Here is a 122,038-nt window from a genome sequence, read left to right as displayed (position 1 = left end):
CGGGCGCCCGACCACGGCCTGCTGGCGAGCGCGGGCAGGCGCCGCGCCGCCTCCGCCGCGACCGCCTGCCGCGGGGTCTCCAGGCGGCTGGGCCCGGCGCGGGCAACGAGAGGCGGGGCCGGCGTGCGGGCGGCGGAAGGAGGCGGAGGAGGAGGAAGAGGAGGAGGAGGCGGCGGCCGGGAGCCGGGGGAGAGGGGCGGGGGGTGGGCCGGGGGAGGGGAGGAGCGGGATTTGCGGAGCGCGGCGCCGCAGCCGGGAGCCGGCGGGCCCGAGAGTGACCGAGTCACGGCGGGCGCCGGCGGAGCCGCGGCGTCGGACCCGCCTCCTGGAGGAGCTCAGCCCCGGCCAGGCCCGGCCCCATTCCCGCCCCGCGCCGCCTCCCCGCCGCCGCCGCCGCCGCGGGAGCGCTCCCCTGCCCACCCCGCCCCCGCGGCCGAGCCCGGGAGTCGAGTGGGAGTCGGCCGGCCGGCGCGGGCAGCGCCGGGACCCCGCCGGGGACACTGCAGCCGGAGCCCGGGAGGGGCCGCGCCGCCACCGTCTGAACTAGGATGTCCCGACATGAAGGTGAGAGGAGCCCCCGCCCCCACCGCCCGGGCCTCGGCCTACCCCGCCCGGGCCAGGCGCCGCGGAGGGCGGCCGGGAAGCGGCGGAGACTTCGGTCGAGCCCGAGCCGGGCCCGAGGCGCCTGGCCTGGGTGCGAGCGAGCGAGGGCGGAGAGCCGTGGCGGCTCTGCTGCCGCCGCCGCCGCCACGGCCGCGGCCCTGAGCTGGGCCTGGTGCCGGAGGCGGGGCGGCCGGGCCGGCCGGAGGGTTTGCACTGTCATGGGGCGGGGGAGGGGGAGGGGAGTCGGCGGGGCCCGTTACCGGCGGGAGCCCGGCCCTCGGGACTGATACCGGACGCCGCGGCCCGCCTGGCCGGCCCCGGAGCCGCGGGCTGCGGCGCGGCCTAGCGCTCCCGCCGCCCCGGAAGGGCTCGGTGCGGCCGCCGAACGGGGCCGCAGGCGGCGGCGGGAGACAGAGGAGCCGTCCGTGGACCCTGCAGGCGCGTCCGGTCGCCGGGAGACGACGAGCAGTGCCCCTGCCTGCGGGCAACCGCGGGGCGGGCGGGAAGGCTTTGCGGCCGGGGAACGGGAAGCCCCCGCCACCCGGAGCCCGCCCCGGCCTCGCGGCTAGGCCTCGGCGCGTCCCTGGGCTCGGGTAACCAAGTTCCCGGGGCGGATCCGGCCCGGCCGGGGCGAGTAAACTCCCTGCTCGATCGCCCGGTCAGAGCGGGACTCGCTCCGGGCGGGCCGCGGGCCCCTCGCCCTGCGTGCACTACCTACCTAACCAGGTTTCGGTAAATGACCGCGGCGAGGTCTGTTAATGGTCAGGGGGCGTTTTGGACTTGTTTTTCGACCCCAAAACATGATTGGGGTACAGTTGCAAATAAGCAGACAGTTCTAGCCCAGTCCCAGGGCACAAAGAGAAACATGTTTAGGACCGATGTATAGGCGTTGAGCCGGTAAAAAAGAAGTTAACTTCAATTTACTGCCATATGGTTTAGAAAAGGGGGAGGGGGTTGTGTTTTCTTTGTTTCACTACCCCAGGTCTTTAAATAAATAAAAAAGTGTTAAGAGACTTGGCGAAAAGTTTATCCTGGTAAGGTTAATGCAAGATTGTAGAAGTGGCTTGCAAGTTGTGTACTCTTGATTTTAAAATCCTGTATAGGTGATGTAGGAGTGGAGAAAGTTTAGTGAGTCAGATTACTGTGTGCTTCACACCATTGCAAGGGTTTTCTTAGGGAAATGCAGGCCTTAGAATTTCGAGGTTGAAAAACTCAGGTTGATTAAAATTATATTTAGAGCAAGTTTCAGAATTTGTATTATTAATTGCAGTGTTGAGATTGACTCAAAGAACATTTTGTGTTCAAGGATTCTGTATTTTAAAAGGCTCAAAACTAAATACCGTCTTCACTTACTGTGTGCAAGTGTTGGACATTTTGAGATAATAAGGTACTTCGGCTCATGGAAATATTTGGAAACTATGCCCATTTTCCCAATTTTTCCTACTTAATAGGAATGTATACTCTTATCTCTGTAATTTAAAAGAAGTTATTAAAGCTACAACCAAATTTTAATTTGGGATCTTGAAGTTTATGTCAGATGTAGTCGTGTGTACATGGACCACCTTCAAGACAAAATGAAACTGAGCATGGCTGCAGGCTCTCTTACTCATAAGAACTGGGAGAGTTAAAACTACAGAATCAGCGGTGGAAGAATTGATTTGAGACCCATTCTTCAGCTTTAGAATAACATCCAGATAGTTCCATTCTAATTGAATGGTGTCCTGGGAAGATTCCTTTACCAGTAATCTTTTAGAGTAATTAAAATCCCACAGTGTGAACATTTTTGAATGTAACACAAATTCTGTAATTTAAGCCCATTTCCCCCTATTTGGTCCTGTGGAAAGGCATATGGTTTTGAAACTTATGTTACTTTTTAGTTACTTGAATATTACTGAACCTCAGCACATTAATAGCACACTTTTTCTGGTAACTTACATAATGCCAGATGTTTCTGAAAAAGGAACATTCCTCTAATCCGTCAGTTGAAGGCTTACAGTACAATATTTGACAAGTGATTATCTTTTAAGGGGCTAGTTTATGGCCTAAGGCAGGAGTGGCAGTCTCATTAAGAATCACATTTAATTCATTAGATGCGTGTTTTGTGGAGTATTAGTTGAGGCTGCCATTATTTTCATCAGTAAAAATTTAATCTATCAACAAATGCAGAGTTTGACACCCTCACTATTATAGTTCTTTCCCCGCTTTTCTCTTTTTTGAGCAAGCACATCCCATTTCTTTTAGCATTTCTTTAGTGGTATGATTTTTGAGCTCTTTTAATCATCTATCCAATCTCCAAATTCTCTGTGGTTCTTGTTTCCTTTCACCACGTGACCCGGAACTGGATGTGGTAGTCTGGTAAAAGATCTGAAATGTGCTGCCTGTAATGTTGTATTTGGATTGTGCTACCTTTTCAGGGCCTTCCGAATGCATGTGATTTGTTACTTTGTCTTTGTGCCCACCCTAAAGAGTTGAAGGATATTATATGTAATGATGTAACTTTGGACCACACAGTCCCAAGATGGACATCTGTCAAGCTTAGAGTCTCAACTCTGTGAAGCAGTGGACCACCTCTGAGAAAGGAGATGCAACCAGGAGCATAAAGAAATGCTCTAGCCAGGGTTCAGCGTACTTTTTCTGTAAAAGGCCAGGTGGTAGATATTGTGGGCTGGGTGTGCCGTTATGGTCTCTGTCAGCTCTGCTGTTGTAGTACAGAAGCAGCTATGGACAACATGGAAATGAATAAGCACAGCGTTGTTCCAATGAAAACCTTATTTTTGGATGCTGACATTTGAATTTCATATAATTTTCATATGTCATAAAATGTGTCTTTGTTTTACTATTTAAAAAAGGTAGAAACCATTCTTAGCTTGCAGGCCATACAAACGCAGGAGGTGGCTGAACTTGGCCCAGTTTGGCCTGTGGGCTATACTTTGCCTACTTCTTTTCTCAACTAGAGCTTTAGAGAGTTGGTGGAACTGGAATTGTTGGGAGCCCATAAAGGGCCCATTCTTTTTAAAGATATATTCTTTTTTTTTTTTTTAAGATTTATTTATTTGAGAGAGAGAATGAGAGAGAGAGAGCACATGAGAGGGGGGAGGGTCAGAGGGAGAAGCAGACTCCCTGCTGAGCAGGGAGCCCGATATGGGACTCGATCCTGGGACTCCAGGATCATGACCTGAGCTGAAGGCAGTCGCTTAACCAACTGAGCCACCCAGGAACCCAAGGGCCCATTCTGCTTGGTATTCATTCCATCGTTTCCTTTGGGTGATGGTAAGTTCGGTCCATGGTCTGTACCTCGGTTTCCAGCATGCACCCTGTAGATCGGTAGAGAAGTAATTGTTCTTGAGGGTGGGAAACAGGCTTTCCAACTTCCCAAGACCCTGTCTGAGTGGAGACAGTAGTACTCTGTATTAAGTAAGTCTCCTGCTTGCCCACTATGACTTTTCTAGCCAGAATTCCATTTTTCCAGCTTCTAATTCTCTTTGTAATGTTCTTGTCTTGTTAACAAACCTTTTACATCAGTGCTGGGTCACTTTGTGTTCACCATACCAACACCATCTAGTTCCATGTTATACACAGTGAAACCAATCATTGCCTTTTTTATTTGTAAGAATATTTTTTTAATGTTTCACTACGCACTTTATTTTGAATATGTTTAAAAAATAAGAATGTTATTCAGAGCTTAAAATCCATTTAATAGCTTGGCAAATTAAAAATACGTCAAATTACTCAGTGCTTATTAGCTAAAATGAAATTATGAATGTTCTTGCATGAGTTCGAGCCTAATTGATTACCTGCAGTTAGGAACACATTTATTGCCTTAATTCAGTCAACCTTTTTTCAAGTTGTTAGTATGTATGGGGCACTTTGCTAGGAACCACGGAATGTGGGGGTGAATGAATGAGACCCAGCTCCTCACCTTAAATTTGGTGGCACAGCATCCACAGACAAATGTGAGACATGCCATAAGGAATGGATAAATTAATTGATAACAAAATAATTACCAGCTTTTTTTTTTAACCGAATTTCCCGACTTCAGAGAGGGAATCTGTTTTTCTTCAGTGCCTTCTTAACTTTTTGGTGGGCTACTCTTGATTTTGAAAAAATTGGAGATTTCACATAGAGTCCTTCACTGGATTTATATTTCCCCTAGTTTTTAGAAGATTTTCATACGTAAAAATGATAGCAAGTAAGTGAACAGGTAGGGGATCATATTGTTATTCTCAGAAACAACTGATACTGTTTATTTTCCAACTGTAAAGTACAGAAGTAGGTAGGCCATTAATCTAGCTTTTGAAAGTTGTACCATTTTTTGACATTTTGCCACTGTTGTTAGTAGATTTAAATTTTCTCTTCTCTAAAAAATGTTATCTGACCCTAAAAGCATACATGCAGATGATCCCAGAGTGATGTGCAATAATTTTGTTTTTAGGATTTGGGAACTGCAAAGCCAGGATTGGTAATTGGCTTGTGATTTTAATGTGGTGACTTTTGCCTTCCTGTAAGTGAAGTAAATTGACTCCCACTGAAAAGATTTTTACCAACATGTCAGACCATTTATTTTAACTATGATCTGTTAAAAGATTATGACATTCTTAAGACTTTTTCAATTCAAGAAATTGTGAATTACATTTACCTTGACTTTCAATAAAAGATAGATAAGAATGTAAATATTTTAATTTCTGGGGTCTTCGATTTCATGATTTCATAAAACTGACTTGGGAACTAATTTTCCCCATATTTTGACATTCGTGTTTAAGTTAAAATGTCATAAAATACAATTTTCTTATTTTAAATTGGAAATTTAATCTGGAAGAAATTCCTTTCAGTCTTAGGATTTTAAGATGTATTAGCAGCAATCTTGTTTAAAGATTGAAAACTTTTTTACAATAAAAACTTAATACACTTCTGATGTGAAACAAATCCCTGGGTTAAGCTTGCAATATCTTAAAAATGAAGAAATCCATGCACTTATGAGTCATAATTTTCAAAACATCAGCTTTATAACATTTACCATATACATTTGCTGAGGTTTACGGGTTTTTTGGTGTTTTTGTTTTAAACTGGAGGTTCCAAAAGCTGTTTTTAGTGAAGGTTAAGGTATCGTTGGATTATCCTAGAAATAGTGTTTTTTAATATTACAGTATAAATATTCCTGGGGGGCTATTTTCATGAGCATGAACTCAAAGGAAACATTTCCTACATTTTATATTCATAAAAGTTAAGGGGCGCCTGGTTAAGCATCAGACTCAGGTCATGATCTCAGGGTCGTGAGATCTATTATTAAAATATCTGTTTGTAAAAAATTAATTCCATATTAATTTTAGTGTTGTGCTAGGAGCCATGATGTTTTTCAGTTTTTTTTAAATGATAAGGTATAGATATTTCAGTTGCTGAAGTTATTCATTAAAATTGAGGAAAGAGGGGTGCCTGGGTGGCTCAGTCCATTAAGCATCCAACTCTTGATTTTGGCTCAGGTCCTGATGTCAGGATTGTGGGATTGAGCCCATCATGGGCTCCGTGGCTCAGCGCAGAGTCTGCTTGTCCCTGCTTGCACTCACACGTTCCCTCTCTCGCTCTCTCTCTCAAATAAATAAAATTGTTAAAAAAAAATAATAAAATTGAAGAAAGAGCCCTTAAGAGGTGTACAATCAGAACTTTTTAAAAAATGTGTTTATTTTTATATATTAGCCATGTCCTGATCCATGATGGAGATATGTGAAAAGGCAGACAGTTTCCTAAGGGAACATATTACGTAGATTCCATGGGAAGGAAGTGAGTGATTAAGAGAAGAGAGGATGTTCTTGGGATGGTTAGACAAGAGGACAGGACATTGTTGGCAGAGGAAAGTTAGGCAAGGTGGGCGTGAAGCTTGGGCCTGAGTACCAGGAGGTGAAAACTCAGTGTCCTATGAAACTAGCAAGAGATGAATTTCCTTGTTAGGCACTTTCCGGGGTGCCATCCCTACTCTACCTCTCTTACCACCCTCCCGCAGTGTTTGCTAATGGCGGTTTTAGTTGTCTTTCTGGATAGTAAAAAAGCAGTGTGGGTCCATCTGGTTCATGTACGTGGTCAGTTTATTTCTTCCATGGCCACAGTGCCAACCAGCAGTCCAGCAGATTTTGCCAATGGACACAAGGAGTATTGGAAGTACGGATGGACCCCTGCAAGTCTATCACTGCTGCTAGAAAAAAACCAACTGGAATCACAAGAGTGGGTCAGTCAAGTCACCTTTAGCTAGGAGGGACAGACAATAAATGGGTGAAGCCTCTTGACATCATGACTAATTAGGTTTAGCATTATGTCCTGCTGAATCGTGTGGGGTTTTTTTTTTCCTCTCTTGCTAGTACTCAGTGCCAGTGTCCTGAACTTCAGCTTTTTTTTTTTTTTTTATAGTAAGAGGATTTTCATTAGAGTCACTTTAGAGTGCTAACTTGGGGAGCTAGGAGAACAGTCACAGGCATATTCAATTATAATTTATTTTTTGGTTTTGACTTTTATTTCTTTCATTGTTCCTTGAAGACTCTTGTTACCCTCCCTTCCCACCCAGTAAAGTTAAGGGTCCCTCTAGTGGCACTCCTGCCTTATTCTCCAAGTATTTTTTTATGCTGTAATTGTTTGCTTGTCTGTCTCCCCAGGAAGCCACCTGAAAGGTAGGTATAGTGTTACGCTTACCTTTGTGCCCTGCCACCGAGCACAATGTCTGGCCTTTGGGAGGCCAGACATCTGAACACTTCTGGGTGATTGTTAGAGATGTTGTTATTTGTCTAAAAAATGGTGAGACTAGAAATTGCTATCTTCTGTTTTTATCTGGGAAGCTGGTTAAGAAGGAGGGAGAATGTGGGAAAGAGGATTTGGAACTTTTCATAAAAGTTAGAGGGGATGGACAAACTACACAGAACAAAAAAATTTAAGGGGAGCTGACTCCTGGGGGAATGGTTTGGGATTAGATCCGGGTACTGTTTTTGGTTCTACTTCTAGCTCTGGTTTCGGATTAACTGGCTGTGGGTTCTGAATATTAATTGCACCTTGCGTGAGTTTTCTGATTCATTCAGTTATTCATTTAGTGGATATTTATGGACTTCGCACTGAGTACCACTCAAAGTCATCTCCAGAGCTTGCCCCAAGTTGGTGACCCTTTCTGCAGGATGATAATATTCAGTGGGTTTGAAACACCTTTGGGAATTAAATGCTTTCCTATTGCCCAGGCTGTGGTTCTTTTCCAGTATGCTGGAATTAGTCCTTGAAGTTTATATTTTATGACAGGGTAATTAAATCATGTACGTATTTTAATGTTTTGGCAATATTCATCTCCCCCTCCTTTTTCTTTTCTTTTTCTTTTTTAAGCTTATTTTCATTTAAGTTTCTCAATACTTCCAATTCTGCCCAGCAGGACATTTCTTTCCTTAACAGTATTGCCCTTGGACTATAGAAGTCTCAACACACATCTGCATATGTTAGAGTATGTTCAAGAAGGTTATTCCTTGTAGGTTTATAAGTATCTTTTTGATGCTTAGAGAGAAAAGAGCTCAAGGGATAAAATGTTTAAATTTTGTATTCAGTTTAGTTTTTTTGGTGCAGAGGCTTAATGGTTATATAGCAACTGTTGAGTGAGAAACTAGATGGTACTTCTTTTTGGTATTCTTCTCAGTCAGTATTCTCCTTTCTATGGTTGTAGAGGTTTGGCAGTGCAAGGAAATGAGAAACTTTCTAAATTAGGAGTTAAGGCCATTGCAGTAAAACAGGCAGGAATTATTTAAAGGGGTTGCTACAGGGGCGCCTGGGTGGCTCAGTTGGTTAAGCGGCTGACTTCCATTCAGGTCCTGATCCCAGGGCTCCCTGCTCAGCAGGGAGTCTGTTTTTCCCCCTCTCCCTCTGCCCCTCCCCCCACTCGTGCGCATGTGCCCTCTCTCTCTCTCTTTCTCTCTCAAATAAGTAAAATCTTAAAAAAAATAAAAATAGGGGGCACCTGGGTGGCTCAGTTGGTTGAACGTCTGCCTTCGGCTCAAGTCATGATCCCAGGGTCCTGGGATTGAGCCCCGCATCCGGGCTCCTTGCTCAGCAGGGAGCCTGCTTCTTCCTCTTCCTCTGTCATCCCTTTCCTCTGTCATCCCTCCCCCACCTCCCACTTGTGCTCTCTGGCTCTATCTCTCTGTCAAATAAATAAATAAAATCTTAAAGGAGTTGTTATAGATGTGTCTCTTCTATAAGAATGAAATACATACTAGGTAGCTGGGGGTGTTTGGGTATTGGGAACCAGGTAATTTTCATAATCAGAGATCTTACATTCTGCCTGATAAGCTAGGGATTCTGATACAGTTAATTGCAATTTGAAATTAATGTAAAGTGTGCAGTTTGTGTGTGTGGCTATATATACGGATATACATAGTGGTCACAGAGGAGGGACTGATCTTCCCTTCCCTAGGAAAAATGGTGATCAGACCTGAAGTGACAGTGGATGAGCACCTGACCCATGGTTTTTCTGACATCCCATGTCAGACATACCACATAGCTTCATGTTCTTTCTTGCTCCATGTAATTTTCTACAAGCTTTTTAGAAATCACCCAAAGGAAGAGGAGAGAGCAAGTCTACTTGCAGAATTGGATTAGACCATCACTATACAATAGAAATCTAGTGCAAGCCACATGTAATTTTAAATTCTCTGGTGGGGGGTCCTAGGTGGCACAGTCGGTTAAGGGACCCACTCTTGGTTTCAGCTCAGGCTGTGATCACAGGGTTGTGAGATGGAGTCCTGTGTCAGGCTCCATGCTTGGTGTGGAATCTGCTTGAGATTCTCTTTCCTTCTCCCTCTGCCCCTCCCGCTTGTGTGTGCACGCGAGCTCTCTCTCTCAAATAAATAAATAAATCTTTAAATTCTCTGGTAGCCACAGTAACAAAGCCAAAGAGGTGAAATTAATTTATTTTTAAAAATATTTTATTTATTTATTTGAGAGAGACAGCGATAGTGAGAGAGAGCTCGAGCAGGAAGGAGGGAGAGAAGCAGACACCCCGCGGAGCAGGGAGCCCGATGCGGGGCTCGATTCCAGGACCCTGGGATCATGACCTGAGCCGAAGGCAGAGGCTTAACCATCTGAGCCACCCAGGTGCCCCGAAATTAATTTAAATAGTTTAATACTTTAACCCAATATATCCAAATTAGCATTTAAACATGTAATCAGCATAAAAATTATGGGTTTTTTTCTTAAAAAATTTAAAAATCTAGTGTATATTTTACAGTTAGTACACTTGAGTTCAGATACTAAATTTGGATCAAAAATACTTGATCTTAGCTGAGAATCATCTTTAGACTCATGCATTGGGGGTCTGCTAATACATTTTTTGATCACATACAGTCTCTTTTTGTAGGTACATTTTGATGTAGTATTGCCATCTTCTTAATGGTCCATTCATTGACATTCTGGATTTTTGCTTCTTGAATTTCTTTCCTAAGAACCAAGATTTTACCTTACTTTTTCACCTTAAATTTTTTTTTTAAGTTTTATTCATTCATTTGAGACACACAGAGAGAGTACATGAGCAGAGGGAGAGGCAGAGGGAGAGGGAGAAGCAGGCTCCCCGCCAAGCCAGGAGCCTGATATGGGGCTCGATCCCAGGACCCTGGGATCATGACCTGAGCCGAAGGCAGACGCTTAACCATCTGAGCCACCCAGGCACCCCTTTAAAATTATTTCTTAACCTATGTTAGCAACATAGAACCATTACAATAGAAAACTACTTTATAAACAGCTACAAATGTATATAAATTATAATCCCTCTGTGGGCTATTCAGATTGGAAGAGTAAATATTGGACTCAGGGTGATTTTAATGTGAGTTTGGGGGGTTATTTTAAGTCTTCTGTGATGACGAACGTAGAACTTGTAAAAATTGTTACTAGTCCATTGCAAGTTCTGTTATGGTGGATTCAGGAGGTAGTTGTGGGTTCTGTCTGGTGGTGATAGACTTTTTATCATTTGAAGAAAGTGACCTCCAGGCTTGGTAATTTATTGTAGGTGTATTTCATTGTAATAAGATTGGCTTTCCAGTATCCTTTCGGAAAAGGCCTTTGGCATCTAACAATAGAAAAGCAGGTGGTTATGATTCGTCCTCAAAGTAATTTTAAGAAAATTGGGGCATGTGACTGGCTCAGTCCATAGAGCATGAGACTCTTAATCTCAGGGTCCTGAGTTCAAGCACTATGTTCGAAGTGGAGCCTACTTTAAAAAATTTAAAAAAAAAAAAATTTTTTTTTTTAAAGTAATTTTAAGAAAACTGATTATGAGCTAATAGCCCACTATCAAGGTTAGCCGGCCACTGGTGATTTCTCTTTTTTACCTGTTTGGCGTATTGTTTTAGCCAGTTAGAGCTAGATTTGCAAGTAAAAACAGAGTGTTTGGGAGATGGTCTGTAAAAAATTAAAGACCTTATGGTGTTTGCCTTCATTTCACTGAGGCAACATTCCCACGGAACAGTTTTATGGTTGTCTTCTTTTTCAGTCCCCGCCCCCCCCCCCCCGAACCAGATCACTGGAACATCAGGAATTTATGGCTTTTTTTTTTTTTTAAAGATTTTATTTATTTATTTGAGACAGAGAGAATGAGAGACAGAGAGCATGAGAGGGAGGAGGGTCAGAGGGAGAAGCAGACTCCCTGCCGAGCAGGGAGCCCGATGCGGGACTCGATCCCGGGACTCCAGGATCATGACCTGAGCCGAAGGCAGTCGCTTAACCAATTGAGCCACCCAGGCGCCCTTTTTTTTTAATAGTATAAAAATACTAGTACTATATGGTTTGTGGGTGCTCTTACCCACTGGTTCTCAAAGAGTAGTTTAGGACCAGCACTATCAGCATCACCTAGGAACTTGGCTAGAAATGCAGACTCTTGGAGCCTACCGTGGACCTACTGAATCAGAGTTTCTGGGGGTGGAGCCAAGGCATTTGTGTTTTAACAGGCTTCTCCCTGGACCCAGTTATGACCAAAGCATTTATGTGTGAGATGGTTATTGCTGGTGATAGGGGCACACAATGGTTGTGGTACCATTTTTCATGGTATGGTACTAACTAAAGGGAAGTACAGTTGCTGACCTTGGCCTCATTCTTCTTGAACGCCATGTTATTGTCACCCAACGAAGTGGAAGAGAGTTGTGGCTCTCCACTCCAGACCAGTACTATTAATTTACTCAACACATATTTATTGAATTTATTGAATGTGTACCTGGGGCTAGGCACTATTCTGGCCTAAAGGATACCATGATGAGAACAAAACAGAGAAGATTCCTGTCCCTATGACACTCATATTCTTTTTTTTTTTTTTAGTGACCCATTCTATTAGAAGGAATATATCAGGGGTACATGGCCTCTGAGCCAAACCCAGCCGGCTGCTTGTTTTTGTAAATAAAGTTTTATTTGAACACAGCTGCATCTGCTCATTTACATATTGTCTAAACTGCTTTTATACTATAATGGCAGAGTTGAGTAGTTGTGACAGAAAAAGCTGAAAATATTTACTATTTGGCTTTTTATAGAAAAAGCTTGTGGATCCCTGGGGTAGACCATAAAAGAATAAATGTGTACTAGAGTTTTAGGTGGTGACAAGTATTATGCAAAACCATACAGTGGGTTAAGGGAATAGAGAGTGGGGCCCTCCCTCATACTGTGGTCAGGGAGGACCTTTTTGAAGATGGGACATTCAAAGAAAAAAACTTTGAATTAAGTGAAGGATATTTAAAGAAGGAAGGGGGCCCCTGGGTGGCTCAGTCAGTTGAGCGCCTGCCTTCAGCTCAGGTCATGATCAAGCCCCCTGCTCAGCGGGGAGACTGCTTCTCCCTACCCCTCTGCCACTCCCACCTGCTTGTGCGCACTTTCTCTCTCTCTCTCTCTCTCTCTCTGTGTCAAATAAAATCTAAAGAAGGAAAGATAACGGGGGAGGATATAGCAGGTGCAAAGATGCTGAAACTTAGAATGTTCTGGGAACAGCATGGAGGCCACTGTGGCTGGAAGACCATGATTGAGAGGGAAAGGGAAATGAAGTGACCATAGCCAGGGCCAGATCCTATATACCCTTGTATTGTGGGCTGTGGTGAGGGCCCTTTAACTGTGAGTATTGAGAAATACATTTTCGGAGCCCTTCTATAGAGGGGTCTTTTTGGCTAAACAAATGGCAGAGGCTGGAAACTAAATACCTAGTGTTGTAGCACATTCTAACATCTCTAAGAAACATTTCTTTACAAACTTTCCCCTACGCTCATTACTCTTTTAAGATTTGTCTTCCTCAGCCCCTGTGTATCTATGTGTTCTATTTATTTATTTATTTATTTTTTTTTTTTTTTAAAGATTTTATTTATTTATTTGACAGAGAGAGACACAGCGAGAGAGGGAACACAAGCAGGGGGAGTGGGAGAGGGAGAAGCAGGCTCCCGCTGAGCAGGGAGCCCGATGCGGGACTCGATCCCAGGACTGTGGGATCATGACCTGAGCTGAAGGCAGTCGCTTAACCAACTGAGCCACCCAGGCGCCCTATGTGTTCTATTTAGCTGATGGTCCTTGTAGGGTGTGGGGTTTGGTAGAAAGCAGATATCTCTGGTTTAAATGTAAAACGCTTGAGCCTAGAAATTGGGTCATCTACATTAGCTTTCAAACTTGAAAAAAATACATCACAGAGTAAGAAATGTATTTCATATTATGATCCAGCAGTTACATACAGATGTAATGAAGAGTTTCACAAAGCAGCACTCATCTTTACTATGAGAGATGTATTTTATTTTCTATTGTTTCATTAAAAACAGAATCCTGACCTTTTTGTAGTTCCTAAGCATGGCGATTGGCTGCTCACCGCGTGTGTTGATGTGCGCCTCCCTCAGACCTTGCTACCGCCTCGGCACATTACCCACGTGAGGCAGGGAAAAACGCTAGTTGTGACCCAGATTGGTTGCACATTCTACTCAGGGTTTGTGACTTGCTATTTGAAAAACACTGGCCAACGCTGTCTAATCCAAAACTTTAAGTCCTTACGTGCAAAGTATTGTGATAGGTACAGAGACAAATAGAAAATTCTAACAATTTTTCCTTTTGGAGGGGGGTATTGGAAGGTCCAAGTATATGAGATAAACTAGCTGTAGTATGACTGGGGCGGTAAGTGTCACCTCAGTTATTATAGCTTCCATGGTGTTGGCAAGTGGAATAGAATGGTTTTGGGTGTCAGAGAAGGCATTCTCAAAAGGGTGGCATTTAAACTGAAGACTTGAAGAAATAACTGGGTTTTTTTAAATTGAAGTATAATTGACATAGAATATTACATTAGTTTCAGGTGTACAACATCGTGATTGGATATTTATATACATTATAAAATGATCACCACAAGTCTAGTTCCCATCTGTCACTGTACAGTGTTTTTACAATATTAATGACTGTATTCCCTATGCTGTATTACTGTATTTTTATAACAAGAGTTGGGGATTAGGGCCGTCTACCAAGTGAGAGAATGGTAGGGGGTAAACTAGAGAGCTAAGAAAACATCAGGTGTGTTGGAGAGAGGTGGATGGGACAACACTGAGACCGGAGTTTCTGGAACAGAAGACTCCTGTATGTAAGTGGTGGGAATGAGGTATTAGACAGACTGATTGATTTACTAGGAATCCAAGGGGGGAGTGGGACAGGGACCCATTTGTTCTGACTTCCAGCTCAGTGCTAGAAGTCTGTTTTCTCTTCTGTAAGAGAAAGATACTGAGATCTGTTTAGCCTCTCTCCAAGGGTTATTTTGGAGATGAAATGCAAGCCAGGTAAGAATGTTTTCTGAGTAAAATAAAGCACTGCATAAATGTTAGGTGATGGTATTTTTATCATGGGACTAAGATTAAAAAGGAAGACTGGAGCAAGGTAGATAGGTAAGGATTTAGATTGCCACACTGAAGTCATCTTTGCCTTTTTCCATATAGATTATGGGTTGGAAGAGGGGGTAGTACACCAAAATTTTTAAGCAGAAAAAAGGCATGGTGAAAAGTGGTATGTTTTAGGAAGATTACTGTGGGCATGCGGTATAGAGTGGTGCCTGTGGTGGGGAGACCAATCAGAGCTTTTTTGGTGGAATATGCTTGAAGTTAAAGGGGACTGAAGTAGTCAGTGGCAATAGGAATGAAAGGAAAAAGATGACTTGAGGTAGTCTTATTGCAGGAGAACAAGGACTAAAGTATAATTTCAGGACAGCCAGCCTGTGCACTGGAAGAATAGCAAGTTCTTCTAGTAAATGAGGAAGATAGGAGGGGAGAGATGGGGAACAGTTGGGGGGAAGAATAATTTTCAGCTTTTGGCATTTTCAGTTTAAGGTGATGCTGGGCCATTAGGTAGAAATCAGGAATTGAGAAATACTACCCTGGGGCTCAAGAGAGAGAAATCTTGGCTAGGGATAAGAATTTTATAGCTCCCTACTTTGAAGCCTGGGGATTTGCTAGATTTCTAAGGAAGAAAAGATTTAGAAAAGGGAGGATTGGAGACATAAGAGAACCATGACTGTGATGTGACTTGCAAGCCACAGAGACCCTTTCCTGACCACCCATTTTTCTATAATAGCACTTGTCACGCAAGTATTAACTTACTTCTACAGATGCAGGCTGCTTTGACTAGAAGTGAGAGGTAGAGTAGATGTAGGAAGGGAGAAACTAACTGATACTGCTATATTAATAGTAGTATTTACTGAGTGCTTACTATCTGCAGGCACTGCTTAGCATTCACATGACCAACCCATTTAAGTCTCATAACAGTCCTGAGAAATATGTATTATTATCCACGTCTTACAGATGAGATTGATGCACTGAGAAGTTAAGCATCTTGTCCAAGGTCATACGGTCTGTGATAGAGCTGGGATTCCAACCAGGGCCTGACTTCTTTTTTATTTTTTTTTAAAGATTTTTTTTTTTTTTTTTTTTATTAGAAACAGAGCGAGAGAGAAAGGCAGAGGGAGAAGCAGGCTCCCAAGGAGCAGGGAGCCCGATGCGGGACTCGATCCCAGGACCCTGAGATCATGACCTGAGCCGAAGGCAGACGCTTAACCATCTGAGCCACCCAGGCGCCCCAGGGCCTGACTTCTTAACATTAAGTATAACTAACTCTGTACTGAGCACTTTATAGACTGGTTCCTACAGCAGGGACCCTGATTAAAAGGCTTAGTAAAATTTCAGAACAACCCAGCAAGATATGTTAACCCATTTTACAAATTAAGAAATTGAATCTCAGAAAGGTTGGGTTATTTGTGCTAGGTCACACAGTAAGTGGTAAAGCCAGGATTTGAACCAAGTTCTGTCAGAAACCAAAGCCCATGTTCATTTATATTTCACTTGGAGGTCAGCAGGCTTTTTTCTGTACAAGCTATAGCAAATACAGCTTTGTGGGCCATATGGCCTACATTGCTGCTACTCTACACCACTGAGGTATGAAAGCAGCCATAAGACTAAACGTAAACAAGTGAGCATGGCTATGATCCAAAAAATCTTTATGGACTCTGGAATCTAAATTTCATATAATTTTTAGGCATCACCAAATATTCTTAAAAATTATTTCTTTTCTAAACATTAAAAAATGTAAAAACTATTCTTAGCTAGCAGGCTGTACAAAAACAGGTAGTGGGCCACATTTGGCCCATGGGCCATGGTTTGCTGATGCCTACTTGATTTTACTTATTTTTTTAAAGATTTTATTTTTAAGGGGTGCCTGGGTGGCTCAGTCAGTTAAGCATCTGCCTTTGGCTCAGGTCATGATCCCAGGGTCATGGGATTAAGTCCCCATGTCGGGCTCCCTGCTCAGCGGGGAGTTTGCTTCTCCCTCTCCCTCTGCCCCTCCCCTCTGTTCGTGCTCACATACACGCTCTCTCTCTCTTTCAAATAAAATCTTTTTAAAAAGGGTGCTTGGGTGTCTCAGTCAGTTAAGCATCTGTTTTCGGCTCAGGTCATGATCCCGGAATCCCAGGATCGAGTCCCACATCAGGCTCCCTGCTCAGCGGGGAGTCTGCTTCACCCTCTGCCCTTCACCCTGGCTTGTGTTCTCTCTCGCTCTCTCTCTCTCTCTCAAATAAATGAAATCTTAAAAAAAAAAAAAATCTTAAAAAAAAATTTCTTTAAGTAATCTCTACACTGAACATGGGGCTTGAACTTAACGCTGAGAGCAAGAGTTTCATGCCCTACCAACCAAGGCAGCCAGGTGCCCCTGCTGACCCCTACTTTATTCCATTCATTTAATAAGTATATTTTGAATACCATCTCTAAGTGGAGATATTATGTTGGGCACTTGGGACAAAAAAAAAGCCAGCCCTCTTAAGATGAGAGAGGTGATTATAATATAATATCGTAAGAAGTATAATAAATTTATACTTACAGCATATAGTCAATAGATGATGGAGGCTCTCTGTTTCTTGGATGAATTCATGAAGGCATCCCAAGAGAAGTTATGCATTTGAACTGGTAGTTGATGGATTATGGGGTGTTGTGGTGTTGGGGAGAGTATCCCATGGAGGGAGACTTGAACAGAAAGGGTTTTCCTTTGAGGAGAGACCATAGAAATTTAGCATTACTGAAGCAGAAGGAGGGGGGCGGGGGGTGGGGGGGGAGGCTAATGCCACGTGATGAACTTTGTCCGGAGGGTGGCGTAATAGGGAGTGAATTTTTAGGAAATTTTAAGCCAGGAATTTGATTTTTGTGTTCCCGAAGGATAGCCCTGAAGGACGGATTTGCAGGGAGGAGGGGGACAGTTAAATTACAGTAAGATCAGAAAGTTGCTGTACTGCATGCAAATAGGAGACATACTTGGTGATTAATTAGACATATTGTGGAAGAATGAAAAGTCTAGAAAACTGGGGAGTTTTGGCTTGATTAGTTGGGCAGTGCCATTCACCAAGATGCCTGTCTAAGACAGAAATATGCCTTGAGGGAGAAGGTAGGAAGCAGGGGAAAGAGAAGTGATTTCCATTTTTAGCATGTTGGATTTGAGGTACGTATGGGAAATCCAGGTAGAAATGTCCAGGGGCAGTTGAACACGTGGGTCTGGAATTCAGAAGAGTTTGGACTTAATCCATAGTAGAAGAGTTGGTTGCGCAGTGATGGTGAGAACACATGGATTGAGAAGATGAGGGGAGACTGATCACTAAGCCATTGAAAACATTTAACATTTGAGGAGCAGGAGACTGTGTCAATGGGAATAGTCTGGAGAGTAGGAAGAGAACCAGGAGAGAACGCTGGCGTTGAAACTTAGGAAGGCGATTTTCTGGGAAGGAGGATTCAGTCAGTATTGCTGCAAATAGGTCAAGAAGACAAGGAATGAAGTGTTTGTTGGCTGGAGCTATTAGAGTGAGAAAGTTGTGGAATTCAGTGAGCGCTTTTTTTTTTTTTTTTAAGATTTTATTTATTTATTTGACAGAGATAGAGAGCACAAGTAGGCAGAGGGAGAGGGAGAAGCAGCCTTCCTGCTGAGCAAGGAGCCCCATGTGAGACTCTGTCCCAGGGTCCTGGGACAGAGGAGCTCAGACTGCAGGGTGCAATGAACATGAGAAGTTAGGAACGCTACCTAAAGATTTGGCTGTGAAGGGGAGGAGAGATGTCAACAGCTAAAGGTATCTCTAGCACCTAGAGCAGGTTTTGGCAGATATTAGAAACTGGGAAAATTTGGGTGCCTGGGTGGCTCAGTCGGTTGGGCGTCTGCCTTCGGCTCAGGTCGTGATCCCAGGGTCCTGGGATCCAGTCCCGCATCGGGCTCCCTGCTCGGCAGGAAGCCTGCTTCTCCCTCTCCCTCTCCCCCTGCTTGTGTTCCCTCTCTCGCTGTGTCTCTCTCTGTCAAATAAATAAATCTTAAAAAAAAAAAAACTGGGAAAATTCATTCACTCAATAAATACTGTGCCAGTAGGCACACAGTATTTGAAACTGGGGATAGAGTAATGAAAGATAAGAAGTTCTCATTGTGGGGCTTACATTTTAATTGGGGGAAGAGGGCAGAAAAGAAACCTGTAGTATAATTTTGACTCATGATAAATACTCTGAAGAAAGTAAAGGAGAGTGAGGCAGTAAGGATTGAATATGTTGGAAGGTGAATGGAGTGATCTGTGTGGCTATTTTTAAGAGTGGTCAGGAAGGTCTTTCAGAGGATGTGGTCTTCCCTCCCTCCTTTATCCCCTCCTTCTCTCCCTTTCTTCCCAAGAGAGCTAGAGTGTGAGCGGGGAAGGGGTGGTTGGGAGGAGAGTGGAGGGAGAGAAAATCCCAAGCAGGCTTCACACCCAGAGCAGACCCGATGCTGGGCTTGATCTCATAACCTTGAGATCATGACCTGAGCCAAAATCAAGAGTCAGAGGCTTAATCAACTGAGCCACCCAGGCGCCCAGGATGTGCTTCTTTCAAGCAGAGACTTCATCAAAAATAAAGCCCTGGGGTTAGAGTAAAGTAGGTTGTTTGAGGAACAGTGGTTGGGAGCTGACTAGGCAGGGAGGGAGAGGAGAGAAGACGAGGTAGGGATAAACTGAGGCCAGATTATGTGGGACATTTATAGGCCTGGTAAGACATTTGAACTTAATTCTTTGAATGTAGGGCTACCAGGACTTGCTGGTGTAGTATAGGCCAAAGCATGTCGGTAGGAAGAGGGCCACTTACTGAGACGGGGAGGGCAGGAAGAGGGAAGGAATGTTTTTTTTGGGGGGGGGGTCAAGAGTTCTCTCTCAGACATACTAGGTTAGAGATGTCTGTTAGATGTTCAAGGGGAGGTGTGTATGCCACCTGGGTGAGTGACCTGGAGCTGAATTGGCTCAGCAGGATCATTAGAGATCTTGAAGTCAAGACTTGATGGGACTGTGTTGCTCCTCTCTCCAGTTTAGTGTGACTTGAGTTCCTCAAACCTTTTATTAGGTAAAAATGTCTGTTTCAGGGCCTTCCGACCTTGTCTTTTTTTCTCAGAGTAGCAGGAAAGAGGCAGCATGGAGCAGAGAGCCCCCCATGTGTTCCGTGGCAGGTCTAGACCAGGACAGCGCCCTGTGGGAGGTAGGCTGGCTTGGCAGCTGGGTAACGCATTCGTTTATTTTCGTTCTTTTTCTCACAAATAAAATCAAGAGGTAGATAGACTAATAGACCTTTTGGTCCAGAAGGAAATCAACCTTCCTTTTTTTTTTTCTCCAAATAAAATTGTGTTCTAGAAAGGCTGAGTCATACTACTTGAGATCTTAGTGAGGACTAGAATTCAGATCCCATGACTCTGATTCCAACCCATTTTCTACTGTATATGCTGTTGAGATGAAGTGACCCCAAACTATAGGCTCAGAGTTTATTTATTGGTTTGTAGACTAATACTAGAGGCTAGACTTCTGCAGGGAGTAAAATTTTCCTGTTTACTCAAGTTTTTTTCAGAGATGCTAAATAGTAAAATTTAAGAATGGGATTTTGGAGCCAGACTGCCTGAGTTCAAACCCCCCTTGGTCACTTACTAACTATGACATCAGTAAGTTGTTTATCGCTCTGTGAATCATTTCATGAAATGGGCATAATGCTTACTAACCTTGGGGTGGTTGGTCAGTGGTTATTATATATAAAATAGGCTAGTGCCTGGCATATAACCAGCACTCATTATTTGAGCCATCTTCATCATTTTCATCTTGGATATAGAAAACAGCTGTTTATCATACTTCTAAATTCTTTGCATATAATTTGAGTACTAACAATATGCAAGGTATATTTCCTTATATAAGATACAGTCCCTGCCCTCAAGGAATTTGCATTCTAAAGGAGCAGGAAGGATAAAAATACAGGAGATACCAAAAGGCTTACCTACTTAAGATTAAAAGGCCAGTGAGAGCTATGAATAGTCTTTTCCTTTTCTGACATTCTGTAAATCAAAGTGTTCAGATGAAGGCATGGAGACTGAGGGAAGGGATTTGAGCCAGCTTTGTGGAGAAGGGATTTGCCTGGATAGAGTAGAAGCAGATAGACATTCCAGACCAATGCCGTAGGCAGAAATGAGGGTGTAATACAGAGGCCAAGGCAGGAAAACACACAGGAGATTTTGTGAACAGTAGAACAAATTTGCTAAGGAAAAGGCCCATGAAAGATAGTAGTGAAAAGGATCCATGGAGAATATATACCAAGACCACGCATACCAAACTTAGCTCTTTTTTTGATTAGTCTTCTTAATTGGTGTATCAAGGGGCGCCTGGCTGTCTCATTTGGTAGAGCATGGGACTCTTGATCTCGTGAGTTCAAGTCCCACATTGGGCGTAGAGTTTGCTTAAAATAGATAGATACATCAGAGTATCGCTGTATACAGTATCTCTCCTTCATTAGGGTATATCGGACCAAGACTATCCTTGTCCTCGGGGCAGGATAGATTTATTAGATAATGGTGTAAGAGCTGCTCACTGGTTGAGTAGCTCACAGAATGTTGATCCATACGTTTGTGGCAACCTAAAGACAGAACTAAGGAGATGATCCTGTATCCCTTTTTCTGTTCTAGGACTTTAAAGAAGTCGACTGAGATTAACACATAATTAATATATTACCCTTTTCTATTACTGAGTTTCAACACATCCACGTTTTGCCATTTTTTTTTTTTTTAAGATTTTATTTATTTGAGAGCGAGAATGAGAGACAGCATGAGAGGGAGGAGGGTCAGAGGGAGAAGCAGACTCCCCGCCGAGCAGGGAGCCCGATGCGGGACTCGATCCCAGGTCTCCAGGATCATGACCTGAGCTGAAGGCAGTCGCTCAACCAACTGAGCCACCCAGGCGCCCCAACGTTTTGCCATTTTTATATCCATTTCCAACCCCCTCCCTTTTTGGGGGTTGAACATTTTAAAGCAAATCCCAGACCTGCATATCATTTTATCCACAAATATTTCACACACACACACACAGATTTGTATGTGAAGCTACAGTATCATTATCATACCTGATTAAGTTAACAATAATTCTTTAATATTATCTAATACCCAATTCATGTTCAGTTTTCCCAGTTGTCTCAAAAGTGTCTTCTTAAAGTTAGTTTGTTAAAATCAGTACTTAAACAAGGTCTACATACTACATTTGGTTGGTATGTCCTTTAAAATCTCTCTTAATTTATAACCGCCCTCTCCTCTTTTAAAAATGCCATTTATTTGTTGAAGAAACTGGACTGGTATTTCCCACATTCTGGCTTACATTTTTGTGATGTCATTTTAACATATCCTTTCATTCCCCATATTTCTTTTAAGTGGTACTGTGTTCTAGAGGCTTGATTCAGATGTTTGTTTTGGTAAGAATGTTTCATAGGGGCTAAATATTTCATAATACTTATTATTATATCCTGTTCAAGGCCCATAATGTCTGGTTGTCTCAGTGGGTTCAAATGTCAGCCTGTCTCTCCATGGGCTGTCACGATGTAAGCTGCCTGGATCTGTTGTTTCTTAGTGGTTGCAAGATGCTGATTTTCCAGCTCTTACCATTTTTCCTGTGTTTGTTCATTGGAATTTTTCTATAAAGAGCTCTTACTTGCATACTTTAAAGAAATCACTGTAATGCTGTAATACAGGGGAAAAATAAAAATAAAATAATATGTAATAATGTGTCTTTCAAGATGTAAATTCTCAGTCATGATTATATTAGAGGAAATAACAAAAGAGGTTGTACCTATATACAGAATCACTGTGAATGTGACAGCCTCAAATGCAAATCCCTAACAGACGTATTGGCAGTTCACATACCTTAAACAAAGTTGCCTTCGATGCTCTTTCTTTTTGAACAACTCATGATGTCAAGTTCTAAACAATTTACCCAAACAGTTGTATTACTGATGATTTCAATGTGTGTTAAAATCGTGCAAAAAGTACTTAGTATCTATATGTAACACTGACTTAGCTTCTAAGTTCAAGTCATTATAAACAGGTTTTTCCATTGGGACATTTTATTTATTTATTTTTTTAAATTATTTATTTATTTGACAGAGAGAGACACAGCGAGAGAGGGAACACAAGCAAGGGGGTGGGGGGTGGGAGAGGGAGAACCAGGCGTCCTGCCAAGCAGGGAGCCTGATGTGGGACTCAATCCCAGGACCCTGAGATCATGACCTGAGCCGAAGGCAGATGCTTAACGACTGAGCCACCTAGGCGCCCCTATTTTTATTTTTTAAAGTAAACTCCACACCTAGTGTGGGGCCCAAACTTATGACCGTCAGATCAAAAGTCACATGCTCTACCAGCTGAGCCAGCTAGGCACCCCTCCAGTGGGACATTTTTTCCCCCCCAATTGGGACATTTTAAAGCCATGGGAAAGGTGGGACAGTTTTTCACTGTGTGATCACATTGCAAGTTTCTAGAATCCCTGGCATCGACCTCCCAAATGCCGAGGTGACATCCAATCATCGTGATAACGAAATTTTCAAAATGTCCTCTCAGAAGTAATATTACCCTTTTTAAGAACCTCCAGTTAAGTGAACATATTAAGACAGGAAATCAAATAACTACTGCAAATAAACATTTGAAAATAAGAGGTAAAATACATCTCTCTTTTTGCTAATATTACTTTATACCTAGAAAACCTGAGAGCCTCTTAATAAATCATCTCATTAATTCTAATCATTTTTTAAGTGTTTAGGTATATACCTAGAAGTAAGAACTACTGGGTCATAGGGTATGACTAATTTTCATTTAAAAATTTTTGTTGCACTCACTTTTTCCCCCCTCACTAGAATTGCTTCTTTCTTCCTGATTGTTGTCGGTCTTAGGGATATTAAACCTTTTTGATATTATAGGACCTTTTTCCCAGTCGTATTTGCCTTGTTATATGGTGTCTTGGCTCCCCCAAAAGATTTTCATTTTTATTGTAGACATACCTCTGCCTTTCCTTTATGCTTTCTGGATTCTGTCGTGCCTAAAAAGATCACTTTAAAAAAAAAAATTTTATTTATAACTCTTTTTTTTTTTTTAAGATTTTATTTATTTGACAGAGAGAGACACAGTGAGAGAGGGAACACAAGCAGGGGGAGTGGGAGAGGGAGAAGCAGGCTTCCTGCGGAGCAGGGAGCCTGATGCGGGCTCGATCTCAGGACCCTGGGATCATGACCTGAGCTGAAGGCAGATGCTTAACGACTGAGCCACCCAGGCACCTCTATTTTATAATTCTTTTTGAAGATTTATTTATTTGAGAGAGAGAGCATGAGCGGGAGGGGCAGAGGGAGAGGTAGAATCTCAAGCGGACTCCTCGTGGAGTGGGGAGCCTGACTCAGGGCTTGATCTCATGACACTGAGATCAGGACCTGAGCTGAAGCCAAGAGTAAGACGCTTAACCAGCTGTGCTACCCAGGCGCCCCAATATTTTATTTTTAAGTAATCGCTACTGGGTCCCTAACTCACAACCCCGAGGTCAAGAATCACATGCTTTACCAAGTGAGCCAGCCAGGCGCCCCTAAAAAGGTCACTTTTTTTTTTGCCTTTTGCCACGCCCATAGTTTTTCTTTGTGTATTTGCTTGCTTGCTTTCAAGACGGAAAAGGTAAAAAATAAATTGAGGGAGTGACTGGAACCCATACATGTGGGAAGTGGGGAAGGTGAGATTGCATGTGCTTTAGAGAGAGGAAGAGGACATAGAGATGGGAAATAGATTGCAGAGAGCCCAAGAGGGGAACAACCTTGTAGGAGGATTGTTGACCACTGGTCTGTTTAGTTATTGGGGGAGGTTGGAGGGGAGGGACTTTAACAGTGGTTTGCAAACTTATTTGACCCTGAATTCTAGCAAGAAATATGTTTTTACAACACTCAGAAAATACACACATAATGGAAACAAAAGTTTCATGAAACTACCCTATTTACATTGTACTCTGATAATTTTCTGTTCTATTCTATTTGCAAGAAATTCTGCGTAAGATCCACTAAATTAGTGATTCTCAACCCTATCAGACCCATATTTTAACACTCTGTTGGTTATTCTGAAATAAAGTTCATTGATAAGTCACCAGCTACCTTAGATGTTACAGTGAAGTACATCATTGTCTGCATCTACTTACAGTAAATACATTTGGATTTAAAAAATAGGATCAGAAAACATATCCTATAAAAAGTGTAGGAAAATGAAAGAGCTGAGATATATGTAGATAGTTGAATAAAAACTAATAATAATAAAAAATAATCTTTTTTTTTTTAAAAGATTTTATTTATTTATTTGACAGAGACACAGCAAGAGAGGGAACACAAGTGGAGAGTTGCAAAGGGAGAACCAGGCTTCCCGCCAGGCAGGGAGCCCAATGTGGGACTCAATCCCAGGACCCTGGGACCATGACCTGAGCCGAAGGCAGATGCTTAATGACTGAGCCACCCAGGCACCCCTGAAATACTTTTTTTTAAAGAGATTTATTTACTCATTTTAGAGAGAGAGCATGCCCATGCAATTGGTGGGGATGAATAGAGGGAGAGGGAGAGTCTCTCAGGCAGACTCCACTGCAGAGCCCCACACCGACCCCCAATCCCACAACTAAGATCATGACCTGAGCTGAAGCCAAGAATCAGACACCTAACCGACTGAGCCACCCAGGTGTCCTGATGTGAAATACTTTTTAATGTTAATACAATTTAGAAAGAACCCTCTTTCATAAATCCCTACTAAAGGGGTGCCTGGGTGGCTCAGTCATTAAGCGTCTGCCTTCAGCTCAGGTCATGATCTCAGGGTTCTGAGATCGAGTCCGCATCGGGCTCCCTGCTCTTCGGGAAGCCTGCTTCTCCCTCTCCCACTCCCCCTGCTTGTGTTCCCTCTCTCGCTGTGCCTCTCTCTGTCAAATAAATAAAATCTTTAAAAAAATAAAAAATAAAAAAAACAAATCCCTACTAAATAATGTTTGGAAATAAAACTATTCAGAGGAATCTCTGTTACTTATTTGAAAGTTAGAGCTATAAAAGCAGTCTGGTTGGGGCGCCTGGGTGGCTCAGTTGTTGAGCGTCTGCCTTCAGCTTGGGTCGTGATCCCAGGGGTCCTGGGATTGAGTCCCACATCGGGCTCCCTGCTCAGCGGGAAGCCTGCTTCTCCCTCTCCCACTCCCCCTGCTTGTGTTCCCTCTCTCACTGTGTCTCTCTCTGTCAAATAAATAAAATCTTCAAAAATAAATAAAGAAAAGCAGTCTGGTATAGGTATGCTATACTAGGAACTCAGCTACTATGAACAACTTCATCAGATTTTCTGAAATGTTAGAGTCTTTTGTAAAGTTCTAAATAAAGCAAAATGGTCTTTCTTACAAGATAGTGGCATACCTGGAAAATAAGTGTTTACTAAAGTTGCAAAAAATATTTTGTGTTTGTGGGGGAAATGGAGTTTGGTAGTATGATTAGATTATTTTAAAGGTTATTATTATTACTATATTTTGTACTTGAATGTCTGGTGGGAGATTTGGCATATCTTATTGGGATGCTGGACACTTCTTTACTGCATTTCCAGACACCTAGTATCTTTGGTACCTTTCTCCTGTAAACTCCAGTAGTACCCCCCAATCATTGTGGTGATCAAAAATACTCCCCACAGAGTTCCAGCATGCCCCCTGGGAGTGTTACCTCCAGGGAGAGCTACTGTGACTAAACTGGTTGCATTGGGTTATGACCTATAGTTGGAAAAACACCTATAGAAGGCTTTGGGGTCCTCTTCGAAACTAGCAGAAGAGGGGCGCTTGGGTGGCTCAATCAATTGAGCATCCAGCTCTGGTCTGCTCTGGTCTGAGATCGAGCCCCGCCTCAGGCTCCACGCTCAGCAGGGAGTCTGCTTGAGAGTCTCTCTCTTTCTCCCCTCTGCCCCTCCCCCACTCGTGTTCACTCCTTTTTTTCTCTCTCTCTCTAAAATAAATAAATCTTTAAAAAAAAAAACTAGCCAGGGTACCTGGGTGGCTCAGTCAGTTAAGCATCTTGCCTTTAGCTCAGGTCATGATCCACCATCCTGGGATTGACCACCACATTGAGCTCTGCTCAGCAGGGAATCTGCTTCTCCCTCTGCCTCTCCCCCTGGCTTGCTCTCTCTCTAGCTCTCTCTCTCTCTCTCAAATAAAAAAAATTTTTTTTTAAGATTTTATTTATTTGGCAGAGAGACAGCACAAGTAGGCAGCAGGCAGAGGGAGAGGGAGAAGCAGGCTCCCTGCTGAGCAGAGAGGCCTGACATGGGGTTCCATCCCAGCACCCTGGGATCATGACCTGAGCTGAAGGCAGCCGCTTAACCAACTGAGCCACCCTGGCGCCCCTCAAATAAATAAAATTAAAAAAAAAAAAAAACCTAGAAGAAGAATCAATTGCAACATTATTGGAAATGTAAGATTATTTCCCTAGTGTTGATAGATCTGCTTCAGTTAGCTTTGTTCTTTACATTCTGGCTTTTGGACTCCAAGGTAGATATTAGTGGCCCTACTAAATTCATTTGACCTTCACTTTAAATGGTAACAGTATGCTGTGAAATATGCAGATATCCTTTCAAAGGCGCATTTCAGTTTGTCTAATCTCTGAACACAACCCATGCATTGATAAGAGTATTCACTATACTATTGAAAGTCATTTGTTAAACCATCTGTCTCCTTGTTTCTTTCATCTTATAACCTTTTAATTTTATTGTAATTTCAGATTTACGGAAGAGTTGCAAAGGTAGTAAAGACTTCCCATACACTCCTCACCGAGTTTTTCCTAATGTTAACATGTCACCCTGGCAATATTTGTCAAAACTACTACACTGACATTGGTACATTATTATTAAACTGCAAACTTACTCGGATTTTACTAGTTTTTCCACTAATGTTTTTCTGTTGCAGGATCCAGTACAGGATCCAGATCCAGCATGTTGCGTTTAGTGCCTCCTGGTTTTGACTTCCGCGGCTGCAGGGACCAGTCTACTTTCTTTTTTCTTTTTTTTTTTTTTTTTTTTTTAAAGATTTTTTTTTTTTTTTTTAGAAAGAGAGAATGGGAGGGAAAGAGAGCAAAGGGGAGGGGGGGGGGGCAGAGGGGGCATCGGGCTCCCTGCTCGGCGGGGAGCCTGATGCGGGACTCGATCCCGGGATTCCAGGGTCATGACCTGAGCCGAAGGCAGTCGCTTAACCAACTGAGCCACCCAGGCACCCACCAGTCTACTTTCTTAGCTAGCTCTGTTTAAAGCTCTCTTTTTAAAGCTATCACAGCCCCTGTGTGTTACCTACTCCCAGCTTTTCTGCTAAATGGCCTGTTTTGTCTTTTAGTAATTTCTCTTGACTTAGTTTCTAGAACCTTTGCCATTCTGTCATTATACTGTATTTGTTTCTCATTTTAAAACAAGACACCCAGAACTAAATGCAGTTCTTCACATATGGTCCAACAAGAGTGAAACATTGTGGAAACATTACAGTAATGTGTCTTATATGTTCATTAATACCAGGTGAACTTGTTTATTTGCTGGCTTTTTTAGTAATTGCATCCCATCTTAAGCTAATACTGAAGCCGAAGTTCTGCTTAGTTAATTCTCCCAGAACTTTTTAGCCCATGGATTGCTATTTAATCTAAAGGCAAGACTTTATGAGACTCCCTTAAAAAATTTATCTTATGAGGTGCCTGGGTGGCTCAGATGGTTAAGCGTCTGCCTTCGGCTCAGGTCATGGCCCTGGGATCGAGCCCCACGTCAGGCTCCTGGCTCAGCGGGGAGCCTGCTTCTCCCTCTCCCTCTGCCTCTCCCCCTGCTCATGCTTTCTCTCTGTCTGTATCTCTCTGTCTCAAATGAATAAATAAAATCTTTAAAAATAAATAAATAAAAATAAAAATAAATTTATCTTATTTTGGCACACCCATTCACCTTTCTTTGAATTTCTGTTCTGTCACCCAATACTTTAGCTGTTTCTTTCATGCATAAGCTTTATAAGTATATTTTCTGTCATTTTCCAGGTCACCATTAAAAACATTAGATAAAATAGGGTCAAGTACAGGACCTTACAATGGTGCAAGATAAGTGGGCAAGTGAAAAGATGTAGCAAGTATGTAACTATGTGAGGAAGCTAAAATGTTGTTAGCAAAGAGTGAAGGCCTTGATTCAGTCTGAATTCTGTGTTGGCTGTGGGTGGTGCCTAAGCTGGAACTCTTGCAAAATGAGAGCAATTGAATTTTTTGGAGGAAGGTCTGGTAGGAGGAGGGTCAGTTTTACCTCAGAATGAAGCCAGTTTTTGATTCACAGGCTTGATAGCTTACTTTTCATTTTACTTGTCATGCCTGAATCTTCTACTTTAAGATTTTCATGAGCCTTACTTTAATTAGGCCTTCATCTGAATGACATTGAAAATTTTGGAGGACATTAGATACTTCTCTTATTACCAAAGATGTACTTGAATCACATACTTCCTCTTCAGTAATGCCTGGTCATATCCCATTTCCCGTTTTTCTATTTTTTTTCCTGTTGGTCTTTTTCTTAGTTTTTAAGAGCTCATCATTGTTTGTTTATTGTAAATATTTCTCATCTGTTGTCATTTGACTTTTTTTATGGGATCTTTAGCCAAAAGTTGTATACCTCTCATCAAATTTAGTGTGCTCTCCCCCTTTTATGGTTTCAGGTTCCCTGTATGTAGTAAAAAATATCCTCTTACAGTTTTTAAAAGAAGTTTCTAATGCTTCAAAAAAAAAAATCTAAACAGTATTTACGATTTTTAAGATATATGGCCAGTAAGTCAGTTCTTTCCTTTAAAAATGGAGTTTTTACGTACATGTGAGAAATATGTCATGCATTCAGAAGAGTGTACAAAATGTGTGTATTCAGTAAAAAGATAAAACAAAGATCTTTGTTTCGATCACCCATATTAAAAAGTAGACCATCTCACAAACATGTCCATAACCACTATCTGGACCTTTGTCTTGATCATCTCTTGTCTTTCTCTATACTTTAACCCTCAATATATCTATTCCTGTCTAAGCAACATATTGTTTAGTTACGAAACATGGAGTAGCAAACTCCAGCCTGTGTGAGGAAAGGGCAGTTTGCACTATTGGGTGAAATCTCTGAGGACAGGAGAAGCTGAACAGTCTGCCTTCAGCCTCACTGAGAGTTTCTGAGCGACTCTTTGGAGAAGTCATTGGGTGAGGTCATGACTGACCCCTGGAAACTCAGGGCCACCACAGATGGGGGATTTGGCTGGCCATTGTGTGGCCCAGGGCAGATTTCCAGCAGAGGCATGGAAAGAGGATGGCTGTTCACTGTGGCCCACCTCCTGCTCTCGTGAGCAGGTCAGAGCAGAACACGTGGGTGAAACGAGGGTCCTTGGCTGAACCTCTGTCCTGGAGGGGAGAACAGGAATTTCATCAGCATGCAGTTGTGACCAACCAAGTCCAGACAAGCAGCTGAGCCTGGGCCAGACTCTCTGGGCATCGTTCTGTCATCAGATTAACCAGAAAATGTACAATACTATATGATTGTGTGTATGTATAGTTGATTCTTGTTACCTCTGGTAGTTCTGTTCTGCAAAGTTTCCATGAACAATGACCTAGCAAATGCTGAATAATTGCTCCTAGGGGAAATTCAGGGTTAGGTTCCTGTAAGCCTCTGGTCACATTTTCATCAATTGATCAGTCTTGTTTTTTTAGAAGTGATTCTGTTGAAAGACAGTTTATTTAATATGTATTGTTCATTTATGATCCTAGAACTCACAGCCAACAGCAACATAACTCATGCCTGAACAAAGCTTATCTAATGTATATTTTCTCTGTAAGACACGTCATAGCCTTACGGTGTGTAGGAGCACTGGGCAGCACTGCTGCCGTACCCTCAGGGGCCGTTTGAAACAGTGAAACCCCCTATAAACAGTCCCAGAAAGGTGAAAAACATGGCACTAAATAGATCATGAAAGACACTTGTTTACACTGTGAGGGCAGAAACAAGAAGGGAGAGAGTTGACTTTTTTTACCCTCAGCTGGTAATGTGCAGGAATGACTTAGAGCACTACAAGTATTAATACGAATGTACGTGTATTTATACTTATTTGTCAACAAAGTGGAAAATAAGTCTAGAATGTTAGAAGTCAAGGTAGTAACTTGAGTGGTTACTAGAAGGGGCATGAGGGAGACTTTTGGGGTTCTTGATCTAGGTGTTACACAGGATGTGTTCACTTTGTGAAAACTGAGCTGTGTGTTTATGATTTGTGTACTTGTCTGAATGGTGTTAAGCTTCAGGAAACAGTGTAAAACACACACTACTGTGGCCTCAGGATCTGGATGATGACCACTCAGGATACGTGGCTTTGAGTGTCACTACTCTGGTGGGGACTAGTGATTCTGGGGGTTCCCACTTCACCGTCTAGCTCCCTGGTGATTTTTGTTGCTTCTTTGTATTGGGTCTTCTGATTCAGTCTTCTGATTCCTAGATTCCATCTGCCCATTGTTTTCCTCTCTCACTCTTTTGGTAACCTATACTTTCATAGTTTCAGGAGAAAGGATGCATGGGAAGTAATTTTTTTAAAGGACTTAATGCACCTTAAAATGTTGTTATACTACCCTCATCCTTGAGTGATAACTTTCCTAGGTGTGGAACTTTAATTTGGACAGTCTTGCCTTTAGGACTTTGGTGACAGTAATGCATCACCTTTCAGTGTCCAGTGTTCCTCTTGCAAACACCAGATCTTTGATCTTTGTGTGACCTCTACTCCCCTCTTCCCCCAGTCCCTCTTCTGGAAGCTAGCAGAATTAGAGTCTCCTTTTTATGTCTGCTCTTCTGAAATGTGATGGGTAGGTCTCCTTTTATCCACTGTGTTGGGTATTCTGTGGGCATTTTCAGTCTGGCAACTCATAACCTCTTTTCTGAGAAGTTTTCTTCAGTTATTCTGTTGGTTATTTCCTCCCCTCCATTTTCTCACTTTTAGAATATTGAAACTTCTAGACAAGTATTCCAATTTTCTTCTCTTTAATACTGTCCTCCTCCCCTCCGCCCCCCCCCACCCCGCTTCTCCTGGAAATAATTCAGTTACTTAACTCCAACTCAGCATATACAGCTTTTCAGTTTTCAGTACAGAATGCACTTTACTCTGCTGTCAACAATGCCATGAGTTCCCTAGGTTCGAGACCCCCTGTTTTACCCGCTTTAACAAATAAACTGTTACTTTCCACTTGGAGTATACTGTTGGAGAGGCAACTTAGAAATTTAACTGCCTCTCGGGGCATCTGGGTGGCTCAGTTGGTTAAGCGTCTGACTCTTGATTTCAGCTCAGGTCATGATCCTCAGGGATGTGGGATCAAGCCCTGTGTCAGGCTCTGTGCTCAGTGAGGAGTCTGCTTGGGATTCTCTCCCTCTGCCCCCCGACCCCCCCGCTTGTGCTCTCTCTCGCAAATAAATAATAAATAAAACTTTTTTAAAAAAAGAAATTTAACTGCTTCTCAACTCTTAACTATAGAGAGAGAACTCATGGTTACCAAAATGGAGGTGGGTAGGGGCATGGGTGAAATAGGTGATGGGGATTAAGGAGTGCACTTGTGATGAGCAGCGAGTGATATATGGAAGTGTTGAATCACTATATTGCACATCTGAAATTAATATTACACTGTATGTTAATTAACTGGAATTTATTTATTTATTTTTAAAGATTTTATTTGTTCATTTGACAGAGAGAGCGAGAGAGCACAAGCAGGGGGAGCAGGAGAAGGAAAGGGAGAAGCAGGCTCCCCGCCGAGCAGGGAGCCCGATGCGGGGCTCGATCCCGGGACTCCGGGATCATGACCCGAGGCAAAGGCAGATGCTTAACCATCTGAGCCACCCAGGTGCCCCTATTTATTTATTTTTAAAGATTTTATTTATTTTTCAGAGAGAGAGCACAAGCAGGGGGAGCGGCAGGCAGAGGGAGAGGGAGAAGCTGGCTACCCCCTGAGCAGGGAGCCCGACATGGGGCTCAATCCCAGGACCCCAGGATCATGACGCGAGCCGAAGGCAGGCACTTAAACCGACGGAGCCACCCAGGTGCCCCAACTAACTGGAATTTAAATAAAAGCTTAAAAGAAATGTAACTGCTTCTAAAGAGCTTTTACATCTTCCATCTTTCTACAGTTCTTCATCCTTTCATTCTGGAGGTACCTGGTGCTGCCAGTCCTGGACATATTGTTGCATCTGTGCTGTAAATTGGGTTGTTTCCAGTCCTGGACATATTGTTGCATCTGTGCTGTAAATTGGGTTGTTTCTTAGCTTTCTCCTATACCCGGATTAGGATTCAGCTGTCTTCAGTTTCCTAACTCTGTAACCACTCATCCATCTGCTTTCCAGCCTCCAAATTTTGTTGCTGTTGTTTACTCTTTATCATTATGAAATTGTCAGTTTTTAAATTCCAGTGCTAAATTTTCAGAAAAGAACAGAATTAGATCTTACCATGTTATCTGTTCTAGACTTTATTTTTACAAAATTATGGCTCAGTCTCAAATGCCATTGTCCAGTACCGTGTACAGTACTGTAGCCACTAGCCATGTGAGCACTTGAAATGTGGCTGGTGTGGAACTGAATTTTAAGTTATATTTAATCTAAAGTCACATTTAAAAAATGACATGTGGCGGGCGCCTGGGTGGCTCAGTCGGTTAAGCGACTGCCTTCGGCTCAGGTCATGATCCTGGAGTCCCGGGATCGAGTCCCGCATCGGGCTCCCTGCTCGGCGGGGAGTCTGCTTCTCCCTCTGACCCTCCTCCCTCTCATGCTCTCTCTATCTCATTCTCTCTGTCTCAAATAAATAAATAAAATCTTTTAAAAAAATAAAAAAATAAATAAAAAATGACATGTGGCTAGTGGCTACCAGACTGGACAGCACAGGTCCAGTGCTGGTAAAGTAGGAATTGGGAGTAACTGATCTCTATATCTAATCTATATATCTGCCATAAGGAGAAGGGCTTTTTTTTCCTATTTCCTTCACCGTAAGGAATTTTTCCCCCCCTATTTCCTTCTCTTTGACTTTCTTATTTGTATCAGTATGGACACATGGATTCCTATGTTCAGTGGGTTATAATCTAGTACTTTTATTATTTATTTTGGTGCTCAGATCATCCCAGATTTGGCCAGTGGAAACCCTTTCAAGGGATGCTTGGTGGCTCAGTCGGTTGAGGGTCTGCCATCGGCTCAGGTCATGAGCCCAGGGTCGTGGGATCAAGTCCCGCGTCCGGCTCCCTGCTCAGCGTGGAGCCTGCTTCTCCCTCTGCCTGCCGCTCCCCCTGCTTGTGCTCTCTCTCTCTCTCTCTGTCTCTGACAAGTAAATAAATAAAATCTTAAAAAAAAAAGAAACCCCTTCAAGGTTTCTTCTGTATCCTTTTGACATGTATCCATCATTATCTCTGCATCATTCATTGTAGCAGGTTCATGTACTTGCCCTCCCCCAAGCCCTGAAATCATCCATCTTCCTGGGGAGCTCTGGTTTTTCTTAGTGGAGGATGCTGTTTAGAAACCAAGATTGTGGTGCTGTGTGTGCTCATTGCTGCTGGAGCATCACTGCTTCTGGACTTTCTCAGCTGACGAAGTATTTTAATGGCTAGTAGCTGTTGCGTTGGAGAGTACAGTTATAGACATTTCCAATTTTACAAAAAAGGAAAAGACGATGTTACTAGAGTTTTATGAGCAGAATGCAACTAGCTGGTGCTGAGAATGCTGGGGCCAGAGCCCCTTTTCTCCTGGAGGGATGCTTTCTCTCTCCCTCTAGGGCCTTCCATTGGCAGAATGTAAACCAGAAGCCAACTGCCAAGGGAGTCTGAATAATCAAGTTTTCAGACCCTGGACATGGTTGCTTAATCTCAGTACCATTGACATTTTGGGCCACGTGGCTGTCCTTTGCTTTGGAGGATGTTTAGTAACATACTTGGCCTCTACCCACTTGATAACCAGTATCTCCCTCCCTCCAACCCAAATGTTTCCATACATTGCCAGATATCCCCTGGGGGACAGAATGGCCCCTGATGAAGAACCACCTCTGAGACCCAGCATTGCAGAGCTGCATACAGAAGGGTAAGCTTGAAGCTGAGAAACAGTAGTAATAACCAGCACCCCACTTTATAATTCAGATGTCCTTGATATCCTTGAAATGTGAAGGAAGGGAAGAGAAATTTATGTTTATGTATCTGTGACAGCCCTGCGATATAGAAAGATTATTATATGCTTTCTCTCCCCTTTAATTGATCAAGAAAGCAATCTCTTTTCAGTCAGGCAGGATTCAGATCCTTGCCAATAAAGTTATTTGTTTACCTGCTCGTAATGTTTGCTCTTGGAGTTACTGCCATTCCTTTTTTAAGTGGGTGAACTGCTCTTTTGAGTGTTGCATTTCAAAGTCATTGTTGATATATTGTCAGCCTGGATGCATATTCTGTATGGTGCCCTACTCAGGGTCATACTGCTCAGAATCATGGCTAGAAATGTTCATAAGTGGAGGGAAGAGGAAACATGAGTAATATTTATATTAAAGCCAATGTTTTTATTTTATTTTTAGCTTTGGATACTTAATATTTGAATACCAGTTGGTTTACTAGAGACTTATTTCAAACTCTATAAGCACTGTTCATTTTCCTCATTTTGTCCTTTCCTTCTTTCTGTTCTATACTGTTGTATGTCACTCTCCCTGATACAGAGATGTATCCTCTTTTAAAGGGAATCTCCCAAAGATCAGCCTAACTAACTTTTTACAATATCTTTCTGCTTACGTGTTTCATTATCGCCTAAAAGGTAACATCTAAAATTAGACTAGTATGCTTCCTAAACCAGATGTATACTGCCTCTTTTCTCCCAGTGCTAGAGCATTCTCTGTACTTTGTGTTAATTATTCTTAGTCCTCTCCAGAGTTTTATGTCTGCTGTCCTTTAGTTTAAAATCAGTAAAGAACTGGAGCAGACATAAAGAAAAATAATGTAACAGTTGAAGGTAACATTTTTGAGGACTTGTTAGGTTTTAAATTGGTTACCTAGACAAGAGGAGGTAGGGACTGAATTTTTGTCTAAAAATGTGGTGGGTTTCTGAGAATGAGTTTAGAGTAACTTCTATGAGTAGGTAACATGGAAGAAGGGACCTGAGGTGGTTATTTCAGTGTTTTGAAGTACAGGTACCTCAGGAACTGCGTGGGACAAAGAGTTGTGTCAGAGGGAGGCTAACTGTGGGTTCTCTTGTACCCTTCCAAGCAGAAGAGGTCATCTGTTTTGTTTTGTTTTTTAAGATTTTATTTATTTATTTGAGAGAGTGCGTGAGTGGGGGGAGGAGCATAAGGCAGGGGACAAGCAGACTCCGAGCTGAGCACAGAGCCTGATGCAGGGCTCTGTCCCACGACCCTGAGATCGTGACCCAAGCTGAAATCAAGAGTCAGACCCTCAACCAGCTAAGCCATCCAGGCACCCCAGAATAGGTCATCATTTATTGTTGTTGTTGTTATGTTGGTCACATTTCCATAGTTCTCTGTCCCTGAGTCACTCTTCATACTGTAGTGTGCTTGTTTACATATCTTTATTTCCTATTAAATTTTAAGCACTAAATGGGTACCTACGCAGGTGCTGAAAACTTTTTGTTGATTAAAATAATGTGTTTTAGGTAAGTCAATGCAAAATTAGCTCCTGCGATTGATGCAGGACAATAGAAAGAGCTGTCATGTGCCTTGCTTGACTGGGAATTTATCACAAGTGCATGTGCACACATTTCTAGCTCAAATATCATTAAATAGATATCATTAAACAGTATGTTTTCTGCTCCCTTCCTGTTCGTCTTGTGGTATATTAAGGATTTCCAGTTTTCTTCCCTTTTCCTTCCAACAGTTGCAGAAAATTCGTTTTAAAATGTTTAAACCGTAGGTCAGGAAGTTTGGGGTGTGTGGGGGGGGGAGGGGTAATACCATTAAGTATGTTTCACCTTTTAGTGTCTGAAATGACATTCTTTTCTTACACAGGTATCTAGAGTCTGTCTTTCCAGGCAGTAAGTCCCCTCCTCCTGTTTGTGCTTATTGGCGGAGTGTAGGATGGGAGAGCATTCTAAACGGTTCCTCCACCCTGTTGTCAGGGTCCAGTGATATGATCATCACACTGCCTTTGAGTAGCCTGCCCAGCTCATACACTGTGTCTGAGAGAAGTCATTCTTGAATGCTTAGCTTGAAACTCAGTGACTAATTTATACTTTAGCAGGAATTAACAGGTATGGGATACAGAACCCATCTTTGGGGCCCCTCCAAAAAAAGTTTTATTTCATAATTCCACGAGGTCAACTGTTTTACCCATTTATGCCTCTGCACAAAACCAGCCATCCTGTGTCCAAAAGTCCTCTTCCATGTTACTTCACAAGTTAAGAGGAGGTGGGGAATTTGTCCATGTCGGTTGGTTTTTTTTTTGTTTTGGTTTGTTTTTTAAGAAAACATTTAAACATAGAATTAAGGCTTTGCAGATACAGGTGAATTCCACTTTATATCCTTTCTTTTTCTTTTTATTTTCTTTTTTTCTTTTTTTAAAGATTTTATTTATTTATTTGAGACAGAGAGAATGAGATACAGAGAGCATGAGAGGGAGGAGGGTCAGAGGGAGAAGCAGACTCCCCGCCGAGCAGGGAGCCCGACGCGGGACTCGATCCAGGGACTCCAGGATCACGACCTGAGCCGAAGGCAGCCGCTCAACCAACTGAGCCACCCAGGCGCCCTCTTTTTCTTTTTTTTTAAAGATTTTATTTATTTATTAGAGAGAATGAGAGAGAGCACATGAGAGGGGGGAGGATCAGAGGGAGAAGCAGACCCCCTGCTGAGCAAGGAGCCCGATATGGGACTCGATCCCGGGACTCCAGGATCATGACCTGAGCCGAAGGCAGTCGCTTAACCGACTGAGCCACCCAGGCGCCCTATATCCTTTCTTGATTCCATTCTATTTCCTTCCATCTCTCTACCTCCTAGAGGTAGCACTTCTTGCAATTGATGTGTATCCTTTCTGTCCACCTTTCAATATGCTTTCCACATACGTATGTGTCCATAGAATATTGTGTTGTGTATTTTTAAACTTATGGAAGTGGTTCCATATAGTATGTATCCTTTTACCACTTTTTTTTTTTTTTTTTTTGTAGGGACTGACGCACGTTGATGCAGGGAAGTCTGGTAGTTCATTGGAGTGCAGTGGTGTAGTATTGCAGGATGTGATTGTGTCATGTGTCATAGGTTGTCGATTCCCATGTCTGAAGATGCATGTATACCGGATTTCCTGATATGCTTGAAAAGACCAAAAGTGAAAAATAAACTATATATTTGAGAGTCATATTGATTGTTCTGCTGTGATTTGAAGAAGTGCGGCCAGACATGTTTCCAGCTTACTGAAATTTTATTTATCTCTACGCCGTAGCAAATAAAAACTGCTGAAGATATCCACTTCTGAAATAACAACAGATTTATTATTGTCAGAAGGCATGCCTCAGTAGATTACCCTGTGTAGCAGTCACTGGTTTGCCACTCGATAGCTGTGTGCTTTTGGAGCAAGGTGCTTGGTGCTTGTGTCCTCTGTTTACGTATCTGTAAAAGAACAACAGTTCAGTGACCAAGCCTTTCTGCAGGTGCCTGGGCATCAAGGTCAGTTAAACACTGATTGGTTATTGAAGGAACATTGCTGGGTAGAGGTGAGCTGAGGGAGAGTCTCCTGTGTTGTGTCATGCCTGTTTAAGTGTTTTAATTTTTTAGACTAGCACCTACAGGTTTGAAATTTAATGTTTTTTACTAGTACTCTCTTTTCCCAATCTCTGCAAAATATAAGCACTAGATATTTTCATTAAAATGATCGCCTTGTCTGAGGATACTTGTTTTGGGAGGGCTGGAGCACTCTGCCTTGCCCCATAGACCTGCCTGGGGAGGGTCTGCAAACAGAGTCATCTCTGTGCACTGTGTGTTGTTTAAAGCAACTACACCGAATTGCACATATATATGTGAATACTGGGTTTTTATTTTTTATTTTTACACATAAACCTGTGACTGGCAGTCAGTAACCTGTTTCCCAGCACCAGGGGCGTCATCTGTTAGAGCTGCCAGCCAGACTCTTCTGGGCTGATGTGGCTGGCTGGTGGCTGGTGCCCAGAAATACTGGGCGTGGCATTTTTGCCCCACTCATTTTCTTTCCTCCTATAGAAAACGAGTACCTGTTGTTCAGTCCCTTTCTCTTCCCCCTCAATTTTCATCATTCAGTCATCCTTACATCAAGAAGTCTATTATAGACTCACATTAATCCCTTTTCCCTTCTCTCTTTTTGAGCTCTTATCTAATTATCCCCCAGCTGTATACCTCTTCTCTTTTCATTCATTCGACAGATATTCATTGAGATCCTTATATACCTCCTCTTCCTTCGTTGTATGTGTGAGTCAGAAAACAGCTCTAATCATGGCTGAATATAATAGCTTGAGTAATATAGAAGCCTCTCTATTTCCAGATAAGAGTTTCTGAAAGGCTGTTCACCAGTTCATGAGTGAGCAAGTCCATTGTTACTAAGATAGGCTTCCTTTTGCAGGCGAGGGATGCGTTTCTGTGAAATAAGAGGGTAGACCAAGTTCTTTAAAACCAAGCAAACCAATCATTTATTCCAGAATGGACCAACTTCCTCTACATTGGGAACTTTTAGAGATGAATTTAACTTCCCTCCTTGACAAAATGCATAAGGAACTCTTTAATATAATGTCTAACCCCTGCCTCTCTGTCCACTTTTTGGGGCAGATTTGAACTGGCTTTGAATCATCCTTAGCCACAAAAGAAGTTTAATCACACGTCACAATTGCCTCATAACTTTGTTGTGAAGATTAAGAAAGCAATATATGTAAGCTTTCTGGCACACAGTAAGTAATGATAGAAGTTGCTATTCACACCACTGGAGTATTAGCTCTGTGTAGCAAACATTTGTGTTCACTGCTGTACCTGGCACATAGTAGATAGTAAATAATGAAAGGATAGACGGATGCTCCTTCTTGTTACATATGATATAACTTGTAGAATTCTACCTAAAAACAATAAAAGTAAGAAAGCCCAGTCTCCATACAGAAAGGGTTGTTCTAAATTGCCAGGTAAATGTATCAGTTTCAAGCAGGTCTATTAAGTGTGAAAAGCACAAGTACTATCAACCTACTTACCAAACTTCTCCATGTTTTCCCTACTCCAGTGTTCCTCTTGGTCACCCAGTTCTGTTCTTTCTGAGTCTTGCCCTCCCCCAGCTGTATACCTCTTTCTTTTTTTTTTTCTTTAAAGATTTTATCTATCTATCTATCTATTTATTTATTTGACAGAGAGAGAGACACAGTGAGAGAGGGAACACAAGTGGCGGGAGTGGGAGAGGGAGAAGCAGCCTCCCCGCAGAGCAGGGAGCCCGATGTTGGGCTCGATCCCAGGACCCTGGAATCATGACCTGAGCTGAAGGCAGACGCTTAACGACTGAGCCACCCAGGTGCCCCTGTATACCTCTTTCTCATGTCTTCTTTCTCTGCCCCTGGACTCTCTTTAACTATAGGTTTTTATTCAGGGGCACCTGGGTGATTCAGTCGTTAAGTGTCTGCCTGCGGTTCAGGTCATGGTCCCAGGGTCCTGGGATCGAGCCCCGCATCGGGCTCCCTGCTCGGTGGGAAGCCTGTTTCTCCCTCTTTCACTCCCCCTGCTTATGTTCCCTCTCTCGCTGTGTCTCCCTCTGTCAAATAAATAAAGTCTTTAGAAAAAAATAAAAAAGAGGCGCACCTGAGTGGGTGGGTGGCTCAGTCATTGGGCGTCTGCCTTCAGCTCAGGTCATGGTCCCAGGGTCCTGGGATCAAGCCCTTCATCGGGCTCCCTGCTTGGCGGGAAGCCTGCTTCTCCCTCTCCCACTCCCCCTGCTTGTGTTCCCTCTCTTGCTGTGTCTGTGTCAAATAAATAAATAAAATGTTAAAAAAAAAGAAAAACAAAACTATAGGTCTTTTTCTGAATGGTATCTTTATATGGGTCTCTCTACCCAATTTTCTGTCCTCTTGACTTTCTCCCATAACCATATGGCAGAGATTTTTAAAAATAAACATGTATAGAGTTACAGATATATTTAATTTTTTTGGTTTTGTTCATAATTCTAAAAATAATTAAGTAGGGCTTTTTTTTTTTTTTTAACTCCTAGAGTTATTTTACCTTTGCAAGGCATGATTGTATTTCCTCTGTGATGCTTTAATAGAAAGGGGGAAAGCTTTTCACTCCTGTTCTAGGCTCCCAGCTTGTGAAGCATTTTAAAATATATCTTAAATTCCTTCCTCCAGCAGTTTTGCTGGAGATATTTCTCCAGATATTTTGAAATATCTTTCAGCCATCTTCTTTATTACTGGCTACTTCTGCTTTTCACTGAGTTACAATAGTTCATTTCTTTAATTGCTTCCATGTTCATCTGAGATCCTCTCAGAGTTGCATGATTTTTCAACCACCTAAATGCAAAGAGCCTCTTCTTGGGAATTGTCCTTATCATTGTAAAATTGTTTTAATGGCATAGTTCTCTGTACCGTTCTCAGTATTAAAATTATTGTCTAGCATATATAATATAATATCCTCTTTTTTTAAGTCACACTTATTAGAAGTGCATGGGCTTATTAAAAATGCATGGTACTTAGATATTTTGTTAAAGTAAAAAGAGAGTCTACTCTCCAAATTACACGGCACTAGAAGTCAAAATAAATTGTCATTGACAGGGGCACCTGGGTGGCTCAGTTGGTGAAGCATCTGCCTTTGGCTCAGGTCATGATCCCAGAGTCCTGGGATCGAGCCCTGCATCAGACTTCCTTTTCAGCGAGGAGCCTGCTTCTCTCTCCCTCTGCTGCTCCCCCTGCTTGTGCTCTCTCTCTCTGTCAAATAAATAAATAAAATATTTTTTAAAAAATTGTCATTGACAGATACTATATAATCCCAGGCCTTCAAATTCCAGGTGGGGTCAGTTTCCTTCTGTGTTCTTTGTCGCTGTGTTCCTTGTCACACCGCTGCCCTTTATTGACCTTCTCTTCCCATCAGCTCTTCCCTACCTAAAAATTTATTCAAATGAAAAGGCTATATCACCCTTTGGTTTTTCGTTTTTGAAACTGTAAATAGGGGTGCGTGACTGACTCGGTAGAGTATGCAGTGGTTGTAAGTTCGAGCCCCACGTTGGGTGTAGAGATTACTTAAAAATAATCTTTAAAAATAAACAAATCACTGTAAATAAACAACTGTAGAAACCTCTTTGTTTCATTTTAGAAAATTAAGGGTAAAAAAGACTTTACATATTATTTCAATGGTTTTTTATTTTTATTTTTTTATTTTATTTTATTTTAAAGATTTTATTTATTTGACAGAGAGAGCGAGAGTAGGAACACAAGCAGGGGGAGTGGGAGAGGGAGAAGCAGGCTTCCTGCCGAGCAGGGAGCCCGATGTGGGACTCAATCCCAGGACCCTGGGATCATGACCTGAGCCGAAGGCAGACGGTCAACGACTGAGCCACCCAGTCGCCCTATTTCAATGGTTTTTTAAACTTATTTTTTGTTCCCACTAGAGGGCATTCTTTCCTTTGATTTTTAGTTCATACAGCTTTTGTGTATTTATTTTACAGAACTGTTAAATAAAAAGGTAGATGTTGAGGATATGAATGTGCTCAGATATCCCTCTTACAGATAGGAGTTGTGAGATATACACATACATTCTCTTCATTTAAGTTTCACCAGTGCCAGTACCAAAATTGAGGTTAAACTATATTTCCTGGCATTTTTATCTTGTAGCTTGGTCAGATGGGATCACAAATATCCCACCATAACTTTATGATGTAATTTGTGCAGTTACCATTTTATAAACCAATGCTTATCCAAATTTATTTATGACACACTATGGCTAACACTAGATTATTCAAAGATGAGTTGCCTATTTTATTATTTGGTTAACTCCCATTTTTGCAGGATGTATTTAGTATAGGGTAAATGAACCTAAACATTGTTTTTTTTTTTTTTAAAGATTTTATTTATTTGAGACAGAGAGAATGAGAGAGAGAGAGCACATGAGAGGGGGGAGGGTCAGAGGGAGAAGCAGGCTCCCTGCTGAGCAGGGAGCCCGATGTGGGACTCGATCCCGGGACTCCAGGATCATGACCTGAGCCGAAGGCAGTCGCTTAACCAACTGAGCCACCCAGGCGCCCTAAACATTGTTTTTAATCCAGTAGATCTCAGTGCTAACACCCAGTGGTCCTCCAGCCTTGTCTCACAAGGCAGTATTTTCTTTGACAATATTTGAACTCTTGTTTCTGTTGTGACATCATACTTTTCTATAGGAACTTTAATTCTTTTTTTTTTTTTTTTTAAGATTTTATTTATTTATTTGACAGAGAGAGACAAAGTGAGAGCAGGAACACAAGCAGGGGGAGTGGGAGAGGGAGAAGCAGCCATCCCACGGAGCAGGGAGCCTGATGTGGGGCTCGATCCCAGGACCCTGGGATCATGACCTGAGCCGAAGGCAGACGCTTATAACAACTGAGCCATCCAGGCACCCAGGAACTTTAATTCTTAACATCTAATCATAAGTAGCTCTGTTCTTCCTATCAAGGAATTGGTAATTTTACATATGCCACATATATGTTCTGTTTCAGATTTTCCTGAGCCTCCTGGTACCAGGTAGGACCACAACTGTTAACCCAAGGGACTGTGCAGAAATGAGCTTATTTTCCCTAATAGGAACTGTAGATTGCCTGTAGTTGAAACTAAGGAGGCAAATTTTGGTAGTCTGTGTTATACAATGAATTCAGACAGATATACTAAGAAGGGACTCTGTTTTAAGTGGGAAATCTGGGCTTCTCTTCAAAGCTAAATGAGGCTTGGTAATTCTAAGTGGGAGTGGGGGAAGACGTGGTTGCTGTTGAGAAATGGCCACAAAGCCTATGCCTGCTGCTGGGCTTTACTTTCAAGTCAGAAGGTGCTATGGAATCTTCTGTAAAATTAGATATGGACTCATTAGGTATTGATTTAAGTTTATGTTGACAGAAGTATTAAATTAGAAGTGTTAAATGGCAGAGTTAATACTTCAATGAGAAGGGCAGGCTGTGTGGAAAAACTATGCGGTGTAAAACATTTTCACCTCCTCGACTTTTTATTCATAGTCCTCTATCATAGTCCACTAATCACACACAACCCCCCCCCCCCCAGCATACTTGCCACCATAGATCATTACAAAGTGACTCTTAACGTTTTAAGAAACCCTAAGAACTTACCTAACATAATGTTTGGTGGTATGGCTGAAATAAGTATTTGTGTTTGAAATAATAACTTCGAATCAGAAATGTTGTTAAATGTCTTTAGTGTTTAAGAAGTTAGAAAACATACGGGGTGCCTGAGTGGCTCAGTCTGGTTAAGCATCTGCCTTCGGCTCAGGTCATGATCTCAGGGTCTTGGGATCGAACCCCAAATCGGGCTTCCTGCTCAGTGGGGAGTCTGCTTGTCCTTCTGCCTCTCCCCCCTGCTTGTGCTCTCTCTCTCTCTCTCAAATAAATAAATAAAACCTTTTTTTAAAAGTTTGAAAACATACATTTTAGAAATGACTCCATCATGCTCGCTTCAGTGGCACATATACTAAAATTAGAAATGACTCCATCAAAAAACAGTAATTTTTAAAAACAACAACAACAGCAACCCTATTTCTTAAGATTTTATTTTTTTTAAGTAATCTCTATACCCACCATGGGGCTCAGACTCACAACCCTGAGATCAAGGGTCGCATGCTCTACTGACTGAGCCAGCCAGGTGCCCCAGCAACCCTAGTTCTTAAAGGTCTGACAGTTACTGAACTCCAGTGGAGTTGTAGGTGAAGCCTCCTACGACCCTACACCGTGACCCTGTAGGAGAACTACAGGCATTTCGATTTAGATAACTTAGAATTATTCTATCAGAAGAGTAAAACAGGCAAGGGACAAACATCATCAGACCTTCCTACACAAAGTGATGGTTGCAGAGTTTGGCAGTGGGGTCACCATCCACAGTTGCCATAAGTTTTGTTCATTATATTGGTCAGCAGGCGCCCCCACTATGGAAAGAAAAGCGGGCCTGCAGAGTAACCTCAGATGGGACACACCAAAAAGTTAGTGTTCAAAGCTGGGTTTACCTTTCTGGCACCTTTTTAGCACAGTTCATGCTACATTTGTTTGGCAAAGTTCTTGTATCCAGTTACATTAAATTTCCATTTGTGAATCTGAGTAGTCATTTACCCCTTTTCAGTATTTTTAATATTATGTTAAAAGCATTGTCCTGCCTGGCAGCTGTTTTGAATGAGCAAATTTTGAAGTATTCCATCTTTTTGCTCAAATACCATCTTTTTTGTGAAGCTCTGCTGCTCATACAATTTCTCCTTTTCTGCTTTATTTTTCTCCGTAGCACTTTCTTCTAACTTGCTTTACAGCTTCATTTGTTTTTATACCTGTCTTAACCCACTCAAATGTTAGCTTCACAGGGGCAGAGCTTTGTCTGTGTCATTTATTGCTCTATGCGCACCACCTAGAACATAGTAGGCACTCAGTATTTATTGAATTTGCTGAAAAACTGTTGGCTTGATGCCATCATTCGGCTTTCAGTGTAATTTGGTGAGATCTCAGTACAACTTGGGAAATCTTAACAATCTGAAAGGGTATTTTGAGGACTGATTTAAAAGGTTGTATATACTAGTACTGATATTGAATTGTATACCAGAAAATGTGATAACATCTGAATGAAATAATGTAAGACCTTCAGGGGCACCTAACTTGCTCAGAGGAGTGTACAACTCTTGATCTCAGGGTCGTGAGTTCGAGCCCCACGTTGGATGCAGGAATTACTTAAAGGAAAACAAGAGTGGTACTACAGATGACCCCCTCTGCCAGATCTAAAAGAGGGTCAACCCCAACCTTTCAAGATCACTGAGGGCTCCATATCCCCCAGAGGGAAGCACTGACCAAAATTTTATCATTCCCTGTTTTCCCTTTATAGTTTCACTGCATGTTTGATTTCCTAAACTAGATAGCGTTTTGTTTTGTTTTTTATTTTTTTTAAAGATTTTATTTATTTATTTGACAGAGACACAGCGAGAGAGGGAACACAAGCAGGGGGAGTGGGAGAGGGAGAAGCAGGCTTCCCGCAGAGCAGGGAGCCTGATGTGGGGCTCGATCCCAGGACCCTGGGATCATGACCTGAGCCGAAGGCAGACGTTTTAACGACTGAGCCACCCAGGCGCCCCTTGTTTTGTTTTTTAAAGATTTTATTTATTAATTAGAGAAAGAGATAGCAAGAGCAGGAACACAAGCAGGGGGAAGTGGGAGAGGGAGAAGCAGGCTTCCCGCGGAGCAAGGAGCCCGATGAGGGACTTGATCCCAGGACCCTGGGATCATGACCTGAGCCGAAGGCACATGCTTAACGACTGAGCCACCCAGGCGCCCCTAGATAGTGTTTTTGAACTTTATATATATCCTTTGAGACTTGCTTTCAGTCATATGAGATTCTTGAAGTCCTCACCTGTGGCTGTGATGCATTTTCTAATTCATTCTGTAATGGACTGTTACTGGGCTTTGGGTTGTTAACACCCTGCCTCCCCCACCCCTGTTGGAAAAACTGCTGTGAACATTCTTCTGCATTCTTCTGATACACACAGACAAACGAGTCCCCAGGGAATCTACTTAAGAGAGAAGTCGCAGAGTCCTAGGAATTGCACGGATTTAACTTGAGTAGAATGTGAACAAAATTTTGCAAGTTGTCGTACTGATGTATGCTCCCACTAGCAGAGTAGAAGTGTTTCTGTTGTATCTTCACTAGTGTATCCTCACTAGCACTGGAAATCATCAGATGTCTAGGGTTTTGCCAGACTGGTAGATGTAAAATGATAGCTTGTGATAGTTTTATTTGTACTTCTTTGATGACTGATGAGATTGAGCATATTTTCATATATTTCCTGGTCATTTGTGTTGGTTGTTCTTCCTCGTGCCCACTCAAGTCTTTGCCCATTTGCCCATTTTTCTATTAGATGTTGGGCATTTTCTTACTGATATGTCAGAGTTCTTAATGTGTTCTGAACCCCAAACTGTTGTTGTGTATGTTGCTCATGTCACCAGTTTCGGGGCCTTCTTGTCTTTCCATCACTATAGGGCATTAAAAGGTAAAGAAAAAAATCTTAATTTTAATGTAGTTAAACACATGGTTCGGACCGTGTGTGTGTTTTAAGAAATTGTTTCCTACTCTGAGCTCATAAAAATATTCCCCTATATTGTCTTCCAGGGATTTTTTTCTCCCCCACTTTCCTTTGGCATTTGTCTTTAAACCATCTGGAAATGATTTTTGTGTGTGGGATCTGTGGCAGAGATCCGATTTTATTTTCCCCACCTATGGATAATCACCTGTCCTGGCGCACCATTCATTATCTCCCTTTCCCCACTGATCTCTAGGGACTTTGTTGTCATAAAATAGATTTCAACATGTGTGTATCTGTTTTGGGTTTTCTGTTCTGTTTCATTGGTCAGTTGATCTGTCTCCATGCCAATGGTATCCTGTCTTAATTACTGTGGTTTTATTATTTTTTTAATTTTTTAAGACTTTATTTGTGAGAGGGAGAGCACTGGAAAGCAAGCATGCACGGAGGAGGGGCAGAGGGGAAGGGAGAGGGACCAGCAGATTTCCTGAAGAGGAGGGAGCCCCATGTGGGGCTCGATCCCAGGACGTGAGATCATGACCTGAGCCAAAACCAAGAGTTAATCAACTGAGCCACCTAGGTGCCCCTAACTGTAGCTTTATAATAGTGCTTGATATGTTAAGTAAATCCCTCCATCTTATTTTTCTTCAGGAATATCTTGGTTGTTCTTGGCCCTTTGCAACTTGCATAAAAATTTGAGTCAGCTTGTCATGTTCCACAAAAACTTCTTTTGTGATTTTGATTAGAATTGCATTGATTCCACCAATCGATTTGGGGAGAATTGACATTTCGTTTCATGAAGCTTCTCATTTGTAAACATATTTTTATTTTTGAAAGTCCTTTAAATGTCTTTGAGCATCCACACACATACATACGTGTATATATATATTTATTTATTTAAAGTTTTTTTTTTTTTAAGTGATGTCCACACCCATCATGGAGCTCAAGCCTACAACCCCGAGATCAGGAGTTGCATGCTCCACCCACTGAGCCAGCCAGGCATCCCTGAATATATGTTTACTTATTTGCTTCATAAAGGGCTGCCTATCTTTGGCTAGATTATTCATAGGCATTTTTTTAATGCTCTTGCAAATGGCATCATTTTTTAAAGTTATTTTCATTAGGAATGTAAATCAGAGTAACATCCACCATATTGTTGGAAATTCTTGTGGTATTTTACTATGTTGTTTCTAGTCATTTTGGGAAGGAAATGTGGGGTTAAATGTGTACCTTAAAAAATGTATAACAATGAGGTGGAGTGTGGCCTGTTACATAGCTGCTAATTCATGATATTTCTTTTTTTTAATAGGTGTCAGCTGTGATGCATGTTTAAAAGGAAATTTCCGAGGTCGCAGATACAAGTGTTTAATTTGCTACGATTACGATCTTTGTGCATCTTGTTATGAAAGTGGTGCAACAACAACAAGGCATACAACTGACCACCCAATGCAGTGCATATTAACAAGAGTAGATTTTGGTATGTATTTAGTTCACATTTTAATGGGTTGTCATTTAGAAGTTTGTGTGTGTGTGCGTGAAAAAGTAAAGGCAAATGTTCTAAGACTCTTGCCAATAGAATACATTAAAAGTAACATGAATCTTACTTTTATATTCTAAGTAATTCTCTTAATCATAGCTTAATTGTTCATGAAAGCCATTCAGAGATCTATAAAACTGACAAGGTCTGAGATGGAAGAGTGCCTCAGTAAAGGAGTAAAGTCAATGGACTGTTCTTGCCAGCAGCACACAAATATTCTTGCTCTGGTTATCAGAAAGCAGATTGTTTCTACAGTTGATTAGAAGACCTTGTTAAGCCATAAGAAAAGCTATAAATGTTTCATGCTTCTTAGCTAGTCAGCACTTGTTATCTTTCTATTTACAGCCATCATAGTTGCTATGAAGTAGTATGTCATGGGGTTTTTTTTTTTTTTTTTTTTAAACTTTTTTTTTTTTAAGATTTTTTTATTTATTTATTTGAGAGAGAGAATGAGAGAGAGAGCATGAGAGGGGGGAGGGTCAGAGGGAGAAGCAGACTCCCCGCCGAGCAGGGAGCCCGATGCGGGACTCGATCCCGGGACTCCAGGATCATGACCTGAGCCGAAGGCAGTCGCTTAACCAACTGAGCCACCCAGGCGCCCTGTCATGGGGTTTTGATTCGCATTTCTCTGATGGCTAATGATAGTGACCATCTTTTCTAATGCTTAATGGCCATTTGTAGATCTGCATTGGAGAAATGTCTATGCAGATCCTTTTTTAATTGGGCAGTATGTCTTTATTACTGAGTTTTAATAGTTCCTTGTATACTCTTTATACAAGTTCCTTATCAGGTGGATGATTTGCAGAAATTTTCTTGCGTTCCATGGGTTGTCTTTCCATTTTTTTTTTTTTTTTTTAACTAGGCTCCACGCCCACTGTGGAGCCTGATGCGGGGCTTGAACCTGGGGCCCTGAGATCAAGAGTTGGACACTTAACTGACTGAGCCACCCAGGCACCCCCGTGTCTTCACTTTTTTGATGTGTGTTTCAAAGCACAGAAGTTTTAATTTTGATGATGTCCAGTTTATCTATTTTTTCATTTGTTATGCTTTTGGTGTCATATCTAAGAAACCATTGGCCAGTCTAAGATCATGAAGATTTAAAACTATGTTTTCTTCTAAAAGTTTTTTTATTGCATTAATTTTTGTATATGGAATGATGAGGTAGACCATTCTTTTGCATATGGATATCCAGTCATCCCAGTATCATTTGTTGAAAAAGACTGTTCTTTATCCAACGAATTGCGTTGGCATTCTTGTTAAAAATCAGTTGACGTGAAGTGAGGTTGGGGAGATGGGGCGATGTTGGTCAAAGGTTGGTCAAAGTTTCATTATGCAAGATGAATAAGCTCTAGAGAGCTGATATATATAGTATGGTGACCATAGTTAAACAATATTGTATAATTGAAATTTTTGGAGAGGATAGATCTTAAATCTTTTCAACACACACACACAGAGGTGACTATGTAGAGGTGGTTGATATGTTAGCTTGATTGTGGTGATCTTTCACAGTGTATACATGTATTTGTATACCATAAATATACACAATTTTTATATGTCTAAGATAGCTCAATAAAGCTATTAAAAAAGAAAAGTTGGTTGACCATAAATGTGTCTTTTCCTAGACTCTGAGTCTATTTCATTGATTTATTTATCTCTCTCTATGCCAGTACCACCCTGTCTTAATTACTGTAAACTTATAGTAAGCTTTGAAATTGACAAGCATGAGTCTTCCAGCTTTGGTTTTCTTTTGTTTTTCAAGATTGTTTTGGGTATTCTAGATCCCTTGAGTTTCTGTGAAAGAATTTTAGGATCAGCTCATCAAATTTCTGCAAAGAAGCCAACTGGGATTTTGATGGGGATTGTTTTGAATCTGTAGATCACTTTGGAGAGCAGTGGTATTAAGTTTGCCAATCCATAAACATGAGCTATTCTTCCATTTATTTAGGTCATCTTTGATATTTTTCAATAAAGTTTTGTAGTTACCAGAGGATAAGTTTTACACTTCTTTCATTAAATGTGTTCCTAAGTATTTTATTCTTTCTGTTACTATAAATGGATTTTTACAATTTTACTTTTGGATTGTTCACTGCAAGTGTATAGAAGAACAATTGGTTTTTGTATATAGATCTTGTATCCTGTATTGTTTTTGTTGTTCTATAAAGGTTTTTAGTGGATTTTTTTAGGATTTTCTCTTTTTTTAAAGATTTATGTATTTATTTTTTTAAAGATTTATATATTTTAAGAGAGAGAGAGTAGGGGGGTGGGCACAGGGACAGAACCTTTGAGCACAGAGCCTGAAGCGGGGCTCAATCCCATGAGATCGTGACCTGAGCCAAAACTGAGAGTCAGATGCTTAACTGTGCCACCCAGGCACCGCTAGGATTTTCTATATGCAAGGTCATGTCATCTGCTGATAGAGATGGTTTTACTTCTTCCTTTCCATCTAGCTGCTTTTCATTTCATTTCCTTGTCTAATTACTAGACCCTCCAGTAAAATAATGAATAGAATTGTCGAGAGTTGGGGTGCATGGGTGGCTTAGTCGGTTGAGGTCCTGACTCTTGGTTTTGGCTCAGGTCATGGTCTTGGGATTCTGGGATCCAGCCCCACATCGGGCTCACAAGGAGTCTACTTGACATTCTCTCTCCCTTGGTCCCTCTTCCTGAGACCACTCGCTCTCTCTCAAATAAATAATCTTTAAAATAATAATCTTTAGGGGATGCCTGGGTGGCTCAGTCGTTAAGCGTCTGCCTTCGGCTCAGGTCATGATCCCAGGGTCCTGGGGTCGAGCCTCGCATTGGGCTCCCTGCTCTGCGGGAAGCCTGCTTCTCCCTCTCCCACTCCCCCTGCTTGTGTTCCCTCTCTTGCTGTGTCTCTGTCAAATAGATAAATAAAATCTTTTTTAAAAATAAAAATAAATAAAATAATAATCTTTTAAAAAGTGACATCTTTAAAAGAGTGGACATTTTTGTCTTGTTCCAGGTCTTGGGGGGAAGGCATCCAGTTTTTCACCAATAAGTATGATGTTAGCTATGGGTTTTTTGTACATGTCCTTTATCAGGGGAACAAGTTTTATTCATTTTTATATATTTATCCCCACCTACCCCAAATCTGCCTGGCAACTCTTATGCATATAATAAATGGGTAAATATTTTTAAGATAGTCTAAATCTTCCCAAAAATGAATGTGAACAAATCTCTCATGTAGTGAATACTGTTTCATTTTCTCTTCTCACAAAAATGATCATATCTTATTAAGGATTTGTGTCATGTTGAATATAGTTCTTTATAATGAAGGGACGTAACATACTAAATATACTTGCAATTGTATTTCCTTTTGTGCTACTAATGGAGAAAAATAGAACTTGAGATGTACTAATGAGGCAAACACATTATTTGCATAGAATATCACTAATTGGTCAGTTCTTCAGTAACCAGTTTGGACAGAGTATGTTGTGGTAGTACTCCATTCAAGTTATCATTTTACAAGAGCTGAATGCTTAGGGTCCTTTCTGCTATAAGAACGGTGTGTGCTTTAGACAAAAAGCTGCATCTGGGGGTTGGCATATTGATCACAGTCACCTACTCTGAGCACGTGTGTTCTTGTATTAGGATACACCCTGCTGATTATTTTTAATTTTTTTTTTTAAGATTTTATTTTTAAGTGATCTCTATACCCAACGTGGGGCTTGAACTCACAACCCTGAAATCAAGAGTCACACACTCCCACCAATTGAGCCACAAGGCGCCCCTCACCCTGCTAATTCTTTGTTTTGAGATTGGCGTTGCTACACATCCAGAGATAAAGAAAAAATAAATTACAACAATAAAATTAGAACTAGATGTGAAATGAGAGGTGTTTCAAAATTAAATGAAAGGGGCGGGGTGCCTGGCTGGCTCAGTCAGAGGGGCATGTAACTCTTGACCTCGGGGTCATGAGTTTGAGCCCCACCTTGGGTGTAGAGATTACTTAAAATCTTCCCCCCCCAATTTTTTTTTTTTCAAAATTAAATGGAGATATAAAAAGTTATTTGCTTTGTTTTTCTCTTAAGGCAATAATAGCTATATGGGTAGAAAAGAAATTTTGGAGGGGTGTCACAGAGTCCCGGGGAGAATAAGGATGTTGCATACGTAAGCAGAGAGGTTCTTAAGCACTCCTTGACAGAGTGAGGTGGTTGGAGATTTCAGGCACACCTTTGTTTTACGTTATTGTACCCTCTGTTTACATTTTTATTTAGTAAAAAAACCAAAAAAACCCAGTAATTATTTCTCACTACAGTTACACTTTATTTTTCAGATTTGTACTATGGTGGGGAAGCTTTCTCTGTAGAACAGCCGCAGTCTTTTACTTGTCCCTATTGTGGAAAAATGGGCTATACGGAGACATCTCTTCAAGAACATGTTACTTCTGAACATGCAGAAACATCAACAGAAGTGGTGAGTGAAGCAGCCTTGTGTCTAAAAGGATGTGTTAAAGTACATCATTTCTATAAAAATAAAGTAGGTCACTGTCCTCTATCTCCTGCTAAGTGGATTGATATTGTTGGCATAATAATTACTAAAATTATCTTTTAACAGCAAGTTTTCCACATCCTAGGAGGCTGTACATGTGCAAGATAACACGCTTCATTTGTTCACACTAGCCTTTCTTACCCTGTTTCTGAAAGCACAGTGGAATCTTGACCAAATTCAGGAGCCCTTAGCAAATGCCCTGTGAACAGGGTAGAAGCACCCCAGCCTGCAGCACAGCTCTTTCTAGAGTATTCTTGCTACCTGCTTCATTTCTCTTCGACAGGGAAACCTTCGTAAGGAAATTTTTAAATCTTAAGTCATTAAGTATAGTAATCCATGGTCACATCTCATTGTAACAGATCACTTACTTGGTTTTCATCAGGTCAGTGCTGTAAGGTCCCTAGAAATTCCTCTTACTTTAATCTTTCCCAGTGGCTAAAAGCCAAGGACCTAGAATAATGCACAAAGAAAATCTTGCTTTGAAAGCTTTTCGGATATTTTACTTGACATCTGAGTCAGCATTATATTCAACTTTTTACCAAATGATAAAGCGCACCCAAAGGAGCCCCCCCGTCCCCCCTTTACCATTGGTAATAATAGATAAAGTGAGAGATGGGAGATAAAACTCTAGGTCTGGAATTTGGAGAATTTTGGCACAAGCAATTGCACATTGCATCAACTAATCAGCTCCTAAGTGTGCTCAAAACAAATTAGCTGAAACTCAAGAGAAATAGCGTGTCTGGGGATACATGGCTACTAAGGGGCAGAGCCAGGTGTTTGAAGTCAGCCAGAGTCCCTCTGGGTTGTAGAGTCCCTACTTAACCACTGTCCTAGTTTATCTCTGCTGCAGCCCTGCTGTTACAGCTGTGCATAGTTCAGGTTCACTTCTATGCCCATTTACACTGCTTAGGTGGATGCTTAAAGTTGCTTAAGAGATTTATAGTTCAGACATTTGGTAAATTTACATTATGTTTGTCCTCCAGCCAGATTTTACTATCTAACAGCTCAGAACTGCTTTCGTCTCACACCATCTTGCGGCCTCAGAATACTGTTGTCACATTTTACTACTCTTCTTCATCTGTTCTTCTTCTTCTGTAAAGGTGATCTTGCTTCCTTCAGGTACAGTCCCAGGTACCAGTCTGAGGAGTGTGGACTTGATTGCACTCTGTGGTGGTGGTTGTGGGAAATTTGGAATAATTCCTTTTTGACCTAATTTCTGTTCAGTTTGGATACTTTAGTTACCCAGAGAAGGGTTTCTCGACTGAACCAGGCATTCCTAAGATCATTCCTAGGCAGTAGGTCCTAGTATAGGACTTTCATCACCCCACCCGGACAGGACAGCTGCTCCGTTTTTCACATCCGAAATGGGCAAATCTAGCAGAAAGTTAAGTCCTTTCCATGAATGAAGAGCTAATTCTTTCAAATAAGAATCAGTAGCTCTGCCTCAGCAGCTTTGCCTTTATTTTTTTCCTGAGAGTAAATACTCAAAATTTGTTGACACTCCTCTATACCTGATCCACAGTGTGAAAATTAAATACTCGCCGCCCACAAATGGTTGCATGGTGTGTCTCTCGGAAGTCCTGCTCAGTATGTGCCTTTATGAAGCTCCCAGGCTTTCGGTACATGGCTTGAGACCGTGGCCTTGCTGCTTTTCGACTGGTGCTAGTGGAGTGTTCTAGGGATTGCTGCCTCCTCATCAGCCCCTAGTCCGTATGAACACTGCATCTGCCCTGTGTGTCCACCCAGGCATTTCAAGTGAAAAATGGCAAGCAAACAAGACCCTTTGATGTGAAGGACAGGGTTTTTTCTTCTTCAAATTATGTGAGTCATGTCCTCCTCAATCCCGGGCTGGCACTACGTGTGGCATCCTGAGTAGTGTCCGTGCCGCAGGGCTGGGGCCTATGCCACCCCAGTTATTCAGTACTTTGACTGCCTCTCTGTACGCGTGGAGCATGTTACCAGCTGTAATAACGTTACGGTTGCATGTAAATGTCCAGGTGAGGTTACTAGTCGACCCCTCTCACCCCACCCCCGCCACAGTGTTGGGCCAAAGTCATGGTTAGTCAAACATGGAAAAGTTCTGGAGTTCAGGAGTGAGTCCTGTCATTTTGGTGGGGGACTGTATTCACGTACCAGCTAATTGTCCCTCCTTTTCTCTTCCTGTTTGCATTTTTCTTTCTGAATGCTCAGCGTGCTCTCTTGCTTTTGTCCCTGTGTTTCCTGCATTTGTCCTCTAGGCCAGCAGTTTGTATCTTCCTGGAGGCCTTAAGGATCTCACTCTTCTAACCAGCATCCATTTGGAACATTTAGGGGCAAGAGGCTCTGTCACTGTAGATGTCATTGTCACCACTAGAAAGCATTTACTGATACCTGACACAGCCGGCAAGAAGGTCTACTGGAGGTTAATTTTCAAAACAACTTTGTAGACAGCTTTGTAAACTTGTCTATATTTTTCTGTTTCCTTTTTCAACTGTAGGGACTCTAAGGCCCTAACCTAAGATTTGCCTCCCTTCTTAAGATTAATTTGCGATTACTCAAGAGACTTTTGATTATGCGGGTATGGAGGGGACCCTTCAAAGCCAGATATTGTACAGAATATGTAGGGAAGGTGATGACTAGTTAAAAATGTAAGAAGCAGATTGGGTATAATCTCAGGAGTCTTTATGTGAACACCAAATATGATAAACAATGTGATTTTGAAATTAAGCACGAGTTCTTAAAATCCCTGAGAGTTGGTAGATTGGGACAACTAACTGGAGTTTGGGTGTGGGAAGAATTGAGAGGAGGGAGCACAGTATGTAATTTTAAAATCCATCAATCTGGTATTGGAAGTGAGCAAATGGGATTACAAATACGGATTATTGAGGAAGTGTTAGGATGGCGGAAGAAACATGGGAGGTAGAAAAACTTTTCTTTGGACATAAAAGGGCATTGAGAAGTGACTCCTGAAATTTTTCTTAAATCTTCCATTGGAGCTTGCACTGCAGCTAACTAGAAAACCTTCAGGGATTTTGTTGTTGTTGTTAGATGAACCATGCTGCTACGTTTTATTAATAATATGTAGTTAATCTTCTTTCACTGCTTTGTTTAGTAAATCTCTTGTAATTTATCTGTAGAATATTATGCTTAAAAGGTTCACAGCACTTTTTGGTTTACCAACATTTTCTTCCCACTTCCAGAAATTACGAACAGAATTATTCTGTTCATAATTAACGGCAGGGGTCTAATAGGTCATTGCTGGGAAATTTTTGCTTTCTATTTTTCATTTGATGTATTTACTCATTTTCTTTACTCTCCAGAATGGGGGTTAGGGTAAGTGGCCAGCATTTAAGTGCTCTTCATTTATGTTAATGATATATTTCCCTCCCTTTTTAATGAAGACCTAGATGTGTTTATAACAGAATGAATTATATTTGAAGTAGCGTGGTTGTACTGTGTTCCATGTATAAGAAATAAAAAATCAAGGAGAAAGAATGATTTTTGGAAATTTCCCACAGACTGACTTTTGATAATTTTATTTGAAATAATAACTCTTGGGGCGCCTGGCTGGCTCAGTTGGAAGAGCATGCGACTCTTGATCTCAGGATGGTGAGTTTGAGCCCCATGTTGGGTTGTAGAGATTACATACATACGTACATACATAAACTTTAAAAATAATAATTCTTATGGAGAAAAATGATAGCATAAAAGGACCTTTAAGTTTTTTTAATGATTCAGAATAATTGGTTTAAGCTCATAATTTACTTAATATTTAAACAGTTGTTTGTCATAGAGCACAAAATAGAAATTATCATCGTTGTTGTGGCAATTTGTGTATAAACAAATAGATGCGTTTGATCTCTAAACAAGCAGGAAAGTATTAGATCAAATCTGCAAACCAGATTAACATTGATAGATACGATTTATGCATGGAGGCTTTGAGAAGTGACATATGTTTTAAATTGTCTGTAGGACTTTTAAGACTTGATCATCAATATATCTGTTTTTTTTTTTTAAGATTTTATTTATTTATTTGACAGAGAGAGAGAGAGACACAGTGAGAGAGGGAACACAAGCAGGGGGAGTAGGGAGAGGGAGAAGCAGGCTTTCCTCTGAGCAGGGAGCCCGATGTGGGCTCGATCCCAGGACCCTGGGATCATGACCTGAGCCAAAGGCAGACGCCTAACAACTGGGCCACCCAGGCTCCCCAATATGTCTGTGTTTCATTGAGAGACCATTTTATTTTATTTTTTAAAGATTTTACTTATTTGCGAGAATAGAGTGAGCAAGAGAAAGAACACAAGTTGAGGGGTGGAGTGCAGAGGGAGAGGGAGAAGCAGACTCCCTGCTGAGCAAGGAGCCCAATGCAGGTCTCATTCCCAGGACCCTGGGATCATGACCTGAGCCAAAAGTAGACGCTTAACTGACTGAGCCACCCAGGTGCCCCAAGAGACCCCATTTTAATATGTAGGTATATAGAACTAACTTCCCAACACATTTATTTCCTTATGAGGAGCAATAATGGTGGAGTGAACCACAATTTTTACACATCTTCTAATTTAATTTTATAAACTTTCTTAAATACTATAATTCCCTATTTACCCTTTTAATCAGATAATCAGGAAAAGTAAGCATTTAAAGGCAAAATATACATTAAAAGAAAAAAATAGGCTTTGACTTTTACTGCTTGCATTCTTCTTTATCAAAAAATGCAGTTGGATGCTGTCTGCTTTTCTGTGAACTAACAAGGGTATTTTATTTAATAATAGTGAAGAAATACATAGGATTTGAGAAATACAGTTGCTCCAGGCAACCAAATTGTCACTGCTCAGCTGCATTTAGCCAGAGAGATTGTAGAAGGTTAGGATTTGGTACTTTTATCATTTGTGCTTTTTGTTAGTTTTGACCCAAAACACTTTCTATTTTATAACTCACCTTTTTCTATCTTTAGTGTTTGGCTGTCTTTGCATATTTTAAAATAATAGTTATTTTGAACACAATTACTTGTTTAAAGTCAGATCATAGTATTTTCCATTTTAAGGGTGATGTAGCCATTAGTGTCCTGGCAGATTTTTGGGTCGTGAGCAGGGAAGGAAATGATAGACACTTTGGGGGTTCCAGGTTTGTTCTGGGATAATCCAATATGCATGTGTTATGATAATTTTAAAAGATGTTTCTATGAGAAATCAGTTTCTCAAGATGATATGAAAACCAAGAAGGGAATTACTGAAATTATTGAGAAAGTGAGATAATAGCTTTTCTAGGAAGGTGTCCCTGCCTGGTATTTGAGAGTATGTTGTTATCCCTGGGTAGGCTTTTCATTACTTCTACTTTCTTCTGTGTTGAAGTTGAATTAAAACCCTGTAGGGGAAGGGAGAGAGGCAGTTTTCTGAATGGAAACAATGCCTAATGTGCAGAGGGGCGCTCACTAAGACAGCAGCTGTCAGACATTGATTTTGAATTCTTTTTTTCTTTAGCCACTGGTCTGGTTTCTTCTCTGTCCTCTGAAATACTGGTTTGTCTAGTTCAGTGTCCAGACAGCTAATTTCAGGTCAAAGAAATGTTTTGCAGGGTTTGTAGGAAGATTTGTAGGGAAGATGGTACAAAGATGGAGCTCTCCGGTAACTGTTGGCAAATTATAAGGTGGTTCAGAAGTTCTTTAAGCGCGTTTCAGCCTTGCCTCTTCTCCTCCCACCATCCTTTCTTTTCCTGACCTGCCCCTCAGATTTAAACAAACAAACAAAACAACAAGCAAACAAACAATAAAACAACAAAAACTGATTAAGAAAATTATTTGAGGGGCGCCTAGGTGGCTCAGTCGGTTAAGCATCTGCCTTCGGCTCAGGTCATGATCCCAGGGTGCCGGGATTGAGCCCCACATCGGGCTCCCTGCTCCACGGGAAGCCTGCTTCTCCCTCTCCCTCTGTTCCCGCCCCCATTCGTGTTCTCTCTCTCTCACTCTCTATCTCAAAGAAATAAAATCTTTAAAAAAAAGAAAATTGTTTGAAGACACCAGTCTTGGTATTTGTAGCTGAGGTCATTTTTTTCTAAGAAGCTGTAGCAAACTTGGCCTCACTTGACAAACTGGTTATGCCCTTGAGAAGAGGAGCATACAAAGCTTCTGTCCTCGTCAGACTGTAACTTCAACTCACTGTAAACAACATAAACCCACTAAGTTAAGTAGAGTTTATTTCAGATTCTTCACAAAAATGGTTGCTTGCTTTAGAGCACTGCCTCCCTGGCCCTGGCCCCCTGCAGCTTTCAAATTCTTATCGACACCACTAAGCCGTATGAGCTTCCTGTTTCCTTTTCTTTCTCAAAGTCTACAAGTAAAATATATAGCTTACCCCAGGTTAGATGGAGAAAGTGGTGCTTACAATGGGATTTTTCTTCTAGGTAAGTATGGGTGCTTATATCTAGAGTGAATTGTAGGCAGGATAAAGAAAAAGGACAGCTCTGGGGCGCGTGGGGGGCTCAATCGGTTAAACGTCTGCCTTGGGCTCAGGTCATGATCCCAGTATCCTGGGATCAAGCCCCACCTCAGGCTCTGCGTTCAGCGAGGAGCCTGCTTCTCCCTCTCTATGCACCCTCCCCACTTGTGCTCTCTCTCACTATCTCTCCCTTGCTCTCCCAAATTAATAAAATCTTTAAAAAAAATAGAATGTGATTAAAAAAGGAAAGAAAAAGGACAGCTCTGAGTTATTTTTAATTGTTGTGAAATTATATTTTTTTTGTTTTATGAATTCCCAGGACATCAGCATACACATACAATTTAAATTTCTGTCTAAAAAAACATATTTAAGGGGGCACCTGGCTGGCTCAGTTGGTAGAGCGTGTGACTCTTGATCTCAGGGTTGTGGGTTCGAGCCCCACGTTGGGTGTAGAGATTACTTAAAAATCTTTAAAATATGAATAAATAAAATTTTTTAAACCCAAACTTATTTATCTTTAAAGATCTCATTTATTTATTTGAGATAGAGTGAGAGAGAGAGTAGGGAGGAGCAGGCTCTCCACTGAGCACGGAGCCTGATGCTAGGCTCAATCCCAGGACCCTGGGATCATGACCTGAGCCGAAGGCAGACTCTTAACCGACTGAGCCACCCAGGCGCCCCCCCAAACTTAGTTATTTAGGACTTTTAAATCATGTATAAAAATGTAAGGAAAATTAAGACATATATGTAACAAAAACTCCCTAAAATAAACACTGTTCTTTAGAAGCATGTGACAGCTCCAACCTAAGCATTAAAACGGGGAGAATGGAACTGAGAAGAAAAATAATTTCAGTATGAAGTAACTCATACTTAATTATAAGTTAGTTTCAGTGTTCCACTGCAACAACAGAAAATTAGATTGTAATCCAGTTGAACGTGTGCTCGTTCAAATCTGGAAAGTACCTATATCTGTATTGGCAAAGTGGATGGCTAGAGGTGCAAGTGGCTACAACTTAGATAGTTCTAGAAGGCCCAAAAGGAGTTAGTGACCATGTAGCATAGATTTTCCAGTAGTGCTTTGTGTATGTCCTCAAAGCAAAACTCCAGCATTAAGTCTTAGATTTATTATATTTGCAGATTTTATAAGATGTACTACTTTTAATTGGGCAGGAGATCAAAAACCTGAAGTTACCAATTAGCCTCAGCAGTAGTTAGCTCAGTAGAATGTCAACTTTTTTTTTTTTTTTTTTTACTGTAAGGATTAAAATACTATGCGTGTGAAGGTTTTTTTATGTGTCTTGGCTTTAAGTTCTAACAGCTCTTTTTGGATCATCACTTTTCAGTAGAAGAAACTCTTGTTAAAAACACCCCATTATATTACAGGTGATCAGAAAACTCTGCCTAACAGAACAAGCCTGGGGTATTTCTAGAGCTGAGTTTAAGAGCCCATCAAAAGAAGAGACATGAATTGTAACCCCATTTGAATAAATAATGAGAAGTACATCCCAGTTTTTTGTTTTTGTTTTGTTTTTTTTAAAGATTTTATTAATTTGACAGAGAGAGACACAGTGAGAGAGGGAACACAAGCAGGGGGAGTGGGAGAGGGAGAAGCAGGCTTCCCGCGGAGCAGGGAGCCCGATGCGGGGCTCGATCCCAGGACCCTGGGATCATGACCTGAGCCAAAGGCAGACGCTTAACAACTGAGCCACCCAGGCGCCCCTACATCCCAGTTTTTAAGAGGAGATGAAATTCATATGAAATTGAATGGTGGCAGGTTCACCATTATTCACTTCTTGGTCATTTCACTATCTTCATTTCTTGATGATTTTATAACCCAGAATATTAAGTGAACACTGACTTGGTACTCAGTAAATACTTAATGAATTAGATAATCCATAGTAACAAAATTATACAATATAACAGATTTAACCAGTGAAAACTTTAATTAACTTTATGGCCACCTGGACTTCATAGCATAGATCCTTTAACTGGAAATGGGGATGCAGTTGTAAAGAGGGGCACAAGAGAAATTGTGCTTATTGCAGTTCAGAAGGTGCCTGTATCTTGAGCAACACTCACTAGGCTTTGCTTACATGTTTTCATTTAAATTTATATAGCCTACACATGTAACATAAATAAAAGAAAAGACCCCAACTTAAAAAGATGCTATTTTTGTAAATGTCCTTTGGACACCTAGCTTGAAAGCAGAGCATAGTAATAAGCACGTAGGTTGGTAGAACACATCATGTGGTGAATTTTGATTTCAAAGCTAGCTTAGGGAAAGCCTATGTAACCTTGTATTAGAAAGTTAATATAGTATTAAACAACAGAGGAAACTTATTTAACTTGAAATTGTGTTTTTATCTTTCTTGTACTTACGATTTGTGGGGGGGCGGGGGGGCAAACTTGCATAAGGATGAAAAAATAAACAGCTTTTATGAGCTGTGGCAGTGATTCTTCACTACACCTTTTTTTCTTTTAAGATTTTATCTGTTTATTTATTTATATATTTAGCGAACACGAGTAGGGGAAGGGCAGAGGAAGAGGAGAGAGAGAATCTCAAGCAAACTCCACGCTGAGCTCAGAGCCCGGCACAAGGCTCAGTCTCATGACCCTGAGATCACGACCTGAGCCGAAATCAAGAATCAGACGCTTAACTGACTAAGCACCCAGACTTCACTGCATCTTAATTTTGCTCCAGAACCCGTAACTCCTCAGATGCAAGAGCAATACCTTTCATCTTTTCAACCATGATTAACGTCACAACTTGACCCACAGCTGTGATAGAGAAAAGGAACAAGGAATGGGGAAAAGAAGGAAAGTTCAAGTGATGACTGGACAAAAAACAAAGAAACAGGAAAATGGGGGCTGTAGAAGGGCGTTACGTGAGAAAAAGTGTGGGTGCCTGAGAGAAATTTTCTGAGTTATTAGTTGTTAAAGCGGGAGAAGGGTGAGGGGAACACAACATTTACTTTACCCCACTTCTTTGCCCTCAGAAGGATAATGTCAGAAGAAAGTCTGTTCTAGATCATTCCTGGGTCAGTTATTAAGGACAGCTTGGAAAGGGAGATAGTTACTGGCCTTTCTCAAGATAAATGTTCATGACTCTGAATATGTCTCTCCAAGTATTAACCAAGAGCATTACATTTAATGTGTAAAATGTGAAATACTGCTTTCTGAAGTCCCTGAATTCTTGGAGTAAGGCACAATGGCTGTCACCATAAAAACTTTAAAATACGGCTTCAACCCACCCAAGACTCTATGGCACATCATAAGACCAAACTAGCTTATTTGACACAACTGGAGAATAACGCAGAAGGAGCCAGAGGGCTTTGTGACTTTATGTGGGCCTTGAAAAATGGGTAGGATTTTGAAAAGTGGACAGAATGGGAAAGAAAGGCATTTTTCAGAGGGAAGAGACAACACGAACTAAGATGTGGTGTTGAGAAAGAAATGTAGGAAGTAGAAGGATTGGTAAGGCATTGAATGTTGTGGGAAATAGTGGGAAATGAAATGGAATCAGCTGAGTAAGGCCAGATAATAGAGAACCATTAAAACCAGAACATTTGTCCACTTAGTTTGGTGGACAATAAAGAGAAGGTTTGGCATTTGTACAGAGGAGTAACATTACTTTCTCCATCATCATGTCACATAGGCTGCTCTTTGGGAATGAAAGGATGTAGAATATGAGTGATTCTGTAGTTCTTTTGAGAGAGGATGAACCTATTCAGAATGATTGTGTGGATGAAAACAAATCCAAAAAAGAAATGACAAAGAAGCTGGGCTGCCATAATAAGATCACGGTTGCCAGAGAAATGATGCATCAAACGTTTGGTGTTACCAGAAAGTAACAATAGAAGATGACACAGGGAAATCACTGCTTTTGAACAAATACTCAAAAGAAAATGTTTCTCATGGATCTAAAATTAGTCAGATAAAAGAAATGCATGAGTTTATCAAGTTTGTGATCCAGAAACCTAGACGAGAAATACCAGTTGCCAAGGCAGTTATTTCTCTTAGAGTGTTTGCTGTTGACAAGAAGCGTAATGTCCCAGAATCTGAGTTCAAGGGCAATTTCAAGTGGTCTTGGAGGATGATGCTTCAAAATGGGTCAGCCTCATGGTAGAGAACCAGTCTAGCTTCCCCCCTCTCCGCCCCGCAGCATCCGCTGAATGATTTTGGCGCAAGACCCATCTCTCTGTGGTGCTGCAGTCCAGCTTCAGATGAAGCCATGTGATGTGTGGGGCAGAGAGGCAGGTTTTTTAAATGCATTTTTCTGTAGCAGTGAACAGAGTGGGCAGAAAACTTGTTATGAAACCTACCCCCCAAAAAAGGACAAAAGGAGAGGAGCTCACCACATCTGTTGTATTTGAGGCACTGCACATCAGCCAGAGAGAGAATGCTCTCCATGTGAGTGTGTGAGCTCAACAAAGGCTGCAGGGAGTGAGAACTTGCTTTAGACTAGTTGGGGATTGTATGGGGAAGAATGTGTGAAGTTCATGTTTAAAAACAAAAACCAAGCATGCTGATTTTAGGTTATTTTCTTATGGACATAGCCTGTCACAGGGAAAAATGTTCTATAAATGTAGTACTGACCTGGCATATGTGAAATAATGACTTCCGAAGATATGGTCTAGACATTGGTAACCACCTGTGTTAAGAATTCACACTGACTGGGGCGCCTGGGTGGCTCAGTCAGTTAAGTATCTGACTCTTGGTTTCAGCTCAGGTCATGATCTCAGGGTCGTGAGATGGAGCCCCACATCAGGCTCTGCCCTCAGCATGGAGTCTGCTTAAGTTTCTCTCTCCCTCTCCTTCTGCTCCACCCCCTGCTCATGTGCCCACTCTTTCTCTCTCAAATAAATAAATTAATTTAAAAAAAAAATCCAGGGCGCCTGGGTGGCTCAGATGGTTAAGCGTCTTCCTTCGGCTCAGGTCATGATCCCAGGGTCCTGGGATCGAGTCCTGCATCAGGCTCCCTGCTCCTTGGGAGCCTGTTTCTCCCTCTGCTTCTCTCTCTCTCTGTCTCTCATGAATAAATAAATAAAATCTTTAAAAATAAATAAAATAAATAAAATTAAAAAAAAATTTTAAAAATTAAAAAAATCCATGCTGACTGGTTGCTTGCTGACAATCATGCACTGGGGCCACGTGGAAAACTGGGAACTCCATTATGTTTTTGGCATGGGATTTCACCTCAGTACATTGATAGAGGCTTCCAAAGGGCTGCAGATAAAAAGCAGGACCGATGGTGAGCTTCACTAGTGAGATGAAGCAGAAGAGGAAGACTTGAAAAATAGCAAAGACAAGACTGCAAATAAATAGCAAGGACATTTGTGATTTAAAATTTGAGCAAGATGATAGTAAGTAAAACAACATTTCGTGTTTCGTTCCACGGGGTAAAAATATTTCTTATTTTTCAATACCATTGTATATTTAATCTGTATTTGCCAAATTTATCTAATTGTAAGATCATTGGGACCCTTGTCAAAAACATAGATTGTCAAATCTCCTAGAATCAGTTTCCAGGCATGGGCCTAGGGAACTGTATTTTTAACAAATGCTCCAGATGAATTATATACTCAGCCAATTTCAGGAAGCACTGAGTTATGCCAATTCAATGTGCCTGAATGTTGGCAAGTTGTCCTATGTTAAGCTAATGTGTTACATGGAATTTTCTTGTTCAAGTAATAGGTGTTACTGTATCGTGTGGCAGTAGAAGTACGGTAAATATTAATGTTGACAAACTCATAATTTTAGAGTTAATAGCTTATCCTTTGTGTGGAATTTTCCTGTCTTATAAAAGGTATTAAGTATCATCATGTGGAAGTAAAGACACTCAAAACTAAACAGAATTCCACATCCCTATTTCAAAGTGCTTTTCTAGTTTACAGACTATTGGTCCTGATAAGGGCATTCTTAGTACATTTGGTATCTGTACTTTCCCATCCTGTCTTCCTTCCAGGAATGCAAATCCTCAAGGAGACTTTTCTCATCTAAGAACATTTACTGAAGTACTGAAACTTCTACAGCTATCTTTGTGCAGTTCAAGTTGTACATAGATTTTATCCAAAGGTCAGCCTTAAGGAAATATCTTAGAAGGAAGGCACCTTTTCCTCTTAACAGTTATTTTTTCTTTGGATAAAGATCTTATACTTGCAATCTGTGGTATTGTAATAAAACTATACATAGTCCAGTACCTGTTAAGTGTTGCAAAATAGAGAGTCTCAAAAATATCTAAACTGGCTTGTTTGTTTGATTTTTAAATAACTGGTGGTTGTTTCTGCTTCTCCAGACCTGTTGGTCTTTTTCTTGTAAGCAAGTCTGGTCACAGTTCCCAAACAAACAAATCACACTGTACTGCATTTCTCAAAAACTGTTGACAATCTAGCTAGGCAAGACAGAAACACACAAAAAATAAGTGTACCAGACATTGCCTGTCTGATACAGACAGTAAAGCCTAAGTTCCTAGGAAAGAGTTGAGAATCGGTAAATTTATGAACTGATACAATTGCTGTTCTCTCTGACAGAGGGAAGAATGTCTGACCACCTTTCTGGCATCTTCTAAGAAAGGCATGCACATGTCTGTCTACTTCTTTCTTCATTTCCCTCGCAGGCATCTTCCTGTGTGACCCCCCTACTTCTTTTGCACACTGTCGTGCCTAAATGTAATTTCTCATGAGCATCTTTAGGTTTTCTTGAGGATATGTCTCAGACTCCTGAGGCAGATATAATCAGGACAGCTGACTGGGCATAAGAGCATCTGGGATCAAATCAGAGTCAAACTCTCAGGGGACTCCTGCTTTCTGGTCAGGAGAGGATGGGGATTTGTGTTGGCTTAGGCTCTGGGAATCAGTTTGTTTTCCCCTCTGCATCCCAGGGTGGGCCTTCCAAGTCTCACCTTGCCCCTGCCTCCCCATCTCTGCCACTCTCGTCTTCTCCTCTGCCACGAGCAGGGAGCAAGGTCAAGTGAGTGCCTGAATTTTACTCAGGGGAAAGAATTGAGGCACACAACACATGCATTGGCAAGATGAATCACATATCCCATCTTCAGCTCTTTTGTCCCTAGAGAGACACAAAACTCTGTACATTTCCTGGGGCTTCCTTTGGTTGTGTTCCTTTGCATCAGACCTTTCTTCTTGGCTCTGTTCTTTAAAGTTCTTCATACCCCAAGGCATGGCTACCACTCTTAGAACATCACCTGCCCACTTGGATTTCTAGAAGAGAAAGGGCCTTTCCTCTGAAGGTGCCTCATTCTTTCGTTCCTTCCCCTCTTCTCCTTATTTCACCACTTCCCTTGAAACTGCTGTTTCAAAAACAGAATTCCCACCCTATGAATCTCCCCCGAGTGCTGCCTGTGTACACACCATTTCATTCCTCCTTTGTCCTGTCCCCGCCCCGAGACTCACAGGAAGTTAGGTCTTCTGCTCCTTGGCCTTTTGTTTCACCCCCGTTTTCCCTTGGAAGTCCTGCTCATGAATGTATAGAGCGCATTTGAACATTATCAGTAAACATTGTCTTAATATTTGAGTTTGTATAGTTGTGTTTTAGTAAGAGCTTTGCTGTCGTATTTGGAGATTGGACCTCAAATCTAGCTTACTTTGGGGATGCTTATGTCTGTCTTTACCATTCAAGTCTGGACTTAGTCAGATGGGAATGTGCACTAAATAGCACATCTTAAAAAATTTTTTTTTTTTTTTTTTTTTTACATCTTAAAATTTTTTTATGGAAGCTATTTTGCTAGACCATGCGAATGCATTGGCCAGGCTGTTAGAAGGCTTTGCCAGAGCTCGTGTTTGAGCTGTTTGTTGAGAACTGTTGTATCTGACCCTGAGAGCTGGTTTGGTTTAGTTTAAGTACCAGCGCAGACGTGCTGTATTTCATAGTCAGGCCTCTGGTGCTTTTGACGAGTTCACGATCTCTACTGTGTTTTTGACTGGTTGAAACTCAGTTATAGTAAAATACTCATCCAGAAAGATGTCTGATCAATATTCATCTATTAAATCTGCTTTCTTTACTTTCATTTCAGATTTGTCCAATATGTGCAGCATTACCTGGAGGCGATCCTAATCATGTCACGGATGACTTTGCAGCTCATCTTACACTTGAACACAGAGCCCCTAGAGATTTAATATCCTTTTAAGAGGAAGAAGGGATAGAGTTGTTTGTAACGTTTGTTATTTTGATTATTTTTAAGGACAGTATACCTGAAGAGAAAAACTAACCTCGAAATTAGTTTATTTGACCTTTCCTACCAAAAGTGACTCAGTGTGGAGATGGAATTTATCTCTTTTTATATGCTATGACTGTCACATGAACAATGCTCATTAAGTGAAAGTTGCCTTGCTCATCATCTTCACTTCATTACAGTCAGATTTTTTTTAAGACCGTTTAACTGGGTTATAAGTTTTCAGCAGGGTGTTTTCATACAAAAGAGGAAAATGCTAATCCAAATTAAAATCTAAGTAAATATAAAGAGAATTTATTTGCTTCCCCTCCACGTGCTCTGTTGCCTTATCCTGTTATCGGTGGGAGGCTGAGCAGGGATGCGTGCTGGGGCTGCTTTCCCTCTCGGAGTCCCCTTCTCCAGAGACCGCCATTCCCTGCCCAGTCTCTGAGTAGGACAGCATAAGGTCACGTCCGGCTCCAAAGTCCTTTCCCGCTTTCCTTTCTGCTTCCCCTTTGCAAGTCTCTCAGCAGTTGCTGGTGATATTCCCTGTAATCCAAGAGATGAGCGGCCCACCAGAGTAATTAAGTTTGTACACTCTGTGCTGCTTGTTTCAAGTTCTGAATTGTTTTTCTATAACTATCACCTATTAACTTAGGGGTCTGTTTTCATGTAAAGGTTTCAGTGTTCACTCTAGTTCAAAGCAATTCAAGAGCTAAACACTGCTTTTCTCTTTGCCAGACTTCATTCTGATTTCTTTGATTGCCTCCCAGCAATCATAATGCAACCTTAATCCTGTTGAGGAAGAAACTGGTTTGATGGTTTTCTCATTCCACAGCTCCCATCCCTTGCTTACAGTTTCTAATTTTCTAATTGGAAATATGGTCCCTCGGAGTTAGGGGAAGATGAGAAAACTAATGGAAAGATAAAGACCTGGAACCAACCTAAGAAATTAGAATGTCAGCCAGACCTGAGCCAGTCAAGGGGCCGGTACTCACCGAACAGAGGAAACCACTTTTCCTCTCTCCTGAGTGCTGAGGACACTGAAAGTATAATGAAGAAAGCATGGGGTTTGTTGGGTTTTTTTAAGAGAGTAAGAAAACCCAGATGGGCCAAGAATACTTAAGTCTTTGAGTCACTTCACATTTTACATAAAAGAATCTTATAACAATGCCCAGAGGGTTATACTTGGTCCCTGTTTCACTCTGTCTTCATGGAGAAGCTAGGCAAATAACTTCAAGCCAAGCTGTTATCCTGAACTTTTTTTTTTTACTCTGAACTTTTTCTGCAAGTTCAAGGGCCTCTAGTGAAATTGGTATCCATGCAGTAGAATGTCCCACATCATCTACATCCGTTTTTGTGAAATTTTTATAAGAATCTCTGGTTATCAAGAGAAGATTAAATTATGCAAAATACAAGAATAAGAAGGCATATGTTACATGTTAGATTCCTAACGAGTATTATCATGAGGTTCTGGAAAACAAAATGTTGACTTTGCAGTTATCCTGGAAATACACTGATTTTTCAGGTACTCAAGTGCTGCTGTGGGGTGACTTTGTTTGTCTTGAGGGCGTGGCTTCTCTCCAGGCCTCGTAAGCACCAGAACTTTTTTCAACTGTTCTGATGGAACTCTTCCTAAAGTGTACTTTTTACACCCAGGTGCTTTTAAAAGACGAAATACAGTGATCGTAACATCACTTTCTGTAGAACCCGAGCCATGGTCCTGAATACCATGATGAGACAGTGCACATTCTGGTGGCCCCTGAGGGCTTTCTGGAGCCGCTCAGCCTTTCCCTCAATGACTCCACAATCATCAGCTGAAGACCAGGAAGCCAGCAGAAAGTGATTCTGCACGATACAGATGTTCTGTGTGCTACTTTGAAAGAAAAGTCTCTTTTACAACGAGAGCTGGCTTTTCCCACCCATCCACCAGTGTGGAAACGCAAGATTGTCTTCATGAGTTTGGGCAGCCATGTGCTCTTCGGGATGTTCTTTAGTTTGAGTCTGCTACAGAAGATTGGGGTGGGCGGGGGGCGCTGGCAATGTGACTTGTTGAGAAATGTGGTATTACTCTCTGTATATCCACTTTTACAAGAAATTCAACTCTAGTTTTCTGTTTTGTAGCAGCATTGAAGAAGAACTTGGGGACAGATCAAAAACTAATAACCAAAAGGAGTCTTTTACTCCTGAATTTTAATTATTTCTACTCCTTTTTCACTACAGATGATAATTGAGATTTGATTAGCAGAACTCTCCTTGGGTATTAAAATTGATGCTTATTAATTCTGGTTACTTCCATATGAACGTATATGAAATTCAGTACTGAGGTTAGGGTAAGGAGACACCTCACCTGGGTGTCTGACCCGACAGCGCCTTTCACCCCATCTGGTTACTGTAGCTGGAGCCTAGGAAGAAATTTCTTCCTACCTAGAAAACCTTTTTCCCCTTTGAAAACACATACACACATACAATATATACACACTCAATTCATTGCTTTATATGTGAGCGTCTTTTTTTAGAGTTAAGAGCCCTCATAGATATGGTTGTGACGTTTGCATTTTAAATTAAATGTGCTGTTTTTAAATGTTTACAATTTAGGAAATCTGCATGTCTGTCTAGCAAAGGCTCAAGTGATTTTTTTTTTTCTTTGAAATATTTGGGTTCTTTTCTTAACTTTGGAGTTATGATGAATCGAGTGGTGTTCGACATGTACGTAGAATGTTTCACCCTGGCCGGGGATTAGGAGGTCCTCGTGCTCGTAGATCAAACATGCACTTTACTAGCAGTTCTACTGGTGGACTTTCTTCTTCTCAGAGTTCATATTCTCCAAGCAATAGGGAAGCCATGGATCCTATAGCTGGTAAGTTAGTTGCATAAAGGAAATGACCAGGGAGGGGGCCTCGCTTTAAAAGTTTTTGGTGGAATTTGTGTTTTTAATCTCTCGTCATGCTCCTACATTCCTTCACAAAATTCCCCTAAATCTTATAAAATATTGTAAAAGTAGACAGTATAAATTAGTTTATAATTTTCTGGCATTTCCTTAAGTACTTAGAGCAGAAGATAGTAAGAAATGGTTCTAGGTTCTCTATTTGTGGCCTCTGTTGAAACCTAAGAAAATGATAAAAGATTTCAGAGTTGAAAGACCGCCAGAATCCCATGGCTCAACCTCCAGAAGCACACAGATAATAAGACGAATTGACAAGACTAAAGAATTAAGCTCTTCTCATAGAAGAAAGTAAAGTAGGAGTTTCTCTGTTCTTGGCCTTGATTTGAGAACTATATTCTTAGGGAACATACTGAAAGCACATGTTTTAATGGCTTAGAAAAATCTTCCTTAAAAAAACAACAACATTTGAACATGTACTTCATAACCAAGCCCACTGGGTCTAATACATGGCCAACCCGGGAAGCCAACAGTGGAACAGAGGGGTTGGGAGTCAAAATATAAGGTCAGAAGTCACGTTAGCCTCATACTATAAGACACACCAAGCACAGACAGGCAGTAAGGCCCTGGAAAGCCTGTACAAGTTCTGAAATGCGTGCACGTGGGGGAATAGGTATGTGGATGTTGTGATGCACCTTGCTGAACACCCTGGAACACTGGTAAATGTAAATCTGTAATAGCAACTAGGAGCAGTTTTACTCATAAAGTGTTCTTAAAAATGTACAGACATACAGATATAAAATCTTAATTCCGAATGTGCTTTAAGCATTTGGATGTACAGTAAGTCCTGTAAGCTGAGTTTTGGGGATTTTAAAAAGTATTTCTTCATCCAAAGGGAATATTTACCTGCTGTTTTTGGTAGCAGGCTCTAAAAGTTAATTTCTAGAAGCAAAATTCAAAAGTGAGAAATTCTCTCCATTTTTTTCTGTCAGTGAAAATTAGTTATTTTAGTGATGGACTCTATGAAAGAATGGTATAAGAACCCCTGGGAAAAAACAACAGTGAGCAAGAAAACAGAAATGTACCCTGTTAATGAGTTTTAATGATGAAGAGCATTTGCCAGCCAGGGAATGTCTATGGCAGTCGTCAATCCCATGTAAGCTCAGGAGAATCACACACACACACACACACACGACAAGGCAATTCCTGCACCTGACTTAGATGAGAACTCAGGGACAGAGGTCCACATTGCCCTTGATGAGTACAACCTTATTGAAACAAGAGTGTGGATTGTAACAGGCCGCTAACTAGGCTGTACAGTCGGGGGCCAGTCAGCCTCATTGAGCATCACTGGCGCTACTCATTCTAGTGGTACGTTGGTACTCTCAAATGACCGTACCTGAAAGGACCAGAGAGAAGAGGCGGGGGGGCTGGGGGGGGTGGGTGCAAGGGTCACGGATAGAAATGATCCAGGCCTGTTGGGTACAATTCTGATCATCATTCAATCACTGAATAAATGTTAGAGGCCTACTAGGTGTCGGGCACTGTTCTAAGAGCTGGGAGTATTGTAAATGGTAGACTTGATCCCTGCTTTCATGGAGCTTGTGTTAAGAGGTTTTATATTATGATTGGACCAGCAGATGATCCACTTTAATTTACTAAATACTAAGAGAAAATATAACTAAATTAGTGCATTAAGTCCGTTAAGCAACAGTCTGTCATGTTTTACTTAAAAATAATTGTATGTGGGCTAATTATATGTCCATTCCCCATACACAACAGCTCCTACCTCCAGGAGGCATTCTAAAAGATATTGAGGGGCGCCTGGCTGCCTCAGTCGGTAGAGCGCGCAGCTCTTGATCTTGGGATTGTAAGTTCGAGTCCCACATTGGGTATAGAGATTACTTTAAAAATAAATAAAACTAAAAGGTATTGAGCTCCAAGCTGAAACTTTATGTTGCCATGGATACCTGCCTATTGACAGTCATTTCTAATGTTCCTCTAAAAGAGTGATCTTCAGCGTTTTGTTTTCCACAGTATCTTAAGCAGACATTAATTGCCTTCATTTCCATTGGCAGAGCTTTTATCTCAGTTATCAGGAGTGAGACGTTCTGCAGGAGGACAGCTTAATTCTTCTGGCCCTTCAGCTTCTCAGTTACAACAACTGCAGATGCAGCTGCAGCTGGAACGGCAGCACGCCCAGGCAGCACGACAACAACTGGAGACGGCACGCAACGCAACCCGGCGTACTAACACAAGCAGTGTCACCACTACAATCACACAATCCACAGCAACAACCAACACAGCTAACACAGAAAGCAGTCAGCAAACTATCCAGAATTCCCAGTTTCTTTTAACAAGGTAGTTCATTTAATACAGCTTTGTTTGAGAAGTAATGTTTTATTAAGCACTACGCAGTCTGCAATGATCTTTTCTCTTTCGTGCCTTATTATATGTTCTTGGAGACTTGGCCTTTGCTCAGACCCTTAAAACTCCCGAATCTAATCAAAACTGCATATGCAGGATTTCCCCAAGAATATGAAAAATAATGATTATTTTAGAGAAAGTAGGAATGCTGGTAGTCTCGTTCCAACAGTAAATTATCATGTAATGTGAATTTTTTCCCCCTGTATTGCCCATAAAACTGAAACCTAAAAAAACTGAAAACTGAAATACCATATCATTACATTTTGGGGATATATTAGGTCTATTTATTGTCATAATTAACCTTGGTTTTTTTTTTTTTAATTGCCAATTTCAGTTAGCTGTGAAATATTAAAAGGTAAAAATAAATAAATAATTTTTTAAAAAAGAAACATTAAAAGGTACAAGAGAGGATTTCATAACATAGTAGTTTTCTTCTGAGAATTTCCAAAGAAGCAGGATTTAAATTCTTAGAGTTGCCACAAACAAAAGTAATAGTTTTAAAAATGGTTCATCATGGTATGAAAAAGAGTTACCTCCTTCTGAAAACTACCATTAGCCACCAGATATATTCCTCTCTTAAGCCTGTCGGTATTTTATGTGACTTTGAAGAATATAAAGGATTTTAGAAAAAGAAGTGATGAGTAGACTTAGGCTCAACAGGTAATGAAAGTAGACTGATTTGGGCCTTTAATGGAGCAGAGAGGAATATAAAGTACAAACTGTGAAGTGAAGGAGAAAATAGTATAATGTATCAGTTATCTCCAAACTGACAGTAGAAGACAGTATTATTTCTCTGTATATTTATTTTGTGTCATACTTTTTAATATCTGTTAGTACAGTGGCACATATGCATAGTTGTAAATAATTTGTTGTGGATGCAGAATAAAAAAAATATGTGCAGACCCCTGTCTATAGCCCCAGGTTTGCCACTTAATAGTTTGAACCTTAGGCAAGTCACTTAACTGCTCTTACCCTCAGTTTTATCATCAGTAGCCCTTGAGTTTGGCCTCATGAGAAAGAGAATTGTTTTGAGGATGAAACAGAATTCAGTATGTGTATGGTCTGGCTCAGTATCTGGCATATAGTAAAGGCCCAGCTAGTGGTTCCTATTATGATCATTTGTTATGGATCTAAGGGAGAAGTTTCAAGTGGGGGAGTCTACCTTTGGATTATCTCTGCAAAGTCAATAACTGTGCTGAGTTATTACCAAAAAGTGTTGCTTCAACATAAATCACAGAGCCACAGATGGATCCACCCTGCTACCATGTAACCTTACCTGTATGGACCTGCCAACTTGCCAGAGCTAGATACTGATCACAAATCGGAGACCTGACTGTGTATATCCACTGAGAGTTCACTGAGCTGTGGGTGGAATGAATGTCTTTGGAAAAGACCTCTTCCCATCCTTGACCCATTTTTTTTTTTAGACCCAAAGTCAATGGACTTGATTTGGGATTTTTCTCTCTGTAGTTATTCTACACCAGACACCCCGCTCCCAGCGCATGGTATGGGTAGCCTTTGAGTTGCCTTCCTTGGATTCTGGTCGTAGCTTCTTAAAGAGCCCCCTCGGTCATCTGATAAAGTACATTGCACAGTACCTTGCAGTTTGCAGAGCACTTTCCCCATCTTTCATTGTATTGTTTGATCTTGACTCATAGGATTTATTTTAGGCAATATTTCCCAAAAATGTTCCCTGGAACTTGATATATCATTCTTTTTTTTTTTTTTTTTTTTTTTTTTTTTTTTTTTTAGAGGGAGAGAATGAGAGAGAGCAAGCACATGAGAGGGGAGAGGGTCAGAGGGAGAAGCAGACTCCCTGCCGAGCAGGGAGCCCGATGCGGGACTCGATCCCGGGACTCCAGGATCATGACCTGAGCCGAAGGCAGTCGCTTAACCGACTGAGCCACCCAGGCGCCCCTTGATATATCATTCTAAGGAACATGTATTGTTACTTATGTTCAGCTTTTTTCCTGATAATAATTTTGGGCAAAACTAAGTAACAAAAGTTGTTTATTTATTGTTGGGCTTTTCAGAACTTTAAATATATTAACATGCATTATGAATCCTCAAGGCAAGAGAGCTTCAAGGCTGTAGCGTTTCCAAAGAAAAAGCCTGGTCTCTGGTCAGATAGCCATTACATGATGTACGTAGGGCACAAGCCTTATCTTTGGCCTCTGTGACAGGGACCGTCACTGTTCATGTCACCCTGGAGCTCCTGGTGGGGAGTCAAGGTCTTTGGATCCAAAATTGTTGACCTTTTAGAAAGTGATTGTTTCAGTGCTTATGTCAGATTTCAGGCTTTTGGTAATGGAGTCAGCTAGTTTTGCTAACTCCAATTTGAAGATCTTCACAAGCTTTGCAGTTATTTCTAGATCCCAAATGAAGTTTGGTCCATTAGGGGATCTAGCCCTAGTACCAGATTTTTATCTGCCTTTCAGGAGTGAAATATTTTCTCAGGTATTTCCTAAAAATAAAAACTAATATTGTGGGGCACCTGGCTGGCTCCATTGTTAGAGCATGTGACTTTTGATCTTGAGGTCGTGAGTTCAAGCCCCACGTTGGATATAGAGCTTACAATAAAAAGGTTGGGGGGTGGGGAAGATGCCTGGCTGGCGCATATGGTGGAGCATGCAACTCTTGATCTCGGGGTTGTGAATTGGAGCCCCACATTGGGTGTGGAGATTACTTAAAAATAAAATCTTAAGGGCGCCTGGGTGGCTCAGTTGGTTAAGCGACTGCCTTCAGCTCAGGTCATGATCCCGGAGTCCCGGGATCGAGTCCCACATCGGGCTCCCTGCTCGGCAGGGAGTCTGCTTCTCCCTCTGACCCTACCTCCTCTTGGGCTCTCTCTCTCTCACTCTCTCTCTCTCTCTCAAATAAATAAATAAAACATTAAAAAATAAATAAATAAATAAAATAAAATAAAATCTTAAAACAACAAGTAGTAATATTGCAATTACATGCTCTCCAAAGGGTTGGGGACCTCAGCCTACATGTCTCTGGTTTGCTCACTATGTAGGCAGCCTTCTGTATATCATCAGTCATTTCCTTTCAGTGTGCGTTTAATGGCTTTTCTGTAATTACCTTCCAGATCCTTTTGCTTTCAAGTTCTGAAATTTAGATCTTTCCATTTGTTTCTGAGCCATAGATCTAATCATTCAGTGGCTTTGAACTTGACAGCTGTGAGATTTTGAGCATGTCACTTAACCTCTGTTTCAGTTTCCTCTTCCTGTAAAATGTTAAGAATAGGACCTAACTCATAGGAGTTAAGAGACATAATACCTATAAAAAGCACTTAGAACAGAGCCTGACCCATAGTAAGGGCCCAGTGCATATTGTGACTTTGGGATGCCCCTGGGCCTTTCAGCACAGATGCAACAGCAGAGAGCAGGTACCTGTCCATGGCAGAGCCTGGGCTCGAAGTGCACCTTCCCTGGGTGAGCCACCTGCCGTGCATGCCTGCTGGGTGTCCGTCCTGGCGCGGTCACCATCTTCTCCCCGTTTGGTTACTTTTCCTGCCCCCAGGGCTCTAGTTCATTTCCCTTTCTTTCTTTGACGCTATGTAGTAGAGAAATAAAATCAATACGGAAACTAAGCAGAATTTTGCTTAAGTCATTTATCGGGTTAGTAACAATTGAGCTCTTCACATGTGTTCAGTGTTTGTGCAGATGAGCCTAGTTTCCCAGCATAATGCAGGTCTCGCTAAGTGCATGTATCAGTTGAGCATACTGGGCTGGTAATCCGCCTGCTCCTCGGTCCTTCGTAAGAGAAATTGGGGGGAGGGGGGTGCCCGTGTGTGTGTTTTCTCGCCCTCTCAGGCTTCGGGACAGATCTTCAGGAATAATTGGATGGAAATAATAGAAAAGTCAAGGGAACCTTTAGGATTCTTTCAGCTGGATATTCTGGTCACTAGTTTTTGTCACTGGGGTTGCTCCTTTTCCTCTTTTTACTGCCCACAGGTGAAATTCTGGTTAGGAAATCACCATTTCCCCAAGCATATTGCCTATTGGAGATTTTGTTTTCCTCAGAAAAATGTTCACCACTGTTTTTCCCAGAGGGGGCGTGAGAAGGTTAAGTGTATTTTTTCTCACTGAACCTAATTAAAGAAGCATAGATTTGCACCTGAGGGTAACAGTAGGGTGCAAGTGTGGGGAATTGGTCGCAACATGATGAAGGCGACAACTCGGAGCCAAGCGGTCCAACAGTAGGTTTCAGAGCCTGAGTTTTGCCACCCGTAAAGCTCGCGCAGGAGCAGACGTTGTTGAAATTGACCCTGCCATCGTTCATTGCCATTTTACCGATAAGATCTTTTCTTTTTCACTCACACAGGTTGAACGATCCTAAAATGTCAGAAACAGAGCGCCAGTCCATGGAAAGCGAGCGCGCAGACCGCAGCCTGTTTGTCCAAGAGCTCCTTCTGTCCACTTTAGTGCGCGAGGAGAGCTCGTCCTCCGACGAGGATGAACGGGGGGAGATGGCAGATTTTGGTGCTATGGGCTGTGTAGATATTATGCCTTTAGATGTTGCTTTAGAAAACCTAAATTTAAAAGAGAGTAATAAAGGAAATGAGCCTCCACCACCTCCTCTTTGATGACATCCCAATTCGCAGACAATGTCCTCTGTGCTGTATTTGCCAATGAAAGTGGACAACAGCTATCTTGGGTTTGTTTGGTGATTGTAATTTCAGGTCTGTCACTCTTGTTACATTGTGTACATTCAAAGGAAGAGAGAAAATATATATGATAATCATTTCCACTTAACTAATTTTTACTTCTAGCAGGTAAATGTAGGTAGCAGTGCAGGGGTGATCTCTGCTTCCTGTACCTTGACATGCAAAAGGCTCTCCTAATACTCCACATTCAAACTGAAGAGGAAAATTGAAATCTCTAATGAAGCTGCTGTGTGTATTTATGAATATTAATGAATAAAAACTGCTTGGATGGTTTACCTTAACTACTGCATGAGGTTTTTTGCAGCGTGCATGAGTTTTAGTGACCTTGTTATTTAAAAAATTAAATACAAGGAGTAAAACTTAAACAAACATAAAAAGCCCAAAGCTTTCCTGAGCATTATTCAATGGTTACGTGGCAGAAGAGTTACGCGGCGAAGTAGCTTTTGAATAATGTCTGCCCGAGTCACCTTTCTTGTGTGCCTCCTACGCACACAGCCAGCTCTGCAGCCGAGTCTGGGGGTCGTAGCCAGGGCTCGCACTCTGCCCTGTGTGGCTGTCCCATCGCCCTGTTAGTCATCCTACCCGTGTGGAGCTCAACCTGTCTCTTTAAACTCATCTGTAGAAGACACACCAGTAAAGCGACTGTCAGAAACTGCTGCAGGGCGTCTGTGTGCCCAAAAAACAAATCCTGTTCATGTGTGTTCAAGGTTTTTACTTGTTGTGGTTGTTGAAAATTTGTTTCAATTGTTAAATATGTTTTATTCAGGTGTAGATGAATTTCATTTATTCACTGTTCAACAAAGTTAACCTGAATTATGTTGTCTTTGTTTTTGAAAATCTCACATTCTCAATCATATTTTGCGTTATTTATGTACTTGCTTCATAGTTTGCTGAGACAGATCAGATCAGGGGAGCTTTGAGGATTTGCCTTCCCAGATTTTGTCAGTATATCACAACCAAATTCTTAATGCTAACTCTAGCACCTTTTATTTATTGGGATTTTTCTGGCATAAAAAGTAAAGCCTTTTAATTGAATCATGCCACCTATATGCCTATATTATTAATCCTATGTGTAAAAAAAAAAATGTACAGCTTTTCTGGGTTTGTTTTGGGGTTTGGAGGGGCCGGGATATTTTTTATTTCCTGTTTCAGTTTTTGTGCATAGACTTTCACAATAGCTCCAAGGCAGGGACAGCGGGTTTGGGGGTTGGGGGGGCAGTTTTTGGAATGTAAATTTAGGACTTTTAAAAAAGGTGCGCACAGCTTCTGATAAATTTATAACTAGACTTAACCTAATCATGTCTTGTTCCAGTTCTCCTTTCTCAAGTCTCCTCTCTTTCTCCTGTCGTCCTTTTCCTTTCCCATCTGTGTTTCTCCGTTCCTCCAACATGACAAGCATACAGACTTGAACACCCTCCGGTGTTCTTCCGAGAACTGTGAAGTCCATGTTCGTCCAAATGTAACCAAAAAAGAAGTCACCCCACATGTCTAAAAACTGTTGCTTCTCCTCCTCTGAAACTTCAGACTCCAACAATTTCCAAATATAATAGCTTTGTTTTCTTTAGTTTCTGTGATGGAAAATGTTTTAAAGGAAAATTTTACACCAGGCTTCTAGTTATACTAGAAGTCAAGTCCAGTAGGGATTTTCTTTTTCGTTTTTTTTTCAATTGGTTGTTGAGACGTTTCAAAAACCAGTTTTCAAGCTGTGGTCTTTTCAAACACATCTTCTGCACATAAGTCACACATTTCAATAAAGCATTTTCAAGACTGTTGACCACTTGAATTTCTTTGCTGTTGGTGAATTAGCCTAACCATTATGCAGGGATATTATTATGTCTCTAATCCAGGATATTTTTTTTCCCCTTTTTATGCTAAACATGGAGGTCCTGATTTTGTGTGAATGCATTACTTTGGATGTGAGAAATAGAAATTGCCAATAATGTGCTTTCCCTTCTCTGCACAAATTCTGGGAAAATGTAAGATCCTTTTTTAACGTGGTGTGAGGGAACAACTGTAAGTCAATTCAGGGCAGTTTAATTTAGATGATCAGTTGAACACTTCAGCAGACCTAAAGGTTCATAAGATTCCATCTCATGTAGAATACTGTATATTAATTATTTTTACCAGATATTTTACAAATACCTCACCTCATCCTGTATGTAATCAATAATAATGTATTTTAGGGTAGAAAGACACAGACTATCAATATAAAAAATATATTTAAGCCCTTCAAATTCTTGTGTCCTTTTTCTTTAGTTTCCGAATTAACATCATACTATTGGATTAATTGAATAAAAATAACGAAGATTTTGAGATGCAGAGGAGACAAAATCAGTATACCACTGTTTGTTATTACTACACCTTCAAATTTCTAAGGACCAGATCCTGATTTTTTGCAAGGTTTTTGTTTGTTGAGTTTTGAGTGTCTAGGGTATAAGTTTGAAGTGTTCTTTCTATAGTACTTGTCTCTACTTCCTCCTTGGAAATAATTTAAGTCTTTCTGCTCAAGGTGTTCTGGGAGTTAAATGTCATGACTCAGAGCCCCCCAAAAATTGATAGTGAAGAAGACCTACGGAGAATGTTGGAAACTATACTTGTTTCTATTTCTGTGTGAATTATGGAATAGGATATATAGTGTGTTTAAGAATCCCAAATTCCTGCTGAGCCAGGATAGCGATAGACATCACATTCCTGGATATTTTATCATGGAGAACAATGGAATTTGGAATTTGACTGAAATGTAGAATCTACCTCATTACTTCCTCAGATTGTTTTTCATTCGTGTAGTTTCCTAAAATATTTCAGCTATTTTGAACAAGTAAAAATACCTGTGCTTTTATAGCTGCAGTCATAAGATTCCATTTCTATGGTTGGCTACAGTGAAATATGTGGATTTATATTTAGATTGTATTGTTACTTTAAAAAGAAAAAAAAAAAACAATTGGAGCCCAGGTTTGTTACTAAGGAGTAGTCAATTCTAATTCCATTTATTGGACTCAGGTAATATAAAAGAAAGCCCTTCTCCCTATGGCCCCAAAGAAATGTAGCTTAGAATAGCAGATACATTATTACAATAAGAGAAGTAACACATTCATCCCACTATTGAAAGCAAATAAAAGGGAGGTGATCAAGAGGAAGGGTAGCGGAAGGAGGTGGGTGGTTGGAGGAAAAGCTCTTTTGAATGGGGTCCCTGCCACTGACGAAGCTTCAGTAGAAAGTCTACCGTAACTGGAGGCTAATGCGGCTAGGACAGCCCTACGAAACTGGACTGTGTAAAAGTGTAACAGCGGAGGAGGCACTGAAAGCTCTTCAACAAGTGCATCCGTTTCGTAGAGGAAAGCCTACAGCGATGTTTGCATAAAATATCGTGTGTTTCTAAGTTCTGTGCTCGCACAGTTTGGGGGGCACATGCAGACTTTATTCCGTGTGCGGTAACAAGTAAAACGCCAGGTACGAACACTCCCCAGAGTTACGTGCTGACGTCGGTGTCAGCGCTGTGGCACCGAGGTCGTGCTCTCCCGCGCTCTTTATAAAGCTCCGCGGGCCTCCCCCTCCGACGCGGGGACGACGCCGGAACGACGCGGGGACGGAGGCCCGTCTCCAGCTTGGAGCGCGCAGGCGGCCGCGTTGCCGCAGTTTGCAGACTTCCGGGCCTTCCGTGACAAGGTTAGGGAATTCCGTGCCTTTAAACATGGCCTTATCCGATGAATCATCTCATCCCAGTATTCCAAAGTCCTGTTAAGTGACTTTGTTTTTTCAGAATTGTGTAAAAACCCAATTTCTTGTGCCCATCAGCTTCAACCACGCGGAAGCATTTCAGCCGTGCTTGGTTGGTTGGTTTTGAGTAGTACTCCTTACCTCCCGGTTCTTCTCTTTTTCGACCTGTCTCTGTTTAAATAATGTTCTACAAATAAATAGAGGAACTCGGGGAGTTCCTTATGTAAGGAGCCCCACAGCCCATCTCCGGTATAGACGTGTGCTGCCGCTCCCCCAACGTGGTTAGCATCCAAATTTGAAAGGCGGTTCATCTCTCAGCGAAGCGGCGCCCAGACGCTAAAATCCACGTGGCATCTGGGGCCCTTGTGATCAGGTGGGTTGCGCCCTAGTCAGGTTGCTCAACTTACAAAGTAGGATGCTGCCTGCAAGCCCGCAGGGTCTACAAAGTCAGCTCAACTGTACAGCGACTGGTAAGAAATCATCCAATCAAAAAGAAACCCTTAAGTATGACTTCGTGTCCCCGAGCCGGCTCCGTGGCCTACAGCTGGTGCACAGACTGATGAGTGCGCGCACAGACCCCTCTAAGGGCTGCCCTCCTCGCGCCTAGCCCGACAGTTTTTCTCTTCTGGGCTAAGAGGTCTTTGTTGATCCTTTACAAAGCACCAGGGACCTGGTCTTTGCTTTGTTTGCTATGTAGACAGTTGGATGTGGCCTGTGGTCCGGGGCTCCTCTGTCTCCAAGAAAGCCACCATCACTGCTGTCCTCTCTCATCATTGCTAGTTTCTGAGCTCTCCGGAGGTACAGAGCTTTGGGCTAAGCCAAAGCATCGTTTACGACTTGCGATTTTTACAGACATTTCCCCGGCGAGAGAATTTTTCAGAAACAATTTCCTGAAAGCGCCCTTCTTCTCCCAACTGGGAGCGTCTCAGGGTCACCAAGCCTGTTGCATTTGGTAGATGAGGTGTCGGACTGGTCCCCTGTGTGAGCTACTCCTTTAAATCTTGCTGCTGGATCTGAGCACGTTTAGAATTCTGTGGTTCACAGAAAACATCAGCCCACATTTAATAGCAGAGCCGGCACAAAAACAGACGGGCTGTCCTCTTCTGTAAGTTGGATGAACTCCCAGCTCTCCTTTCAGATGTTCTGACCACACACCATATAAAAGGCTTACTTGAGGTGGAAGCCACCATACTCCTAGGGTAAGATTTTGTAATCCTCCTAAATCAGCTAGTGGACCAGGTCACTGGGAAGCAGGCCTCAGCCACTATCTCTACGGCCTGAAGACTCCGTGGATTCTTACACCCTAGTCACATCAACTATTCTGACCAGTCGTGAAAGCCTTTATTTTTGCCTGTGACAGCCTCTCATGACAATTAACAAGACACTAGTTTCACCAACAAAAACCCATTTTTGGGAGGCACTTGGCTGGCTCAGTCAGTAGAGCATGTGACCCCTGATCTTGGGGGTTATGAGTTCGAGCCCCAAGTTGGGCATAGAGATTACTTAAAAATAAAATCTTCAAAAAAAAGAAACCATTTTTGGATATGCAGTATGCTAATTAAAGTCTGTTGAATTGCAAAAGAGCATGTTGGAGCTGCCATTGGAGTATGGCCCAGTTGGACGGCAGCCACCTTGTTAGCTGACTTCTCCTTAGAATTAAAGCTACCTTGGAAAATATCACACTGAGTATACAGTAGTATTTTAGAATAAATTACAGACATTAAAACAGGCTCCCAGACTACACTGAACCCTTATATGGATTATCTTTTATAACATCATCACTTGGCCACCCGGCTTTTCTGTGTTTTCTGATTTGAATACATTCTTGGGTACATATATGAATAAACTTTGTACTATACACTTCACTTTCCATTTCATTCATGTGGATAACAAAGCTGGACTTTAATGGCTAAATTGTATCATCTTAACGTAACTATAAGTAGTGCCCAACAACAGACTGGGACGTCTGTGGTACCAGGGTCTTAGCTGTTCCACAAGGGATGTCTGTAGTTTTAAACACCCTGTGAATATCTTATTTCTCCTCTTGTCCCTCCCTACTTCCTCTCCTGTTTCCTTCTGTCTTCTGTCTGTGTATGTGTGTTTCATTAATGCTTCCAGTGACACCTGACATTTTACCTACATTTGCCTACAGAATTTTCAGGACCCACCGGGTTACCCTAAGACCCATTGCTGATGTCATTTGGGATGACCAGGAAGATCATGCCGAGCCTGAGAGGTGGAGGTGTGGCCTTAGTCCTCAGTCCAGAAAGGACTTTGAATTATTACTTAAAATTTCACACGACAAGTGAGACTAGAAAGAGGGAATTGGGAAGAACCCTCAGAATTTCTTCATCTGCCTGGATAGAGTCCCACCCAGGACCAGAGAGGGTACAAGGCTTTGCTCCTTACAATCTTTTTTCCTCTTCAGGGTCCCTGTTGGCTTCTTGGTTGTTGTTGGCTTTCCGTTTTTGAACACCCAACTGCTTCCAGGTAATAATAGCGTTAAAAGTGATAGTGGAGGGGGGCGCCCGGGTGGCTCAGTCGTTAAGCGTCTGCCTTAGGCTCAGGTCATGGTCCCAGGGTCCTGGGATCGAGCCCCGCATCGGGCTCCCTGCTCCGCGGGAAGCCTGCTTCTCCCTCTCCCATTCCCCCTGCTTGTATTCCCCTCTCTCGCTGTGTCTCTCTCTGTCAAATAAATAAATAAAATCTTAAAAAAAAAAAAAAGCATTCTTAAATTAAAAAAAAAAGTGATAGTGGAGGGGCATCTGGGTGGCTCAGTCAGTTGAGCCTCTGACTCTTGGTCTCAGCTCAGGTCTTGATCTCAAGGTCATGGGATGGAAACCCATGTCAGGCTCCCCGCTCAGGGAGAGTCTGCTTCTCTCTCCCTTTCCCTCTGCTCCTCCCCCGCACTCGTGCTCTCTCTCTCTCTCTCAAATAAATAAATAAATCTTTAAAAAAAAAAAAAGTGGGGTGCCTGGGTGGCTCAATCAGTTAAGCGTCTGCCTTCGGCTCAGGTCATGATCCCAGCATCCTGGGATCGAGTCCCACGTCGGGCTCCCTGCTCAGCAGGGAGCCTGCTTCTCCCTCTGCCTCTGCTGCTCCCCCTGCTTGTGTTCCCATTCTCTCTCTCTCTAGTGCTCTCTTTCTCAAATAAACAAATAAAATCTTTAAAAAAAAAAAAGTGATGGCAGAGGGGCGCCTGGCTGGCTCAGTTGGTAGGACATGCGACTCTTGATCTCCGGGTTGTGAGTTTGAGTCCCACATTCGGTATAGAGATTACTTAAAAATAAAATCTTGGGGCGCCTGGCTGGCTCAGTCATTAAGCGTCTGCCTTCGGCTCGGGTCATGATCCCGGGGTCCTGGGATCGAGCCCTGCATCGGGCTCCCTGTTCTGCGGGGGGTCTGCTTCTCCTCTCCCACTCCCCCTGCTTGTGTTCTCCCTCTCGCTGTGTCTGTCAAATAAATAAATAAAATCTTTTAAATAAATAAATAAATAAATAAAAATAAAATCTTTAGGGGCGCCTGGGTGGCTCAGTCAGTTGAGCAACCAACTTTGGTTTTGGCTCAGGTCATGAGCTCAGGGTCATGGGATCGAGCCCTGCGTCAGGCTCTGGGCTTAGCCCGGAGTCTGCTTGAGATTCTGTCCCCTCCTTCTCCCTCCCCCCTGCTCCACCCACTGCTCACACACTCTGTCTCTCTCTCTCTCTCTCTCTCTCTCGTGCTCTCTCTCTAATAAATAAAGTCTTTAAAAAACAGAATAAAATATTTTTTAAAAACTGGTGGAAATTACAAAATTTCGGCATCTAGCCTGAACAAGAGCTTTTACTTTAACCTGGGGCTATAGGGGTTGAGACTATGAAGTAGGGTGTCTGGGAAGGAAGGTGTTTTAATAACACTTTTAGCACATTTCAATGGGTCTTTTATTTATTTTTTAAAGATTTATTTACGTGAGAGAGAGCAGGAGAAGGGGCAGAGGGAGAGGGAGACAAGCAGATTCCCCGCTGAGCAGGGAGCCCGACGCGGGGCTCGATCCCAGGACTCCAGGTTCATGACCTGAGCCAAAATCAAGAGTCAGACGCTCAATTGACTGAGCCACTCAGGCGCCCCATTGAGTCTTTTAATTCTGTGTAGTGTTTTTGTACAAGGGTTCACCATTCTGTGGTTACAGAGCGCCAAACATGTCTACCTATTAAACCAAAACCCACCATGTAGACTTTCACAAGCACTATCACAGGTGCTTGTCCACTAGCACTGGTGCCAGACATTCTTTTCACACTGCTCTGTTTCAAATCGCCTTCAACCAACGGTTGCCTAAGGTTTTTTTAAGTTTTTGTTTATTTAAGTGATCTCTGCGCCCAACATGGGGCTCAAACTCCCGACACCGAGATCAAGAGTCAGATGCTCTAGGGGCGCCTGGGTGGCTCAGTTGGTTAGGCGACTGCCTTCGGCTCAGGTCATGATCCTGGAGTCCCGGGATCGAGTCCCGCATCGGGTTCCCTGCTCAGCAGGGAGTCTGCTTCTCCCTCTGACCCTCCTCCCTCTCATGCTCTCTGTCTCTCATTCTCTCTCTCTCAAATAAATAAATAAAATCTTTAAAAAAAAAAAAAAAGAGTCAGATGCTCTACCAACTGAGCCAGCCAGATTTCTTAAAGGATGCAACAAATCCTGATTTTCACATCTTATTATGTTGCTATAAGGTAGACATTGTATACATTGTTATGAGGCATTTCAGGTAGAATTTAGGGCAGTATTTGACAAAATATTTGGAAACACTCAGCTTTTAGATATTTTAGATTCTGTAACCAGCCATAACAGATGGCAATCAGGAGAAAGAATGGACTAAGATTGGTGGAAAGAAGAAGTGGTTGGAAAGTTTATGATGAATGATGAGATTTGATATGAATTTTCAGTATTAGAGATTAGGGTTTAAGGGGTGGTCTGACTGGCTTAGTTGGTAGGGCACGCAACTCTTGATCTTGGGGTTGTAGGTTTGAGTCCCACATTGGGTGAAGAAATTACTTAAAAATAAAATCTTAAAAAAAAAGAAACAGAAAAGAAATTTGGGTTTAGCTCATCATTTTGAGGTCCCTCTCCCACCTCAAAAGTACTCAAATCATGCCTGAGCTAGGAGGCAAGTCCTGGGCAATAATTGGTCAGTCCATTCTGGACAAGAGTCTGGAATTTGCAGAATGCCCTGGATTACTGATGTTGCTCACCCCAAGGGAGAAGAGGAACAAAGATGGTGTGCCTTGATCAAAGGTTACAATTTAAAATTCATGGTGAGGCTCAAGAGATACACAATTTTGTGTCAAGGACAATGGATGAGGCTCGAAATCAAGCTGAGTTAAAGGTGAAGTCTGGGAAAAACTTAGAGAATGGGGGGCACTGGCTGGGGCTTAGTCAGTAGAGCGTGTGGCTATTGATCTCCGGGTTGTGGGTTCAAGCCTCATGTTGGGTGTAGAGATTACTTAAAAATAAAATCTTTGAAAAAAAAAAAAAACACCTGGAGAACGGTCCTCTGGAATTAAAGCTTAAGAGTTGGAAAGGTCCAGTTTCCCTCTGAATGCAGGAGTTCCCATGGAAACACTCCTAACATGTGAACATCCACCCCCAACAGGGAGAAGATAAAATGCAGGGGTTGCAAGCACAGACGGGTTTCAATTCTAGATCTCCCACTTACTAGCCGTGTGATCTTGGTCAAGTTAAACTTCATTAAAAAGTGTGCCTATTTGGAACCCTCCTACACTGTTGGTGGGAATGCAAGCTGGTGCAGCCACTCTGGAAAACAGTATGGAGGTTCTTCAAAAAGTTTAAAATAGAGCTACCATACAATCCAGCAATTGCACTACTGGGTATTCACCCCAAAGATACAAATGTAGGGATCCGAAAGGGTACGTGCACCCCAATGTTCATAGCAGCAATGTCCACAATAGCCAAACTATGGAAAGAGCCAAGATGTCCATCAACAGATGAGTGGATAAAGAAGATGTGGTGTACACATATACAATGGAATATTGTGCAGCCATAAAAAAAAAACCAAAAACGAAATCTTCCCATTTGCACCGACGTGGATGGAACTAGAGGGTATTACGCTAAGCGAAATAAGTCAATCAGAGAAAGACATGTATCAGATGATCTCACTGATATGAGGAATTCTTAATCTCAGGAAACAAACTGAGGGTTGCTGGAGTGGGGGTGGTGGTGGGAGGGATGGGGTGGCTGGGTGATAGACATTGGGGAGGGTATGTGCTATGGTGAGCGCTGTGAATTGTGTAAGACTGATTAATCACAGACCTGTACCTCTGAAACAAATAATACATTATATGTTTAAAAAAAAAGAGAGAGAGAGAGAGAAGATAGTAGGAAGGGAAAAATGAAGGGGGGGAATCGGAGGGGGAGACGAACCATGAGAGACTATGGACTCTGAGAAACAAACTGAGGGTTCTAGAGGGGAGGGGGGTGGGGGAATGGGTTAGCCTGGTGATGGGTATTAAGGAGGGCACGTACTGCATGGAGCACTGGGTATTATATGAAAACAATGAATCATGGATCACTACATCAAAAACTAATGATGTGATGTATGGTGATTAACATAACATAATAAAATAAAATGAAAAAAAAAGTGTGCCTATTTCCTATTAAGTGAAGCTAATAATAGTATTAAATAATGTCTTGAGGGATGCCTGTGTGGCTTAGTCGGTTGAGCATCCGACTTGATTTTGGCTTAGGTCACGATCTCAGGGTCCTGGGATCAAGTCCCACATCAGACTCCGCACTCAGGGGGTGTCTACTTAGGGATTCTCTCTCTCCCTCTGCCTGCCCCCACTTTCTTTCTTTCTTTTTTTTTTAAAGATTTTATTTATTTATTTGACAAAGAGACACAGCGAGAGAGGGAACACAAGCAGGGGGAGTGGGAGAGGGAGAAGCAGGCTTCCCACTGAGCAGGGAGCCTGAAGCAGGGCTCGATCCCAGGACCCGGGGATCATGACCTGAGCCGAAGGAAGACGCTTAACGACTGAGCCACCCAGGCACCCCACCCCACTTTCTTTCTAAAATAAATAAATAAAATCTTAAAAAAAGTAATGTGTTGATGTAGTGCTGGGTAAAAAGTAAACGTTCAGTAAATGGTAGGTAGTGGGTCAGAAGGCAGAGAACAGGCACAAGATTCTCATGGGACCAAATTTCAGAAGACAGAATGCATGCATCTGGGTAAAGGCAATACATTGATTCAATTAGCCTGCCCTACTTCAAACCCTTGTAAGAGATTCTGGCAAAAATTTCCATGAGAATCAGTGACCTAGTAAAAATCACAGAAACCCATAATTCTTTCCCGGTAGAGTTTGAGATCAGCGGGGAGGGAGGTATCATCCTAGGTCTGGCGACCACAGGGGTCACAGAATAAACACAGATAAAGGCCTTCCTGAGGACCCTGCCACCTTTCCATTTACTCAGGTGGTCGAGCCCACTAAGTGCCATGCACTGTCCTCGGCACGCGGGGTTCTGCTGTGAACAAAGCAAAGACGCCCCTGTAGAGAACACAGCTTTCTGTGCTTGCAGTTGCTTAGGCCAGAATCTACTGGGTTCATTTTCTACTTTTCTTTTTCCTTGAACTTAACATCCATTTAATCAACAAATCCAGTTGGCTCTCTTTCCACAACTTGTCCAGGAACCGGCCCCTTTCCACCACCTCCAGGGCCGCCCGTGGCCCGGGCGACCGTCATCTGCCACCAGGGTCATGGCCACGGTGTCCCAGCCCACATCCCAATCTCTCCCCGCTCCCTCTCAACACAGCAGCTGGACGACCTCGCCAGAACCTGGGAAGATCCTCACGAACCTCATTCCCTGCGATGGCCCCCACGTATCTCTGAGGGAAGCCTGAGTTCCCACCCTGGCCTGAGGCCCTGCAGGATGGGCTTGCTGCCACTCTGCTCGGCTCAGCCCCTGCTGCTCTTTGTCCCCTCCCCGCTGGTCTCACTGGCCACCCTGCTGCTCCTCGGGCACACCACAGCTTTGGGACTCTGGCCTTCGCAGCTGCCTTTTCTTGGAAGGGCCACGTTCCCTCGCCTCCTTCCCTTTGTCAGGGAGGCCTTCCTGACCATCCAAGTAAAAACAGCCATCCCATGCCCGCCCAGAATTCCCCAGCCCCTTTCCCGTTCGACTGTTTCCCGATAATTCTATCAGCGTCACCTCCCCAGCATACACACACGCACACGTGCACACAGACACATGTGGACACACACACACACACAGGTACATGCACACATACAGACGGATAGACACACGCACGCAGTAACATACACATAGACCCACCTGCACACACACATAGTAACAGACACGTAGATGCACACACACATACACGTACATACAATCACACAGCCGTACACATATATATGCACGCACACGCACGCACATAGTAACAGACACGTAGATGCACACACGCATACACGTACATACAATCACACAGCCATACACATATATATGCACGCATACGCACACACAGGGACACCAGCTCTCTATTTTTCACCTCTGTATCCACAACAATGTTTAGTACCTAGTAGGTATTCCACAGCTATCTGAGGGATGAAAGAATGAATATTATGGACCAGGCTCTGTTAAGAGTGGTTTTATGATTTTAAAAGTACATTATAAAATACTCAGCCCCTGTGGAAAAGAGTCTGGCTCTTCCTCAAAACGTTAAGCATGGAGTCACCGTACGACCCAGCAATTCCACTCCTAGGTATGCTCCCAAGACACTTAAAAACATTTGTTCATACAAAAATTCCTACATGAATGTTCACAGCAGCATTACTCATAATAGCCAAAGAGTGGAAACGACCCAAATGCCCTTCAGGTGATGGAGGGACAAACCAAACACGCTGTAGCCACACAATGGGATACCACGTGGCCATGGAGAGGAGTGGAGCAGATCCATGCTACAGCTTAGAAGGGCCTTGGAAACAGTATGCCGAGGGAAAGAAGCCAGACACGAGAGGCCACCTATTATATGATGCCATTTATTTTTATTTTTTGTTTTTTAAAAAGATTTATTTATTTTTTTTTTAAATGGTTTTTTTTTTTTTTTTTTTTTTTTTAGGATTTTATTTATTTGCGAGAGAGAGAATGAGAGACAAGAGAGCATGAGAGGGAGGAAGGTCAGAGGGAGAAGCAGACTCCCCGCCGAGCAGGGAGCCCAATGCGGGACTCGATCCCGGGACTCCAGGATCATGACCCGAGCCGAAGGCAGTCGCTTAACCGACTGAGCCACCCAGGCGCCCCGATTTATTTATTTTAGAGAGCATGAGAGAGAGACTGTACCCATGGTAGGGCGGGAGGGCCAGAGGGAGAGGGAGAGAGAATCCCAAGCAGACTCCGCAGTGAGCTCGGAGCCCGAGGTGGGGCTCCATCCCATGACCCTGAGATCATGACCTGAGCCAAAATGGAGAGTCAGACACTTAATTGAGCCACCCAGGCACCCCTATCTATGATTCCATGTAAATAACTGACCAGAATAGACAAATCCAGAGAGACTGAAATGAATTCGTGGTCTCCAGTGGCTGGGGGAGCAGAGTGCAGAGGGACTGACTGTTAATGGGAAAGGGTTTCTTATTTGGAGTGATGAGAATGTTCTAGAATAGGTAGCAGTGATGGTTGCACAATCCTGTGAATATACTAAAAACCACAGAATTGTACACACTTTAAAATGGTGAATTCTATGTGAACTTTTTTTTAAGGCTTATTTATTTAAGTAATGTCTACACCCAACTTGGGGCTCAAACTCATTCTGGCAGAGCAAGCCAGGCACCCTTATGTGAGCTTTCGCTCAAAAAAAAAAAAAAAAAAGGTTAACAATTTCTTTTTTTTTTTTTTAACTTTTATTTATCTTTTAGTAATCTCTACACCCAACATGGGGCTCAAACTCATGACCCCAAGATCAAGAGTCACACGCTTCCCCAGCCAGGCGCCCCAAGAGATGAGATAGGCTTAATCTCTCCGTCTTCCAGTGGATGGAAGTAAGTCTCGGGGCAAGCTCAGCCCTGGCGGCAGCAAGCTTGCACGTCTTCCCCGGCAGTCGGACCCAGTTTGGGGGCCGGCCCTGCAATTCCTTCTAGAGCAGCAGGAGGTGAGCGGCCTCGGCAGCTGCTGCCCGGGGCCTGATTCTCACCCACCCCCTATCTTTCAGGAGCCTGCTCGGAGGCCTGCTCATCTCTCTACCCAGTCTCCCAAGCGCAGCACTGGCGCCTTCTCCCTGCTTCCGAAGAGGTCTGCAGGCCTCTGGCTCGCCCGCGGAGCCGCTAGGCTCACCACCCGGGCCACCTGCGCCCCGGGTCATCCCTGGGGGCTCCGGACCCAAGGAGCTGACGCCATGCAGACTTTGCTTGGGCCGCCGGGGCAGGTCACATGGTGCCCGAAGCCGTGGCTTGGTGTGTGGAGCAGCCCGGTCCGTGGAAGCGTGGCCGGCTGGCCCAGCCGCTGCAGGACGCTCCTCACAGTCCCCTCGGCCACCACACGGCTGCCCCGGGGCAAGGCTTAACACCAAGAGGCGGAGAGAAAATAGATTTCTCCGGGTCTCGTCCCTGCCAAAGCCAAGCCCCTGACCCAGGTGGTCTGACTCAAATCGGACGGACTAAAATCCATCTGGCATGATATGTGATATGACGGTAAATTAAAATGAGGACATTTCTAGAAAACACAAGATGATTTGTTCTTTGAATGTTCTTCTCTAACCCCGTCACAATTTCTGCCTTATCTTTCCAACGACAAATTCAGAGGAGCCAAGAATTCAGAAGAGTCTCTCTGGGAGCATTTAGAAAGTCATCCTTGGGAAATTTTTTGGGTGGACACTGAAAGCCATTTAATAACTCTTACAAACTGGTTCAGCGATACACATACATTTCTTTCACAAGATTGGGAATTAAACCGGGGGCCTTTATGCTGTATTTGAACATTGTCTCCAAAATTGGAGCATTCCACAGGCTGGAGGTCCTCGCCCATCAGGAACATTTAAGTTGTGGCACCTCACCAAGGCCTTCTTCAATTACCAGCCCGATTTTCCAGCTGCCTTTTCTATCCTTCAGATGGACAAGCTTGGCTAATTGCTGGGAAGGGGAAGCCGCAGCTCCTGAAACATTCCTGCTTGTGTTTGTGGTTGAAGGGATCACTCCAGCAAGGATGGGGGCAGGGCTCCCTTTCCCAGTATGCGGGGCTGGCGATCAGTCTTCATGAATGGGCTCCATGTTGACAAGGAGGCAGGGAGGCACCGCTCTAGTGACCCAGGGCCAAGCATGGGAAGAGCCAGATCTGGGTTGGAATCCCAGCTCAGGCCCAGGCTGGCTATGTGGTCTTGGAGCAGTTCCTCATCCCCAAGCCTGGCTCTCCTGCTCTGTAAGACAGAGGGGACTAACGGCTTCGCCCAGGCTGGCCGTTTAAGGGCAGAAATCCTGTCCGGGAAGGCACCTGGCAGTTTCACCCCTGGGAGGCTCCAACAACTGGTGCAGGAAGGAGAGGTTTGAGGAACACCCACACTTCCATGCCCCCAGCCATGGGGACGAAGCTCCTTCCAGCTTTAAGAGCAGTAGAACATTGTCTGGTGAGGGACTTCTCGTCCTGAGTCTCAAAAGCAGGGGTCTGAGCCAGGCCTCCCATTATCTCAGCAACTTCTATGCCTTTTACTCAACGTTGGTCTGAGTAAGCCAGCAAGAACCAAACTAGCCTAGCGGAGCGTTTCTCAAGGAACCTTGAAAAGAGGGTGCCTCACGTTGAAAGCTGCGTCCCGACATCGGGAGCTGACTTCGCAGCTCACCCACTGCAGCACGGATGTGAGGGTGACTGTTGCCACCCCTGATTGATCGATTATTCTTAAATTTTTGTTAGTAATCTCTATACCCAACATGGGGCTCGAACTCAAGACTCCGAGATCAAGTCACATTCTCCACCAACCCAGCCAGCCAGGAGCCTCCAGCTGCCCCTGATTTAGAGAGAAAAGAACCAAGAATTACAGCACCAGAGCTGATGTTTACTGGGTCCTGATTGATCCAGGAATTTAGTTGTTTTATTTTATTTCATCATTTCATTTACTTTGCTATCATCACCCCATTTTATTTTATTTTTTTTTAAAGGTTTTATTTATTTATTTGACAGAGAGAGAGACAGCGAGAGAGGGAACACAAGCAGGGGGAGTGGGAGAGGGAGAAGCAGGCTTCCCGCGGGGCAGGGAGCCCAATGCCGGGCTCGATCCCAGGACCCTGAGCCAAAGGCAGACGCTTAACGACTGAGCCACCCAGGCGCCCCTATCATCACCCCATTTTAGAAAGGGAAGAAACTGAGGCCCAGGAGGGTGAGTGACCAGTTCGAGGTTATACGGTGCTTTCTGAGGCCAGCGGGGGTGTGCTTCCCAGCAACGTGAGGTTGGAGGGTCTTTACAAGGTGAGGTTGGAGGGCAGACGGGTGTTGGGGGTGGAGGAGACAAACGAAGATGAAGTTCAGAATGTGGCCACATGGGGGCAGTGCATCAACACGAAACAGAAAGGCGGCCCCTTGCCCAGCCCTCAGCCCTTGAAGGCCTCCAAGGGGTCATCTTAACATTTATTTTACAGGTTTGGCAGGCAGTGGTGGGAGCCGGGTCAAAGTGTGGTGTCTGGGGCCCGGCTGCCTGATATCCAAACGGTCTCCATCATTTACCCTTGCGGACCTGTTCTCTGCGGTGGCTCACTCAGCAATGGCCAGAGAGGACTCCAAAGCAACAGGGGACAGGTGGCGGTGCTTAGCTAGTCGAAGCCAGGAGGCTGCAACGATCACAATGAGCAGCAAGCCAGGAGGCTGCAACGATCACAATGAGCAGCAAGACTGAACGGGCAGCCAGCAGGGTCAGAGCAGAGGAGAGTTACAGAGGTAGTTAATAGAACTTGGCATAATCACCGGCAAAAGAGTTGGTTAGCCAGCCAACAAGGGTACTCTTCAAATTGAACCGTCAAAAAAAAAATCAAGGATGATGATGATGAAGATAAGAGCAGTTGCGCCAATAAAAAGTCACATCCCCGTGCCCAGTTTCTACACAAAGACAATTTTCAAACCCAGAACCCACTGATTGAAGAAGAGGCTGGAACTCCAAGATTGAAGGACCCTGCAACACACGGCAATTGTACTTGGTAATGATTTCTTCTGGCCTTCTCCCAGACGGACTTATGGTTATTTACTTGGGTAATTGGGCATTGGGAAAAGGAAAATGCCTAAACATTTTGAGGACAATTGGCCACAGACTCCCAGCTGACTTTGATAACCTGAGACCCAAAGTGTAATCATGGTCCCTTGTTAGAATGGGAGCATGTAGGGGGCGCTTGGCTGGCTCAGTTGGTGGAGTGTGTGACTCTTGATCTCGAGGTTGTGAGTTCAAGCCCCACATTGGGTGTAGAGATTCCTTTAAAATACTCTTTGGGGCACCTGAGTGGCTGCGTCGGTTGAGCACCCAACTCTTGATTTGGGCTCAGGTTGTGATAACGGGGTCATGGGATTGAGCCCCGCTCAACGTGGAGTCTGCTTGTCCCTCTCCCTCTGCTTGCTCTCTCTCAAATATAAATAAATAAATAAATAAATAAATAAATAAATAAATAAATAAATAAAATCATTAAAAGAAAAGTAAAATCCTTTCTTTCTTTCTTTCTTTCTTTTTTTTTTTTCTTAAAAGAATAGGAGCAGGGGGCGCCTGGGTGGCTCAGTCGTTAAGCGTCTGCCTTCGGCTCAGGTCATGATCTCAGGGTCCTGGGATCAAGCCCCAAGTCGGGCTCCCTTCTCAGCGGGAAGCCTGCTTCTCCCTCTCCCTCTGCCTGCTGTGCTCTCTCTCTCTGTGTCAAATAAATAAATAAAATCTTTTTAAAAAGATAGAAGAATAGGAGCCAGGTAATAAATGGCAATAAGTGGAGTTCTCGCCAAAGTCCAGTTCAGAGTAGATGCGTTGAGGTTTGTGTTACCCAGCGGTCATTTCCCCAGTCTCCCAAAGTATATTAGTAATAGACGTCCTTGAAAGTTGGCCTAATCCCTACAGTTCTTTTCGTTATAGCCATCTGGATGGGTATGTAATGGTATTTCAATGTGGTTTTAATTTACTTTTCCAAATTGGCTAATAATATTCAGCATCTTCATATGCTTATTAGATATTTGTATATCTTCTTTGGTGACATGCCTATTTTGCCCATACTTTAATTTGGCTGTTTGTTTATTGAGTTCAGTTCTTTATATATTCTGGATAAATCCCTTATCACATATATGACGTGCCAATAATTTTTCCCAGTGGCTTATCTTTTCATTCTCTTAATTGTGTCTTTCACAGAGCAAAGGTTTTTAATTTGATGAAGTTCAATGTTTTTTCCTTTTATGGATCATTCCTTCAGTATCATGGCTAAGAATTCTTTGCCTAACCCCAGGTCACAAAGATTTGTCTCCAGCATTCTCTTCTAAAATTTTTATAGTTTTACTTTATATATTTATATCTATAATCAAATTTATTTTACCACCAAATTCTATTACATCATCCAAGAACTATACAATTAATTTTTATTGAGTTTAAATTCACATAACATAAAATTAACCATTTTAGAGTATACAGTTCAATGGCTTTTAGTACATTCATAATATTATGAAACCACAACCTCTATCTAGTTCCAAAACATTTCACTTCTCAAAAAAAACCCCAAAAACCTGTACCTATTTTTCCCTTCCTGCAACCCCTGGCAACCACCTACTTGATTTCTGTTTCTGTGAATTTACCTTTCTGGACATTGCATGAAATGAAAACAAATAATACGTGTTCTTTTTTTTTTCTTTAAGATTTTATTTATTTACTTGAGTGAGCAAGAGAGAGCACAAGCTGGGGGAGGGGCAGAGGGAGCGGGAGAAGCAGGCTCCCCGCTGAACAGGGAGACCCACATGGGATGCGATTCCTGGACCCCAGGATCATGACCTGAGCGGAAGGCAGACGCTTAACCCACTAAGCCACCCAGGCACCCACCACGTGTTCTTTTACCTAGCATGTTTTCAAGGTTCGCCCATGTTGTAACAGGTATCAATATTTCATTCCTTTTGGGGTTCCTAGTTGGCTCAGTCAGTGGAGTGTGGGACTCTTGATCTCAGAGTCAAGAGTTTGGGCCCCACATTGGGGGTAGAGTTTACTTTAAAAATTTTTTAAAAATATTTCATTCCTTTTTCTGACTCAATAATATCCTATCATTTATATATGCTGCAATTTAGTTATCCATTCATCCACTGATGGGTATTTGGGTTGTTTCCATCTTTTGACTGTTAATGAATAGTGCTACTATGAACACAGTATATATTTACAAATATTTGAGTACGTGTTTTCAATTCTATTGTGTAAATAGCTAGTAATAGAACTGCTGGGTCATGTGGTAATTCTGTTTAACTTTTCAAAGAACTGATAAACTTTTTCCAAGTGGTTGCACCATTTTACATTTGTACCAGCAAATTATAAAAATTCCAATTTCTCCACCTTCTCGCCAACACTTGTTACTTTCTGTTTTTGAAATTATCTTCATCCTAATGGGTGTGTAGTGGTATCTCATTATGCTTTTGATTTGCATTTTCCTACTGACTAATGATGATGAACATCTTTTTACGTCATTATTGGCAATTTGTTTGTCTTCTTGTCTTCTTTAGAGAAATAGCTATTCGTGTCCTTTGATGCATAAATGTTTTTAATGTCTCTATAATCAATATTGTCTTAATTTTTAAAAATAAGGCATGAAGGGGGCACCTGACTAGATCAGTCAATGGAGATGCGACTCTTGATCTCAGGCTTGTGAGTTCAAGCCCCAGTTTGGGTGTAGAGATTACTTAAAAAGTAGAATCTTTAAAATAAAATAAATAAGGCATGCAGTTTAAGTGAAAGTGGGGTTTTTTTTTGTGCATATGGATATAGAATTGTTCCAATATTATTGGTTGAAAAGATTATCATTCCTCCATTGCACCAATCTCAAAAATCAAACCTCCATATTTCATTGGTCTGCATATCTAAACATTCATCAAGAGCACATTGTCTTGATTACTTTAGCTTTTTTTTTTTTAAGATTTTATTTATTTATTTGACAGAGAGAGACAAAGCGAGAGAGGGAACACAAGCAGGGGGAGTGGGAGAGGGAGAAGCAGGCTTCCCGCGGAGCAGGGAGCCCGATGTGGGGCTCCATGTGGGGCTCGATGTGGGGCTCGATGTGGGGCTTGATGTGGGGCTTGATCCCAGGACTCTGGGATCATGACCTGAGCCAAAGGCAGATGCTTAACAACTGAGCCACCCAGGCGCCCCTCTTTTTTTAAAGATTTTTAAGTAATCTCTACATCCAACGTGGGGCTCAAATTCACAGCCCCGAGATCAAGAGTCTTGTGCTCTGCCGATTGAGCCAGCCAGGCACCCCTCTCCATTTATTTAGATCTTCCTTGATAACTTTCATCAGAGTGTTGTAGCTTTCTTGTGCATATGTTATTAGATTTATACCCAAGCATTTCATTTTTTGGTATTATAAATATTAATTTTTTTAAATTTTGGTTTCCACTTGTACATTGCTAGCATATAGAAAGAAATTCTTTTTGTGTGTTGGCCTTGTGTCCTGTGACCTTGCTAAATTCACTTATTTAGTTTAAGGAGTTTTTTTTTTTTTGGAGACCTTGGGATTTTCTATGCAGACAATCATGTCATCTGATAATAGAAATAGTTTTATCTCGGGCGCCTGGGTGGCTCAGTTGGTTAAGCGACTGCCTTCGGCTCAGGTCATGATCCTGGAGTTCCGGGATCGAGTCCCACATCGGGCTCCCTGCTCAACAGGGAGTCTGCTTCTCCCTCTGACCCTCCCCCCTCTCATGTGCTCTCTCTCTCTCATTCTCTCTGTCTCAAATAAATAAATAAAATCTTTAAAAAAAAAAAAAAAAAAAAAAAAGAAATAGTTTTATCTCTTCCTTTCCAATCTCTATGCCTTTTATTTCTTTTCCTTGCTACCAAGATTAGATTATGAGCCATTTTTACTCACAACATTTCTGACACCAAATGTGTGAGCTTTTTCCACACCAGCAATCTCTCTGACCAACTAGGTGTCCTACAATTTAATTCAATTCTTTTTTTTTTTAAGAAAGATTTTATTTATTTATTTGAGAGAGAGCACAAGTGAGGGGGGTGGTGGCATTTCACAGAGGGGAAGGGGGAAGGAAAGGGAGAGAATCCCAAGCACACTCCCTGCTGAGTGCTGAGCACAGAGCCCAATGTGGGGCTTGATCTCATGACCCTGCGATCATGATCTGAGCCCAAACCAAGAGCGGGACGCCTAACTGACTAAGCCACAAGGTGCCCCTAATTCAATTCTGACACTAACTACACAGAGTTAGCACAGATCACACAGATTAAGGGCTCAGTCCCACAAGACCCTCTCACCCTCCCCTTGGCCCCAGATACCAGTCCCAAGTCCCAGGTTGTCACCTGCACTTCTGATAAACCAGCTTGTCAGTTTGGATAATTTACTAGCATGGCTCATAGGATTCAGGAAAACACTTTACTCACTATTATCAAATTATTATTAAGGATACAACTCAGGGGTGCCTGGGTGGCTCAGTTGGTTGGGTGTCTGCTTTGGTTCAGGTCATGATCCCGGAGTCCTGGGTTGTTGAGCCCCACGTCAGACTCCCTCCTCAGTGGGGAGTCTGCTTCTCCCTCTGCCCCTCACCCCACTTTCATGCTCCCTCTCACTCTCTCTCTCAAACAAATAATAAAATCTTTTAAAAAAACTAAAGAACAACAACAAAAAAGTATACAGCTCAGAAACAACCAACAGAAGAGATGCCTGAGGGACGCCTGGGTGGCTCAGTCGGTTAAGTGTCTGCCTTCAGCTCAGGTCATGATCCCAGGGTCCTGGGATCGAGTCCCGCATCGGGCTCCTTGCTCGGCGGGGAGCCTGCTTCTCCCTCTGCCTGCCTGTGTCTCTCTCTCTGATAAATAAATAAAATTAAAAAAAAAAAAAAGGGCGCCTGGGTGGCTCAGTCGGTTAAGTGTCTGCCTCCGGCTCAGGTCATGATTCTGGAGTCCCGGGATTGAGTCCCGCATAGGGCTCCCCGCTCAGCAGGGAGTCTGCTTCTCCCTCTGACCCTCCCCCCTCTCATGCTTTCTCTCTCTATCTCATTCTCTCTCTCAAATAAATAAATAAAATCTTTAAAAAAAAAAAAGAAGAGATGCCTGAGGCAAGGTATGGTGGAAAGTTCTCAGAGCTTCCATGCCTTCTCTGGGGTGCCTCCTTCCTGGCACCTCAATGTTTTCAACAACCTAGAAGCTCTCTGAACTCTGTCATTTTGGGGGGTTATGGGGGTTTCATCATGTAGGCATGGTTGATTAAATCATTGGCAATTGGTGATAAACTTAACTAACTCTAGCCCCTTTCCCTTACTCAAAGGTTGGGGGGTGAGGGTGGGGGTAGGGCTGAAAGTTCCAATCCCCAATCACGCCTTTGTCGTTCTGGTGACCAGCACCCATTCTGAAGCTATCTAGGAGCCTGCTAAGAATTGCCTCACTAGAGGGGTGCCTGGGTGGCTCAGTTGGTTAAGTGTCTGACTTTGATCTCAGCTCAGATCTTGATCTCAGGGTTGTGAGTTCAAGCCCACGCTGGGCTCCACTTTAGGTGTGGAGCCTGCTTAAAAAAAAAAAAAATTGACTCCTTAGAACAAAAGATACTCTCATTTCTCCTACCAGGAAATTCCCTGGGATTTAGGAGCTCTGTGATTTAGGAGCTCTGTGTCTGGAATGGGGGACAAAGACCAAATATGTATTTCTTACTGTATCACAGGTTGCAGAACCGCTCTGACTTCCATCCTGGGGGCTCCCTCTGGTGCTCTCACTTGTTTGCTCTAGAGAAAGCCAGTTGCCATTTTATGAGCTGCCCTATGGAAAGGTCCACATGGCAAAGAACTATGGTAGGTCTCTAGCCAACAGCCAGTGAAGAACTGAGATCCTCAGAACAATAGCCTGGATACAACTATTTGAGAGAGCTTGGAAGCAGATCCTACAGCCACAGTCAAGTACTGGGTGAATCCTCAAGTTCTTCTCTGTCCCAAGAGAAGCAGGCGCATGAGGGGGTGGGTGGGTGGGCAGGGTGGAGGGGGTTTGCGAGAGACAATGATGTCGGAGGTGGGCCCCTAGGAAGGAGCCACAGGCTTCACCAGCAAGGAGGGGTGGCCTTCAAACTCAGCAAAGCAAGAAGGCTGGGACTTGGTCCTAGGCTGTCATGCCCCATGGTGAGGGGTCAGCATAGCTTGTTGGGCTAAAGGACTGACATGTTGCTGTTGGAGGATCAGGTGGTTCCAGTCAGGGTTCAGTGTCAGAACAGTCCTATGGCCCCAAGATGGAGGGCCAGGGAGGGATTCACTGACACTGGGAAGTCAGGGAGCCGGGTGTCGGTGGCTATCCACAGGCCCTGATGGTCATCAGGGCGGAATTCACAGGCAGAGGTAAACAAAGGTACACAGGACCTGCAGGGGCTGGGCAGGGTCCTGGGCCAATAGCTTGGAGTAGGATCTGGAACTAGCATAAATCCTGACATCTAGACCCTGGGGAGAAGGAGCTGGAAGTGGATAGGGAGAGTCCGGGAGCAGCTGAGCTGAATTTTCTTCTCTTTCTTTCAAGAGTTGGACGCTTAACCAACTGAGCCACCCAGGCGCCCCTCCATTTAGTTTTTAACACTACAGATCATAACCAGCTCTTTGGAGTTTAAATCAGCAAATCATAACACTGACAGCCAGGCCCAGTGTGTCACAAGCCCGGGAAGCAGGGGGAAAAGAGGGGTTTGGACCAGGAGGAGAAAGAGTTGGCGGTGGTGCTGAGTAGCTTGTGGGGCTCTGGAATGGAAGGCGGTGAAGGGCATATGCTGGGGCTCTGAGGGGCCCCGCAGGATGGGAGGCATTGGCACTTCTGAATGTTCTAGTCCAGCTGCTGGGCCCTTAGGAGTGGGAGCCTCACCCTTGGCCATGGGCACCGCTAGGCCTTGGGCTGGCAGGAAGCAGAGGACATCCAGCCCAGGGGGGTCTGACCACCTGTCCTCCCTGCCCCCAGCCCACCGCCTGGGTCTGAGGTTGGCAGGGGAGAGCTCGCTCGCCTGGATCCCCACCCAGCTTCCCTTAATGAGCCCCAAAGGAGCTCCAGCTGTCAATCACCCAGCTCCCAGCACGACCTTCATATTAGGAAGAGGCTGTGAACAAAGACGCCAGGCACAGCTGCAGCTGGTCTGGCCGGGAGGGTGGTGACTGAGGCCCGGCCATGTTGCCGAGGGGCCAGCGCCTGTCCGGACCTCTAGGGATGAGGATCCTGGGCTCTCAGGAGTGGCAGGGCCACAGAAAATCAGAATGTTTTTCTTCCCTGACACTTCCAAGATGGCCGAGACTGCTTTCCTCCTCAATGTCCCCGCAGAGTGCGAGGTTCCTGGGGGGAGAGCATCCAGCTTGCTGCCTAAGGAGGTAGTGCTCTCTCAGGATGAGCGGAGAGCACCTGGCAGGAGTCATGAAGCTGCAGACAGAGAGGCTGGAGGAGAGCCGGAACAGAGCAGGTCTCAGGAGCCACCCGGAGACCTCACAGCCTGCTCTCTGTCAGCCCTACTCAGGGACCTGCTGCCACAGGGCCATGCGTCCCACCCTGACATCCAGGTCTGGAGTGCCTTGTTTGAGTGCTCTTGGTTTCAGGAAGGGTATTAAGTTCCGCAGCCCATTCAAGGAGGGAGACATGAATACTTGTAGGGCCTTTCTAGAAGCTGCGGCCCACAGTCCATGTTCAGCCCCCCAAAATTCATGTCCCTATCCCATGCAAAATACATTCACTCTTTCCTGAGGTCCCCCAAAGTCTCCTTCCATTACAGCTCAAAGTCCAGAATTTCCTCACTTAAGTCAGGTCCAGGTGTGGATGAAGGTACTCAGGTGTAGTTCTAGTTCTCAAATGTGGTTCTGCTCTGTGAATTTGTGAAATGAAAGAGAAAAGGTATTTACTGCCCTGTCCTCCATCCCTGTTCAAAAGCCAAAAAACAAAGCAAAACAAAACAAAGAGAGAGAGAGAGAGAGAGGCAAAGGAAATCATTGGTCCACAGAAATCCCGAAATTCAGCCTGCTAGACATTGCAAGTTCCTTGATTAAGTTTCAAGGCCTGGGAATAATTCTGCATGACTTTTGGCTTTGCCCTCTGGGCTCTTGGCCCATCCTCCCTTAACCAGGAGAGGTAATACATATTTGCACCCGATTAGTTTTCTCAGCCTGCTTCCCCCAAGAAAATTTGAGAGAGCTGATAGGCTTCCTTTATTCTTTATTCCGTACATCTGTACATTCCATACATCTCTCTTTTTTGTCTGAGCTTGCAGTGTTTCTGCTTACATAGTTTCCTCAAGAACTTTGTGGGTCTTCTGAGAATCTCCATCCCACCAGTCATTCCCACAGATCTTGAAAATGATCTTAAACATCCTCGAGGCCCTGGAGAGGACCAAGGAGGGACATCCTTAATCTATTGAAAGGTCCTTTAGTGTGAATGAAAACTACTCCGATTACTTGATTTTTCTGAGGTCTTAAACCATTGTATAGTCACACCCTTGCCTTTAATTGCCAGGCTGTGTTTGTTTGTTTCCAAGAGTGCTCAGAAGTCATTTCTTAACATTAGCATGGTTTGCCATCTACAGAGACTGGGAACTTTCAAAACCATCAACTCCTGGCTCCTTTTTCTTTAACGGTCTTTCCTTCAGTTGATCTCTCTCCTCTTGTGTTTTACTGTAAGCAGCAACAAACTAGGAGGCACCTTTAACGCTTTGCTTAGAAATTCTGTTCAGGGGCACCTGGGTGGCTCAGTCATTAGGCGTCTGCCTTCGGCTCGGGTCATGATCCCAGGGCCCTGGGATCGAGCCCCGCATCGGGCTCCCTGCTCTGTGGGAAGCCTACTTCTCCCTCTCCCATTCCCCTCCTTGTGTTCCCTCTCTGGCTGTCTTTCTCTCTGTCAAATAAATAAAACCTTTAAAAAAAAAAAAGAAAGAAAAGAAAAGAAATTCTGTTCAGCTAGACCTCCAAGTTCATTAGGTACGTATTCCACCTTCCCCAAAGTTGCAGAAGACAGTGTCATGAAGCTTTCTGTCATTATGTAACAACTCTACCCTACTTCCTCTAGTTTCTTTCTTTCTTTTTTTTTAAAGATTTTATTTATTCGTTTGAGAGAGAAAGACCATGAGCGGGGTGAGGGGCAGAAAGAGAGGGACAAGCAGACTCCATGAACATGGAGCCCAAGTCAGGGCTCGATGCAGGGCTTGATCCCAGGACCCTGAGAGCATGACCTAAGCTGAGCCACCCAGGTGCCCCACTTCCTTTAGTTTCTAATAATATTTTCCTCATTTCCTTTTGAGCCTTCACTGGCAGTCCCCTCAAAGTCCAGATTTCTCCTAACAGCCTGTTCAAAGCAATTTAGGCTTTTTCTAATGTGCTCCTCAAAACCTTTCCAGACTTTGCTCACCACTTGATTCCAAAGCCTCTCCCATATCTTTAGGTATTAATTATGGCAGCCCCCCATTTCCAGGTACCAAAATCTGTATTAGTTATCCATTGCTGCATAACAAATCACCTCAAAACATAGTGGCTTAAAACAACATTTATTACCTCGTGGTTTTGGTGGGTCAGGAACTCAGGCATAGTTTCATTGATTCCCTGGCTCAGGGCCTATCACATGGGGCTATGGTCTCATCTGAAGGCTTGGCAAAGGAAAGATCCACTTCCAAGTTTACTCAAGTAGCTGTCAACGGGATTCAGTTCTTCATAGGTTGTTGGACTGAGGACCTCAGTTCATCTCTGGCTGTTGGCTGGCAGCCACCCCCAGTTCCATAGGACAACTCACAACCTAACAACTCACATCATCAGAGCAAGCCAGGGGATGAGCAAGAGAGAGAGTGAATTTGAGCAAGACAAAAGTTACATTCTTTTGTAACCTAAGCAAGAAGTGACATCCCATCACTTTGGCTGTACTCTATTTGGTTTTTTTGTTTTGTTTTGTTTTGTTTAGGAAGGAAAGGGAAGAGGGAGGGAGGAGAGAAAGAATCCCAAACAGGCTCCATGCTCAGCACAGAGCCTGATGCCAGGCTCCATCTCATGACCCTGAGATCATGACCTGAGCCAAAATCAAGAGTCAAACGCTTAACTGACTGAGCCACCCAGGTGCCCCGTTGTATTCTATTTGTTAGAATCAAGTGATGGGTTTAGCCCATGGTCAATGGGAGATTAATACACAGGACATGAATATTAGGAGATGGGTATCTTTGGGAACCATTTCAGAAGCTGCCGACTACACATTCTTGAAATTCTCTTCCATGGATTTGTAAGCACCATACCTGCTAAGTCTTCCATGTTTCAGCCTTCAGAGATGTTGCTGGACCTCAGCTGTCCTCTTTTTTCACAGCAAACCTTCTCTCTGACTGGGCTTAATCTCATTTCTACTGGTGACTCTGGGGTTCACTCCATTAGAAATATTTAAGAGGTAGAATCTGGCTAGATGACAAGGCAAGACTTATGTAAAGATACAAAGAATAATATAGTGAATAACCATATACTCACTGCCCAGTTTAAGAAATAAAACAATATTAATTGAGTTGAAGCCCTTGGGTCCTCCTTAGGCCCACTTATATCCCCCACTTATATCCCTACTCTTATCTTTAGAGGCAACTGCTGTTCTGAGTTTGGTGTTGATTGCTATTACGCATTTCTTCATATATATATGAAGATGCATATATATACATACATATATATATATGCATTCCTAAGTCATATTTACTATTATTTTGCATGTTTCAATCTCTATGCAAACATAATCATATTGTATGTATTTTTTTGCAACTTGCTTTTTTGGCTCACATTATGTTTGAGAGATTTATCCATATTAACACACGAAGCTCTGGTTGATTCCTTTCCATTGCTGCATGGTATTCCATTGCATAAGTATACCACAATGTATGCTCTTAAAGAACAGTCAGCCTGTTTCCAGTGAGTTCTCTTATAAACAATGCATGATGAATATTCTTGTACATGCCTATCAGGACATGTGTGGAAGAGTTTCTCTAGAATATGTACCAGGAATAGAATGAAGAAGATGTGCATCTTCAATTTTTCTGGATAATAACAATTAGCTCTTCAAAGTGGTTGCCCCAGTGTATGCTCCAACCAACCATGCGTAAGGGTTTAATCTGCTCATGCCCTCAACGCTTGAGGTGTCAGGCATTGAAATGTTTGCCATTCTGAGAGATGTGAAATGGAATCTCATTCTGCTGCCAGAATGTGTCATGGACTAGATATTCTTAAAGGACCTCCCACAAAAACCATTATTTGTATTGTTTTGCTGAGTTTGCAAAATTTAAGAGCACTCTTCAAAGGGGAAGGGTCCTAAGAGGTAGAGTTGCTTGGACAGTAAATGCTGACAGAAGTCCTGCAGTTGGGAGATTGAGTCTTGGGCCAGCAGCGAAATGGCCAGGATAGAGAGCTGAGCCTGAAACTCTGGTGGGGAGGGGCGCAAAGGGAGCTGAAGTGGCCCCAGGCCACTGGCTCTGCAGCCCGCAGCAGAAGGAAATGCAAATCTATTTGAAGGAAACCATACCTAATGTAAGCTCTTGGGATTTCCCCAGATTAAGATAAACCAAACACGAGTTTATGATTGTTATCACCATAGAAACACAAAAATGAGAAAGTGACAAGAGACGGTCAATAACAAGGCAGTTTTTCAAGTAAACTAAGTAGAATGTTTAGAAATTAAAAATATAATTGTTGAAACAAAACGTCAACAGGCAGACCAAGCTCCCTCATGAATATAGACATAAAAATCCTTAACAAATATTAGCAAATAGAATTTAGCAATGTATAAAATTATATCCCATGAGCAAGTGGAGTTGCAGGGATGCAAGACTGCTTCAATATTCGAAAATCAAACACTGTTATCCACCATATCCATAGACTAAAGAAGAAACACCATGTGAGCATATCGATTAATGCAGGAAATGTATTTGACAAAATTCAACACCTGTTCAGAAAACTAGAATAAGGAGGAGATGAATCTCCAGAGAACTATGCTAGTGGAAAAGAGTCAAGTCGATTCAAAAAGATTACATGCTGTGTGATGCCATTTATATAATATTATTAAAATGACACAATTATAGAAATGGGGAGCAGTGATTAGGGATTAGTGATTGCCAGGGGCTAAGGAGGGAGTAGAGGTGAGAGGGGAGTGGGTGGGAGTATAATAGGACCACCCAAGGGATCCTGGTGTGATGGCAATGTTCTATATCTTGACTGTTCCGATGCCGATATCCTGGTTGTAATACTGAACTATAGGTGTTTTTTTTTATTCAAGTATAATTGATACGCAATGTTACATTAGTTTCAGGTGTACAACATAGGGGTGCCTGGGTGGCTCAGATAGTTAAGGGTCTGCCTTTGGCTCAGGTCAGGATCGCAGCGTCCTGAGATCAAGCCCCACCCACATCAGGCTCCTGGCTCTGCGGGAGCCTGCTTCTCCCTCTCCCTCTGTCTCTTCCCCTGCTCATGTTCTCTTTCTCTCTGTATCTCTGAGTCTCAAATGAATAAATAAAAATCTTTTTTTTTTTAAGATTTTATTTATTCATTTGACAGAGAGAGAGAGACAACGAGAGAGGGAACGAGAGAGGGAACACAAGCAGGGGGAGTGGGAGAGGGAGAAGCAGGCTTCCCGCGGAGCAGGGAGCCCGATGCGGGGCTCGATCCCAGGACCCTGGGACCATGACCTGAGCCGAAGGCAGACGCTTAACGACTGAGCCACCCAGGCGCCCCAGTAAAAATCTTTAAAAAAAAAAAAAAGTGGACAATATAGTGAGCGAACAACTCCAGAGAAGTCTATACCTTATGCAATGCTCACCACGAGTGTAGCTACCGTCTGACACCATGCAAGGCTATTACAACAAAAACGATGACTGGGTGCCTGGGTGGCTCAGTTGGTTAAGCGACTGCCTTCGGCTCAGGTCATGATCCTGGAGTCCCGGGATCGAGTCCCACGTCAGGCTCCCTGCTCAGCAGGGAGTCTGCCTCTCTCTCTGACCCTCCCCCCTCTCATGCTCTCTATCTCATTGTCTCTCTCAAATAAATAAATAAAATCTTTAAAAAAAAAACGATGACTACATTCCCTGTTCTCCACCTTTCATCCTCGTGCCTTATTCATCCCATAACTGGAAGCCTGGACCCCCGACTCTCCTTCACTCATTTTGCCCATCCCCCATCCCTTTCCCCTCTGGCAACCAGCAGTTTGTTCTCTTATTAATGGTTGTGCTTCTGGGGGCGTCTGGGTGGCTCAGTTGGTTAGGCGTCTGACTCTTGATTTCAGCTCAGGTCATGATCTCAGGGTTGTGAGATCGAGCCCCATGTCAGGTGCTGTGCTGGGTGTGGAATCTGCTTAAGATTCTCTCTGTCCCTCTCCCTCTGCCCTGCCCCCTAAAAAAATGGTGTTTCTGGATGTGTTTGTTCGTTTTTTGTTTCAGACTCCACATACAAGTGAAATCTCGGTATTTGTCTTTGACTTAGTTCATTTAGCATAGTTATCCTCTAGGTCCACTCATGTTGTTGATATTGTACTACAGTTTTGCAAGATACTACCATTGGGGGAACTGGGTAGAGAGGACATGGGACCATTTCTTAAAACTGCATGGGAATCTACAACTGTCTCAGAATGAAAAGTGAAAAAAAAAAAAACACCTTAACGAAAGGGTTAAACAGATTACACAAAGATGAAGAGAAAAATGATCCAGAGGGAACAGAGAGAGAGGCAAGGAGATGGAAAATACAAAGAGACAGTTAGGAAACAAGAAGGGTAAGATGGGAAGGTCTAGCATATGCCTGTCAGAACCCCAGGAGGAGAGACTAGAGAGGTTGGAAGGGAGGCATCTTGGAAGAATGGCTGAGAGAGTTCTGGCACTGAGGACAGACCAGAGTCACAGCTGCAGGAAATAAGACGAAAAGAAGCCAACACCTAGACCGAGCGCAGTGAGACTGCAGATCTCCTAAGATAGAACTTATCTAAGATGATCTTTTTAAAAGACCACAGAAAATAGTCAGGTTGCCTACAAAGAAACCATAATTAGGCAGGCAGTAGATTTCTCAAAGCAATTTTGGAAGCCAGAAGATGGTCTAATATCTTTTCCTTAACAATATGTGATTGTCACTTTTTTCTTCTCTTTTTTTAAAAATAGATTTTAATTTTAGGGCAGTTTGAGGTTCACAGCAAAATTGAACAAAATGTACAGAGTTGCCAGATACCCCACCCATGCCCCTGAGTGGTCCATTTGTTACAAGTGATGAGCCTACATTCATTATCACCCAAAGGTTATGGTGTACATTAGGGTTCACTCTTTTTTTTTTTTTTTAAGATTTTATTCATTTATTTGAGAGAGAGTGAGCGACAGAGAGCACGAGTGGGATGGAGGGGCAGAAGGAGAGGGAGAAGCAGGCTTCCCGCCGAGCAGGGAGCCCGATGTGGGGCTCGATCCCAGGACCCTGGGATCGTGACCCGAGCTGAAGGCAGATGCTTAACCGACTGAGCACCCAGGTGTCCCATTAGGGTTCACTCTTGATGGTGAACATTCTATCGGTTTTGACAAACGTACAATGACATGTATCCACCATCCATGTCACTATAGTGTACAGAGTAGCTTCACTGCCCTAAAAACCCTCTGCTCCACCTGTTCATCTCTCCTTCCCGCAATCCCGAGCAACCACTGATTTTTTTTACTCCTTTTTCAAACCAACTAGCTTTGCCTTTTCCAGAATGTCAGATAGCTGGAATCACACAGTATAAGGCCTTTTCAGATTGGCTTCTTTCACTTAGTAATAAGCATTTCAGTTTCCCCTATGTCTTTTCATGGCTTGATAACTCATTTCTTCTTAGCACTGAATAATGTTCTGCTGTCTGGATGTACCACAGTTTATTTATCCATTCACTTATTGAAGGGCATCGTCTTTACTTCCCAGTTTGGGCAATTATGAATAAAGCTGTTAATACACATCCTTGTGCAGGTTCTTGTGTGGACGCAAGTTTTGAATTCATTTGGGTAAATACCAAGGAATTCAATTGCTGGATTGTTATCTTTTTATAAGTAGCTTTATTGAAATATAATTCACACGCCTTATGATTCACCCATTTAAAGTACACAATTCAATGTTGTTGGTACAGTCATGGAGTTGCACAACCATCAGGACAATCTTAGAACATTTTTATCCCCCCCAAAAGGAACCCCATAACCAATAGCTGTCACTCCGCATTCTGCCCTGTCCTCCCCCAGCCCCAAGCAATTACCAATCTGCTTCCTCTGTCTATGGATTTTCCTCTTCTGATTATGTCATATAAATGGAATCATACTATAATGTGGTCCTCGAGTCTGACTTCTTTCAGTTAGCCTGTTTTCAGGGTTTATCCATGTTGTAGTATGGATCAATACTTCACCCCTTTCTTTCTTTGCTTCTGCTTTCTTTTCTGCTGAATAACATTCCATTGTATGGATATACCACATTTTGTTTATCCATTCAATAGTTGATGAACATTTAAGATGTTTCCACTTTTTGGCTGTTTCTAATAATGATACTATGAACATTCACACACAAGTTTTCATGTGGACATGTTTTAATTTCTCTTGAATATATATCTAGGAGTGTAATTGCTGACCCATATGATAACTCTATGTTGAAAATTTTTTTATTTTTTATTTAATTTAATTTATTTATTTGATAGAGAGCACAGGCAGGAGGGAGAGGGAGAAGCAGGCTCCCTACTGAGGAGGGAGCCTGATGTGGGGCTCAATCCCAGGACCCTGGGATCCTGGGACCTTCTCCCTCTTTCCTGCTTGTGTGCACTCTCTCTCAAATAAATAAATAAAATCTTTAAAAAAAATACTGGACAAATACACAAGATCCTTGGAATTTTTTCAGAAAGAGTTAAAACACTAAATCTAAACCTTCTATGTATGCCTAGCGAACTTTCAAGGGTGGCTACTAAAAGAATTTAAAAGTGTATATAAATTCCCTACTACCAGAAGGAAAAGATGGCAAAACAAAATTAGAATGTCACTGTTTTAAGAAGTCAACAGAAAGGGAAAAAAGAAATGGTATTTTATTTTATTTTTAAAAAGATTTTATTTATTTGTCAGAGAGAGAGAGCACAGGCAGGGGGAGTGGCAGGGAGAGGGAGAAGCTGGCTTCCTGCTGAGCAGGGGGCCCGATGCGGGGCTCGATCCCAGGACCATGAGATCATGACCTGAGCCAAAGGCAGATGCTTAACCAACTGAGCCACCCAGGTGTCCCAGTATTTCATTTTTATTAATGGTATTTCATTTTATTTTATTTGTGTCTCTGATTTCTAGTGAGAAACTTTTCATAGATTTGTGAGCCATTCATGGATTCCTGTTTATATCTTTTGCCCATTTTCCTTTTGGATTCAGTATCCCCTTCCACTTATAGATGGGTAAGAAAGAATTCTTTCCATAGTTGTCCTACAAATCTTTTATTGGCATATGTGCTGTAAATATTTCCTTCCTTTCTGATATTCAACCAAAGATGCTATTGGTCAAACATTTTTCTTTTTTAAGTCATCTCTGCATCCAACATGGGACTCAAACTCACAACCCCAAGATCAAGAATCACATGCTCTACTGACTGAGCCAGCCAGGCAGCCTGGGTCAAACATTTTTGGAATTACTTTTGGAGGTTATGGATTTTTTTTTTAAGTTTTTATTTATTTCTTTGAGAGAGAGAGAGAGAGAGAGAGAGTACGAGCAGGGGCAGCTGCAGCCAGAGGGAAAAGCAGTCTCCCCGCTGAGCAAGGAATCCGATGCGGGACTCAATGTGGGACTCGATCCCAGGACCCTGGGATCATGACCTGAGCCGAAGGCAGACGCTCAACCGACTGAGCCACCTAGGCGTCCCTAAATTGCATTACCTTTCTGACATTACTTTTTGTGTTTGCCTCATTCTTTCTCTCTTTTTATTTTTTAAGTTTTTTTTTTTAAGATTTTATTTTTAAGTAATCTTTACACTCAACGTGGGGCTCAAACTCAGGACCCCGACATCAAGAGTCACATGCTCCTCCGACTGAGCCAGCCAGGCAACCCCACCTCATTCCTTCTCATTTGTTTCATTTTCTCCGACTCTCTGGCCAAGGCTTCCCCTACAGCTCCATACAATGCCTCTTAGTACGATTTTCCATAGGTTCACATGTATCAGTCCAGTGTTTTCCCAGAGACCTCCATCCTGCATTCCCCTGTCCTTTGGCCCCTTGCTCCGGTCTGAACTGGTTGGTTTCTAGGTGCGATGTACAGTAGCTTTCTGAGAAAGGACACATTCCTTTGTGTGTTTATTTGCAGGTCGGTTCATTTTTTACTTTGAAAGTGTGAAAATGTCTTTATGTATATTTAATTGATAGTGTGGCTAGGCCAAGATTTGGGGTTAAAAAGCACTGTCACTGAGAATTTTATTTTCTAATGTTATCATTCCTTTTAAAATGAAATACCATCGTATTCTACTTTAATAAATGTAGTATCGTATCTCTCTGAGAGTATTAATTAAAGTTTTTCTGAGATTTTCTTTTGTTCAGCCATATTGAACTTAAAAGTCCGTCCCCCTCCCCATTAAAATTAAATTTTGAATAGGCATATTCTGTTGCTATTTAGCCCCAGGTCACCACAGTGGACGCACTTGAAATGATCCTCAAACTTTAGTCCCCTGAGGAGTTTCTAGAAACTGCACATACTCTCTCCCACACCCAGATGTGCTGATACAGTGGGTCTGGGGCAGGGCTCAGGAATGCAAGCCGTCCAAGGCATGCTCACCTGAGTGTCTCCCTCTGGAAGGCATCCTGCCTCTGGGTGTCTTGGGCATTAAGTCAGATTATAGTTCTGGCTCCATCTCAGACTTGGAATTCATGCATCTGGGCCTCAAGTTTCCTGGTCTTCTAAGCAAAGATCATATCTACCTGCCTTCTTTACCCCATGTTATGTGGACTCACAGAGATGATGTCTGAGGAAATCTTTGTAAACCACTCAGGCCTCTCACTACATCAGGAGGACGATGGTGACGATCTGTCTACATTACCAGGCTGAGGTCTGTGTAATATCCTACATCTACAGTGTGCCGTGTGATGCTACTTGGCTTCCTGGCCTCGGCTTCCCCAACTGTGAAATGCAGAGTCTGCCCATCAGAATCACCTGGCTGATGGCAGTGTCCACCTCCAGAGATCCTAACAGGTCTGGAGTGGGGCCTGAGCATCAGTTTGTTTCAAGACGCTTCCTGAGTGAGTCTCATGTGCAGCCTAGGCTGAACCACAGGCTAGGTGATCTGGAAGGCCTCTGGCAATTCTAAAAATAATCCAGGGCCTGCTGGGGATTGCCAGGCCAGAAACACAGATGGTGGTACCGGATGGGCTGGGGCTAGCCCAGCAGTTTTTGGCTCCCTCATCCCTGCTCAACTCCGGCAGGACCCTCTCCCGGGCCAGCCAGGCCCTCGATCTGCCGTGGCTAGAACAGCTCAAGCTGCAAGGGGTCACAGCTGTTCACCTGGCAGGCAGCCCCGAGACGCTGATTCTCGCAGCCTGTGGAGACTTGGGGCAGGCAGCTGCGGGGGCGGAGTGGGGGGGAGGGCAGGGGTCAGCTGTCTGGGGGGCCAGCTCAGTGCTGAAACAGTTTGCAAACCTTGGGGAGTGAGGACTTCCAGCTGGGAGGTGCTGCATTTAAAAAAAAACAGGTTTTGAAAAGTTTTTTGAATGCATTAAAGGAACACGTGATCAATATAAAAAAACTTCAAAAATAAGGAACAAGAGAAGAAAAAAATCACACAAAATACTACCACCCAGCTATAATCTCTGTTAACATTTTGGAATACTTCCAAGTGTCCAGATTTGTCATGACCCTGACAGTGATGTGTCAAGTGTTTACTCCAGGGCAGGCTGAGCTGAGCCGTGGGTGGGTTGCCTCAAGAGATCTCCACAGGACACTAGGAGGGAACTACTCCCATGACTCCATTCTTGCAGATGCAGAAACAGACAAGAAACCTGCCCAAGGTCACCTCCGGAAGGTTCTAGACTTCAAGCCCAAGTCTGTCCGGCCCCAACACACTACCATTCACTTCTACCAACAGCTGAAGTTGATATGACACACGGTAAAAGACTTGTCCTTCAAAAGAGAGAGCTCAGTGTCCTTTCTCCCTTTCATAGCTTCTGAGCTTTCCCCAACATCATTAAAATGCTTCTTTATATTCGGTAATAATCAAAGAAGAGCAAATCAAAGGAAGATACCATTTTTCACATAACATATTGACAACATTTAAACATGTTACACACGTGCATACAAGGAGTTTTTAAATGTTCAAATGCCTTGATCCAGGAATCCCATTTCTAGAAACATATCCTAAGGAAATAGGTAGGGAAGGTTTATTTACAAAACTATCCATTGCAGCATTATTTAGAGCTGTGAAAAATGCTGTAGAAGGAACACCTGGGTGGCTCAGTCGGTTAAGTGTCTGCCTTCGGCTCAGGTCATGATCCCAGGGTCCTGGGATGGACTCCCGCATCCCTGCTCCCTACTCAGCAGGGAGGCTGCTTCTCCCTCTGCCTGGCGCTCCCCCTGCTTATGTGCGCGCGCTCTCTCTGATAAATGAATAAATAAAATCTTTTAAAAAAAATGCTGTGGAAAATTTGGATGTATAACACCCAGGCTTCAGAAAATGATGCCAGCACTAAAAATCATAGTATAAAGTATATTTCATGGCACGTGAACAAAGTAGGGTATGGTCCTGATTTGCCAAGTTTGCAAAATAAATCCATATAAATTAAAAAATTTCAGTCTTCTTGTTACCCAGGAATATATAAAGGGGGGACAGAGTCTCTCCAAATATATAGGGTATGTTTAGGATGGACTGAATTCAAATATAGCTTCATGGGGTGTCTGGCTAGCTTAGTCGGTAGATTTTGGGGTTGTGAGTTCAAGCCCCATGTTGGGCATAGAGCTTACATTAAAATATATTTATGTGTGTGTGTCTGTGTTTATGGCATACTCACAATTCCCTTTGTGGGTATGGGGCCCGATAGACTCTGCAGAGATCGGCAGCTAGGCAAGTTCAAGGAGACACATGTATGAAGACCAGAAGGGACCTGCCCAGGTAAGATCCTGGGTCAGGGCAAAAAAAAACTGGTTTCAGACATGTGCCCCAAAATCACAGTGCCAAGGACAGAGCCGCTGAGTTGCAGGTGCCGATTTGCAAGCAAGTTGCTTCTCACACAGGTGACCGTGAGGTGCAGCTGCCTGGAAGGTAGCAGAAGCCGGTGTTTATTTGATAATGGTTAATGACACTCCTGAGCAATGCTGGAGAGGCCAGGGTTTGCAAATGTGAATAGGAACAGCCTAGAAGAACAGTCCGATGTTACCATATTTCTGAGTGGTGGGATTAACCAATAATTTTTATACTCTTCATATTTCTGTATTTCCTAATTGTTTAAAAGATTTTATTTATTTATTTATTTGAGAGAGAGGGAGAGTGAGTGAGTGAGAGAGAGCGAGCACAAGCGGGGGGGGGAGGGGCAGAGGGAGACGGAGAGGCAGACTCCCGCAGAGCAGGGAGCCCGATGCGGCACTCGACCCCAGGACCCTGGGATCAGGACGCTTAACCGACTGAGCCACCCAGGTGACCCTGTATTTCCTAAATTTTATACTCTAAATATATTACTTTTATAAATTTGTATTAAGAAAAATTCAAATACAGCAAAAGTAAGAGTCTAGTAAAATGAACCTTTATGTGGACATCACTCAGTTCCAACTTTTCTCAACATTCTGCCAATCTTATTTCATCTATCCATACCCCAATTTTTTTTTTTCTGGAGTATTCTAAAAGAAGTTCCAGTTGTCCCATTTTCAGCCAGTGGAAGCCCCTTCAGGTTGTTCCTTATGTCCTTTTGAAATGACTCCATTTGTCTTTTACAGCTTTTGTGCTTTCTGACATAGTACGATGTCCCTGCTTGTGGTAGATTTTTTTTTTTGATGGTCATAAATTCCCTTCATTTCTGTATGCATGCCCCTTTGCAATGTGACTGCAGCTTCTCCCATCAAGCTGGGACTTCTCTTTCAGATGACGAAATGTTCTAAAATTGACTGTGGTGATTGTCACCCTCATTTGTGAATATGCTTAAAGGCCACTGAATTGAACACATGCAATGGGTGAATTGCTTCATATGTAAATTACATCTCAATAAAGCTGTTTAAAATTTTTGTGTAGGGGCCCCTGGCTGGCTCAGTCAGTAGAGCATGTGACTCTTGATCTTGAGGTTATAAGTTTGAGCCCCAGGCTGGGTGTAGAGATTATTTAAAAATATGTGTGTGCTGTTGGGGCGCCTGGGTGGCTCAGTTGGTTAAGCATCCAACCCTTGATTTTGGCTCAGGTCATGATCTCAGGGGATCTCAGGAGAGTGGGATCGAGCCCCACATCCAGCTCCACACTCAGCAGGGAGTCTGCTTCTCTCCCTCTCCCTTGGTGTGTGCATGAGCTCTCTCTCTCTCTCTCAAATAAATAAATAAATAAATAAATAAATAAATAAATCTATTTTTTAGATTTATTAAAAATTATGTAAAAAAATAAAATAAAATCTTTTAAAAAGTAGATAAAAGTAAAAATTTTGTCTAAAAAAATCAATTTAATCTTAAGCTAAGTTAACTACTTTTTTTCAAACTTCACTCAAGGAAGTTTGGCAAAAAGGTTTTAAATGGGGAAAAGACACACATACCACCTATCACACCTCACTAACATCTTCTATAGTAGAAATTTGTAATAAGACTTTAGATCCTCTTGGATAATGTATTCAAGTAAGAATCTCTTTTAAAGGAAAGACTAAAGGAAAGACTAAAGTTCTCTTTACTTACATTCGTGACTTGCATTGGAGTTGACATCCTTTGTGGATTGGAGGAACCACACACAAAAAAGGGTGTTAATTAGTTAAGCAAAATGCACACTTCACAGGAAAAAATATTCTTTACTCAAAAGAACATCGTTTATTATTATTGGATGATTATATCTACATTTTATTAATCATGCTAATGTATAACGAGTTGTAAGTACAATTTTTATGCAGGGATTCCCTGAGACTTTAAAATCATTCCAAGGTGCGCCTAGCTGGTTCAGTCAGTAAAGCATGTGACTCTTGATCTCAAGGTTGTGAGTTCGAGCTCCATATTGCTCACAGAGCTTACTTAAAAAAAAATTCCAAGAGTTCCTCCAGAGCAAAAAGATTGGGAAAGACTGCACTGTAGGTGACCATTTATGCTTTCATTTTTTTCTTTATGAAAATATCAGCAAATACATTTGTATATTCATATTTCCACACTTTCATACCCAAAGGATAGCATTTTTTTTTTAAGATTTTATTTATTTATTTGAGAGAGAGAATGAGAGAGAGCACATGAGAAGGGGGAGGGTCAGAGGGAGAAGCAGACTCCCCGCTGAGCAGGGAGCCCGATGCGGGACTCGATCCTGGGACTCCAGGATCATGACCTGAGCCGAAGGCAGTCGCTTAACCAACTGAGCCACCCAGGCGCCCCCAAAGGATAGCATATTATGCACTATTCTGTATCTTGCTTTTTTCCATTTAGCAGTATATCTTGGAATCACTCCATAGAGGTAGATAGGCATCTGAGGCATCTTAGGTCATGATACAAAATACCATAGACTGGATAGCTTATGCAACAAAAATTAATTTTCTTCCAGTTCTGGAGCCTGGAAGTCCAAGATCAAGATGCCAGCATGGGGGCGCCTGGGTGGCTCAGTTGGTTAAGCGACTGCCTTCGGCTCAGGTCATGATCCTGGAGTCCCGGGATCGAGTCCCACATCGGGCTCCCTGCTCAGCAGGGAGTCTGCTTCTCCCTCTGACCCTACCCCCTCTCATGTTCTCTCTCTCATTCTCTCTCTCTCGCTCTCAAATAAATAAATAAAATCTTAAAAAAAAAAAAAAGATGCCAGCATGATCAGTTTCTGGTGAGAGCTCTCTCCCTAGTGTGTAGATGACCTCCTGCTCACTGTATTCTCACATGGCAGGGAAAGAGAATAAGCTCTCTGGTGTCTCTTCTTATAAGGACACTAGTGCTGGGGCGCCTGGATGGCTCAGTCAGTTAAGTGTCTGCCTTCAGCTCAGGTCATGATCCCAGGGTCCTGGGATCGAGCCCCACATCAGGCTCCCTGCTCAGCAAGGAGTCTGCTTCTCTCTCTCCCTCTGCCGCTCCCCCTGCTTGTGCTCTCTCTCTCTCAAATAAATAAATAATTAATTAAAAAAATAAGGACACTAGTGCTATTATAAGGGCCCTACCCTCATGACCTCGTTTAAACCTACCCCAAAAGCCCCATCTCCAAACATGATCACATTGGGAGTTAAGGCTTCAAGAGGTGAATTTTGAAGAGACACAATTCAGTCCATAGAAATAGAGATTCTCATTGCTTCTTTTTTTTTTGCATTATTTTTTTAAAATTTTATTTTATGTTAATCACTATACATTACATCATTAGTTTTTGATGTAGTGTTCCATGATTCATTGTTTGCATATAACACCCAGTGCTTCATTCAGTATGTGCCCCCTTAAATCCCATCACCAGGCTAACTTATCTCCCCACCCTCCTCCCCTCTAGAACCCTCAGTTTGTTTCTCAGAGTCCATAGTCTCTCATGGTTCGTCTCCCCCTCCGATTTCCCCCCCTTCCTTTTTCCCTTCCTACTATCTTCTTCTTTTTTTTTTTTTTGTAACATATAATGTATTATTTGTTTCAGAGGTACAGGTCTGTGATTCATCAGTCTTACACAATTCATAGGGCTCCCCATAGCACATACCCTCCCCAATGTCTATCATCCAGCCACCCCATCCCTCCCGCCCCTCATCTCTCCAGCAACCCTCAGTTTGTTTCCTGAGATTAAGAATTCCTCATATCAGTGAGATCATATGATACTTGTCTTTCTCTGATTGACTTATTTCGCTTAGCATAATACCCTCTAGTTCCATCCACGTCGTTGCAAATGGCAAGATTTTGGTTTTTTTGATGTCTCATTGTTTCTTATATCTATACAGTACTTGGTTGCATGAATGTAACATTCAACCAGTTCCTTACTGATAGACTTTTGCATCGTTTGCCGTCTTTTTTATTAAATAGTGTTACAAAATGCTCCTCATCTGTATGTTGGATCATAGTTTTACCTGTGAGTCTTTGGGGTAGATTCCTAGAAGTAGGATTGCTAAATTGAAGGGTAAATGCATATTTAATTTTGTTAGATTTTGCCAAATTGCCTTCCATATAGATTGTATCATTTTGCATTCCATGAGAAACATATAAGAGAGCCCAACTCCTCACATCTCACCATCAGAATATGTTGTCAAACTTTTGGATTTTTGCCAATCTGATAGGGAAGAAATGTTATCTCAGGGTAATTTTAATATGCACTTTCTTTATTATAAAAAAGATAGAGCATCTTTGCCATTTGCATTTCTTTTTCTACGTTCGTATATTTATCTCATTTTAAAAATCAGGAGCACTTCATATCATATATTAGGAGTATTAGGCCTTTGTGATATAAATTGTAAATACTTTTTCCCAGTTTGTCAATTCATCTTTTGAAAATTTATGTTCTCGGGGCACCTGGGTAGCTCAGTCGTTAAGCATCTGCCTTTGGCTCAGGTCGTGATCCCGGGGTCCTGGGATGGAGTCCCGCATCGGGCTCCCTGCTTGGTGGGAAGCCTGCTTCTCCCTCTCCCACTCCCCCTGCTTGTGTTCCCTCTCTCACTGTGCCTCTCTCTGTCAAATAAATAAATAAAATTTAAAAAAAAAAGAAAATTTATGTTCTCTCCCTCTCTCTCTTGCAAAAGCATATTTATATCTACGTAGTAATCTTTACTAATCTTTTTTGTGTTTCTTCTGATTTGTAAAATTATTAATGTTTCCCCACTCCCAAGTTATAAAGGAATGCATTCTGGTTTCTTTCTAGTATTTATACATTTTCGTTTTTCACATTTAGGTCTCCTACTCATATATCGTTTATTCCAGTACACAAGAAGAATGAATCTCATGTTATCTTTTTCCATATGGGTACACAGTTGTCTCAACACCACTTATTTAAAAGTTTGTCTTTTCCCTCACTGATTTGAGATACATCCTTTCTTGTATGCCAAATTTCCTTTTGCACTTAGGTCTATTTCTGGATTTTCTATTCAATTCCATCGGTCTGTCTGTCTGTTCATGTGTCACTTCTATACTGTTTTAATTATAGAGACTTTAATGTTTTAATGTCTTGGAGGCCAGCCTCTACATGTTTCTCTTTCTTAAAGAAATGTACTAGGTTTATCATATAAATATATTATATAATAAACTCATTCAGCTCTATAAAACAAGCAAAACCTGATGGTAATTTCCATTGAAATCATGATTAATGTATCACGGAAGTTAGGGAGAACTGACATCTTTATGATAGTAAGTCTTTCTATTCAAGAGGATGGCGCATCTTTCCATTTGCTCAAGCCCACTTTTGTGTCTTTTATGTGTGTTTTGTAGTTAGCTTTCGCATATTTCTTTTAGGTCTACACCAGATATTTTAGTTTCTTTTTGATTTTATTTTTTTTGAAGATTTTTTATTTATTTATTTGAGAGGGAGAGAGGGCAGAGCGTTCCAGAACACAAGTTGGAGGGGAGAGGCAGAGGGAGGGGGAGAAGCAGACTCCCCACTGAGCAGAGAGCCCCATGTAGGACTCGATCCCAGGACCCTGACATCATGATCCGAGCCGAAGGCAGACACTTAACCAACTGAGCCACCCAATAGCCCCTTTTTACTTTTATTTTTAAAGATTTTTTATTTTTATTTATTTATTTTTTTAAAGATTTTATTTATGTGACAGAGAGAGACACAGCGAGAGAGGGAACACAAGCAGGGGGAGTGGGAGAGGGAGAAGCAGGCTTCCCGCGGGGCAGGGAGCCCAATGCGGGGCTCAATCCCAGGACCCTGGGATCATGACCTGAGCTGAAGGCAGACGCTTAACGACTGAGCCACCCAGGCATCCCTTTAAAGATTTTTTAAAATGTGGCACCTGGGTGGCTCAGTCGGTTAAGCGTCTGCCTTCGGCTCAGGTCGTGATCTCACCATCCTGGGATCAAGTCCCACACTGGGCTTGGTGCTGGGTAGGGAGTCTGTTTGTCCCTTTCCCTCTCCCTCTGCCCCTCCCCTGGCTCATGCTCTCTCTCTCCCTCTCTCAAATAATAAATAAAAATTAAAAAAAATAAAGATTAAAAAAAGTTTTTAAGTAAACTCTCTGCCCAGTGTGGAGCTCGAACTTACCACCCAGAGATCAAGAGTCTCATGCTTTACCGACTGAGCCAGCCAGACGCCCCTTTACTATTTTTAAAAGGATCTTCTCTTTCATTATATTTTCTAATTGCTTGCTATTTGTATATATGAAGGTTATTGATTTCTACATGTTAATTTTATATCATGTTATTTTACTAAATTTTCTTATCCCTGTGATTGTTTTCCTTTCAACCCTTTTGGATGTTCCAACCAAATAATTATATTATCTGCAAACAAAGATAGGTTTTTGTTTGTTCTTTGTGTGTGTGTGTTGTTTTCTGCAAAAAGCGTTATTGTTTCCATTTGATCTATGGCTTGAGCAGGAGCTCCAGGGGGGTTAAAAAGCTGCCTGGTGGCTTCAGGGAGAGGCTCAGGCAGAAGCGGGGACACCAGGGGTGTGCCAAAGGGGCCCCTCAAGGCTGCCAGGCTCTGCAGGCTCTTAGTCTTACTTGAGGGGTGAGCCTTTTGAAGAGAGGTGGCTGGCCGGCCTGCGGAGGTGAGTCAGGTGGTCACCATCTTCTTGAAGAGTTTCACCTCCTCATCTAGGAAGCGGTTCTCCAAGAAGTGGAGGTCTGCGTGGGCAGAAGCCGGGGCTTGCAGACGCCAAAGGGCCTGGTTCGGGTTTTTCTCCAGGGGCATGGTGTTTTCTATGTGTCCAGGGCTTTGCCCCACTCATCTTGGGTCTGAAGGAGGGCCAGCCCTCCAGAGAAACATCATGCTCAAAATAGGAGCCCAGGAGACCTAGGTGGAGGCCAGCTGATGCAGATTAACCAAGTGGTTGACAATGGCCTCCATGTCGGTGGAATAATTCTGAATTATGCAAATTATTATGAGTTACTCAAATTTGGGAGCACAGGTCTGTTGGCAATAAGTGTAGCTAAGCACAAAAAAATGGTGTTAGCTGGTCTGGGAGGAAGGGGATGGATGAGGAGATGGCCTTGAGGTTGGGAATGGAGAGGATATTGAAGTGTTCCAAGGCAGGAAGAAGGGGATTGCCGGGGTATGTTCCATCCGAATGCTGTTGAAGCAAAAGACCCATATGTCGACTGCCAGGTAAGCCGCTAAACAGAAATCTTTTTCTCTCTTCTTTTCCAATTATTATATTTCTTATCTAAAATGCTTTCTCCTATGTGTGTGTTGGCTAATACTTCCAAAATCCTGTTAAATCATAGGGAAGTAGTGGCACTATTCCTGACCTCAATATTTCTTTTTATTTCTTTTTTATTTTTTTTTCTGACCTCAATATTTCTATATTAAGTAAGATAAGATGCCAACTGTTGGGCAGCTAAATATATAAAATCAGGTTTGAATTATGCCCAGTGCCTTTTTATATTATCTTGTAGGTCTTCCTGAAAGCAAACAAAAGATTATGTGCAGATAGTTTTTTGGGGAAGGCGATCTCAGGGAACAAGAGTGAGGAATAAGAAAGAGAAACAGGGGGCACCTGGGTGGCTCAGTCAGTTAAGCACCTGCCTTCGGCTCAGGTCATGATCCCAGGGTCCTGGGATCGAGCCCCGCATTGGGCTACTAACTCAGTAGGGCGCCTGCTTCTCCTTCTCCCTCTGCCGGCTTGTGCTCTCTCTCTCTGTCAAATAAATAAATAAAATCTTTAAAAAAAAAGATTATTATTATTTTTAAGTAATCTCTATACCCAATGTGGGGCTTGAACTTATAACCCCAAGATCAAGAGTTGTATGCTCT

General features: G+C 42.5%; 1 protein-coding gene and 2 non-coding genes across 3 annotated transcripts; all 3 read left to right on the top strand.

Moving 5' to 3' along the window:
• The first annotated feature begins 388 nt into the window (after positions 1-388).
• On the top strand, positions 389-77,503 carry KCMF1 (potassium channel modulatory factor 1). Its single transcript, XM_021697436.1, has 7 exons — positions 389-564; positions 47,934-48,101; positions 52,456-52,595; positions 67,110-67,211; positions 69,933-70,107; positions 72,210-72,492; positions 76,888-77,503. Exons 1-7 carry the CDS (start codon positions 549-551, stop codon positions 77,147-77,149), a joined length of 1,146 nt encoding a protein of 381 aa, XP_021553111.1. The 5' UTR covers positions 389-548; the 3' UTR covers positions 77,150-77,503.
• Positions 13,393-13,496, top strand: LOC123326133. Its single transcript, XR_006540912.1, has one exon. It is a non-coding gene; the product is annotated as a small nucleolar RNA U13 (small nucleolar RNA).
• Positions 59,458-59,530, top strand: TRNAK-CUU. The gene has a single exon. It is a non-coding gene; the product is annotated as a tRNA-Lys (tRNA).
• Positions 77,504-122,038: the final 44,535 nt, after the last annotated feature.

This window comes from Neomonachus schauinslandi, chromosome 10 (genome assembly GCF_002201575.2).
Source record: "Neomonachus schauinslandi chromosome 10, ASM220157v2, whole genome shotgun sequence".
Classification (NCBI taxonomy): domain Eukaryota; kingdom Metazoa; phylum Chordata; class Mammalia; order Carnivora; family Phocidae; genus Neomonachus; species Neomonachus schauinslandi.
Note: the sequence above shows the minus strand (reverse complement) of the source record. Positions and strands in the feature narration are given on the sequence as shown.

Excerpts from the sequence above, each read along its gene's own strand:
- KCMF1 (XM_021697436.1), top strand. Across the intron at positions 48,102-52,455 it reads ATTAACAAGAGTAGATTTTG|ATTTGTACTATGGTGGGGAA; the intron begins GTATGTATTTAG and ends TTTATTTTTCAG. Across the intron at positions 67,212-69,932 it reads ACAGAGCCCCTAGAGATTTA|GATGAATCGAGTGGTGTTCG; the intron begins ATATCCTTTTAA and ends CTTTGGAGTTAT.